At 51.8% G+C, this 140669-nt stretch overlaps 1 protein-coding gene across 1 annotated transcript; it reads left to right on the forward strand.

The window, feature by feature from the left end:
• Positions 1–30727: 30727 nt before the first annotated feature.
• Positions 30728–108580, forward strand: EPHB1 (EPH receptor B1). Its single transcript, XM_039696900.1, has 17 exons — positions 30728–30889; positions 55664–55728; positions 59550–60231; positions 79079–79234; positions 82302–82637; positions 83863–84044; positions 85695–85857; positions 88075–88183; positions 88381–88445; positions 92219–92341; positions 93409–93656; positions 93956–94171; positions 96272–96421; positions 96938–97131; positions 97566–97721; positions 98379–99708; positions 108415–108580. The coding sequence occupies exons 1-16, from the start codon at positions 30832–30834 to the stop codon at positions 98485–98487; spliced, it is 3012 nt and encodes a 1003-aa protein (XP_039552834.1). The 5' UTR covers positions 30728–30831; the 3' UTR covers positions 98488–99708; positions 108415–108580.
• The last annotated feature ends 32089 nt before the right edge of the window (positions 108581–140669 follow it).

The raw sequence follows: 140669 nt of genomic DNA on the forward strand, positions 1-140669 counted from the left end.
CTGGCACAAATCCTTAAAAGGCTTTCTCTTTGGATCCTGTCCCCCGGCAGAACCCAAAGGATGCTTAGGAGCGTAAATAATAACAATGGGAAGGCAGCGGTGGGGAGAAGGGGCTGGAAAGGAGACACGAACTTTTGAAGTGGGAAGGATGGGTTTCTGCAGGACTGCCTGTTGTGCAAAGGGACAGCAGAGAAGGGAATTGCAGGCTTCAGTCCCCACTGACCCAAAGGATCCCAAAACCCCCACCTCTCTGCCCCATCAGCCCGCGAGCCCGGCTGTCTGATCACGGCTGATCAAAACGGAAAGCCCTGCAAATCCCTGGCTTTCTAGTAACTGTCCCGGCCCACCAAACGGGGGACATGAAGGGTTACAGTGCGGGCTAGCCGGGCTCAGCTGGTCCCTGCAGCTCGCAGAAGGGGCTGGCAGGGACACAGGTTCTAATTTTACCGCTGGCCCCTGTCCCGGCCGTGCTGGCAGCCCCCGCCTTGCCCGGGGTCCCGGGGGAGCGGCAGCACCTGTGGGCTCAAGGGCTCTCCGGCAGCAGGGAAAGGTTGTGGGAGGCACCCGCGGGCAGAGAGGGGCTTCGGGAGCTTGGCATGGGCAGGAGGCCTTCTTCAGGCAGGAGTGTGAGAGCAGTGGGCTCTTCTGCCTGCAGGTGGGGAAATTTGTTGTCCTGGATCCACGGGTAGGAACTGGTACTACTACCTGGTGTTAGGTTACCGTGTTTGGAGACACGGGTTTTCCCGTGGATCTCTATATAAAACATGTCCCCTCCCAATCTCCTGCCCCTTTTGTGTTCCTGAGCCCCTTCCAGAGCATGGACAGCTGATATGCCCCCGTGCTCACATGCAAATCCAGCCCCAAGCAGCTCCTCAGCATATCCAGAAATAACGTGTGGCCGCAGGGAACCTGCATCCATCCAGCTCTGCTGGTGCCCCGTGGTGCAGCCCTGAGCCCCCTGTGCTCCCCTGGGTGGTGCCACAGCTTTCTTGCCAAGACAGGGGCACCAGGGATGGGATGTGCCTGTAACCCCAGCAATGCAGCCAGGATGGATGGCATTGTTGTTGGGGCCCAGGATTTGCTCTTTACTTTGTGCGTTAGAGGAATTTTTGTTTCAGAGGTGCCCTGAGTTTCTGTTTCAGGGTTCAGCTCTGGCAGTGAGGTGCTGGCTGGAGGTGGTTAAAGCTGGTGAGAAGGAGGAGGATGAAGATGAGGAGGAAGGAGGGCCAGATGCATGCTGAGCTGTGCCGGACTCTGCCAAGCAGATTTCCAAGCCATCTGGGGCTTGCCCATCTCCATTTCAGGTCCCTGAGATTTATGGCTGGAGTGACTTTCTAATCACAGTTTCACCATCTGCCTGTTGGCCTTTAGCACCCTCTGTCACCTGTCACTGAGCCCCACAGCTCCTGCCTGCTCCGGAGCACCCTTTCCTCCCTGGCTGCTCACCTGGGGGGCAGCTCCTGTTCCTGCTGTCCCTTGTCCCTCACATCCCAGCTGGGACAGTCTGCTTTCCTGAGCTATTCATTAGCACAGCTGAATCCTGAGCCTGGTGTCACCAGGTCCTACACCAAAATCTGCTCCAACCCTCCTCACTCTGCTCCTGCCTCCCACCTGCAGGGATTTCCCTGCGTGTCCTGGCCTCGCTGCTCCTCCAGCTCTGCTCTTGTCCTCGCTCCTCTCCAGCTCAGCGATGTGATGGCTCACATCTGGGAATGCTGGCAGGAGCCAGTTCCAGTGGTGCAGCCCAGGCCATGCTGGGACCTGAGCTGACCTCGCTGTGGACGCTCTGGTGGCACCAGCTGAGGAGCTCAGATGTTCCTTCCCTGGCAGCTCTGAGCTGGAGCCTCCACAGCTGAGCCTTGGGGGCTGCTGGCACTGCCCCTCCTGCCAGGCTGTACAAATCTTTCTCTCTCTCAGTGATGAGGTGGCTGTTCCCAGCCCGGCTGCCCCTGCTTCCCTCCTTTACTCCTGTGTCCTGCCACAAGGTGTTTCCAGCACACTGAAAGCATCTCCAGGCAGCTCCTGCTTTCCTAGAAATTCCAGACTTCAGGGAGAAGGTGGTTGGGTTTGAAAGGCTCTTTTGCATTTTCCTTTCTCCTGTTTTATCCTCTCTTTTTCCTGGGGAGGGGAAAGGGAAGGTTTCTGATGGTGATCTGTGGCATGTGCCATGAGGAAGGCACAGGCTGTGCCTCAGGTGGGTGCTGCCCGTGCAGCAGTGAGCCCTGCTGCTCCATGAGTTTTCCATGGGAAACAGCAACCTCCTCATTGGCCTGAGATAAGAACATGACTAGAAACATCTGTCCATGGACCAGGATGTTTTTGAAGCTAAAAATATCTGTGTTTTGAGGAAGGAAAGGAGAAAGCCTTTTATGCCATGTTGATTTTCAAATAAAGGCAGCTCATTGGATTTGCTGCAGGATTTCAAATGCTCACCGAGGTCCCAGGGAGAAGAATTAATGGCCAGAAAGCAAAAGCTGCTATCAGAGTGCCATGATTACATGTATTTACCACATGGCTGGCATTTCTCTGGGGGGATCTGGGGGAAAGAGGGAGTGTATGAATGTAGAGCAAGAATTAGGTTATTTGAATCCCATTGGGTGGAAAGGGAAATTGCAGGCTGCGTTCCTGAGAAAGGGGTTTGACTCTTGTGCAGGTGGTTTGCCTTCACAAAGGTCTGTAAAGGCTCTAGCAGAAGGTGTGTTGGGAAGATATTCCACCTCTGCTTGTCAAAGGGAGGCTGCTGGGAATCTTGGTCCTGCCAGGGCCACGGGTGAGGTTGTCCAAATGTTTTTCCAAGATGCCTGCATTGGAAAAAGTGCCAGGGCTGCCCTTCTCCTTGGTGTAGTGACCTGCTCTGGCTGCACCCTGGGGCACATGTTACACCCTGGAGTTTCAGGGCCTTCTCCACTGTCTGGGGAGAAAGCCTGGGCCTGTAACTCCCCTGGGGGCAACACCAAAGTCATCTAAAGGTGAACTGCCCTTAATGTAATTTAGAACTAACATACCCTTATGACCCCTTTGATCCGTGGCTGATACCCATTATTTGAAACTCTTGCCTTTCATTTGGCATTCCTTGTGTCCAGCAAAGCGTCCCTGGTTTTGCCAGCTGTGCTGGCCATGAAGCAGTTCCAGTGTCACCTCAGAGCCTTCCTGCAGGAGCTGTTCCCTGTTGCTGCTCCTCCTCCTCCTCGCCCTGTAAGCTCTGCTGTGTCCCTTTTGAGATGGGAGACCAAGGCCAGCCATGCTCCTCGTGCAGATGTGCCAGTGGCTCCTGTCCTGTTCTCCATTCCCTCCCTGCCCAAGTCATCCCAGCCTTGGGCTGGCTTTGTTCACCACCTAGGAGCTGGCTGCTTTCACTGCACTTTCCACCCAGACTCCCAAGATCCCTCTCCTCCTCAGAATGTCTCATTCAGAGCTCATTATCATCTGTGTGTATTTGCAGATAGATTTGAAGTCTGGGGTTTGTTTTGTTTTTTCCCAGCCATTACTTTGCATTTGCAGACATTGAATCTCAGCTCCTGTTTCCTCTCCCACCTGCTGGGAGGAGGGCTGGGACACATCCATGGTGGATAACCCATTACAGCTGCACTCTGGTGAGTTCTGATCTGCTCTCCTGGCCTCCCTGTCCTTCCTCCCTCCCTGCCCTCATTCTCCTGCCGGCGTTTTCCAAGCCCAGGCTGCTCAGCTGCCTCATTCTGCAGTTCTGCTGTGTCAGCAGCTGTGCTTTATGATTTAAGACGGCAGCAGAACTTTCCACTGAGCTGTAAGCCCATGTATTCAGTTTCCTGGTATCCACACAAGCTAACTAATGGCAGGGCCAGCCCTGCCAGGGAGGTCAAGGACATGTTCAGATGTCAGGGAGACAATGAGGGCAGGTTCAGAATGAGTCGATGCCGAGCCCTGGGAGGCACAGCAGGAGTGATGCCTGGGAGGGGAATTCTGCCTCCTGCAGGGAAATACCTGTCCGCAGGTGGGCCAGCCTCTGGCAGGGGGTCCTGCATTCTGAGCGGGATTGCTGGCATAAAAGGCAAGCCTGGCTGCTCCCTGGCTCACAACAGGGCCCAACACTCCTTCCACGAGGAGCCTGGGGACACCGTGCCTGCAGGGAGCTGTGGGAGCAGCTGTGTGAGCAGCGGGGTGTGCTCGGGGTGTGTGGCAGCTCAGTGCTCCGAGAGAGCTGCAGATATTTCTGCTGGTTTTTTCTAATCTCCCTTTCTTCAGTGACAAAAGCCATTGCTGTGACCATTGCTGCTTTGTTCCTCCAAGAAGAAGCTCTGGAAGTAGCTGGGGATTCAGCAGGTGTTTTTCTACGGGAGAAACAGGGGGCTGCTGCCAGGGCTTCAGCCACCGAAGGCTGCCAGGCTCTCCAGAGCTGTCCTGCCTTGTCTGTCCCAGCATGGATCACTGACCTGAGCCTGCTGCTTGGCCCTTCTGGATGAGGAGAGTGGTCCTGGCTGGGCTGCACGCAGTCATTAGACATTAATCCTTGTGTAATCTTCAAAAAACTCATCCTTTGAAGCCTGTGTGACCCTGCAGAGGGTTTAGGGTTCTTTTGTTAAGGTGTCCTGATAACTTGCATCGTTCATTAGCTGTGCTCTTGGGGATGTGCTTTATTGTCAAACACTGCCCACAAAGTTGCCTCCTGACACCAAATGCATCAAGATGGGCAGATGAAAACATATAGGAGAAGATATGACAGGGGAGAGGAAAATACACTCTATTTCCATGTACCAGCATTAAAGGTGAAGGAAGTTTTCCCCCAGAGCAGATTGGCTTTCTGGACATATTCCTCCTCCAAAATTCTGGCTCTTGTACTGTGCAAGACTGGGGGAGATTGTATAGCTGTTCTTTCCAAGAATCCTTCAGAATATCCAGGCAGGGTTATTTTTTTCCCTGTAAAACTATTTCTGGTTTATTCAGGAGGGAGTCTTGCCCCTTCTAATTAAACAAGCAGCATGGCATATCCTGGGAGATGCAGAAAGTACTTTTTCTGCATTTTATCAACATCTCTCTGCTGCAGGGATGAGCAAAGCCCTTCTTGGTGACCCAGTGGACAAAGGAGTTATCTCGACTGCCCAGCCAGCCTGGTTTTCTCTAATACAATGGCAAAGGTAAATGGAAGGCAACTTTGGAAGAAATACCTGGAGCTCAGCGTGAGTCATGGTGTTTGAAGAGAAGTGGACACTGTGGGAATCATCCCTTCTGGAGTGACAGGGAGCCCGGGGGGCTGAGCCTCCAAACCTTCCTTCCTGAGACACGCTGTGAGTGGGGCTGTTGTTCCTTGGGAGCTTGGCCTGCAGCAGGACAGGCTCCCTGCTTGTGTTTACCAGGGCTCGAGCTGGAGGACCTGAGTGGTCATTTGGGGGCAAGGTCATGGAACAGCCCTCACTGGGGTTATTTCTCCTTAACCCAAGGTGCCAGGATGCTGTGGAGGGAGCTGGAGGCTCTCATGGTCATCTTGGACACCTGAGCTATTGGGTGAGCTGAGGACACAACACTGGCAACACAAACAAGTTCACCACTGCCTTGGAGAAGTGTAGAGGTAGCTGGCTCTTGTTTTTGAGAAGTTCTATCCATATTTGCTGCAGTGTCAGGAGTAGGAGTTGAACAGTTGGAATTTGCTGCAAGGCTTCTGTTTGAAGAAGTACTCCTGGTGTTTCTTTGGGCACCCCTCTGAGCTATGGCTACCAAAACACCATCTCAGGTGCTCTTGAGTGAAGAATCTGGTGCTTGTCACGATGGGGTGAGGTGTGACAATGCCAAAAGGGGACATATTTAATCCAGGGTGAGTCAGGCTGGGTTTTGCTGCCTTTGGGCATCGTTGGACCTGGAACCCTGCTGATTCTGTGTGTCCTCAGGCTGGAGTGACATGAAGGGGGTCTGCTGTGTCCCTCACAACATGTGAAGCTGGCTGGCAGGAAGAATGTGTCCCCAGGGGAGGCTGGACTATTTCTTCTGTACATGAACTCATTTATTTTGGCTAAGGCCCTGGAGGTATGGATGAAATCCTCATTTTCTGCATCTCTTGCCTTCCTTGAGGGCCACATCTTCTCTCAGGTGGCTGTTACTGCCATTCCCACCCAAAATCCCAGCACCACAGTGGTGTCCCATACTCCTGCTGCCCTGCCATGGGGATCCTGGGGTGATTGATATGGGCTGGAGTAGGAAACACCCACCAGACACAGGCTGCTTGCACTCCTCCAGGCTGTGAGAGAAGCCCAAAACACCAAATCATTTTGTATCAGCCAAACCTTCCAAAAATTCTTTTACCAGATACCAATACCTTCCAAAAAACTGCCAAAAATACCTTTCCCAGTAATTTTGCCACCAGCTGGGAAGAGCCATCTGGCTTGTTCCACAGATCAAAGCCCCTGGGTGTCTGATGTGCTGCTCCTCCAGGAGCCTGGGAGTGCACCAAGAGGAATCAGAGCCCCTCTCAGTTCCTTCTGCCCTTCCAAAAGACCAGGGAAGATGAACCTGGCAGCTTGCTCTTCCAGCATGGACATTGCACCCAGCTGGGATCAGCATCCCAGAGTTGCCATGGAGATGCCTGATGGGCATCTCTAACTTTTCAGGAACCTGGCAGGATGCCAGGGCATCCTGAACAACATTAATGATGCTGAAATACATTCCTGCTGCTCCAGGAGGCCCAAAAGCAGTCAGGGAAGACTTCTCCCCTTGGGAGGGAATGAGCTCACCTGTGGAGCTGGGCTGGCTGTCTTCTCCAGTCACTGCTCCCATCTCCATGTGAACTGCTGGGAACAGGAGAAAATATTACTGGACTCTTTTCTGGACCAGCTGCCCAGAAACCCCGTTATGCTTTTTGCTCTGCATGCACAGTCCCAGGAAGCTGAGTGCTGAAGGGCACAGCAGGTCTGTGCTGTGATGTGCAGGGCACTCTGTGTGGGGAAAGGGAAAGTTGTTTTCATAAAGGAATGGGAGAAAAAGAGGAGGAAAGCACAGTCAGCAGCACAGCACATTGGCCTGAGTACCAGAGCCACACCCAAAGGGTTAAAGCAGCCCAGGAAGCCTAAGGGGATCCCTCAGGATGCCTCCCGAGCATCTTCAGTAATGAGTTTTCACTCCTGTACTTTCATTATCATCATCCCATTGTCCCCCTCAGCTCTGCAGCACATTATTCCTGTCATTGAGGCAGCTGCAAGGACAGTGCTGTTCCCTCAGCATTCCTCTTGGAAACACAATGGGCTCAGCCTCAGAGCAGGAGTGTGCATTGGCTGTTACCCCAGGGGTGATGCTCTGCTTTGCCTCTCTCTCCCTGGCCCCTTCAGATCACCCACAGAAGTCCCAGGTTTGTCACAGTGCCCAGCAGAGCCTGGCATCTGGTTCTTTTCTGTCTTTCTAGAAATATTTTATAACTTCATGGAACAGGCTGCCCAGAGAGGCTGTGGCTGTCCCACCACTGGAAGTGTTCAAAGCCAGGTTGGACAGTGGTCTAGTGGAAGGTGTCCCTTCCCACAGCACCACAAACCATGCCCTGATTCTATGAACATTTTTAGTTCCCTGGAAGCTGGGGAACTGTGGTTGTGTAAGTGGGAATTTGGTATTGCATCCACTGTACAACACCACTTGGAGCTTATCCCTTCTTATTGGTAGAATTGGAGAAAGCTCTTTTTGTTTTTCCCAAGATCCCCCAAAAGTGGAAAAGCAGAAGAGGTAAGGCCATGTCCTCCATGAATCCTAGGGTGCTGTACTTAAGGTCACATTTTTGGTACCAATGTCACCTGATCTGTCACTCCAGTGCTGGTTTCACGACTGACTTACTGAGGTCGTTGGCTTTATTGGCATCCTCACTTGCACAGCCTGGGCAGAGCCTGCAAGGAAAACATGGCTGTCACTTCTCAGTGCTTGAGTGACCGAGCTGCAGAGCTGCAAGGGACTGGTTCTCCCTCAAAGCTGAGTTTTGCTTCTTCCACTGGTTAACTCAAGGGTGACAAGGGGACATCCATTGGTGACATGCACATGGCAGCTGCTTCTTCCTCCTCCCTGCCCATGTGTGTGGTGGTGCTGGCTCAGGGTTGTGTTTGGAGCTGCTGCCTTTGGGCTGAGGGCATGTCTTGCCTTCCTGATCTGTGTCACTTTCTGCTCTAGGCTTATTCAAGCTCAAAAGACCCAACCCCAAAGAGCCAAGGAAATGAGGAGCAGTCCTCCTTCAGTGAGGGAATACTGTGAAGAGGCAAAGAATCTTTACCACTCTAAAAGTTCTCCTTAAATAAGCAGCCATAAAAAAGGTAAGAGGAGATCTCCTGGACATTAGGTGTGGGGGTTGTGCTTGTTGTGTTTGGTGTTTGGCCACCCCAGCAGAGCCTGGAGTTGTGTGGATGCTGGTGCCAGCACAGCTCCTCTCTCACCATGGCTGCTCCTGCAAAGAGCCCTCCAGCCCTTCCCGAGGGTGATGGAATGCCAGTGCATTCACAGTGCTGGGGGCAAACCCAGGCTCCAGCTCTTTGCTCTTTCCATGGTGGTGCTGGGTCAGATGACAGCCCCACCCTGTGCCACCCGCAGAGCATTGTTGTTGTTATTTATATGTGTCGTGGCAGTGCCTGGGAACATCCCCCGGGGCAGGGAGCCTTTCTTGCTAACGCAGCAGCAGCACAGGTCAGGACATGCAGAGCCAAAGCAGTAAATGCTGAATGTCACTGCAGTGACACCCCTGTCCCCAGCCGTGCCAGCATGGAGGCAGCACCCAGCCAGCACCCTGCCTGCCTGCCTTCTGGTTCGTTTGGTGACCCTAAATGGCAGAATCACAGAATCCTTTAGGCTGGAAAAGACCTTCAGGGTCATCGAGTCCAATCTCTGCCTGATCCCCACCTTGTCAACCAGCCCAGAGCAGAGTGCTGCCTTCAGTCATTCCTCAAACACCTCCAGGGATGGTGACTCCACCACCATGGTGGAGTCACTCGGGACCATGTCGTGGAGCAATGTGAAGCTTTGGTGGCAGCATGGTTCCTCTGTCCCTGACTGCAGGGTCCTCTTGGCAAAGCAGGGCTGCACACACAGCTCGGTTTGGTGAAGGCAACAGCTCTCCAATTTAGCACAAATTGGTTCCCTGGGTTTTGCTGCTTGACCTCAGCTGTCCTAATTATCTGGCTCCCCTTACAGTGTTTTTCAACTGTACAGAGATGAGCCAAGGACACATGAATGTAACGTGATCCAAGAAGATTCCCCGAGTGCCAGGAAGTTGGAGCGCTGCTGCCTCTGCTCTTTATGGCCGTGCTCGCTGCTGGGGCTCCTGGAGCAGAGTTTGGAGCTGCTTGGCTCTCACGTGCTCAGGGCTGTGTTGGTGCTGCAGTAACTCCCTGGTGCACCCCGATGCACCCCAGAGCCCCTGGTGTGCCCTGCCATGGGGGCTCTTGTGCCATTGCCAAAGTGACCACTGCTCTTGGCCAGAACCCTCCCAGTTTGCTGGTGAGGGTACAAAGCCTCTAATGGGAAGGCAAGGGAAGCACCAAGTGATGCATGCAGCCAATACCTGCACATGGCTTCTCTCCCTGCAGCCCGGCTGCAGGATCTGACTCCAGACCCCTGTCCCCAGCCCGTGGGGTGGTGGCCAGGCACAGGACCTGCTTCCTGCCACTGGCACCCTTCCCTGCTCTCCCTGCAGCCCAGCACATGTATCCTGCTGTGCCCCTTCTGCTCCTTGTGCCCTTGTGCGAGGAGCAAACGGGGCAGCGGATCCTTCCTGGGAGCTCTGGGCAGCAGGACCAACCTGCAGTACAACAGCCACCACAGGTAGGTCATTACCGGGTGATTGTGGCTTTTGAGGATTTGCCTGAATTGCTGTGGTCCCTCTGCCATCCAGCTTTACTTAAGGGTGTTTTTGCTTGCCAAATTCTGCCTGCGGCCACCCAGTCTGCCGCTCCCGCTGGATCGGGAGCAGGATGCTACGCAGCAGATGGCGGTGCGGGAGGGGCACTGTGATTTCGGCGCTGACCCCTGCCACGCCAGCAACTGCTCCGGCTTTGCCCCCGGTGCCGCGGGAGGCCCAGGTGGCCTGGGTGAGCATCGTGTGAGGCGAGGAGCCGGGGGCTGGCGGCGGCCTCGGGCCAAGCTCTCTGGCCATCTGCTCCGTGCCGTGCCAGGCTGGCGGCTCCGGGAGCGTCCGTGCCACGGGGCGCGGGCAGCGCCGTAACCGGAGCCCGGGGCTCGCAGAGGAGCTGACTCTGGCTTTTCGGCTCGGCCTCGTGTATATTTATCTGTACGTGCAAACAGAGCCGGTGGCTGTTCCAGGCTGAGCCGATGTCTCCTGTCCCCGTGCCCGCGGCTCCATCTCCCCCGGGGCCGTGGGGAGCGGCGGGCAGGGCAGCGAGGAGGGGAGCGGGGGCTGCTGAACGTGGGCAGGGGTTTGGGGGCGTTCTGTGCCTCTGTGCAGCCCGGAGAGGCGCTGATGGGGGCTCTGCCTGCTCGTGGCAGGTGATGCCAAGGGCCAGGAGCCATGAGGTGCCTTGGGCTGGCGGTGCGGATGGGGGAGAGCAGGAGCAGAGCCTGTCCTCTCCCTCTTGGGAGCAGCAGCGAGTGCCTCGGTCAGAAAAGGGGCTTTTATCTAAAGTGCACACCTTAGCAACGCTGAGGAAAAGCAGGAGAGGGCTTTTTTCAGCACTATAGAGCAGCTGACAAACACCTGGCTCTACATTTTTCATTTGAGCCAAGCAAACGAATGCAGCCCAAGGCATGGCTTTCTCTGAGCTGGGGTTTGGTTTTTCAGGGGAGTGTGTTATCGAAGGCAGAAACGTGTTAAGAGGATTGAATGAGGACTGCTGGGGTATTGTGTGCCCATGGACATAGCACAGCATGGAGCTGTGCTTTAGGACCTCAGAATTGGGGAATTTTCTAATATTCTGTCTTTGAATTTCAGTCATTGCCTTTCCTTGTAACCTATAAAATGCATAAGGCCACTCCTAACTCCTTGTGAGCCAACCTGGACAAACCTCAGGACTCCCTTAATGCTGGTTTAGCTCAGAGTGAACCTCAAAGGGAGACTCATTTAATCTGAGCCTAAAAATGTGTCAAGAATTGCCTTTAAATGCAAGCATTATCAAAATGAGGCAACATGAAAAAGAACTGCTTGAAAATAAACCAGCACTTATGATAACTGAATTTAGGAGACCAGGAATGTAAATGTGGAAAGAAACGGGTGGTGGAGGCTCCCTGTAACGTTCCCTAAACCTAAAAAGGTCTTTTATTTCCATCCCAAAAGCACAGCAAGAGTCAAAGAAACCTGAATCTAGTTGACTTAAAGGTCATGAGACTTAGCGTTGGGATATTTGAGGTCTCGTGATTTTTTAAATGTTAATACTGCAATGCCTGCGGTGGGAGATTCCCTGCCACAGTCACCAGCTCTGACCCAGGGATCTGAGCTGCTCCTGCCCTGCTTTAGTGGGGGTTTGATGGTGGAGTTAAAAAGTCACCTGTAGGAAAGGTCTTTTATGCCATGTCCATGAGAAAATAGCAAACAGGATTTTTTTTTCTAATTCCTATAACTTTTCGTCTGTTTTCTGACCAGCCCCAAAAGTGTTTAGTTATTTAGGACTTTGGCAGCTGAAGTCACCATTGCACCAATTTTTTTTTGTCCTCAGGGATCTCAGCACACCTTGATGAGGTCACCTGAGCCCCTGCCCAAGTCTCAGAGAGTGAGGACTGAGGTCTGAGGGTGCAGAGCTGAGGTTAGAGGCACATTTCTCTGTAGCATACGACTTTCTGAGGCTGCCTCTCCTTTCCCTAGCCCTGAATTTTACCCACACATCATCTGGCAGCTGTTGGTTGAAATATTTCATGCTCGGTTTATATGTAACACTCAGCAAGTGCATAGGGCAGCTCTTAAAAGGTCAAGTTTATATAAATCTATAATGCATGTGTATAAACTAGATAATAAATTCGGAACCTCTGTAAAACATGGGTAGATTTTTTAGGGTAACCCATTTTAATGCTAAGTTAGGGGAGGTCTGGACCTCAGCACCCTCACGGGGAAGAATTCCTTCCCAATATCCAATCTAACCCTGCCCTCTGGCAGTGGGAAGCCATTCCCCCTTGTCCTGTCACTGCATCTCTTGTCCAAAGTGCCTCTCCAACTTTTCTGGAGCTCCTTTAGGCACTGGAAGGCACTCTAAGGTGTCTCTGGAGCTTTCTCTTCTCCAGGTAAACACCCCCAGCTCTCCCAGCCAGGCTCTAAAGCACAGGGGTTCCAGCTTCCACTGGACCCTCTCCATATCCTTTTCATGTTGTGGACACCAGAGCTGGACACAGCATTGGAGGTGAGGTCTCACCTGAGTGGAATAGAGTGGCAGAATCACCCTCCTCAGCCTTATCCTCAAGCCCTCTCCCATCTCTCCCTTTCCTGGGAATGGCTCCAGTATGGACCAGTCAGCCACCAACTCCCACCAGCACATTGTCCCCTCAGCAGCTCTTCCCCTGGGCTGGGATGGGGGCTTTCCCTCCTGGAGTTCCTCAGTGTACACAAGATAAGGAGGTGAAATACAATTATGGCATGAGCAGAAGGGCTGTGATTCACAGCGCCAGTGACATCCCTGGGCCAGTGACACCCTGGGGCTGGATGGTCCCTGACTGACTTCCTTCTGGGAAAAGACATCCTCAGTAACTCAATTCCTGAGAGACAAACAGCGATGATTCAGTGTTGCTGGGCATTACTTTAGTGAGGGGAATTCTTGTTCTGCACTAGAATGCAGCGGGGCAGGTGCTCAGCTGCTGGAGCCACCTGTGCCTCAGAGCAGGGAATCCCCTGGGGCAGCAGGGCTGTGGTATTTACCCCGTGGTTTACAAACCCACGGTGCCTCCATGCCAGGAGGCCTCTCTGGTGATTGCCCACACTATGCTCAGTGCCTGCCAGTCCTTTCCCAACACAAACTGCTCATTAATTCCCATGCTTTTAAGGAAATGAAGCCATACAGAAATATGCCACGGGTAACAAATTACGTGGTACTGATGGCACCGATTAATGCTGCAGGAAATAATGCTCTATTTCAGACACTGAATGGTTTTATTTTCTTCCTAAATTAATTTGCCACTGTACAATAAATCATAGAATGAATCACAGAAGCATTTGGATTGGAAGGGACCTTAAAGATCATCCAGTTCCAACCCCCCTTCTATGAGCAGGGACAAAACTTCTGTCCTGCCTGAAAGATGGTAAAATAACATGCAGACATTGTCTGAAGGGCTGGAAAGGAACTTCATTTTCCCCCTCCAGCTTTCACTATCTGAGAGCAAATAAGTGGGTAAGTCTGCAGTACCAGGGATGTCCCAATGCTTTCAGCCTCCAGCACACCTCCCATCCCAGTGCTCCCATCTCTCCTATGGATACTGCAATATCTCTAAAATCCAGTGACTGCCAAGACACCACCAGTCCCTGCTGGGTTTGTCCTTACCTTCTTGCCCAGGTGGTGAAGAAGCTGTGGAAGTTTCCCATGCTGGTGTGGATTCGAGCACGATCTTCTGGTACTCTGTCAAACTGGCTGCAGCTTCTCTCCGTGGAGTAGATAGGATGAATTATGGGAAAAGGAGGAAATGCAATGAAATATACAGGCCTGACAGGGCTGATCTTTGCACCCCCAGCCCAAGTGAGTGTCATTATCATTTATGGAAGCTCATAAAAAAGAAGGTCCCTCTACCTTGCCAAGTATGGTGGTTTTGATGGAATGTCCATATGTGAATGCACCAAGAAATGCCCAAATGTGCAGGTGCCATGGAGCACAGAGAGACAACAGGGAAATGAGCTGGGGCAGGAATGAAAGCAAAAGGGAAAGCAGGGTTGGAAAGCAGACTGCTGGGTAGTGGCACCTGGGCAGCAGGAGGTGTTTACTGGCATGGGCTGTGGCTTCTTGGAAAGAACCCTTGGGTTATCACCAAGGTGCTCTGTGGACTCCAGGAACAGTGATTAGATTAAACACCAAATTAGTCTCACTTAAATTAGGCCTCAGAGTTGGGAAGCAACGTTGGATTAGCAGGGCTGGCATGCAGGGTGTAGCACACCTGTGTCTGCAGGGATTAGCTCAAAAATAGCCAAGCTATCATTGTTGATATTTTTCTTTATGTATGATTTAGAACCTTTTTAAGGGTATGATTAATCAAAACCAGCATCCTGAGACATTCACCTCTCTCCCTGGGTTGCAGTGTGGCTCTGATCGGTGCCGGGTGCTGGGCAGTGTGTGAGGAGCTGAGGAGGTGCTGGCATCATCTTGTAAGACCATCAAAAGTGGTCTCAGGCCATCAGCCAGGGAAGCATCTCAGTGCTAGGGACAACGAGGCCAAGAACAGACACTACCAGCTAATCAGGAGGAAGGGAGAGCTGGCAGGGTACAACGACTCTTTAGCAGGAGCTGCTGCATCCACGGCTCCGGGTGGTGCAGGCAGTGCTGCAGGTGAGGACAGGGCACATTCCAGGACATTGGGCACATGTGCTGTGAGTCCAAAGGGAGAAGAACTCAACTGAGAGAATGTGAAATGAAGACCGTTACTGACCTAAACTGAGCTCTGAGAACAAAAGTAGGCACTTGTATGATGTGCTTTAAAACTGGTGTCATGCAGCAGCTCCGTAAGTCCTTAAGTAGCACTTTCCCCTCTTCCCCTCTTAGTGCTCTGTCCTGCCAAGACATAGAATTAGTTAAAAAGAGATTTTCTTTAAACCTCACAGACTCTTACATGGAGAGGATACCTGCCAGCCAGCCATGTTTTCAGTGTGCTCTTGGCAGCTCAGCTGTCTGGAAGGAGCCATGCAGTGATGTCGGGGTGCTCTACCTGGCTACCCAAACACCATGTGGTAATGGGAAATCACTTTGACAATGTGGAAAATCTGGGAATTATTGAGAAGTTAAATCAGTCTCCAGCTGGATTAATTCACTGCTGGTAGCTGGAAAAATTAATAAAGTGAAGATCTGTATCAATCTCGGTGACTTTCTGTAAAGCTGTAAAGTATGAACATTATCCATAGCAAACTGCTAGAAGAGCAGCCCAGGCTCAGAGCAGTGAGAGCTTTTGTGTGCTGGGTTGCTGCAGCCCTGGAGCCCACTGGGAAGGGACTGGGGGTGATGTCCTCACTTCCAGCCCCTCTGCCAAGGTTGACAGGATGTTCAGCTGGGTCCTCCATAGACAGCCAGGGTGTCCCTGCACTTGTGCCAGTAAAGTCGAATGGCATCATGGGTGTGCCTGTCATTCCTTATATCTTGTCCTGAGTCTGGAGGTGGACATTTAAACCCCCAACATCCCAAACACCAGCTTCAGGATGAGGCTTTCAGAAAATAAAGCCCGATGAGTTGAGCTCTGACTTCAGGACTGCAGTGAACACAATGGAAATCTATTAGACACCCTGCAAGGGAGTAATTTCCCAGAAAGACTTGAAGAGATGAAGTCTGAATTTGGGCTAGACGTATAAAAAATGCACAGGTTAAGATGGCTTTTTGTACGTGGCAAGAGATGAGTATCTGAAAGTTAAAGTGGCCTTGGCTAGTGTTGAGTGGGGTTATCTGTGCCAGCCATAAATCGAGCTGGGATGGTTTAATTGCTGCTTCGCAGTAAATAAAGCTCTAACTGAGAGGTCTGCTCTATAATATAGAGGGGATCTCCCGGGCTATGGAGGATGATAGATAGCCAGAGAAATCCATTCGGAGGCTCTTTGGGATCGATAAGCAGTTAAGGGAGCGGCGGGAGGTGACATTGCCTGTCTTTGTGCGCGGGTACCACGTGTAAAACACGCGAAGGGCAGGGCTCGGGCTCAGAGCCATTGGCTTTATGGTGTTCCAGGTGTGATTCTGGACACCTGATGTTTGAATGCAGAGAGATAAGAGCAGCCTGTACACCGGAGTGAAAGATTCCCAGTACCAGGGTGATGGGCTGAGCCACCAGGTTCATTAACACCGTGAGGGATCCATGGCTCAGAGGGCTCCCAGGCCAGCCCAGCTTGCAGGTGACCTGTCCTTGGGCTGCCTTATTCAGGCTGGAAAAAATCCACTGTCACAGTGGAGGGAGCTCAGAGCTGGTTTCAGCTGAAGGCTCTCAAAAGGTGCTTTGGTGGGGTAGCAGCTCCATCCAGCTCTGTTGGAAGAATCCCTTCCACTCGCTGCTGGTGGAATGGTGTGTGTTCCCAGAGTTTTTCTCTGCTGTTGCCCCCATTCCTGGTACAGTCAGAATGTGCCATTGACCATGAGAAATGTAAATAGCAATGACTAGTTCATCCCTAATAATTTACCTTGGAATGCTGTTGTGCAGAAGGGAGGTGAATTGGCACTTAGCTTCCAGCACCTGCCCTCCTGCCTTTTAAAATTAAAATATTGCAGCTGCCTTAACCAGTATTCATCACCTGCCCTCTGTTTAATTATTAATTCTCCTGTGCTGGGGGACTGCAACAGGAGCTGGCCTAAGCTGCTGCCCCTCCAGCCCAAATCTGACTGGGATTCAGAACAGACCAGGAAAACCCAAATCCTTTCTGCAGTGGCTCTGTTTAGTGACCCAGAGGTGTTTCAAGGCATCATTTCCCCTCGGATACATGCACCTTCCCCACTCCAGAAATGCAAAATGCTGGAATTTGCAGGTGATACCAAACTCCCACTGGCCCCAGGAAGAGTTAGAAACCCTTCCATCCTCTGAACTGTCCTTTTAGAAACAGGAACATTCTCCCTGATGGTTTTGGAGCAGATGCACCCAGTGCCATGGTTTGCCAGCAAATGCTTGGGAAGGGTTGGGGGCAGGTCATAGTGTGCAAAATGATATATTACATTTTCCCTCATGAGCACATGAGAAAATGGCCTGGCTCACAATAATTTTGGAAGGACATGAGGATGTGAGGCTCTTCAGAGCTGATTTGCTTGGCCTTACTTAATTTGCTGTCCTTGAGCCAATTTGCTTAAGTGGCACTGAGTGTACCCCCATGCAAAGTCCAGACTCGTAAAGATGGAGCTGGATGAGGTGTCCAGAGCACCAAGGCACTGTCATCTTCTGCCTTGATTTTTTCCAGCAGATAGCTGTGTGATCCAGTCACAGGAATGCTAATTATAACATTTTTTTTAGGGAAAGGTGGAGTAAACCCCTGCTAAAAGCTGGTAGATCCATGATGTTCGAGCTGGACAAGCCTAATGGGACAGTTTGAAATACGAGCCCAGACTTGGCCGGGTATTTTTGCTGAAAGGATATTATATGTGTTTGAGCAAGTAGCACCATAATTCTCCAAAAAATGTGAAAGTGTGAGGAAACCCACAAAGTCTAGGAGCAGAAATTCCCTCAGACTTCCCCCCTGCCTCTGACCTGGCTAAAATGAACCAATAGGTTCTAAAATTGTGGGTAGGGAGTGTGGCTGGATGTAAATGTGCCTTATTTTCTCAGGGAGGCTGGCTGCAAAAACTTCCTTGCAAAAAGAAGGTACCTGTTTTGCTCTTTACCATCGGGAATGTTTTCCCCCTTGTGGTATCTATTAAATGAAACTTTAACTGTTTGAAGTGATCCTGCCCTTACCTCGGTGGCCTTATTTAGATGTGCCTTGCATCCATCCTTGCTCCCTCCCTGTGCCAGCCCTGTCACACTGGCATGGAGTGTCAGGATGTTGCACATGTACAGGTGGTGCTTCCAAAGGCATCTGTGGGGACAGACACTTGGATCCAGGCTGTCAACATGGGCAGCACTGTCTGTCCCATGGGAGCATCAGGCTGCCTTCCCTGGAATAGAACCCTTTCACAGCATCATCCTCCAGCACTCTCCTGCCAAAATCCTTTCTTTGCCCTCATTCCTCCTCTGCTCTGGCCTCAGGATTATGGTTTTTCCCCCAGAAATAACAAATCCCTGAGCTTGGAAGCATTGCATGGACACATGTGAGCTGAGGGAGGGATGGCAGCTTTGTCCCTCCCTTTGGCCACACCATCAGATGTGCTGTGGGCACTGAAGAGCCTGGGCAGAGGCATTTCTGAGCCTTGCAACCATGCAGGAACCACTCTCCAAATTCAAGATGTTCTCTGTATTTATTTTTCTGTCTGGCTCCATTTGCTGACAGCAAACGACCCGTGGCTTTGGGCAGCCAGGGTCTGTGCTACATATTTTTGTTCATCCGTCCCTCCCTGCCAAGTGCTGAAGTCAGACAAGTGGCCCCGGCTGGTGCCAGCTCTGGTTGCTCACACTGGGATTAGCACGTAAACTGGTCTGCTCCCAATGGGGAGGCCAAGCAGGGCCTTCTCTCTTACCCTCCTGCTGCAGTGAAGGATGTCTGTGACTTTGCTTTTGACTTTCTGCAAGAGGTTGTTGTAAGAAAAGGTTTCCTCCTGGTTTTTACAGGTGTCTCTGCACCCTGGGTGGATGTGGGAGAGCGTGAATGCCTCGTGGTACTCCTTGTCTCAGCTTGGTCTTGTGCTCAACCTTTAAGCTGGACACCAAAAGGGATTAAGGGGAAATGTCAGACATGGGGATCTCCAGGAAACCAAGGAATAATCTCCAAGTGCTGGGAGACCAAAGAAAGCAAATCCTCCCTGAGATGGTGAACACAACTGGACTGCTCACTCCAAGTGAAGCTCTGATGGTTGGTTGCTCTTTGCTTGCAGCCTTTGCCCAGGACTCCACAAGTAAAATTCAAATCAGCTGAAAAAATACAGGAGAGGGGAACTGGGCAGATGATGAAGGAAGACAGTAAAACCAATACAGAGATTCTGGGCCACCTCATCAAATAGCAGGAGCTGGTGTAGGGGTATTGATTTCAGCAGAGCTGTGCCAGTTTATGCAAGTTAGGGCTTTGACCTAACTCACAGTAATAAAGATATCCAAATGCTGGAAAACTTCCAGGGAAACTGTCTCCTTGGAACACATTGGTTATTGATGTATGTACATATTGATACACACACATTAACACGGTGTGGGGCTCTAAAATCCCACACTTAAGGCAAGTTTCAGCTCAATTTCACCGTGCCAGGCGGTTACCTGCACAACCTGCCAGAGCGAGGTGTTGTCCTTGGCAGGACCAAACGCCATTCCTGTTCTCTGGTGCTCAGGGAAACTTGATCTTTGCTCTTCCCGTCACTCGGAGCGTGACTGGGAGGCGGCCGGGGGGGTTGAGATGTGGGATTTCTGCCAAGCCTCTTGGGAGCAGGCGTGAGGGGGCAGCCAGGGTGGGAGCGCGGCCGCGGGGGGAATGTGCACACTCAGTCCTTCCTTGGAAAAGCTGGGGCAGTGCTGCTGCCAGGGGGGCTCCTTTTGGGGTCCCTGGGCTGTAACCCTGCCCACCTGCTGCTCAGCAGTGCTGGATCTCCTTGCAGGGACAGTGCTGGGCAGGGCCTGCCTGTGGCTCATGGGGGAGGTACTGGTTGTGTTGGTCCTGCCTGGGGTGCCTGTGGGTGCTGTGCCTTTCATCCATGCCCCAGATGTCACCTCAGGGCATCCCAAGAGGTGCTCTCCTGCACTTAGGACCTGGGAGCCCCCTGCACATTCCAGGACTGTCCTCTGAAGCCTGCTCAGGTTTGGCTGCCAAAAATAAAAAGTCAGGTCTAAAGCTCTAGGTTTCCCATGCCTCCGACAGGTCCTTGTGAGTGCTGAGCAGGATGCTTGGAAGCCACTCGAGTGGGAATGGCTTGCTTCCATACGCTGTTACACCTGCTCTGAACAGGCTTCTTGTGACTTTTTACACAAAGCCCCCTCACCTTGGAGCAAAGTGTCTGCTTAGGTCTAATTTCTTTCAATGGGACTTCAGCATGTGCTCAAGTACTTTGCTGATTTGGTGCCCCAGTCATTAGCTTTACAGTTGATTACTCAAGTGGGTTTTAGGTGAGGAAATGGGAATGCTAACATCCAGTGGGAAGAGTTGAGCCAGCACTCAGGCTTAAATTGAAACCAGCCTCAAGGTTGGCCTGTCAGGAGTGTTGGTCAGCACGAGTTCCAGTGTTGTTCCCATGTTTCCCTGTGTTGTCCAGGTGTCCTCTGGCCCAAGGGAACACCTGGCCAGTGCCTGGTCGTGGCAGCATCCTCCCCCTGCTCCATTGAACAGTTTAATGGTGTTTGGCAGCTCTAAAATCACAGTTTGAGAGGCTTCCCCCACACCAGAGAGGAGAATGCCGTGGAGCTGATTGCGTGCACTGGAGGAGCTGATTAACTTCTGGTGTCGCAGATCATCAGAAATGCAAACAACCTGCACTGTAAATATACATTTAGGGCCAATCAGCAGTGTGTGCATGCTCTCAGGCCCTCACCAATTACCCAAATTGGTACGTTCTGCTCATAGCACTGGCGGGTTTGGATGTAATATATCATAGAAAAATCAGCAGCTCACAGCTAAGGTTGTCTGTTGTGCCGTGCCTCTCAACTTTTGGTTGTTTTTTTAGAAAAAAGGTAAATAGATTATTTAATACGTGCATTTATGAAGTTTGTAAAATTGCAGGTAGAGGTAGGGGTGGAGTGTGTCAGTCTCGAGGTGCTGCCTGGCCTCAAAATAGTGGCATTATCCCCATTCCCAGGCTCTGGCATGTGTTGTTCTGGCTCACTGGTGCTGAGGGGGAGCAAAGGATTTTTTCTTTCTTTGAGGGATGATTTGCAACCTACTGAAGGGGATTGGATTCTGGCAAAATGACAACATTCAGTGCAAATAGGGAAAAAGTGTATTTTTGTCCCAGCACCCCCAGTTCAGTCTGGCCTGTGTACTGCAGCCTCCAGCCACCAGCCACACGGCCTGGAGCAGCAAAACTGAAGCAAACCCTGTGTTTTATCCCTCTGAAGGGGTTTGGCCACACTCTGCAAGATTTTTCCCAATTGTTTTGAGAGAATTGAAGAGAATGAGCAATAGGTAATGCTGAATAGCCTCAAAAGGGGTCAGTATTCTGCTTCAAACATACATACACATGCAAACTTACATGGTTGTACTAACCTTCAAAAAAACCAAACTCACATGAAAAATCAGCTAATCTGAAATGAAGGCTTGATTTTGTTGTTGTCAAAGAGGCTGAAAAGTGTTGCTTTGCTCACTTTTATCTCTTCTCCCTCTCCCAGTTCTCGCTCTGGTGTGAACTGTCTCCACACCCTGCTGGTGGGAGCATCGCACCTGCAACTGGAGATAACCTTTGTGCCTCCAGCTGTGTCTGCCCATCCAGCCCGGGGGCTCTTCCCTGTTTCTTCCTGTAGCATTCAGGATCACTGCTGTCTGTGCTGGCATGACCCAAGCACGCCTGGGGGCGTGGAGACTCCCACAGATTAAACACAGTGTTTTGAACCCATGTTAAACACACTTCAGTGTAAGTCTCCATTTTCTGGGGATGTGCTTGTCTGATAGACAAAGACGTGCAGCTCATCCCACGGAGCTCTGTTGTAACTCTGTGGGTTTTTTAGGGAACTTGTGAGGCTCGGGGGGGCTTTGACGCTGTGTTTGCTCCCCCTGGGAGGGCTCCCACCTCCACACTGGCTGCAGAGCCCTTCCCAGCACAGTGCCTCGGCTCTGCGGGCAGCAAGAGGTGAACAAAACATCCCAGAGCAAGGAGGTGGGAGATGAAAAGAAACTTCAATGAAAGAAATGAAAGGGCAGGGAAGGGAAGGGGGTGTAGCATGATGTCACTAGGATATGCTTGGAGCTCCTGGAGGGAAAGTGGGAGCAGTACTGTGGGAAAGTTGCTGATTTGAAGGAGATGCTGATGGATGGGGACAGTGAAGGTGCTGGTGGCAGCCCTGGCTGCCTGGCCACAGGCACAGTGTGGAGCAGTTTGAGTTGGGAGCATGTCATGATCCATCAACCCAACCCAGTCAGAGGCTCACAGGATGGTTTGAATTGGGAAGGACCTTGAATATCATGTCAGACCTTGCCATGGGCAGGGACACCTTCCACTAGATCAGGTTGCTCCAAGCCCTGTCCAACCTGGCCTTGACACTTCCAGGGATAACACAGCCACAGCCTCCCCTCCTCCTGACTTTGAAGGATCTTCCTCAGCTCACAAAGCCCAGGAGCTCCTCCTGACGCAGCAGGAGGAGAGCTTTCACCTGGTGTCTGAGAGCTGTCACCTGATGAGGAAGAGCTGGACATGGGACAATAGAGAGAAGTGGTGCCCACTGCCTGTGGGTGTTCCTCAGCAGGGCTCTCCAGCTTCAGAGGAGCCCTGCTGAGAAGAAATGAGTTTCAGCTGCCATGTGGCTGTGGGATAAAGAGGAGCCCAGGTGTGCTGCAGGAGGTTCTGAGTAGCTGAAGTGATATTTATCATCCTCTCTAGCAAAGTAGGGGCCTTTTGTTCCTTCCACCAGGGTAGTGGCTGGAGTTGGCCATCTGCTCCACTGCCCTGAGCCTGAGTGATGTGGCTGAGCTGTCAGCAAGCTCTTGGGATGTCATAGCCTACCTTTGATGGGAGATGTCCTCTGCCAGGTGAGCATTTGTCCTCTTTGACCACCACAATTCCAGACTTGTTACCTGCCCTCTGCTTCCATCCATTCTGGGGAGTAATCTTGTATTGGTGCACAATGGACCCATCCACTTGTCTGTGCTTGTGCTGTGAGCCTGGAGCTTTGAGAACACACCTAGAAATGTCATCTAAATATAATGAGATTAATGATCCTCACTGAAAGTCAGACTTTAGCTTTCCTAGAGAGCAGCATGGAAACAGTAATGGCAACTTTTTTTCCAGTGGGCAGGAATACTTGTTTCTAGCTAACCAAGAGTGAGCTGTAACCCAGCCAGAAGACAGCTTGCCACAGCCTCATTTGTGGGGAAAATCTACATTTTTTGTCACTATTTAGCTTCTGGCAGACAGCAGAGCAGTGACTCTGAGGGATGCTGGCCCCCGATATCCTGGTGGAAGGCTGCTGACTTCCTCAAGGAAACAGGTCCCTGGGAGGAGGTGTCTACCTTGTCCTGACAGCCCTGCTGCCTTTCCCTGCCTGCCTAGGAGGATTTCTGCTGCTTTTTTTTTTTTTTTGGTTTTTAACCTTTTTGGACCAGGTGAAAGTAGGGACTTCCTTTCCTGCTGTGCACAAGGAGGTCTGGATGTGCTTCTTTCCATACCTCCAGTTCACTTGCCTTAGTTCTTGTTGGTGTCTCACATTGTCCAGAAACCTCTGTTATTTACCAGGAACATGGAGATTTATGCAGGACAATGCCAGATTCTGTGTAATAAATTCACCAAGAGTTTTTTTTTTACATTACCAGCAACTTGTAACCTCTGTAAAATCAGTAATGATTTAGCTGTAAAGGGTTTGCTGTGGCGTCCTTCAGACATGAAATGAGCAAATGACTTTGGAGGCTGGCAAAGTGAAATGGGGATTCATTCCTTTTCCCAGAACGGGGCTCACTTGTGGACAAATTGGCACGAGACCTGCAGATATTAAATGGGCAAAGCAGGCTTTGGAAATTAATCATTTCCTATTAATGAGGAAGGTTCTGCACTCCTGCATGCCTGCAGGGAAGGAGAGCAGTGCAGGGAGGATGTGTGCCAGCCCCTGCAAATGTTTAGGGTCACCTATGGTGTGTAGAGAGCATCTTGTGTCCAGGCCACTGGGTCTTTCCCCGAGTTCCACTGCTTTCCTGGGCCGGGTTTTATTTCTTTCCAGCGGCAGCTGCCGGTGCGGGGCCCCAGTGCTGCCGGCTGCTGACCTCCAGAGGTTGGTGGGGGAAAACCTCGGCCACCTGTGTGACCAGAGGGGACACGGGGTGCTGGTCCCCAGCCCGGGCAGCGGCAGAAGGAGGTGTCTGGCTCCCTCCCTGGTTGATGAGTAAGTGGGGAGAGGAGATGGCTGGTCTGGGTGAAGCTTGGAGCAGCTCTCCTCGCTCAGGTGCTCCCCAAATTTGTGCTAGCCAGGAGCCTGTCCCCAGTCTGAGGGATCCATGCAGATCCATGGCCAAATCTGGCTGCTGTTGCTCAGGCTTGGGGATCTCGGGGTGTGCTGAGACTGCAGGAGTGGGGCCAGACCATCCCAGTAACCTGTGCTCGGGTGTGGGGTCTGACACCCACCTCAATGCTGCTCTGGGAGATGGCCCTGCTGAGCTGCTTCTTCCTCCATCCATGCCCTGGAGACAGGGATGTGCAGCCTGGAAAGGGCTGGGATGAACTGTGGCACACACAGGAGAAATGCCTGCAGAGAGGCATATGTGTTCAGGCTTCATTAGGACAATTTCCTCTGTAATTGAAGAGCTGCCTTGCTGCTGGATTGCCCATTCCTGGTGAGGACTGTCACTATCCCCAGCTGGCTGCAGCCACCCCAAGTGCAAAGCTGGCAGAGAGATGGAGAGCACAGGATGCTGCTCAGGTGGGGATTGTCCTTGTGACCACAATCAAACAATCTGGTCACAGATAATGGTCTTACACAAACTGTTATAACACATGACAGCTAATTTTCAGAATTACCTCTGAATAAGTTTCAAGTTTTGGCTGAAAGAGCTCTCTCTTTTTTTTTTTTTTTTTAAATCAAAATCTGTATTTTCTTGTTGGTTTTCTGTAAACTGGTATTTCTAAATGGAAATAATTTGATGTCCTTATTGTCTTTATAAAAAATAGAAATACAGGTAACAATTAAAAGCTTTTTTTGCAGACCCTGATCAAAAAGTCTTTGCAGGCTTTGATCCAAAAAGGTCTGATTTTGGTAAAAAAAAAAAAAAGCTGTTGCTGTATTTCTTCTTCCCCCACCTGTATCGCCCCCTCTATTCTCCTCCTGCTTCCACTTAGACAAAAAGAAATAACATTTCCACAGGCTCAGTCAGCATCAAAGAGTCACTTACTTAAAGGGAGGAAGAATATTGTGATGTTTCACTGCCTGTTTTGGATTCTGTGAAGGAATTTCATCCCCTCCCAGTTGCCACATCTCTGGCATCCCTCCCAGATCCGAACTCTCTGGAGGACGGAGGCAGAATTATCTCTGAGCTTTGCAGCTGCCAGATGTTAACCGATGAAACAGCAGCCTCGCTGCTTCCCTCTTCACTCTGGGTAAACCTCTGCCTGCCTGCCCTGTTTGAAATGCAAAACTCCCTCAAATCCCCTCTTGAAGGGTTCTTGATGTCTCCTGCCAATCAAGCCTGGCGAGGACTCCCTTTATCCCTCTTCCAGCAGCCTGCTGTAAGAATTGCACTTGTGTGTGGCTGTGTGGAGCGCCTGGACATGCTGAGCTGTGCTGTGGAGGGCTGGGGCACTTATCCTGTCCCTGGAAGTTATCTGTCCTCCTTCCTGTAAGAAAACAGTCTTCCTGCCCTCCCTGGATGGAGATTCATGGAACAGAGCTAGGAATGTGTAGGTCACTGGCAGGCTTATCACAGAATAACTGAGGCTGGAAAACGCCTCCAGGATCATTGAGTCCAAGCTGTGATGGATCCCCACCTTGTCATCCAGCCCAGAGCTCTGAGTGCCATGGCCAGGAGTTCCTTGGACACCCCAGGGAGGGGGACTCCACCTCCTCCCTGCAGAGCCCTTTCAGTGAAGGTGCCTGACCACACAGTGAAGAAATTTCTCCTGATGTTCAGCCTGAGCCTTCCCTGGCACAGCTTGAGGCTGTTTCCTCTTGTCCTGTCCCTTCTTCCCTGGGAGCAGAGCCTGGCTCCACCTTCTGAGTTGTAGAGAGTGAGAAGGTCCCTGCTGAGCATTCTTTTCTGCAGGCTGAGCCTCCCCATCTCCCTCAGCTGCTCCTCACATGACTGTGAGCCCCTGCCTGAGCAGGAGGATGTGCCTGATGGGAGCCAGGACATGGCACCTCGTGGTCTTGGCAGCTGATCCCTCGCGAGTGACTGTGGGAAGGGCTGCCTGGGTATTGCCAACTGCCCTGTGGTACCTGTGATCCCTGTTCAGAGGGGCCAGGGGCACTGCTGGGGCAGTTCACGTGTGTCCCTGGGCTAGCAAAGCAGTGGCTTGGTAAAGACCTGGCTGGGAGGCAGGTTTCTCTTGCAGTCAGTGAAATGATCACGGCAGAACTCGTTGTGTGATGTTTGGGGTGTGCAGGGAGGCCAGGGGGGTGCAGCAGGTCCTTCTGTCCTTCACCTCCTGTGTCTGTGAGATGATCAATACAGCAGGGAGGCTGCAATGCTTGCTGAGACATTCACTGCCTTGTATGTGTGGCTAGCGGGTTTTGAGCCTTGAATATTCTTGGTTTTGTTCCTTTTACTTGGGAAAAACTGTTAGTGTCCTGGTGATGCCAGCAGTACCAGGCACTCGTGTGCTCTGTGCAAGGTGCAGGACACATGCTCTTGTCCTTGAGTGCAATCATCCATGTAATTACCCTGTGAGTGATAGGATTGGGGGAAAAATCATATTATCCTTATGATAGTGTTCATGGGACCATTGATCAAGGTGGCAATTGGAAATTCATCACGATAAAGCAGGAAAAAAGGCAAGTTTCCTGTGCATGAGGTGAGCACCTGGTCCAAGCCAGCTTTTTGCACTCTGATGTGTGATTTCAGTAGGAAAATATCTGAATGGGACCCTGAAGCAGCAGAAATGGAGTGGGCTGGACCATTCTCCATCTTCCCTCCTTCTTTGGATGGACTTGCACCTTAAAAATTTCCCATCCTTTGTGTGCTTCCAGATATGGGAACACGGCTCAGACTGCAACAAACCAAATGCTGAGATAAAGTGAAACTCTTGTGGCAGGTTCCCCTCCCTGCTATTTTTTTTTAAAGCTTCCAAAGATAAATTGCATTTCGCTTCAAGATAATGAAATTTCCTTGGAGAAGCGACATATTTTTCTGTAGCTTTTGCATTTGGAACATGAGGAGAGTTTTTATTTTAAATCTCCATTGAAAGTGTTTGTCTGTCTATATTTTGCTTTCTTCCTTGTGAATGTTCTGACTTCACAGAGCTAGCAGGGACCCGGAGATGGAGTGTTTCTGTCACTTATTATAGCTTGCCTTGGCATAAAATTTAATCTTTGGATTTTTTTTCCCCTCCTAAAGAAATGGAAGTTGAAGCTAGATTAGAAACAGATAAAAAGATGTCATCCATCCTCAGACAAAGGAGTTTTTGTTTTTATCTTTTGCATTTGCCTTTGTTAATCCTCTGCCTTCAAAGGGAACAAAGAGATCCTTCCACCTGGAGATCCTAGGAAGAAAGGGAAAACGAGGAGAAAGTGGCATGGCTGATCTGTGCTTGTGTTGTCCCACAGCTGCCAGGTCTGCTGGGACCTGCAACTGCCCTGAAAAACCTGGTTAAGAGGAAAAGCCAGGTGGTAGAAATTGCAGCATCTATGAATCAGAGTGAATTCTTTTGCTCCTAAAGGAACTTGTTGATCTTTATCTGTCTTTGCTGTCCATTTCTAGAGGAGCAGGCACCTTCCCTGCCTCCTTCCCCATCTCCGTGGCAGTGTGGAGGGGAGGGCGTGGCGTGCCCATCCTGTTACGTGGTGCTTGGTGTCACACTGAGCTGTGTGAACACTGCTCCCACCAGTGATTAATATGTTCTCAGGCACCAAGAGGCTCGAGGCACTTGGCACTTGACTGTCTCCTATTTTGGAACTTAATAAACAGAATATTCCACCACAGAACCTGCAATTTATCTTTCTGTACTGCGCGAGGAGTTACTCTGTGGCCCGGCTCAGGCTGCCTCTCTTGCCCAGGGAATTAATAGACTCTTCCATACCCCAGCTCCCTCTGTTCTCACTCTGGTTTCCAAATTAACCTTCATCTCACCTACTTTTTCTTCACGTCTCACTTCAATTTAGTCCTCAAATTGTTCACATGACAAAAGAGTTGTCCTTCCTACAGCTTCTTCTGCTCTGATAAGACACCTGAATTTTCTGTGAATGCCTGGAGAGGACAATAACTTCTCTCCCTCCCTCTCTCCCTTCAGTTTCCCAATGGTATTCAAGCCCAGAAGCCTCCCTGAGGTTATTTCCCCTAGGAGAACAGTAAGCAGTTTGGGTTGCACTGTGCCAAGAGGCTGAGCTGTGCCTTGAATACATTGAGCATTTAATGCTGCTAATTAATGTTATTACATTTATTTAGACTCACAGGAAGGGGTTCAGCTGCGCAGAAGGTGCTGCAGTGGCTGGATGCTGCTTGCCAACATTGCCCTTGTTACCTGTCTCTTGTTATGTGGTGCACAGCAGACAAGTCTGGAGTGCTGGAATATTGAAGGGATGTGCCTCTCTTATCAGGGAGAGGATTTACCAGCTCCTCAGGCTCTGACTCTTGGGAGGATGCTGTAGGTGCAGGTTTTTCCTCTACAATTAATGCACAGGCAAGCTGCTGGGAGCAGCCTGAGCTGCCTTGGCAGGATTAGGGATGCAGGAGCAGTGCTCCTGCGCTGTGTGAAAAGCTTCCTGCCCTCCCTGCAGGCCTGGCCTTGGCTTGGAAAATAACCCGGGAGTGTCATGGCTGCTTTAGCTCTGTGCTTGTCCTGGCTGGGGAGGCTGCTGTGTCCTCTGCCAGCTCTGCTGCTCTGTGAGGCTGATGCAGGGGAGGTTTGTTTGACCTTTATCTGCTCTGAGCTGCTCCTACACTAGCGTGTGGCTCACAGGGTTCTCCTGCCACCAAGGGCACCATCCCAGCGAGCTCCAGGTCTGAGCTGGGTGGTAGCTCTGGTACAGGGCAGGAGCCTTGGTCACCCCCCACCTGGGAGATTTCAGGCTCCCAGAGTGTGGGCTTGCTGCTTCCCAGCTCGAAGAATTCGGGGTGACCCCTCTAGAGCCTCCCTTGCAGCATGGTTGCTGCCACCAGATGCACAAGGATGGCCTGGTGGGATTCATGTTTGTGTCACAGCCAACGTGGTGGGGATGAACAGGGACTGGCACAGGCTGTCACCCCTCTGCTCTCGAAGGTGGTTACGAGGGTTTTTTGAGAAGGAGATCTGTGCCGCGCCATATGATAAGTCTTGATGCTTCCTTTTACTGGGATCCCAGATCTTCATCCTACAAAGGCTTTGGCATCTCCTGAAGCAGCATCTGAGAACAAAGGCAAAGCTGTTAATTAAGACAGAGCTAATTCTGGCAGCCGACTGCTGCCATCTCAGTGTGCTGGGGGCTGTGAGCACTGAGGGTCTGGCTGTGCACCCCGGGCACAGCAGCACCCAGAGCCCTCCCTCTGCAGGGCTGCTCACGCTCTGAGCAGCTCTGTGCCCCACGTCCTTCCCTCACAGGGGCCTGGTGGGCAGAACTGCAGGTTGCTGGTAGCCTAGAGGGTGGTTTTGCCTTCTGTGGGGTGTTTGCCTCCCACACATGGGAGGAAAATAGAGCAAAATGTGCCCAAAACCCCATCAGGTTTAATGCCCTTGATGTGCCCTCCAAGGGGACACTGGTGGGCATTGTCTCTGGGGCAGGCAGTGACAATCCCGCTGGGTGTGCAAGGAAGAGTGGCCCTGTGACAGGATGCTGCCACCTTCCCACTCCCACCCCCAGATGGTACACAGCTTTTTCGGGGACGTGTCCTCCAGGAGAAGCAAAGCCTTGCTGTTGGGAGACTCGGAGCAAGGCTGACAGAACAGAAAACATTTTGAACAAACACAGCTGGCTTTCACCCAGCGCAGCCAAGTCTTTGGCCAGCTGAAAAGAAATCAGAAGAATATTGATGTATTATTCTTTTTTTTTTACCCTACAGAAATTGTCAGGCTTTTTTTGGTCAAATGTTAGTTTCTGAATGCAAGGTTTTCAGTTGATAACTATTATCTGGGAGGAAACCCCCCCTCCCCAAAATGAGGCATTTCTCTGGATAACTCACAGGCTCAGCTCTTTGCCTCTTGTATTCTCAAACGATTAACATTTTTTTGCTTTGCACATCATGAATATTCTATACTTGAGCTGTTACTGAGTTGTGCTAGATCAGATAAATAACATGGTGTTGCTTTTATGGCAGACTGGATAAAGATGCAAATAATACTGACATTTACTTCACAGTTTTCTTTCTGTGATCCTCTGAGTGAGTAAACTGGATTGCTGAGATATTCATGGGAAGGAAATGAAGAAGGGTTGTCAAGATGAAAGCAAATTTCCTTAAAACTTAGCCAGAAGGTTCTTGGCAATTTTTTCTGTTATTTGCTCAGCTGAATAGGAGCTGCTTGCAAATATATTTTGCACAACCGCAAAAGGAAAACTCTTGTTCCCGTGGCACCTCTGACTGGTTTTTTGCACGCTCTTTCCCTGAAAAGCTGACGATTTTCCAGCGTTCGGTGTCTCTGCAGGGTTTCTGGTCCCACCGTGGCGGCGGCCGTGACCGGAATGAGCGCTTGCTGTCCGCTCTGCTTTCCCTGAGCCGCGTGTGCCGGGATCCCCGGCGAGCAGGGCAGGATCAGCTGTGCTCCCGGGTGGGCAGCGGAGCAGCGGGGGCTGCCGAGCCCTGCCGAGGGTGCGTGCGGCGAGCGGGGCCGGGCGAGCATCCTTCTGTGTGGTTCCTTTCCAGGCTGTGGCTGTAGATGGCTCCTGGCTGGGCTTGTGGGCAGCAGGGCACGGCCGTGGGCCGGCAGTGACGGCGCTGCTGCTGAGGGCTGCTGAGCACCCCGGTGTCCCCCGAGCCAGGCCGCTGCTCCCTGGTGCCCATGTGGTGCGGTGCCCGGAGCGATGCCCAGCGGAGGAGAAGGCAGGAGGCGGAGGGGGCCCCGCCTTGTGCCCGACCCCTGCGGCCGCGGCGTCTGAGCCTGAGGGGAGCGGCCACCCTGGCACAGGGGCCCCGTCTCTGTGGGGCTGACGGCTCCCTCCAGATTCCTTTCGGGGATGAGAGAGGGGAGCGGGATTGCTGCCATCCCGCCGGCTCGTCCCCGCCGCTGTGGCCGCCGGTGCCCGGCGGGTCCCGGCTCTGCGGGGCCGGGTCCGCCCCGTCGCGGGTCCCGCTGCGGGCGGGCACGGCGTGAGGGGCCGGCCCCGGCCCGCCTTGCCCCGGAGCCACCCGGCCCGCGGACGCACCCCCCATGCCCGCTCACGGCCGCCCGCCGGTAGCGGCTGACGCCTGCGGGGCCCGAGGAGGCGATGGCTGCGGATCTGGTGGTGCTGCTCTGCCTGGCCGCCGCCGCGGCCGCCGTGGAAGGTGAGCGGCGACCGGGACTACCGGGAGCGGGTGGGATGCTGAGCCGAGGGTGTCTGCGCCGCCCGCGGCGTCTGCGGCTGGGAGCAGCCAGGGAGCGACTCCCCCGCCGTGAGGCACCGGCTCCGGGCTGGATCCCGACCCCGTGGCCCCGGCCTCTTGTGCCAGCCCGGGTTACCCCGCCCGCGGGCGGTGCTGGCAGCCCGTGCCCTCGGCAGGGGAGCCGGGGATGGAGGGGGAAACCCGCCCGCATCCGCGTGGGGGGAGCTGCGGCCGGGCTCCCCTTCGCTGCGGAGCCCTGCCCGGTGCCGCGGTGGGGTCACCTCCGAGGTCCCTCCTGGTCCCCGGCGCCGCGGTGGGGCCATCTCCGGAGTCCCGTCTGGGTCTCCTCTGGTCCCCGGGGCCGCCTCGGGGGGCCGTGGCGGTGCGCGGAGCCGCCTGTGCCAGCCCTCCTCGTCGCAGCCCCGGCGGAGGAGGGATGCGCCAGGAGCCGCGGGCAGGCGGTCTCCGTTTCTGGGGACGGACTGAGCCGGGGACGCTTTGCCCGGCCCTGGAGCCACGGAGCAGGTGCGTGCTCGTCCTCTCAGCCCGGTCCGTGCCGGTGCGCTGGGGTCTTGTCCCCATGTCCCGCTTGGCCGTGGGGTTTGCTGGGCAGCAGCCCGGTGCCTGCAGCCGAGCCCCAGGCTCCGGGCGGCTGGCCTGCTGGGACAGCCTTGGTGCCGTGCCGCTGCTCCGTGCCCGGCGTGGCTCTGGGTGTATTGCTTCGATTATTTTCTGTCTCTATTTGCCACCTTTTTTGGTGGTACAGCAGCGGGTCGTGGCAGGGCTGCCCAGCGCCGGAGCGGTGCTGCGGGCACGGTGCACGGCTCGGCTGCGAGCAGCGAGAGGCGGGGTGCGGGACGTGATGCTCGGGGTGTGAAACCGCTGGGGCTGGGCCCTCCTCGGGGGCTTTTAATGTGAGCATGCTGCGGCCGAACTGGAAGCTGATGGCAGGAGACTCCGGCTCAGCTCGGGCAGCGAGGGTTCAGGAGCTGGAATGCCGCTCCGGTGCGGTTTGGCCACGGCTCCGCTCCGCTCGCAAGCGCGGCTGCTGGATCGCTGCAGGCCCGCTCCATGCAGCATCCCCTTCCCGCTGCCTTTTGGCTGGCACAGTGTTTGCTTTCCGTCCTGCTTGGGCTGCCTCAGGCCGTCTCTGCAGGGATACCTGGCGGTGGGAGTGCTGGTGCCGTGCCGAAGCGCCCGTGAAGGGGCAGGACCTGTTAGCAGCCCGGCTGCCAGCCCCAGCGCTTGAGGCACTGCTGGAATTGCGGCTGGGTGCGAGACCTCGGCTCCCTCCCGGTGCCGGGGCACTCCTGGGTGTCACCCAGGGTGTTCCCCAGCTCTCCCCGGGAGCACTGGCAGAGTCAGTGTCCCTGCCCAGGACCATACCTGTCGAGGAGCTGTGACATTTCTACTGTGCTGAGGAAGTTGCTTGGATAGTAAAGTAGTATCCTTGGAGGGATCTCAGATTTCAGGGAAAATTTTGGATGGGGAATTCTGAGGTAGAGCAATCGAATCTGATTTGGAGTTAAGGCGAAAGTCTAATGATGTGGTCGTATAAAGAAAATGCCTTTTAACGGAGTTTATTTAAATCTTACTGGATCTCTTGATAAAGAAGTTGAATTTGCTAGATTGAAACATGGTTTTCTCTAATGGATCTGGAGCATCTCCTAGGACCTGCCCTGCCCTGGGCTCTGGCTTTCCCCCTGGAGCATCGGCGAGGCAGGGTTAGCCAGCAGCCCTCTGTGACAGCACGGCAAAGGCACGGCTGCTGCCCTGCTCTGCCCTGGGCTGCAGAGGCTGCTGAGCCAGGCACGGCTCTCTGCATCCCAAATCAGCCAACGAGACAAAAAGGCTTTTTCCCGTGATGGTGAGGGAGGCGTTTGGGGGTCTGGACCCGGCTGGAGGGGGAGGAGGATGCAGCTGGAGTCAGGGCACGGGCTGCCTCCAAACCACCCTCGTTATTCTCCATAAAACCTTGCTAACTCATTGCCTGTGGCACACGAAGCTGGATGTAATAGAGTCACTTACCTGACTTTTTTTATGGTTCCTTGATTTTTTACTAAATCCTGTGGCTTAGCTGACCCTTTTCTGCTGGACACCTGGACGCTTGTAGTAATTTATAAATTTTTTTTGTGGCTTGCAAAGAGGAAGAAGGATGTGAGAAGATGACAGCACCAAATACTCTGTCTCTCCCACACCCTGCAATCACTCAGGAGCCGCTCGCGTGCTCTCTCTCGTGTTAGCTGAACCAAATATAATCCATTTAGCATATAGAGAGGGTGGTAATGGACTGATGTTACATGTTTTAGCTGGGGTTGGGGCTGTTGGTAGGTCAGATGGGGCTGATGACCATTTTGGTGCAGCTCCTCCATGTACTCTGCTTCACCTGCCTGGCCTGCTCGCTTCTCCAGCATCTCCCTGCCTCGTGCCTGCTCTTTTAAAACACAGATTCTTCTCTCTGTGCTTGCAGCATCACGATAAGCAGAGCACAGGAGGGAGGTGGAAAGCTCTGCTTGGGGCTGATGAATCCAGCTTAGTTTTCTTCCCCTGCTTATCCACCGGCTTCAGAGCTGCTGCCTGGGAGAGGAACAGGGATGGGGTTTGACTGGAGAGCTCCGTGCCTGCCCTCTCTCCTCCCTGCTGGCTCAGGATGCACACATCTGTTGCAGGCATCCTTTGGGCTTCCTGTGCTTCTGCCAGGCGCCGGAGCGGAGCCTGTGCCGAGCTGGGAGCTTCCCTGAGCACCCTCTGGGCTCCCACCTCTGGCCCAGCTGCTCCACCCCGAGCTGAGCCCTTCTCAAGGAGAAGCTAGAAATAAGTTTTCAGGAGGGAATTTGCAAATGCAAGTGGTAGCCTTCATGGGAATTTGTAAGTGGTACTGTTCAGCTGTCCGTTTACTCTTGCTTTCTTTGCTCACTCTAACTGAGGGAAAAAAGAAAGCCCTAAGGGGAAAACCCTTATTCTTGGCATGATGAGTGAGCCCAGATCTTGTCAGCCTGAAGGGAAAGTGTTTTGTCAAGTCATGGAAAAGGGGCCTGACACTGCAGGTGCTTATGTTGCTTTTTTTTTTTTTTTTTTAACTGATTCTTGATATCTGTGCTCACGGAGAAGGTGGGGACTGTGTTTTCCTGTTCTTTTGGATATTGGAGTGCTGCATGTTCTCCCGTGTGTTAAGCGGCCCTGACTGCTGTGGCATGAGGGTTTGCTAGGTGTCCTCTCACCCATCTTGGGAGCAGCTCCTGACACAACAGGATGGCATAAAACCCTTCCTTGGCCTTAGCAATCAGAAGAAAACATGGATGTTGGATGATGAAAGAGGCTAAATGTGTCTGGATCTGGATCCAGCCTACGGTGCTGATTAATAGATGTTTCTAGCAGAGATGAGTTCTGTAAGCTAAAGAAATGCTCAGATTTGATGCAAAGGGGAAATGGTACCTTGGGCAGTGGGTAACTCGGTGCTAATCAGGTCAGCAAAGTCTCAGAGACCCTGGTCCTGGTGCCGTGGGAGTGCTGTGGGATGAGGCTGATGGAGGTGATGCTCAGAGCAAGGCTGAGGCTCCTGTGGTGTGTGCACTGCCCTGGCTGAGTCCAGCCAGCTCCAGGGGGGCTTTTTTACCTCTCCCAGCTTTTTTACCTCAGCACACATGGAAAGGGCTTCCTACAGCAACCCCAAAACTGTGTGGTGCTGCCCAAAGGGCACTGTGGTGCTTTTTCCCTCTAAACAGACAGCGTTGGTGTGAGGAGCCATTTAACAGCACAGCGAGGCTGGGTAAGTACTTGGGGTTGCAGGAGGGAATGCTTTCCCCAAATATTCCTTAAGATTTGAAAGCACATTTCAGTTTGACCTTGTTCTGCTGCAGACAGAGCTGTCGAGGGTTGATGCACGTATCAATACCTGGGCAAGGCAAATGTTAAGGTTGGATGTTGGCTGGGTGGCAATTTGGGAAGGAATCTCCTTCTGGAATGGTGGAAGGTTGGAGTGAATGTTGCTTACAGAGATCCCAGGTTTGTGTGGGAGCAGAAGGGTGTGGAAAAGGATGGAGTGATGCAGAGTAGTGTCAGGAAACAGCTAGGACCTTGGGTAGCCCCTGGACCCTGAGCTGGTTGTTGCATTGTTCAGCTTTTATTGGAGTGAATGTTGCTTACAGAAGTCCCGGGTTGGTGTGGGAGCAGAAGGGTGTGGAGAAGGATGGAGTGATGGCAGAGTAGTGTCAGGAAACAGCTAGGACCTTGGGTAGCCCCTGGACCCTGAGCTGGTTGTTGCATTGTTCAGCTTTTAGGGGTAAACCCACAGACAGTCCAAAAATGAGCAGCTTGAGAGGCTGCCTGGGAGTGTGCAGGGAAGGGAACAGACACAGAGTGCATGCAGACAGCAGGTAGAGGCAACACAGCCTTTTCCTTAGGGACAAATGGGAGCAAACTGTTGCCCAAATCAGCTCCACGGCTTTCCAGATAAGTGGCAAGTGTGGATGGGCTCCCTCCTTCCCTGTAAATGTTGCTCACAGCACAGCTGAATTTTTGGAGCGCTTTTATTTTGGTCACCATCCATTTTCCCACCAAGTCACATCATGAAAAATAGTGAGAAAAACAGGACACGTGTTTTGTAGGCATGAAAGGATCTGTGCTCTATTTATTTATTTCTCACAACTTTTGAATTATTGAAGTGCGTTCAGGGGAGATTAACTTTCCCTGCTCAATATTTATTATTGTTTCATTTCCCTGAAAGTTGGAGCTACAAGAGCTTTGATGAATGGGCTGGAAGATTCTGTAGTTTCTCTATGGCTAATCTAAATACGTCCGTATCCTTTGCTGAAAAGCTAATTTGTAATTTCCTATGGTAATGCTGCTTAGTGAATTATAATGATACACCAGGGCCTGCTTTTCATCCCAGCCCTCTGTCAGGGGAATAACGCTACCATTGGAAAACGGTGTGAAACCTGGAAACTGGCCATTAGTCCCCTAAATTTCTGGTCTAATAGCAGGAATCCAGAAAGCCTGTGCACCATCTGGTCTGTTTTTTCACCTCGGGGCTGGAGAGCATCCGTCTGCTCCCAGGTTGGGTCCAGGCACGGGAGGGGTGCCCTGTGCTGATGCCACGACCCGTGGGTTTGCGTCAGCGCAATCCCTGCTTCTGGAAACCTCTCCCACCACCCCAATTATAACCAAGTGTTATCAGTCTTTTGAATAATTGAAGAGGCTTTCTGTTGAATATTTAATTACAATAATATTTGGTTAGCAGGGGTTGTTGGGCTCAGTTTGTGCAATTGAGGATTGCTGCAAGAAAGGCTGTTAAAGGAAAATGTTGTTGTCTATGATCATTGATTTATCTTTTTTTTCTTTTTAAGCTAATCAGTTACTTAGTTGAAATTGGTTAATTAGCTCAGCTCCATTAAGAATCTTTGGCATTTAAACTTGATGTTTCTAAATAATTATAGTTTTGCCTGCTAAGCCCACAACCCAGGGTGACCTAATTACTATTAAAGCAAGACGTGCTTTGGTCTGGCTTTAATAAGTTCCTGCTGGGAGCCCCGCAGTGAAAAATCACAGAGGCAGCAGTTCAAAGGGGAAGGGGCTTGTGCTGAGCCCTGGACAAGGAAGATGAGTGTCCTTCAGCCTCACTTCTTCCAACTTAAACCAGGGATGGTCTTGGTTTGGGAGGAAGGGAGTCCCAGAGCATCCCATAGTTGACATCTCCATATTGTGCACTTATGTCACAATGGATGGTCATGGAAAGCAGTCGTTTGGAGGAGGTGAGGGTTAAGATTGGTTTTAGTTAATTGATGAGTGTTAATTTGCCTTTTTTCCTCTTCTCAGTCATTCCCCTTAATAAGCAGGATGAGTCCTTTCAAGGTTTTTCTGGATGGGGGGAGAAAAAAAATTGTATTAAGTTAATCTTGGTGATTTTTAACAGTATTAAGGTTATTTAGGTTATTACTGAGATCTAGTGGAGGTTGTTCCTGCCCATAGCAAGGGGTTAGAGCAAGATGATCTTTAATGTCTCTCCCAACACAAACCATTCTCAGATTCTAGGATTTTGTTTATTTATTTATTTAAAATTTTGAAGTATCCAGGCCAAGTAATTAGGCATCAGTAGAGCCTCAGGTATGTTCTCATTATTTAGTGAAGGAAATGTTTATTATCTGGGGAGGCATCCAGTCAGGGTTACTGGTGGCTGGAGCTGATGAAGCTTTAATTTGTTATGCATTGAGTAAAAGTGGGGGGTGGGAATAGGTAAGAGGCTGTGGAAATCCTCACTTCCAGGCTGTTTCCTGCCATCCTTAATGGGAGTTTCATCACAACTTCAAAGGATTGTTTTGTGATGCTCTCTCCTCAAAAGCCCTTCTCTCATCCCACCTGCCTCTCCAATGCACTGGTACCCAATGTGCCCGATCCCAGCAGCAACTGGGAACCAAGCTTTGGATAATTCAGACCCAACCAGCATTTTCCTTGGATTGCTCCAAGCACAGCTGGGTTTTGGTGTCTTTGCCTGACTATATATTATTTTTATGAGAGGATGGGCAGCGTAGCCCACTGGATGTTCCCTGCTCCTTGCTCTGCTGTCTCCCAGGAAGCTCTGAAGTCCTGCAAAGCCCAAGACCTGTTGCACGTGCACATCTTTCCCTCCCTTTCTCCATTTTCTTCCTGTTTGAAGGGCAGAGCAGGGTGATTCCTTTTTTTTGTGTGCCCTGGGCAAGTCACCTTCAGCTCAGGGTGGGGGCTGCTTCTCCTTGAGCCCCAAAACCTGGGCAAACAGGGCTGCTGTGCCTGCTTTGTGCAGCAGGTCGATGTCCCTGTGCTCTCTCTCTCTGCTGTGGGTGACCTGGCAGGTGACACCCAAAATGCAGCTGGCTGTGATGAACCGGGGGGTACCCGGAGCTGCTGCTGGTCACTTGTCTCCTGCTGCTAAAACCACACCACGGGTGGAGGGATGGAGCAGGGCAGGGCTGCGTTTGAAGTTTTATGGAAGTTTTTCATTTCTTTTTCAGCGATCAGAGGCCAGGGACGGGCCTTTGATTACTCGAGGCCTCCGCTCGCTTCAGCCACTTCCGTAGCCACGGGGCTGGAGCCGCCTCATTATCAACCTCACTAGGGCCCTGTTGATATGAGGATAATTGCATTTTGCTCAAAAGACATTAAATCACTGCGGAACAGGCAGAGGGATGTGAATTACATCTTCCCCAGGAAAACTGGGGATCAGCAGAAGAGTTGAAAGGGAAACACTGTCCTCGGGGAGCAGGAGGAGAATGGGGCTAGCTGTGGGGGGCTGCCCTGGGCATTCCCTGCCCTCTGAAACTGAGAAACTGAGAGGGAGACAGCCTCATGTACTGGAGGCCGTCTGGGGCTGACCTTGGTGTTTTCACCAAAGATCTGTAGCTTATTTCCAAATGCCCAAGGAACAGGATGGACGTGTAGGGAGAAAGCACCAGTGGGATGCTCTTGGAATGCTCCGTTTGATGCTGGCTTTGCTTTTAATTTGAATCAAATGTGTTTGGAAGTAACAAAATTGTCAAAATTGTACTGTCAGAAGTGCTTTTTGTAATGGTTTGACTAGTTCAGGACCTTTTCCTCCCATGGAGCTGGAGAGGCTGCTCCATAGGTGTGTTTGCCCTCATCACATGGCCACTCCATCCCTGCTCTTCTGCTGTGATTATTTTTAAAGCAGTTTTTATTTAGTCCTGGAAATTATGGGCATGACCTGGCTGCAAGTGAACCTGGAGCACAGAGCTCTTCCCCAGCCTGCAGAGTTTGGCTGAAGCTTTCCAGAAGCTCCACACAAATGGGTGAATCTCCTGGCCTTTGCTGCCTGTGCTCTGCTCCTTGAGTTGAAATTGCTGGTAGGGGTCTAATATGTTTGAGCCCATCAGATACTCAACAGAGGCACTGTGAAGTCACATACAATGAGGTTATTGTGACCAGAGATGGACTGTAAAGTGGTAATTTCTGGTGTAATGAAATAAAGGAAGATCAGTTCTGTACTGTGTTTCCTGGGGAGGGGTGTGTGGCTCCTTGAGCTGTGTGCATTGTGCCAGGTAACCTCCCTCTTGCTCAGTCAGGCAGAGAAAAGCAGCAGCTGTGCAGGAATTAAAGCCATCAATGCCTTTTTCTTTGCACCCAGCTCAGGTCGAGCCCTCCCGAGCTCTGTCCATGGGCTGGCAGTGCCCCCCTGACCCCTGGATGCTGCAGCCACCTTGGTGGAGGAGAGGAGGAGTCTGCTGGCTGATGGGAGCTGTAAGGGCACGAGCAAATTGTGTTCAGTATCCCTCCAAAACTCAGCCTTTATTCTCGTGCCGCGCGTGGATTATTGCTGCGTGCCCACGGCAGGGAGGCTGCTCAGAGCCTGCCTCCAGAGCCTGCTCAAAGCCATGGAAAGCTGCTCCCCAGCTTCAGTGGGCTGTGCCTGAGGCAGGAGAAAAGGGGCTGCTTTGAGAAGGACGCTCCCTCCAGCCCTGCTTTGTGTGCCAGCGCTGGGCTCCGCTTGCTGGGGCTGATCAGGGATGAGGAAATCCCTGCTTTCGCACACTCGGCTCCTTAGCTTGTGGGAAGATGGTCTGGCTACCTCCCACCAGTGGGAACCACTTGGCAGCATCCCTGAAAACAGTCCAGCTGCCTCCCACCAGTGGGAACTGCTCAGCAGCATCCCCAAAAGCGGTCTGGCTGCCTCCTACCAGTGGGATGCACTCACATCATCCCCAAGAGAATCTTTTGTTAATAAATCCCTCCAGATCCCTGGCGAGGGAGCTTGGGGAGGGATGGGTGGGGGCCCACCTTACCCTGTGCCCTGATAACTCCTGTGTTTTCCCACTCTGGACCCCTCCTTGCTGGCCTGTGTGGTCACACCCATCTCCTGAGTCACCAGCCCAGTAGATTTTTGGAGGTGGTTTGCAGCAAGGCACGTTTTTTATTTTGTTCTTTAAAGCTTTGCAGCATTTGGGGGAAACTGGGATGTCTTTGAACCATTTAAAGTATTCCTAATAGGTTACCTTGAAAGCTTTCTGCAGTCTTGAATGAATCAAAGTGCAAATGTTTATAATGCAACACCCACACAGGCTGGGAGAGGAATTTTATTAAGGCAGGAGAGTCAGAAAACAATAATAATAAAACATGTTTTATGAAGTTGGTGAGAAACTTATAAACTAGGTGGAGTTTTACAGCAGATGAATTTGATACAAGTTGTAAATTTGAATTCCCAGGCTGGTCCTCAGGTCCTGCTCTTTATTACCTGAAATAACATTCTCCACTTTTAATAGCTAGCTGCGGCAGAGCGAGCGCGGTTTTATCTTTCTAAATGATCCACCGTGCGTGTCTTATAATCAAACTTCTGCCCATCCTCAGGGTTCCAGCCCTTTCCTCGAGCAGCCAATTAGCAAATTGCTGCTTTTTCCTTTGCTGTTGCAGGGGGCTTTGGGAATCCTTCAATACATCTCTAAGTCTGGATTTACTGACATTTTTTTTTCCAGCAGAAACCGCTTTATTTTCTGATAAGAGAATGTTTTGTTAATACATCAGCAAAAAAGGACTGAAGGCTGCTCTTGATAAATCAGTGTTTTGCAGTATCAACCTGCTGTCTTTTCCTGCTCCTGGCACTGCTGGGAGGGATGGGGGCATTTGCCAGAGCATCGTTGTGAGGGGACTGATGGCCTTTTGAGGTATTTGGTGTCTGTTCCCATTTTTCTTTCCCATGTTGCCTTGAGAATCCCCCTTTTCCCAACAGTTTCCTTGTGGTGCAATGCAGGGACTGTCAAGGTGTCAGGGCATGAGGTGGCTCTGTCCATGTTCCAGGGTGGCATGTGTTGAGTTCCTGACTCCCCTCGGTTCCATCAACCCCTCCGTGCCACTTGGCTGTTAGCAGCTGTACCTGAGGAAAGGGTATAAAAATGCCTTCTCAGTCCCCTGTCCTGTCTGTGCACACACTGGCAGATTATTCCTCTTGAAAAATAAGTGATTACCTAAGTAAAGCATTCGAGCTAATGGCCAGATTATTCCCTTTAAAATGGGAAAGTAATTAGGGATGTTTTTTAAATAGGCTTCCCACCCTTGGATCTGCTGGGATTAGTTTATGTGGGTGTGTAAATATTTAGTTTCCAAGGACTGTTTTTTTTTTTTTCCCTTTCTTTTTTTTCTCCCCCTCCCCTTCCTTGAAGTAGCAGCAGCGATAAGCAACAGAAATGAGGCAGCAACTGTTCTTGGACGCTTTCCCCAGCATCCAAAATATAACTGGAATTAAAGATGACCCTAAAAAGAAAACATAATTGAGGTTCTGCTGGTGTGATGCAGCAGAAACTTCTGTGTATGTGTGGAATTGAAGAGATGTCATTGGGTGCTGGGATGTTTGGGATGATGGAGAACAAGTCCAACCCTGAGTAAGAGCTGTGGCTGAGCATGGTGGGCCTGATTGGATCTTCTTCCCATGGCTGCCTGCTAGCTGGAGGGAATTTTTGAGCTTGTTTCCCTGCGTGGAGGTCTGTCTTAAACATCCAAACAATTTAGACTTTGTGCACCAAGGCGCTTTGATGTTTGGCTTCAAAACTGCTTCTTGTTTTGAAACTTGTTGCAGTGCTTGCAATGTGTTGGTGAAGCTGGGAAGGCGAGCAAAAAGAAGCTGAAAGCAGAAGCAAAATATGCAATTAGATGCAAAAATGGTTTTAAGTGAGTGATGTGCTGGAGTTGCAGATTAAAGGAACGGCTGGAACCAGTCATTCACCAGCTCTCTTCAAGGTCTGCATCCCTGGAGACTCCTGCAGCTGAGGACCTTGCCAAGCCAGAGGAGGCCAGATTTTGCATTCCTCCCATCCATGCAATGGATAAATCCCAAGCCCTAGTGAGCCACCAGAAGAAAACCTGGCTCAGAAGAAAAGCCCCAAAGTTGGAGCTGTCATTGATATGCTGTGTGGCTTTGGTCCCGTCCTGCTGCTGGGAGGTGCTTGGGAGATACTTCTGGGCCATCATGCTTCAAATCTTCATGCACCCATCATTTTTCTTTCTGGCAGGGATTATTTATTGCAAGCATTAACCTGGAGCTGCTTTCAGGTGCCTCAGTCATTTTTTAAAGGCTGCATTTGTACTGTTCAGCTGTTTTTGGCAATTTGGGACTTTTTGTTTGCTTGCCTGCCTGCTGGAAAGTCTTCAGAGGTTGTTTAGGAGGCGAGGGGAGCCTGTGGATCCAGATTTTTTTTGTTGTTGTTATTATTATTATTATTATTATATATTATTATAATTAAAACATATTTTTAGCAGCTGAAATTCAAACCCGTCTGGGTATTTATACAGCAAGATGTTTTGGATGAGGAATAGGCCAAGAGAGTCACGTGGTTGGGGCCAATGTGAAACAAAAGAATCCATTTATTATCCAGGCAGGAAATTTGTTCCTCGGGATGTTGTAGCTGCAGACATAATGATTTCATTTCCTCTGGTTCACCCAGATTAATGGCTTGTGCTCTTTTGTTTGTGTGCCTGTGTTATTCCTGCAGCCTGGCTTCCCCTCCCGCTCCGTGCCGGCGTGTGCGAACATGTGTGCGAGTGCCCTGGGCCAGGAGGGGGCACGGGGGTCTCCAGGCTGCAGCAGGGTGCCTGGGATGGTGGGGTGGGATGCTGGGAGAGCTGAGCAAAGCTGGACCACCTGGGGAATCCTTTCTGGCAGTGATGGATGACATGTCTGGAGGTCTTCTCCTGCTGCATCTGAGGGGTTTTTCTCCTACTTATATTTCTGGGGATCTTCTTCTTCATCTGTGAGGTTTTTCTCCTGCTTACATTTCTGGGGTTCTTCTCCTGCCACGGTCACCAGAGCAGTGAGAGGTGTTTTCCTGTGAAGGTGTGATGAGATGAGTGAGATGAAGAGTTTTAGACAAGCGCAAATGTTGAACTTGAGAAAGGTGTGAGAGCAGCGTGTCTTCTCCATAGCCGCACTCCAGGATTTTTGTAGGTGTCGAGTACTTGGTGGGAAACCCAAACCTTTGCAGCCTCCCAAACATCAGGCAGGGAAACAGCCTCTTTCCCCAGGGAGCTGTGCTGATGCACAGGGAGGCGGGAGTTGGCCGCATGGCAATGGGTGAGCAGCTCCTTCCTGCCTGTGGGAGTTGGCCTTTCATTCCAGGCTGGTCCCAGCCCTCACAGGACCACTGGCCATCTGGGGCTGGTGGTTCTTACACTCTGTCCTTGATAAAAACCCAGCAGACCCATCTTTGTGGACGCTCCAAGATTAGCAGCAGCCTTAATCATTCCCTTTCTCTCCTTCTGATTGTTTGCCTTTCAAAAGTGATGTGACAGGCAAACGGTGCCTTTGTGTTACTGTTGGCTGGTGGGTCCTTGTGGGGTTTTGGCAAAGAACTTTTAATTTGCTGTGTGCAGCATGACCCAATCTTCTGTTCTGGATTGATCTGGAGCAACCTCGTGGAGTTGGAAGCACCCATTTTTGATGAGGCAGCTCATCACAGATGAGTGTAGTGCTGCCTAGAATCCACCTGGAGAAGGATTGGTGACTGTCTTGCTGCACTCACGCGTGGCTCTTTCTCCTTTCCTTCTTTAGATGTTTCTCCTCCAAAGTGAGGGAGGAGAGTTTCTTCCACTTTTTCTGGAGGAGGTTTTCTAGCAGGGGCATAATTCGCTGAAGGAAAGCCCTCTTGGCCATCAAGATGCATGTGCCACTCCTGCTACCATCTGTCTGGGGCTTTGGTCCACTGATTCCACCTTGGACACATGTTGCTCCTTCTTGGCTTTTGTTCTCCTGAGCTTTTGTGCCATGAAGGGCGTGAGCCCACTATTCAAGCACTGCAGATGAGGGGAATGGGAAGCTGGTACCCTGTCAAGCCCTGGGCACTTTCTTCCCACCTGCCTGCCCTCTGAAATGGCTCCTGTGTCGCCCAGGTGACAGAGTTTGCGAGGATGTGACAGCTCTGTTGCGCAGAAGATGATGAACAGTAATGAGACCCTGAGCACAATGTGCACTTAAAGTGATTTATTTCAGCAAGGAAACCACAATCAGGGAGGATGGGTCACCGTCATCAGGAGAAGAGGTGGGTATGGAGATGAGCTTCAGGGGAACTTTATCATCAACCAGCAATGCTTTAAAAATGAGCAGAGCTGGTGTTGCATGAAATGGAGCTGTTCTGGTTGTGCCGGGACCATCCCTCACCTGCAGCGGGTCGCAGGCACCTCCTGGGCTTTGGTCAGTGACTGTGCTGGCTGACTGGGGGACTTCTCCTTGGTTACCTCCTGCAATTGTGCTCAGGTTTTTTGGTGAGGTGTCACCCATGTGTAAAGTCAGCATTTGGGAAGGAGACTGTCCTGAGGAGGAGGGGAAAAAATAATCCCTGAACCCGCTTTGGCGCGGCTCCCGGCACGCAGATGGCCGTCCTCATGCTGGAGCCTTTTCCCAGCTTGCGCAGGCGCTGGGGCTGGAGGCAGGGGTGTGCCAGGAAGGCTGGCTGCCAAGTGGCATCTCCTGCCAGCATCCTCCTCTTCCTCCTCCCCTTCCTCACCCCCAGGGCCCGTGGGAGCTGTGGCTGTGCAGCAGCTCAGCTGGGCACTGCAGCTTGCAGGATAAGCTCAGCCTAAGAATGGCGCTGAACAAAATCCTGTGATTTAAGCTTGACTTAGAGTAGTGCTCGTGTTTCTTCCCTTCTCACAGAAGAGGCTCCTGGAATGAGGGGATCCCTGGTGCTGGCTCTGTGCTGGCACAGGCTGGGGAGCAGGCAGCTGTTTGCCCACTGCTTCCGGCACCATTTGGATGATGCACCATGAGCTTACAGCAAAGGGTCTTGAGCCCCTGTTGATGAAGAGCATCTTCCAAGGTGATCACAGTTGCTCATCATTGTTGGTGAATTTGGGCAAGGATTTAACCCAGCCCCACTGGCCTTGTGTGAATGGGTGTTTGGAAATCTCGGCAAACACTCACCAGACCAGCGGTGTGTGTACATACCTAAAGGTGGCTCAGACTGATAGGAAAGCTTTTTGGATAGGTTGCAGGATGGTTACAGATCCTGGCTGCTGCTTGTTTTGTCTAAATCTAAAAGTGGACAAGAAGAAAAAAAAAAAAAAAAAGGCAAGGCTGGGAGAGCCCAGGACGAGTTTCCAGCACATTTTGAGAATTCCAGGGCATTTGTATGTGGAGCCAGAGCAAAGAACCCAGCTGAGTCTGCTGATGGGGTGCTCTGCCCTTTCCAATGGACCGGGTGGCTTTGCCACGTCCCTTTTTGATGGTGGGGAGGACTGAGTGGGTGATGGGCTTCTCCACCAAGACAGGGATGCAGGCAGAGCCTTCCCCCATCCCACCCGTGTCCTGACAGAGGCTTCCCCGTGCTGCCGCAGCCGTGTGCTGCTGTGGTGGCACAGATTTATTGCTCTTTGCCTCGTTTGCACTCCGAGCTGACTCCATATGGTGCAGAAGCAGGAGAGACGATGCTCGGCACGGCCGGCGCGGCGCTTTTGCAGCTTGCTCCCTTTGAGGTTCAATATTTCCACCTCCTCCCCTTGACGGCTCTGCTCCCGCAGCTGCGGATCGCTCCTCACCTCCAGCGCAGCCGGAGCGATTCCACTCTCGCCCTGCTGCTTTCCCTCTTCTCCTCCGTGAGATCCCCTGTGCATGGGTGGACCAGAAATGCTAGTTTTTAGTTCTTACTTACTCGTGAAATTTTTGGCTGGCCCCCCAGAAGGCTTTAGTATGCGTCAGAAGCTGTGTCAAAAAATAGAGGATCAGTGTGGCTGCAGCTGGTCTGTGCTGGGGTGAAAAGTTTTGGTGACTGGGGGAGCACCAAGCCCTTGGCTGCGCTGGGAACAGTTGTGCTCGGGCTAAGCTTGAATCCCCTGGCAGTGCTTGCTCTGAGCAGTCTGTCATGTTTGTGGCTCACACAGAATCCCTGTGACATTTTAAAATAAGATCTAGTAAATAGGAGCTGGACGGTGCCAGGTGCAGCTCTGGGCGCAAGGGCTCTCTGACAGCAGGGCTGGCATTTCAGATTCAGGGCTCCTGGTTTTGTAGCAAATGTGAAGCTTTTCTGGAGAACATGGTCCAAGACAGTGACTCATCCTGAATCTCTAAAGATGTGCTAAAGGCGTGTAGGGAAACGCAGGATAAATGTTTTGATTTTTAGTTTTCCTCACAGGCGGTGCCACCCTGGAGTAAGGCAAAATAAATCCAGCGGGGAAGGAGAGCTGTGGGGAAAGACGGGGACAGGTCTGGCACATGAGTTTGCCAAAGCTCAGTGAACCCACTGTACTCCAGCATTGGAAGTTGGCTTTGGAGTCAAGCATGTGCCCCTGTAAGACATATGTGAGCCCGCTGCTTGGGAGATCCCCTGCAATCCCACGGGTCCCGTGGATCCAGGCATGAAGACTGTGTACCCTTGTAATTCATCCTAGCACGTGTAATTGCAGATGCTATTGATGTTTATGGCAGTTCTGTCTTCTCAGATGACTAATTCTGTATTTAGAGGCTCTCATTTCCAGGGGAATCCCAGCTGATAAGGAGCCCACTTCCACAGAACTCATTAGGCTTCAAATGGCCCTTGTCTGCAAAATCTCACATGCTGCTTGTATTTATTATTTATTATCTCTTTTTGGAGTTCCTTGCTCTCTGATAGTGTGGTGAAATTCCTTTTTCCCAAGAGGGGAGCTCCTGGCAGAATGTCCTTATTGCATGAGCTCACTTGCTTCCACTGAGCCTGGCTGGAGCACACCACATGCAGCCCATGTGGGTAACTGGATGCTGACCAGGATGTGAGCTATGGAAAAGTAGTGGAAAACAGGAAGTTGTTGGCCTTATTACCCAACAATGTTTGGATTATTCTCAAGACTCGGTGCTCCCCTAGGATGTATGATGGGTTGGGGCTCTGGTTCCTCCTTGTTCTCTCAGCTAGTGAAATGGGTGTCCAAGCCAGCTGGTCTCCACCCAGAGAGCCCAGTGATGTGAGGCCCCTGTGCCCAGCCTGTGCTGGAACCACCTGACTACATGGACAAGGGACAGAGTATCCTTAGACACCTGACCTTCAGCCTTCATCTGCTTTGCCCTGTGCTTCTGAGGGCTGACCTCATGGATACTGAAGAGCAGATGGGTGCTCTGCCCAACCTAAGTGATCTTTCCTTCAAACCAGACCTTCTCCACCACTTAGCTGGACCTCCTCTGATGTAGTCTCACAAAGATTCTGGGAGGTTAAGGTTTCTGGGAGAGTCTTTGCCCATCCCTGGTTGGCTGAGTTCCTCTTCCACATCTTGTGGAGGATGGAGTGAGTTGCATGCCAAGCCTGACATATGGTGATTTCTGGGGCGGGCTGCGGCGTTCGGAGAGGTTTGCTGGCAGCCCAGCCTCGAGAAAGCAGGGATGGGGATTTAGATGCATAGTGACATTGTTCTGGAAAGTGTTCTCCTGAAAGTCAACTGCATCATCTGCCTGCCCTGAATGGGCCCTTGGTGTGGCTGGGTCTGTCTTGGGGGGGCCAGGGTGTTCATTAAAGTGCTCTCTCAGCCCTTGCTGCTGCTTGACTTTGAGTTGCCAGACTGTAAATGATGATGGATGGACGGTGACCTGTGCATATGGATTTTGGGTATCCAGGGCCTGTGTGCAATTATAACAAGTATGATATCAGCAACCGATTCTGTCACGACAGGAGCAAATTAGTTCCTGATAGTTGAAAACTTGTTTCCAAATTTTCTACAATAGCTTTGCAATTTAGAAAACAAAAGGTATTGAAAGCCCTATCTTTTTTCTCTTATCTTTCCATTTGATTTGGTCCCCTTTGTTTGTTTTTTTCCTGTGATGTGTGCATTTTTGGGTAATTCTCTGTCATTTCCTTCCCTTTCCCTTATCTCTCCCTCTGCAGTTCTCTCTCTCTTCCTCTCTATCCCTCTCCCCCTCTCCCCCCGCTCAGTAATTTATTTGCAGGCAGGTTGTCTCTTTGATTTACTGTCTCTCTCCTCGGTAGGATTATGATAAATGGATTGTATGGCTTCATCTGAGCTTGTCCAACATCACGTACCCACGCTGGGTCAAGTCCCTTTGGAGCCTGGAAACCGAGGGGAGATGCTGGGGCTGGAGGTGGAGCGAGAGTTGCAAGCAGGACTTGGTTCATACAGTCCTGACTTTGCATCACCTCCTGAACTTTTTTAGGCTGGGGTTTTGGTTTGGGTTTTTCTCTTGCCGTGCATGTGTATGAATGCACGGGTGCTTGCAAAAATGGAAGCAGGTATTTGATTGGGTGCTTTCAGGCACATCAACCAGCATATTTCAATTTAGCGTATCCTGATGTGGGGAGTGTTTGCCACTTGCAATTAGAGCGTTTCATCCCGCGGCGCAGCAGGCAGCGCTTTATTGATAAAGTTGTTCTGTAGTTGCTGAGCAAACACCCCCAAATCTGAGCTTCATTAAGTTATCGCCGGCCCTGCTGCGATGCATCTTCGTTGCTCGCTGAAATCCATGGCATTGACGGGGGATCCCGGAGGAGGCCAGGACTGTGCTGTGCAGCCACAGCTTAATGCATCCCATCACAAATTGACACAGCGCACTCCTTCTCGCCTGATATATAGAAATTCCTTCCCTTTCCAGCTGGATGCGAGGGGTTTTTTGGCCACCACCACAGATCTCCTCACGCTGGCAATGGCTGGGATGTCTTTGCGGAGCAGGCTCAGCTGCTCCTCTCTCCTGAGAGGTTTGCCCAGACCCTTAAAATACAGGAAGGCAATATTTTGTGTTGACTTGTTGTTGTTTAGCGCATCCTCCCCGTGCGTGGCGGGGTTTGTTACTCGGTGGGTAATCCTTCATAACGAACCCGCGGGAGATTGATGGGGAGAGCTCGTTATGCACTTCCAGAGCCGTTCCACCGTCGTTCTGTAGCAGCAAAATGCACCATTAAAGGCAGAGAGCCCTGGGAATGATGGGACGTAATTAGTTGTTGCTGTAATATTTTTGATTGAAAGCGCAGAGATGCTGGAAGCGGCTTGGGGAAGTCAGTGCTCTCAGGAAGCTGTGAAGAGCAGCAGCTCTTGTTGGAGGGGGGAGGCTGATCCTGCTCGTACCTTTGCTGCCACTCCAGTGCTGTAATTAAACCATCTGGGAGGTGCTACAGCATTCCTGCTGTGCAGGAGCTGTGCTGGCTCTGGCATGGCAGCGCTCCCCTCGCAGTTCCAAGCAGGAACCAAATGGGGAATCCCCCAGCAGAAGGGACATTTTGGGTGGGATGTGCCTCCAGCAGCTCACTGCCTTCATCCCTGTGGCAGAGCTGTGTGGATTTTGTCCTCCTGCTTTTTCCCAGCTTAGTCTAAATTTCAGGATATATTAAAAACTTGTACAGGCAACCCTGGACTTGTGGTTAGAAGTGTGGTCATAGAGAGGAACCTGGAATTATTCAGGCAATTACTCCTGGTGTATACTTGAATGCTTTCATAGAATCACAGAATCCCAGAATGATTTGGGTTGAAAAGATCTTAAAGCTCCTATTGTTCCACCCCCTGTCATGGGCAGGGATACCTTCCCCTATCCAGGTTGCTCCAGCCTGGCCTTGGACACTTCCAGGGATCCAGGGGCAGCCACAGCTGCTCTGGGCAACATGTGCTGGGGCCTCATCTCCCTCACAGGGAAGAATTTCTTCCCAATATCCAACATAAATATACTCTGGTTCAGTGGGAAGCTATTCCTCCTTGTCCTGTAACTGCATGTCCTTCTCCACAGTTTCTCTTCAGCTCTCTTGGAGCCCCTTTATTTACTGAAGCACCAATATATGAGAATCTTCTCTTCTCCAGGCTGAACAATCCCAATTCTCTCAGCCTTAACTCATAGCAGAGCTGCTCCATCCCTCTAGGTATCTTCTTGGCTTCCTCTGGATCCCCTCCAGCAGCCCCATATCCTTCCAGAGCTGGACACAGTGCTGCAGGTGAGACCTCACCAGAGTGGAGTGGAGGATAAATTAACCTATAGGAACAGTGAGAATTAAATTCTGATTATTCTGCCAGCACCTGTGGGACTTTCCTTCCAGTGGCATGGAGAGGTGTGATGCACACCACGAGTGTATGGAGTGGTGATGATGGAAGCTGTGGTGCCACCTGCACGTGGACATGGCTTGAAGTCACGGCAGCCCTGGGAAGGCAGAGCTTGTGATAGCATGGCAGTTAATGTTATTTAGCACCAGGCTTGAGAATAAAGCGCCTTGGCGCTGTTTCCCTGTCATTCCCTTTCCCTGGTAATGTCACCAAACTTGGACAGAAGCTTCCCAAGCTGTGCGTTCGCCTTGGGCTGATTTTGCTGAAGCTCTCGGAAGGGTAGGAAGAGGTAGGAAGCAAGCTTGGCATTTATGAGCGTGAAATAGAGGGGAAAATATAGTGCTTTCCTTATGGAAAAGAAGTCTTGCTATTGTTCCCCTTCAGAAGACCACGCTGTGGGGCTGGGTGTGCCCAGGGATGTGCTCTGGGGCTGGATTTTGTGCTGACCCCACTGACACTTACGGAGGCACCTCGGGTGAGTCTCTGAGGATCCCACCTGTGGAGCATCCTCTGCCCCCCAGACCCGAGCCCTGTGTGCCCAGCCCTCCCATCTCCCTTCCCTCCAAAGGCTCAGCTATCAGCACCCACCTCCCTGCTCCCCACGTATCTTGGGGGGCTTGTTTCCAGCAGCTGGCATACTTTCCAAATCTCCCTCTCCCCATCTGTTGTTATCAAGCCTCCTCTCTCCTTATTTTGCTTAATTTCTATCTTTTTCCTCTTGGTTGTCTTAGACAAGCCTGTGTCTCTCTACATATGCCCAAGCATTTGCTTTCGAGTGCCTTAGGCTGGCTCCTGCCGTTATCTTCTTGCAGGAGGGAGGGAGCTGCTGTTCCTTGCTTCGGGAGAGGGACCCGAGGCAGTTATTGAGGAGTGATGCACTTGTAGAAGTGTCTTTGTGGCCTCCCTGAGCAGAAAATTTGTTGTTGTATCTCTTTCTTTCCAGATAGCAGCGTCAAAGCTTGATCAGGTTGGGCTAGTTTGGGTTGGCCCTGTCCCTTTGTGCGTCTGCCTGCAGCCAGACCCTGCCCCCTTCTAGGGAAAAGTGACACCTTCTCATGGCATGATCAGCAAGAACCTGAGGTCTGAAATACGGGTTTCAGGCTGGGCGTTTTGGGAAAGAAGTTCTGTTCATTTTGGACAGTTCAGGAAGGTTTTTCTGGAAGAGGCTTCAATCCTGCGGGAAGAGCGGTTGGCAAGACGGCATCAGCTGGTGCGAGATGAAGGCTATTCTCGCCCAAATAACTTATTTTTTCCTTGCTGTTGGAAGGATGCCAGCCCATCCTTCACTCCTCTGAGGCGCAGCTCATCCTGCCGCAGGCATCATCTCTGACCAGGTTTGCCCAGGAGGGTGTGGGGAGCCTGGGACAGCAGCGAGCCCTCCCTGCCTGGATCATGGAGTGCCATCCCAGATGGATGCGCTGCTCGGTACAGGGAAGCTGGTGCATTCTAATTGCTGGCATCTTTACTTGTTACGAGTGTAATTGTGAGTAGACGTTTGTTTTTGTATTGATAATTAGGGACTGGAACAGATGGCGAAGGCTTAGTTTAAAGTAATGTGTCCATTAAAGAAAATCTACTGTATACAGCTGAAGATTCTTCACTCCAAGAGAGCTCAGCTCTCGGTAGCAGAGCTCCTCTCTCCCTAATGAGGGCTTGGGCTGTCACAGCCAGGCCAGCGGAGCCTCCAATCCCGGAGACTTCTCCCAGAAAACTTACTGAGCTCTCTCCTGATGACAGAGCATCCCCAGGTGCCTGCTGTGCCCACGTGCAGGTGGGCAGGTGTGGAGGGAAGTGCTGGGGGAGCGAGCCTGGGGCAGGGGAGGGGCTGGCAGTGTCTTGGGCACGGAGCTTGGCATGGTGGGACTGCTGGATCCAGGTGACACGGTTCACCCAACGTGGCCAATGGTGCTGTGCTATGTCAGAGGTGCAGGGAAAGGATGTTCCTCTGGGGGTTTAATTAATACCCCGTGCCAATTAACGAGGACTGGTCCTCATGGAAGGGCGAGGCAGGTGGGATGGGAGGTGCAAGGTGTCCATGTGGCTTCTCTACTCATTAGGGCTGCTCAGGCACTGATCTGCACTAATCCCCTCATTAGCAGCATTCCCTGCCTGTCCCCCTTGCCCAGTCCCAAGTGATGGGTAGGTGGGGGGTGGATCCTGTGTCCCCCAGCCTACAGGGATATTTTGCACATGTGGGTGCTGGGATCTCTGTCTTGTTCCCCATTTCTCTACGAGGATTTGGGATCTGTGAACCCTCTCCTGTTGCAGGAGGGTGCTCAGCAGCCACAGCCCCGAGCAGCCTGGCCATAAGTGCCCCACCAAGGTCACAGTGTCACTTTTTCATCCCAGAAAATGAAGTAAAAGCCAAGGTTTCCTCCAAGAGGAAATAGGAGAGGTCAATAGGAAGTTGCTGAGCCACGTCCTTCTGATGCCAGTGCCTCTGCAGTCACAGGGCTGGGTGAACTCGGCAGGAATTTGAACTCGAAGGGGGATTTAACCATCTTACTGTATTTAACAAAACACTCCCAAATTAACCATTTTGCCAGTTCATGGATCTTGTCTGTGGCAGTGCCCTTGGTAGATAGGACAGCATCTGTGCAGGAGATGGTCTATAGGGGGTCAGGCTCTCAGCCCACTTTTTTCTTTGCTTTGTGAATTGCTTTGGAAACATGGACCCTTGGAAGTGCAAATGTTGTTCACAAAAATGGAATCCAGTATGCAGCAAGCCAATAATTACACACCTGAGAGAGACATTGATTATTTATTTCAGAGTTGCCCAAGCCTAGGTGCTTGGTGGTGTTCAAGCACTCCAACTGTCAAAACTTTTTACTATTTATACAATTTAGCAATCAAAAGAATTAGCATTTATTGGCTACAATATTCTCTTATTAATTAATATTCTATCTTCTATTGGTTAATGACTATCTTGTTTCTCATGCTAATTAGTCCATGTGATCAGTCTTTCTCTTCTTTTGGGTCAGTGGTCTGTGAGTCGTTGGTCATGACCTGCCCCTGATGGAATTGCCTTTTACCCAGCAGAGCTGATTGCAGCACAATTGCTGGGTTGGCTTTATCAGTTTCTTCCTTATTTTGAGGGTTCTGCCAAATGTCCTTGTGGCCTCTAAGTTCTGCATTCTGTGTGCCCACTCTCAGTGGCACTCACACACATCCTTCCCAAGTATTGTCAGCCCTCCCTGGGACTGAGATCATTGAAACCTGCAGAGCCCTAGACCTTAGCAAGGCAATTCTACCAAAAAGGATTTCTCTTCCCAGCACCTGGGCATCACTCAGAGCTTGTGAGCTGCTGTTCCACAGATTAAAACTCCTTTCCTGTTGATTCGGCTTGAAAGCTATAAACATCAAACATTAGTGAGCATCCTTTCTTAAGAAAATTTTTTATATTCCACATTTTGCACAAGCTCTGTATCTGTGGTGAAAACTTGTTGAATGTGACCTCCCTGGCCACAGAATCACCCAGGGTCTCCAGAAACATCCAAAGTGAAAACTTTTCTGTGGTTTATTTCCATTTGTTCGTTTATTGTTAATTAATTTCTCTATTTACTTAGTTATTTTGAGGTCTTCCTCAGCATTGCTGCTGTGCCTTCCTGCTTTCCTTCCCGAGTGTGGAGGAGCTCAGGAGGAGGGAAGGGGTGAGGCTTTGGGAGGGTCCTGGTGAGGATCATCTCGGGGCAGAGCTGCTCCTCGCGTGCTGCCGTCGCGCAGGGCGGCTGTGCTTCATCAAAAGTACATTCCTCTGTCAAAGCCGGGGAAGGAAACAGTTAAACACTCCCTGTGTGTGCCACAGGAAGGGAGATGATGGAGTGAAAAGCCTTTCTGAATAAACCTTTGGAAGAAGTGCTCTTCCTGTAAAGGAGCCTGTCCTTATTTATCGCAGAGGGTGGATGAGCCAGCCTGGGTCCCAGCCTGGCCCTGGTGCCTGTGTCTCCCTCTTCTGTGCTGCCTCAGTTTCCCCTGCGTGGCACAAGGACACCCTGTTTGCTTTGGGGAAGAACACCAAGTGTTTTAGGGGCTCTCAGATCATCCCTTGCCATGCAGCCCACTGGCAGGAGATGTTTGCATGGCCTGTGGTTTCCAGCTCCACATCCATTTATATGCCTGTACACATCTTCCTGCTCATTTGAAGGGCTGTTGCAAGGATTAATGGCTGTTTAATTAGGGGCTGGACTGTTTGGAAGGCAAGGAAGGCGTGGAGGTGGTGGGAAGGTGAAGGGTGGTGAGAGTAGAAACTTGCTGGAGGTCTGGAGCACAAGCCCCTGGCCCCATTTTGACAAGGGCCTGGAGTGACAGGACAAGGGGGAATGGCTTCCCACTGCCAGAGGACAGGGTTAGATGGGATGTTGGGAAGAAATCCTTCCCTGTGAGGGTGATGAGGCCCTGGCACAGCTTCCCAGAGCAGCTGTGGCTGCCCCTGGATCCCTGGAAGCGTCCAAGGCCAGGCTGGATGGGGCTTGGAGCAACCTGGGCTAGTGGAAGGTGTCCCTGCCCATGGCAAGGGGTGGAACTGGATGAGCTTTAAGGTTCTTTCCAAACCAAATCATTCCTGGATTCCATAATTCAAGGCTGGAGAGGAATTGCAGCTGGGCTACTTCATTTTTAGCTGCCTTCTGCCAAGTGGAAAATGACCAAAACTATGAAGTGACGTGTGATGGGTGAAGGTCACCACTCTTTTCCGTTTCCCCAGTGGAGCTGGAATGAAACATCTCCTCTCTGAGGGCACTGTGAGCAGGAGCAGCCTGGCACCGTGCAAAGCAGGGGGTCTGTGGGCTTTGAACACCCCTGGCAGTGCCACTGCAGCATCCTGGGACCTGTTTGGGGTGCAGAAGCTTTTCCAGCTCCCAGCTCCTTTTCACTCCATGCCTTGGACTGCCTTGCTCTCCCTGTCCTGGGGCCACGCTCAGCCCTGGGAAGGGTTTTGGGAGCGTTTATCACTCGAGTCAGGGTGGGGAGTTCCTGGTCACGCTTCTCCAGCTTCTCATCCTGGAGCGGCCGGCGAAGGGAGGGGTGGGAAGATTAATTGGAGCCTTGTTTCCCGCTTGTGATTGCTGCAGCAGCCGTGGAGAGATTAAAAGCAGCAGCCTGGCGGCAGCACAGATTCCTGGGCTGATTTTTATTTCCTGACCTTTATTTCTCTGGTTGCACCTCTTTTCCTGGCACTGCTGTGAGTACCTGGGACCACGCAGGAAAGGGGAGGGACTGGGGATGCTCAGCTCTGCCAGTTGCCAGCGGCACATCTCCTCCTGTTTGGTCGGGATGCAGGAATTGAAGCAATTAATCTGCATGTCTGCTTGCTGCAAACAAATAAATAAAACCTGGAGGGTTTTCCCCATCTGTTTCTTTATGGTGTTGCTCTCGTTATTATTCTTGTTGTGTTTTGGTGTTTTGGTTTTTTGTTTTATGTTTAAAAGTAGGGAATGATGTGACTCTGTGAAATACAGCATCTTTTGATTTTTAGGGGTTTTTTTTGTGTTGGTGATAGTATTTTCTTTTCCTGGGCAGGGAAGGGTCAGAGCTGGCAGTGTGAGCTGGGTTCAGGCTGTGACTCCTGGCAAAGAGTCCTGTCCTGCCCCATTTGCCCCAAAGCAAAACTGCCTTGAGTCCATTAGGGCAGCTGCTCTTGATTCCTGAGCTCTCCAAAGGTCAGGTGCATGCTGTGGGAAAGCAACTGAGTGTTTTCCCACATCTCTGTGCTCATAAAGTAATGGAAAATTTAGGGAATAACTGCTTCACTTTCCTTTTCTTCTGTTTCCTCAGAAACTTTGATGGATACGCGGACGGCAACGGCCGAGCTGGGCTGGACCGCCAACCCACCTTCAGGGGTAAGTTCCACTTGTCCTTTTGTGGTCTAGGGGAGTCCATGCTTTTAACCCCACTGTTGATAGGGGTAAAATGCTGGTGGGAAGCCAGAGGAGCCACAGTGGGAACAGCAGTGCCCCATAGGGCTGGTGTGGAGTGCCAGGGCATGGCTGAGCCAGGCTGAGCATCCTTCCCCGAGCCAGTCCTGGGGCTTGGTGAAGATGGAGCTTGTCTCCATCTCCATGATTTCTCTTTCCCTTCCTGTCCTCCTTCCTCGTGAAGGGTTCAGCCCCATCACTGCTCTCCATCCTCCTGCTCGTGCCTTCCCTCTCCCTGTGCCAAAAGGCTTATAATTAGGAAACATTAGCAGGCTCCAAACAGCTTTCATACCTGGAACATCATCCATAATTGCACTCGGCAGTGCTCTTCCTTGGCTATTAATGTCACTTTTATGAAGTAATGAGGAACCAAACACCCTGAGGCACTTAAAACATCTTTTTTATATAATATGAGCCTTTGAGGAATGGAAGCATAAAATAACCTGACTCACATTCTCCTGGCAGAAAAAGTGAGAGATGGAGCTGCGGGTGGGAGGGGATGTGAGCTGATGGATGGGCACCACGGTGGGACAGGCAGGCTGGGAGCAGCAGCAGGGCCCATCCCTGGGGACTCCAGGATGTGACACCAGAGGGGAGAGGATGCCAGGCTGCATCTTTGATTGGGTGTCACCGGCTTGGCCAAGTCTTGAAAAGAAATTATTTTGCACACCATCACCAAAGCTGGGCCACACTTGCAGCAGGCATGAAATCCACTCCAGACATGTCAGAGCCCCTTGAATTGGGGTATTTCGCTACTGCATTGCTTTGGAAAAATTCTGAGCCCAGATAAATTGTTGGAAAAATGCAGGAGGGGCACGTGCAGGTGATGGAGACAGGATATAAATAGCTGCCTGCAGCTGCTGTCACTGAAAGCCTGTGTGAGGCAGGCGGGGAGCTCGTGTTGTAAGGCAGGGTGGTCTCACCCTCTGCAGAGCAGCTCTGTAAAACCCCTCCCCAGCCCCATCCCTGCATCCCACTGTGCCTCCCTGCAGCCATCCAATTCTCGCTCCTCTGACAGTTCCTGGGGAGGCTTCTGCTTTACAGGAGTGTGTATTAAATCTTCCACAAAGTATTTAAAATGCCAAGTCTTTTATCTAAAATCATAGAATCACAGAGTCCTTTAGGTTGGAAAAACCCTCTCACACCATCAAGTCCAACCATTAACCCAGCACTGCCAAGGCCACCACTGACTGTTCCCAAGTGCCGCAGAAGCTGTATGGACAGCTTTTACATCCCTCTAGAAGTGGGGACTCCACCACTCCTCTGGGCAGCTGTGACAGAGCTGGACAACCCTTTACTGGGAAGGAACTTTCCCTAACATTCAATCTAAACCTCCCCTGGCACAGCTTGAGGCTGTTTCCCCTTGTCCTGTCCCTGTTCCCTGAGAGCAGAGCCCAACCCCCCCCAGCTGTCCCATCCTGTCAGGGAGTTGTGCAGAGCCAGAAGGTTCCCCTGAGCCTCCTTTTCTACAGGCTGAGCCCCTTTCCAGCTCCCTCAGCTGTTCCTGGTGCCCAAGCCCCTTCCCCAGCTCTGTTCCCTTCCCTGGACACTCTCCAGCCCCTCCATGTCCTTCTTGTCATGAGGGGTCCAGAACTGGCCACAGGATTGGAAGTGCCCCAGCAGTGCCCAGCACAGGGGGTGGTCACTGCCCTGGTCCTGCTGGTCACACTATTCCTGACAGGATGAGAGGCTCCTGGTGGCTGCTGGGTCTCAGCTCCTTCTCTGAAGCTGCTCTCATCTTTCTTGGGGCTGAAGGAACAGGGATTTGATGAGCCACCTCTCCTGACCCTGGGTTGCCATTGGCATTGACTCTGTGCAGGACTTGGGTCCCTTTGGGGTCCCTTTGGGTGGTGGCATCTCCCCATGGCATGCTGAGCTCCCAGAGGGGCTGTTCACCCCGGCTCACTGACCTGGCCCAGGCTCAGGGTGAGTGCTGTTGGTGTTCATGCTGGGGTCTGATGCCAGCCAGGCTGGAGGGGCTGTGCTCTCCCAGGACAGGCTGTGGCAGGATGTGGGCTCTGCTTCTGCTCTTCCTGATGGACGTGCTTTAAATCTCAGTGGAGACACAGAACAACATTGACTTAATCCCCAGCTCCCTGTGGGTTATTTAGTAGTATCTCATCAAAATGATGCATTTGCTGCTGTTAGAGCATTAGTGGCAGCAGCTTCCAGCCACAGGGACCTGCTGCTCCCAGTGCCTGGTACCTGGAGTGCTCAACAAAAGGCATGAACAAAGACAGTGCCAGGATCTGGCCCTGGAATCTGCTGAGGGTTTTCAAAGGGCATTTCATGTTATTCCTAAATGCAGAAAACCTTGAAGTGCAGCGGAGTTTGTTGGCAGGTTTAGGCTCTGAGGTTTTTGAGGATGGAGAGGAGGATTCCTGCAGTGAGGACAGTGGAGCCTTGGTGCTGGTGCTAATGCTGGAGGAGAGCTCGTTGTCTGGCCTTAATTGGAGGCAGGGCTGTAATGTAAAGCCCAGGTGGGAACAGCAAACAATGGCAACCCCCTTGGTCAGGGAGGATTGTACAGCTCCTGCTCTGAAAAGGTGTCTGGTAATGAAGGGGCAGTGAATCCCCATGCCTTGTGCACGGGGGAGAGAGGGGGTTTTGCAGGGCTTTCCTGGCATGGGATGAGAAGGAAGAACACTGGGCTGGATGAGGGAGGCTTTGTTGCTGGTTTGGTAACCATGGCTTAACAACAATGTGCAACCTTGAGTTGTGATCTTGGCTTAAGTGTAGCAAAGCTGAGTAGGTGGGCCTGGGAGGGAATGTTCTGCTGCACTTGTTGGCAGCGTGAGGAGGACCCTGCTTTGAAAGCAAAACAAAAACCGGTGTTTTGTTACATCAAGGCTGTGGTTCACAGGAGGGAAGCTTGGGGATGGGTTGAGAAATGTGATTGTTCAGTGGAAAAGGGAAGAAGGGAAAAATCTGTGGTGCTTCACCTTGTCAGGACTCAGCGTGACAGGGCAGGGTGGCATCACCTGTGGTGCCCTGTGTAAACACAGGCGTGAACGCTGCTGCAGCTTTGCTCCTGGAAATTATCCCTGATACTGAGGGAGCTGCTTAAAGATTGCCATATGAATAATGCTGTTATGAGGAGACTGTAAACATGGATTAGTTAAAATGAATGGATTATGAGGCTGTAAATCTGTCTGTAGGACTCTAATGCCATCATAGACTATTCACAGTTTGCTGCTGTCCCTTAATTGAAATTGTAGCCTGGATTATATTAATGCCCTTCTATAAATCGAATTGCGAATCTATATTCCCTCTCTCCACAGCAGTAATGTTTTATTTAGTTGGTTTTCTTTGCTGGGGGAAATGATCCCGTTGTGCCAGGAGCTCGGGGTCAGGCTCACTCTCCAGCCCACGTGCTGGCTCAGCCTTTAATGAAGCTGTAGCCTCATGTGCTGCCTTCCCTCCTGCCTCCAGATGCCTGGGCTGTCTTTCTTCCCATTTTTACATCCTCTCAGGGCAGATAAGGCAGTTGCCCATGTGAAAAAGATGTTTTAACATCAATTGGGAGCAATGGGCAGAGGTGTGGAGGGGTAAGAGGGTGGGGGTTTCTTCTGGTCCTGGCCTGGTTGGTTGTTCTGCATGTGCATCACATTGTGTGCCCATAACCACATTCCTCATCCCCTTTGGAGCTTTGGGATTGTCCTCCCAGCCCTGCCCTGTGCAGGGTGAGCGGCCATCACCGGTCCCTCTTCCTCCCTCTCACCACTTCTCCCTGCTCCTTTCTGCAGTGGGAAGAAGTCAGTGGCTACGACGAGAACCTCAACACCATCCGTACGTACCAGGTGTGCAACGTCTTCGAGCCCAACCAGAACAACTGGCTCCTCACCACCTTCATCAACCGGCGCGGGGCTCACCGCATCTACACCGAGATGCGCTTCACTGTGCGCGACTGCAGCAGCCTCCCCAACGTGCCCGGCTCCTGCAAGGAGACCTTCAACCTCTACTACTACGAGACAGACTCTGTCATTGCCACCAAGAAGTCCGCCTTCTGGACGGAGGCACCCTACCTCAAAGTGGACACCATTGCTGCTGACGAGAGCTTCTCCCAGGTGGACTTTGGGGGCCGGCTGATGAAGGTGAACACGGAAGTGAGAAGTTTCGGGCCCCTGACCCGCAATGGCTTTTACCTGGCTTTCCAGGACTACGGGGCTTGCATGTCTCTGCTGTCTGTCAGGGTCTTCTTCAAGAAGTGCCCCAGCGTGGTGCAGAACTTCGCCATCTTCCCGGAGACGATGACGGGTGCGGAGAGCACCTCTCTGGTGACGGCGCGCGGCACCTGCATCCCCAACGCCGAGGAGGTGGACGTGCCCATCAAGCTGTACTGCAACGGCGACGGCGAGTGGATGGTGCCCATCGGCCGCTGCACCTGCAAGGCTGGCTACGAGCCCGAGAACAACGTGGCTTGCAGAGGTAAGGGTGGCTTTGGGCAACAAGCCCTTTGCGTTTTAGGGCAAAACGTTTGTCCCCAAACAAACCGTTTTGTGCGCTAGGCAGGACTTCCCTTGATGTGGTTTTGCTCCAGGGAGCAGGCAGGAGCTTGGGAGCAGTGGTCAGCTTGTGGTTTCCCGGTGTGCTCTGGTCAGTGGCAGAGCGCTGGTGAGCAGTGTGGCAGTGCTGGTGCCACTGCCACCCTGCTGGAAGTCACCTCTGTGTTGTGGTGCCTTCAAAGTGCTGCACTCGCCGGACACAGCCTCTGTCGTCTGCCTCGTTATTTCCCTGGCAGAGCCAGGCAGCTGCCATCAGACCTGGCTGCCGTGGGGCTGTTGTGATTCTTGGTGTTAATTCGAATTGTTGTGCTGGTTTTTGGGTTCCCCAGCCACATTTGCTGCTGTCTGCTGGAGTCCTGCAGTGTGAGGTTATAAATATGGAAACAGTGCTCACTGCTTTTCGTTTCCTTTTGCCCTTGTGGTGAATACTTCCCAAATACCATTGGAGTCTTGGGGTTTTTTTTCTATTGGCTGCCCTTTCCTTTTCCTCTCCCTAATTAAGGTATTGGTTTTGGATGCTGCTTGGAAGGAGGGGAGAGGGCTTTTTGCTCACCCTGTTTTCTCAGTTCCAAATAGCTTCTAGAAGGTCAAGGAAGGGTTGGGTTCAAAGGAAGGGTTCCTGACAGGGAAGGGTTGGGAAGAAGAAGGTCAAAGTGCTTAAGGGCTGGTTTGGCAGGTTGTGATGGGAAGAGATCCAACTTGGATCTCTTTTGATGCAGGTAGGAGAATGTGTGTGCCACCAGGCTTGGCTGTGATGCTCCTTGGGGAGTCCTTCAAGGTGTTTTCTTCTCCACCTGTAATTCTGCATATGTGGAAATAGCAAAGCTGGGATTCAGGCTGTGGAGAAGCTTCTGTGATGGTTTGGTCTAAACCTGGGAACTTGTGTAGGTTTTCACCACGCAAAGCCTCATTCCTACCTGGCCAATGTGGGGGTGGTGACACCTTCCTGTGCCAGGGCTCTGACAACCAGGAAACCCCCAGAATCCTTTCTCAAACAGCATGGCTGGAGGATTCCTGTGAGTTTTGTGGCTGAGCTTTAGGGTGGTTTTGCTCCCACCAGGAGATTCCTGTGAGGAGCTGAAGCTCTCAGTCAGGGGGAGGGCTCTCTGCAAACAGAGCGTTTCTGGCGAGACGTTCCTCTGCTATTGAACCAACACACAGAAAGCACACATGGTTGTATGGCAAAATGACATTTCTCATCATGGGAAAACAAATACTAATTTTAGCTAAACACTGGAATTGGGAAGTAATGTCACTTTGCCAGAGATGGAGGAAAACAGTGACAATGTAAAACTCTGGGTTTTAGTGGTGTTGACCTCTCTGCCAGCTGGAGGAAGGTGGGGTCTGGAGTGCTCCTGACCCCTGGGAGGGCTGTGATGCACCTTCTTCATGCTTGGAGAAGGGCAGAGGGTTGACAACACCAGGAGGAGAGGCATGGGAGCAAACCTCCTGAGAGTGGGTGTTAGACCCATCTCCATGGCTTTTTTTATTTCCTTTCCTTGTGCAAACCCCGCCAGGGTTTTGTAGTATTCATGCCATCAAAGCTACACCAAGCAGACCCCAGGAAACTGGGGATTTGTTGGGTTTTCTGTGCCTTGGTGCCTGTCTCCAGCTGTGCTCCCACTCCTCAGCACTGATCCCCAAGGAGAAACTGCTGAGCTCCTGGTGAGCATTTTGCCTTTTCATGGGGAGTGTGCTTTGTATTCAGACTCCTTGAGGGAAAGATTAAGGGATCCTGGCAGCTCCAAGGAGTAGGAATATCTTTTTAGATTGACTGGCAGCATGTAGGATCCTGAAAGGCACCAGAGTATGCTGTGGGTGCAGGACAAGCAGGTGTTAAATGGCACCAAGCACGTCTGTGATGACAGGAATGTGCTGTTTGATGATTCCATGGGTGCTGGTATGATGCTATCTCTGGAGGAGAGCTCCAAGTATCTTCCAGTTCCTTTGTCAGGAGGACAGAGAAGAGGCTGGGGTTGAATGCAGACCTGTGTGTCTGAAAGCCCTGCTTAATGCTGCTGAGGAATCCAAATCCTATATATCCCCCATCCTCTGGAAGTACACTAAAACCCCTCCTAAAACTTGATCCAGGGTTTATATCTTGAATTTTGGAAAATTAACTGCTTTTGAATAAAAGCCTGACCTTTACTTGGACTCTGGCTCCGTGGTAGTTCATTGGCCATTAAACTCCTCCTTGTATCCCCACGGGCCTTGGAGCTGGCAAGGGAAGACCTGAGCCCACTGCTGCCCTTCATGAAGGTTGGTGGGCAGGAGGTGTTACACGGCAAAGTCTAGAAATAAAAATTCCTTGGTTTTCTGTTTGACTTTGTTTTCTTGGAAGGGGTTGTATTCCTCTGCCTGGTGTGCCTGGCAGGGAAGCTGCTGGGATTGTACCCTGGCTCCTGGGAAGCACATACTCCTGACATCTGCTCCAAGCCTTCATCAGCCTGAGATGAGACACTTAACAAGCCTGTGGGAATTGTCACCAAGGAGAAAAAAAAAACAAAAAAGGAAAATCCCTCGCTATTTGAAGGCTGAAGAAATAGGCTTAATTCCTAAGCGTGGTGGGGAAAAAGATAGGGTTGGATTGTTTAGCTCCCCCAGCTCTGCCTCATCCTGGCTCCCCTGGGAAGGAGGCTGTGCCTACCATGGGGCCACTAGACCAGAGTGGGTTTGTGCTGACAGTGGAGCTTGGGCCACTCAGGGATTCATTAATCCCGGCTTTTAGTGGCTCTTACGGCTCAAGGGAGGCACAGGCACCACAGGTCATCTTTGTTGGGGGTACTCTGAGCCCTGAGGAGATTATCCTCCTGTTTTGGGTGAGAGGGATGTGGTGCTGGTACCACCCCTGTGCCAGGGTGGGCGTGGGAGAGAGGGGAATTGTCTCTGTGGATCAGCCCCGTTATTTGTTCCCATCGCAGGCTGCTTTGGCACAGACTCCCTGGCACAGCTCCCAGCTGTATGCCAAAACCCAGTGGCCTGCCCAGCCCATCCTGTTGGACACCCTGTGCCCCTGGGGGCCGTGGGTCAGTGTGAGATGCAGGCTCTGCCCGAATCCCAAATGAATAATTCATTTGGTGCGCGAGGGAGCCCACGCTCTCCTCGGGCTGATATTAAATCCATTTGTCTTGCTCTGCTCCGTCCCTCAGCCCTGCTTTATGGCTTCCTTGTGTGGTCAAGGGGCAATGCATCATGGTGCTGGGGAGGAGGTGGGAGGGAAGGTGGCAGCAGGGATCACTGGGAGGCGGGGGAAACCTTGGATGAGCAGGCTGGGTGGATTTCGCTTTTTCTCCTCAAGGAAGATTGTTAAACCCTTTCTCTCCTGGTGTTTGAAACCTGATGATGGCAAAGGAACCCCTCACTAGAATGTTGGCTGTTGTGTCTCTTGGCTTTCATCCCTTTTGAGTTGGAGGACTGGGCACTGTGTTTCTGTCTGCTGGAATCACGCTGGCTTTCTCTCTGACCTCCCCAGTGCCGGGCACTAACTCGGGTGCATGGAGAAGGAAAAAGTCTGGGACTGAACTACCTTTGTGCTGAATTTCTGTGTTGTATTTATAAACTCAGGAAGAAGGGGTGAGAGAGCAGTCCTGCTGCTTCCCAGCCTTGTCTCACTTTCAGTTTTCCCCTCCTGGCAAATTCCTGTGCTGGCGGGTTCAATCTGCCGCTGCTGGCCTGTCTGCTACAGCAGCTGGAAATCGGACCTGGCAGGGGGAAAAAATCAAAATAAACCCCACAAAACAAGAGCAAAGCTGCCTGCAATGCAAAGGCTGCTCACCAAGCAGCCGTGCTTCCAGCCATCCCTGGCTTTCCACACAGCAGCTGCTCCCCTGTCCCGTCTCCAGCCAGGTCCCCATCCTTCCTCACCTGCTGACCGCTGTGCTGGGCTCTGCCCTGCCTTTGCCAAAGCTCTCTGTGGGTTTATCCTGATCTCCTGCATCCCTCTGATTGCTCTGCCTCCTTGCCGTGTTTGTCCTTCCCTTCTGCCTTTTGTGTGGAGGAATGGATCCGGGAAAGGAGCAGCGGGAGGGGCAGGTCCGACCTTGAGTGTTGAGGAGTGAGCAGCTCCATGCTGGCTCCCCTGTTATCCTCCCCTCCTGCCGAGCAGCCCTGGGGATAATTATTGATTCCCTCTCCTTATCCATCACAGGAGACTGGAAACAATGTGATTTATAAAGTGATTTTTTAAAAATAATTGCAAGCATTTTGCAATTAGTAGTAGGACAATTTGCTATCAGTTAAAACAAGGGAATTGTCACATTTTCACAATGAAATTGTTGCTTGTATTGAGAACTGGGAATTTTTGGGCTCTGGCTGTGCCCTTGCCTGCCTTTTCCCTGCTCCATGGTCCAGCCTGATGCCCCTGCACCATTTTGGGGTGCCCAGGAGAGGTTTTCTTTGGGTGATGAAGGTGATGTAGGTTTTGTCCCATGGGTAAATGGCAGCAAGGGAGGTCATGGGGACACAGGACCCTGCTCCCCGTGCCTTTAGCTGTATTTATCTCATCCCAGTGTGCTGCAGCTTCATGCCCAGCTGTCTGGATGCCTGGGGCAGGGTGAGCACACCAGGCATTGGCAGGGACTGCAAAAAAGCCTTTTTTTGGCTTTTAAGAATGGCTTAATGTTTTATTTCTTCTCCAATCTGCTGGTCCATACACTTGCCCGTGGCTGGAAATCATCTTCTTTCCAGCCTCTGTACTGACTTCTCTCCTCCCCATCTCTCCAGCATCTCATTCCAGGCCTACAAGTTATCTTTTTTTTTTTAGGTTTAACCTCTAAAGCAGGAGGGGAAAAACAAAGAGGTAAAATTAAAGTGGTTGCCCTGCCCTTCTCTCCTTCCACCTGCGCTTGGATTTGGTTTAGCACGGCATGGGATGGGGCCAGCAGCATCCCAGAGTGGGCCAGGTAGAACAAGGGCTGGGGACAAAAAATAAATATTTGGGCTTAAAAACCATCAGCACTTCCTGAAGCTCTTTACTGGGGACCAGGCTTAGGCCAACCAGTTTGTTCCCAAACCTTTCCAAACCTGCGGACAAACAGCTGATGCACATTGGGGGTCTCTGCCTGGCAGCTGGGTAGACAGGAGTGATGCTCAGGATGATTTAAGTGTTTTTCCAGGGAAAACGTTTCCCTGAGGGTTAGAATTGGGATTTCAAGCTTTCCTCCTGCCCAGTATCCCACGGCTGGGCAATGTCAGCACGCTGGGGCTGTGGATCTGCTCCTGCCTGTGCGCTGCTGTGCCTCTGCTCCCTGGGGCTTGGGCACCTGTGACCCAACCCCACTAACCATCCCAAAAGCTGCTTTTAGACACAAATCTGGGCAGATGAGGCACTTTCCACCCTGAACGGCATCAAAAATGTCCAGGGGATGTTTTATTTCAGGCTTAGCTGAGCCACAGACCTCTGACTGCCATTTTCTCCTTTTTTTTTCTTTTCTTTTTTTTTTCCCTTTTGTTTTTGTTTTTTGGCACAATATCAAGTTTCCTGCCCCTCTCCCATCCTGCATCAGCCCAAGCCTCTCTCCCTGCTCGGGCTGTGCTGGGAAGTGGCAGCTCTGCCAGCTCCTGCCGAATCCTGCCGGCAGCAGGGAGGGAGAGGGAGGGGGAGGGAGGGATGGAGAGAGGGAGAGGGATGCTCCCCTTTGTTGGAGGGGCTTTGCCTTTGCCTGGAAGCGATCTCCCGGCTTCCACCACTGGGTGGAACAGGCAGCCCAGTTTTACCACGGCCACACTGTGGAGGAGAAACAGTGGAATCACAAAGAAAAAAAAAAAGAAAAAAAAAAAAAGGAGAGAGAAAAAGAAAAAAAAAAGTGTGATTTTTCCTAAATTATGCCTTAGTGAAGGCATCCATTAACCTCCGTAATAATTTTGCAAGGAAAGTGTCCAGAAAACCTTGTTAACTTTTTTTTCTAATGAGTGTGATGGGTTTTAATGAAACTCTTAATTAGACATTATTAGCCCAAATGTGCCTCTGGTGAATTCAGGCCTTTCTCCTTCCCCCAGCACAGGGATGGGGAGGGTCCACGAGGCTTGGCTGCTGTGGGGGAAGAGGCTTGGGCACCACAGCCACCACTCCCTGTCCTTGTCCCCACATCATCCCTGTGATCCAGGCCCGTCTGAAGGAGAAAAAAGGGAGAAACACAGAAAATACCCCAGGCAAGGTGTGAGTGGGGACCAAGTGAGCCTTGCAGGGTTGGGATTCCCCAGCTGGACTGTTGCAGCAGTGACCTCAGAGGAATTAGAGATTAGCTTCCATCTGTGGATTTTTTTTCCCCGCTTATCAATTTTTTTCCTCCTTAAATTGCTTCATGGGCCATATACGTATTTTTCTTCCCTACCATGAGAACTTCTGAGTGTTAATAACATTGATTCCAGCCTCAAAACAGGAAGAAAAATCCTCCTTTGATTTTCCCACTCACCTAAGGGTCTTTCCTTGTGACTGTTTTCAAATGGAGGCATAAAACTGCTTCCAAACCCTTGTTCTGTTAATGATCCATTTAGGAAACTTCCTGTAGTAGCTGAAGAGCCCGGGGAAAATAATTTTTTGGGGGAATTTTGGGGTGCAGAGCTCCGTGTGTGCGTGTCCCTGCGGCAGTGGGCTGTGAAACCCACCCATCTTTCCCAGCCTTCTGCACTCAGCCAGACCTGGCTCTCACCCTGCTGCCTTTGCTGTCCAGCAGGAGCAGGGATTGTTCTCCTGGACAATGGGAGAGCCGCAAGGAAGCGCCAGATCCGGCCCATGTCCGGCACCCGCATTGTTTCACCCTTGTTTGCAAATAGCCAGCACCTGGCAAACCCAGTGACTCAGCCAGGGCCTTTTCAAGCCTTTCTATAACTTTTTCCTTTTTGCTTTTTTGTTGGGTTGTTGGTTTTTTTGTTGTGGTTTCTTTTTGCAGTCACGAGATAACTCCTTTGGGAATGGCTCTTCTTGCTGTGGTTTGCTTGCCAAGGGGTGGGAATCTCACCCATGTTTGGGGTTGTGCTGCACCCTACAGCCCATGGAGCCAGTGTTTCTCCCAGCAGGATAACAGCAATAATTTAAAACATTAAAAAAATAGTTTTTTACCCTGGCTGGGGAAGGGACTGGAGCACCAGGAGTGGCTGAGGGAGCTGGGAAAGGGGCTCAGCCTGGAGAAAAGGAGGCTCGGGGGAACCTTCTGGCTCTGCACAACTCCTGACAGGAGGGGACATCTCAGGGGGTTGGGCTCTGCTGCCAGGGAACAGGGTCAGGACAAGGGGAAATAGCCTCAAGAGGTTTAGATTGGGAATTAGGGAAAATTTCTTCAGCAAAAGAGCTGCCAAGCCCTGAAACAGGCTGCCCGGGGAAGTGATGGAATAACTATCCCTGGAAGTGTTAGAAAGCTTTGTGGATGTGGCACTTGGGGACATGGTTTAGTGGTGGCCTTGGCCATGCTGGGTTAATGTTTGGAGTCAATGACCTTGAAGGGCTTTTCTAACCTAATGGTTCTGTGATTCTATAATAATAATAATAATAATAATAATAATAATAATAATGGATTTTCCCCCTCAAGCCATGAGATAACTCATCACCACTCCCCTGTGCAAGGCATCTTTTGGAAGCTGAGTTGGGCTGCAGTTGGGTTTTGTGGGTCTCCTGCAACCCCTGTTTGGGGAAACAGCCCTTCACTGATGATGTTTTAATAAGCGGGAGACCCAGAGTGGTGAAAAACCCGTGGACCGGGTGGAACGAGTTGCCCTGGCTGTCTGAGGAGGTTGGTGTGGGTTGGATGTGCCAGCTGGGACAGTGCTGAGGAAGGATGGAGCCCGCTGGGATGAGGGAAAAGCAATCAGTGCAGACAGCGAGGGTTTAATTTGCTCCCCTCTGGAGCCCCGCCGCGCGCTCGGGTGGTGACAAACGGAGCGGTGCCGCGGGTGTCGGCTCCGAGCGTGGCACAAGCGGCCATTTGTCACGCCTGGTGCCTCAGGTGGCAGAGGGTGCGTGGAGAGAGGAGCGGGGTGATTAAATCAGAGTGTTCTCAAACAGCCTTGGAGGAGCCATGGGAAAACCCATCCGTCTTCAGCCAGCTCTCACGGCCAAGGAACCGCCGTGCCTGCGCTGTGGGAGCATCAGACCAGAGCTGTGGGCACCCCAAATTAAGTTCTGCACCCATCCCAGGGGGGAATTGCTGTTCTCCCACCCTAGGCTCCAGCAGCAGCCATGAAAATTTCAGTAATGGCATGGATGGATGTCGCCCTATTCTTCTAAGTTCTTCCAAGCCTTCTGTTGTTTACATTCTTGTAACAAACTTTCTCACGCCGTTTTATGTAAATAATTACAGTTTTACATTCTTTACTGAAGGAGGAGAAATTTGATGGACTATTAGTTTGTCCAGTGTCATTGGCATTTTCATCCTTCAATCCACTGTCACTTTTGAAAGTCTGTAAATGTTGGAGTCAGAAATTAAACTTCCCTTCTTTTTACCTCGGAGGTTCTAGGGTCCACGTAGTTTTATTTTGTGTCCTATAGCGACAGAGGGAGCTTCATTGCTTTGTTAATGTGTTCAGCCCAGGACTCATCTGCTTGTGTCACGTTTATTTTATGCAGTGGATATGAGGCAGGTGAGCTGTGAGCTGGGGTAGGAGCTGGTCCCCTTGGTGCTCTCAGTGTGGCTGCATCCTGTCTGAACATGGCTGGGCTCCCAGCAGCACCACCCCTATGAGCAGAGAGCAATTCCTGGGATAGTGCTGTCCTTGTCTCATCCCTTCCCTCCCTGGGGCCTCTCTGGGGTGATGCTCTGGTGGGTGCAGGCAGAGCTCTGCTGCAGGCACACAGTTTGTGGTGATTGGGGTGGGGCTGAGCCTCATCCCCAGTGGGCACAGCTGTGAGCAGCACTGACAGCAATGAGCCATGGAGTGCCCAGGGGCACTGAGCAACCTCCAAAGGGAGCAGAGGGCACACAGGGGCAGGGCATCAACAGGAGGGGATAAAAGGTTGGGCTAGACAACAAGAAGGGCCAATGCTTGAAGCCTTCTGGAGTGGTAAGCTGTTATTGTGTATAGGTTGAAGCCTTCTGAAATGATATAATGATACTCTGTGTATCGTGGCCATTGCCTTGCTGTTCTGGGCGGGGGTTGTGGAGCACAAAACTGTGTGCCCAGCTGGAGGTGGAGAGCTCCAACCTCAGGTCTGGTCTTTGGACTTTGCTGTGCAAAATTTGTCTGTAAAAGCAGGGACATCCTGGAAAATTATATACAGGGGGAATTATGAATTGAATTTCTATCCTGGCTCAAGCAGCTTTGCTGGGTTTGCAGCCCAGAGAGGAAATTGCCCTTGAGGAGAGACACGATATTGACTTACACTTCTATTTTTTATTTTGTACTTTATTATAGTACATATTGCATGCAGGTTCAACAGATCTGCCCTGGCAGGGAACATAGCTTTGGTAGGGGTTGGTGCTCACTGGCATGTGTCCTGTCCATGGTGCAGAGGGACCTGGTCACCCTCTTCACAAGCAGGGATTACTTTGATGTTTATGGGTTTTGCACTGATACAAAACAGGGAATTTGAAATGGTTATGGGCATGGCAGAAAGGTTCTCTGGGTGTTTCCAGGCATTGTCATTCTCTGGCTAAACCCAAAACTCCTGGTTCTGCCATGGACATCTGTTTCAGCACACCAGGCAGGCAAGGGTGGCAGTGCTGTTGGGGGGTGATAGGAGAGACCTGGGATTATCACAGATCTCCTGCTTTACACTGGATCTGCTCCTGAGCTCTTAATCGTGTGTTATTATTGAAGACAACTTATTCTTAGAGAGCCCAAGGTGCAAATTATATTTCACAGCTAAGAAAAGCTTCCAGAGCTGCCTATGTACAGTAAATCCCTGCAATCTCAGGTGGCTTTGACTTATGTGTAGCAGATGTTGAGGATGGAGGAGACCACTCCTTTGTGCCAGCTTGTTGCTATCACCAGCATAGAAATTTAGGTGGAGATTTAGACAGGGGGAAGCTGTCTGGAGTCAGAGGTGGGGTCAGTGAGTGTTGTTCCACCCTGCAGCTCTGGGCATCTGTCCTGTCCCGTGTTGGCACCAAAATGGGCAGTGCCAGAGTGTTCACACTGCTTGCAGGAGGTCCTTTCCTGTCCAGGAGCTCTAGAGCAGGTTGCCTGCCCTCCCCACTGTGGCATAGGGGTGACCCAGTGTGGGAGTCATGGAATGGTTTGGCTGGAAGGGCTTTTCAAAGGTGCCACCCTTGCTGGTGCTGTGTGTCCTCTCTCCTGTCTGCAGCTGGGTAGGAGGGCGCCTTTCCTCCAAGGAATAGTAATTATGGCTTGCTCTGCTATAAATATTCATTGGGAAGCTCTCTTAATTGTTTTTCTAATTAATTCCTTGCATGGCACTCTTGGGGTGGATGAGGAATGTGCCTTGGCTGGGATGTCCTCCCATGGCAATTCTATTCCTGGGCATAGTCCTTGAGCAGCCAGCCAAACCACAGCCCCCCAGAGCTCATCTCCACCAGGGTGGCAATGTCCTGCTCCATGCTGGGACATCTCCCCACCCCAGTGTGACCCAAGGCACAGTTTCCTGCAGTGCTGTGGCAGGGACACAGGGAAGCTGCGTGTCCCCATGTCCCCTGCCTGGCCCTGTGGCTGAAACTCTCCCCAGCCCCATCCTGGGGTGACTCTTCTTTGCGGTGTCAGCACTAATGAGGAACCACTTCAGACGTAATTAATGAGCACTTGATGTTCTCTAGATTGAGGGGACACTGCGTGGCATGAGCTGGAGAAGGAGGAAGAGGTGCTTAATTAGTTTCTGTTAGGGATGGGAGATGTTTGCTTCCCAGCCAGGAGGGGACTGCGCTTTGGGGAGCCCAGTGCGATGCCGTCCCACTTTCCCAGTCAGAAGAGGGGCTGGAATTATGGAGCGGCATTGGTTGTTCCCAAAATCCCTAGCTGCAAAGGAAAGATGCATCTTTTTCAGGGGGCTTCTAACCACAGCCCCTGTACCTGGGGGAAGAGCTTCTCCTGGAGATCCTTCAGGAATTTTTGTGCCCTTGCACTTCCCTGTGGATGAGGTGGCTCAAGAGCTCATGCAGGCATTGAGGGGTGAACACAATATCCTGGGCTAGGTGGCACATGGAAGCATTGGCTCTTCCAGTCTGTGTCTGGGAGCTCTGGAGTTTAACATTGCTGTGGTTCACGAGGGGGGAAAAAATATTTCTCCATGGAGCCTGATGCCTGGACTGGGGGTAGAGCATCTCTAGGGGCTGTGATTTTGGAACATAAGTCCTGGCCTGGATCTCAGTCCCCCATATTTTTACTCCAAACTTGTTGTGAGGTTCATTGTGGGTGACTGATGGTGGGGGGACACTGGCCTTGGACACTTCCAGGGATGGGGCAGCCACAGCAGCCTGTGCCAGAGCCTCACCACCAAAGAATTTCTTTCCAATATCCAGTCTAACCTTGTCCTCTGTCCATGTAAAGCCTTTCCCCCTTGCCCTGTCACTCCAGGCTCTTGGAGCCCCTTTAGGCACTGGAAGCTCCTGCTTGCAGGGATGCCAGAGGGAAGAGCCTGTGCCAGGCTGCAGCTGCTAAATCTCTTTTTAAAGAAGAATATGAGGAGGTTAAATAGCATCAAATCCTTGATGACAACTTCATCCCCCTTTCATTTGTGGACTCAGAATAATGAGCTGGGGCAGTAAGGATGATGAGGAGCTGCCTGTGCCTGGTACTGCCATGGCCATGTGTCTGCTGCTCGCTCTGCTGTGAACCTCCCTGTGTATGTGTGTGAGCTGTCTGGAGTTTGATTAATTTATTCAGTTTAATCACTCAAAGTGGCTGGTTTGTGGTGAGGAAGTGGAGCTGTGGTCAGGGAGCTGTGGCATGGGACTGGGCAGTGAGCCTGGAGTCAAGTGGAAACTAAGACAAAACAAAACCTGAGTGGGAGAACAGTGATTTGGAAAAGTGACCATGACAAATGTTGGGTTTCTTCCCCCCTCTGGCTGTTCTGGAGAGTGAAGTGAGTTCCCTGCTCCGTGGCAAGCTGGCAGCCCCACGGCGCCGTCTGCCCAGGGCGTGCCTGCTCCTCTCTTCCCATCCATCTGGGACAGATTTTCTCTTCAGACCTTCAAAATCCTCCCATCCGTGAAAAACAGAGAGAGAGTGGAGCCCAGAGTGGTGATTAAATGGGTGAGCATGGACCTGTTGGGATGCTGCAGGCACGTGGGAGCCTGAACCAGCTGCATCCATGCCCTGCTCGAGGCTTAAACTCCTTGTTTAGGGCCATGATGTCACCTAAACAGTTGGAATTGAAGCTCCCTTGCATCCAGAGACCCTTAATTTTTCCAAGTAAGCCTTTCTGGAGGAAAACTGCTTCTGGGTGAGCATGGACTGCATTTTACTTCCAGTGAAGCACGTGCGGCTTACTCTGGTGAGCATTTCAGTCTGTGAGCACCTCGCTCCATCAACCAGGTATTTGCTCCTCTGGGGCAAGGGGTGGGTTTTTGGGAGAGGTGAGCAGGCATGCATCCACTCCTGTTGCCTCCAATATGCCTTGCACAGCTCCCTACCCTGCAAGCACCTTTGAAATCCTGCCCTGCTCCAATTTGTTTCTCATCCATGAGAAGAAAAGTAGAGAAAAAAAAGCCTGAGAAAGGTAAAACCACATTGAATTTTACTTCCCTCCATGAATAAACCATGGCAGGCCAGCTCTGACTTTAATTTACATGTGTCCCAGGGCGGATCTAAGCCTATTCCTCCCGAGGCAGAGGGCTGGTTTAATTAAGCAGCTGCATCACGCGGAGCAGGGAGAGATGGAGCCCGTGCCTGCAGGATGCCAGCCCCGATGCTGGGAAGCTCATGTTTATCTCATGAGTTTATCTCATGAGTTTCTGCCTAGACAGTGCTGAAAGAAGGGAACACAATGGGGCAGGTGCTGTTTGTAATTCGGGTGGCCCCGAGGCAGGAGCATCTCTGGGTGATACAAAATTTGTGTGTTTGGCTACAAAATGGTGAAGTTTGCACCAAAAAGAGGGTTTAGGACAAGGATCTGGGGACAAGGCTCTGCTGGGCTGTCCTGTCCTCATGTGCTGTGGTTTCTGGCATGGTTTGGGGTGCTGTGCTGAGCTCCCTCCTTTGGGAGCAAGAGGATACTTCAGGGCTTGGACTTGCCTGTTCCTCCACCTGGGTCACGCTCTGCTCCCTACGCCAGGGCCTGGATGCTGGGATTTGGTGCCTGATGGGATGTTTAAGGCCTGAGTCTCCTTGGCGTGGTCAGGAAGGCAGCATGCAGGTACCCTTCCAGCTCTCCTGGCTTGGCTTTGCTGCCAGTATGGAAGGCTCTCAGGATTAATTAGTGGATGCCTGGTGGAGGGTGGCATGGCAGAGCCCCCCTGGCACTGCTGGCTGCCTGCTGGGCTGAGCTGTTCCTGGAGAAACACTTGGCTTAATATAATAAAGGCAACCAGATCATTATGAAGTAGGTATGGGGGCAAAATCCTCCCAAAACAAGCTGGCAGCCCCCTCCCCAACAGAGAGGCAGGAGGGAAGGGATGACAGGAGAGCACCGTGCAGGGATGCAATTAAACCCCTGGCAGCATGTGCCTGCTCCCTGCCTGGATGAGTGCAGGGAGGATAACGAGGGAGATGAAAGCAGGCTGGGAAAGCAGCGCCCTTGTCACCCTTTGAAGGTGGGAGATGACAGCCCCTGCCTGTGGGTGACAACCTGCCCAATCCTGCTGCTTTTCCCCCCAACCTGCTGCCTGTGTCATCATCATATCAAAGCACTGAAGCCCAAGTGCAGGGGCTGGGTGGCAGCTCAGGGTCCCCAGGGAACACAGTGCCAGCAGTGCCCCTGGCACTGCCCCAGGGGCAAGCAGGAGCCCTGGGAAGCTGTGCCAAGTGCCTGCCCCTGTAGTCACAGCATCCTCTCGATGACACTTGCTGTGGCACACAACTTTATGTGGGTGTTTGTTTGCCTGGGTGGTGTCTCTCAGCTGACAGTGTCTGGGAGGGTGTCCTAGCTGGCACCTTGGCCACTCAGGGTGACAGCAGCATGGCAAGGAGAGTGTTTTAAAGCACCCCTCTCTGGGGCTAACCAGTTTGAAGGCTGAAAAACTGATTTTTTTTTTCTTATTTTAATTTTTAATGTATTTAAAGACAGATTCGGTGTTGATGGTGTCTACAAAATGCACAAGGGGTTTCTAGCAAACATCTCCTCCCCCTTTTTGGGAGTTTCTTCAAAAAATTATGAGCCTTGTGCACAAGGTGTTGGATTGAGGCACCAGTATTTTTTCTTAAAGATAAATTATTGTTTGCAGAAAGTGGGGCCTTGAATCTCTTTCTGGCAGGCTGCAAATGCAGTGAGCCACAGTTTCTCCTTTTTTCCTGAGCTGTGCTGTCCTCAAACCCTGCTGCCCATCTCCCAGGGGTGCTGGTAGGTGCTTCCACATATGTTTTTGGAGCAAGGCTGGATCATCCAGGCTCTTTAGTGCCTTTGCACCTGACAGTGCTCTCCACACCTCCAGCTTGCTTGAGGGCATCATCTTGTGCAGCATGGCTGCTTCTAACACAGCTTCTCATCACCTGCTGTGCCAGAGTGCCACAGGTGTGCTCAAAGACACTGGGATTGCCCTGGACCCAAAAGGAAACCCAAATCAAGCATGAATTTGGGGATACCTGGAAAATGGGGTTAGCTCTGCCATAGCAGGGTCAGAGGGGTGTGGGATGGATGAGGCACTGCTGACTTGGTTTGCTGGGTGCTGGTGAGGTTTGGGCAGGTCAGGGCTCTCTGAATCGCTGCTGAATCTGTAATTCCTTGGAGAAGCTCCTGTTTTAAAATCTGAGAAGGAAAAATGCCACTCTGCATCCCCAGGGAGCTTTAGAGCAAGTTAATGTAGGGGCAATGTCTCCTTTCTTTCTTCCTTTCTTCTTTTTTTTTTTTTTTCTCTTTTGACTTAAGCTTCCCTGAGAGAGTAATTAAAAAGTGCAAGTTCCAGGTGCTAACTGAGAGGATTTAGTTTGAGAGTGAAATGCTTGGATACCCCCATGCTTGAATATCCCCACACTTGCACCCTTTCCACAGAGGCTGTGATGGTGGCTTGCCTCGGGCAGGAGCAGGGATGGATGAGCTGAGAGATCCTGCTTATCTCTGGCTCTTTCTAGGACTCCTGGCACCTGGAATACAATGATGCAGGATACAGGAGAGTGTTAAGCAGTGAAAAACTCTCATAGTGCTGCTGTGTGCCACGAGTGCTTCCATAATCCATCCTGCTGCTGGGCACTGCCCAGGCTCTCCAGGGAATGGGCACAGCCCCAAGGCTGCCAGAGCTCCAGGAGCATTTGGACAATGCTCTCAGGGATGCACAGGGTGGGATTGTTCTGGTGCCTGTGCAGAGCCAGGAGCTGGATTGATGATCCTTGGGGATCCCTTCCAACTCAGCATATTTGTGGTTCTGTGATTGTGTGGTTTTGACATTCTCAGATTCCGAGGTTCTGTGATTCCCAGATTCTGGGATTCTGTTATTCTCAGATTGAGGTTCTGTGATTCCCAGGTTCTGTCATTCCCAGATTCTGGGATTCTGTTATTCTCAGATTCTGAGGTTCTGTGATTCTGGGAGCTGCAGAGCGAGGTGGCAGTGGGGACACAGCTTTGTGGAGCCTTCACTGAGTGTTTGCCTTGTGAGAGAGATGTGACCCTCCTCTGAGCTTTTGAGAGGGGGATAGGAGAGGTTCAGCTCTGGCTGGGAGTCCCAGTTGTATCCAGCCCTGTGGCCACGTCCTTACAGTCACCCCTTGGATGTGACAGTGACTTGCAGCTATTTTTCCCCAAACTTCCACTGATGACATCTCGCTGCAAGAAGCCTGAGCTTCACCAGCCCCTCAATGATGTTCTCTCCCACCCCCAGACATGTCAGCCCTGGAAGAGGAGTCCTGCTGGCAAACTGACACCTGGGATGTGCCACATTCCTGGTGTGCAGGCAGGATGATGGATCCGTGGGCAGCTTTGGATTGTGGGGGGGTTAAGTGCTGAGCATCCTCCCTGCCGAGCAGCACGGAGGAGCTCTGTGCCTCAGCATTTACAAACACACCCCTGGTGCCTAAATGTGAGGAAATGGATAGTTAAGCACATCATTAATCTTATCCAGCCCCCATAATCAACAATCAATTAATTCTCCTCTGGGCTGAAGAGATGCAGGCTGTGCCATAGCCTGGGCAGTGGCAGAAAAAGCCCCTTCCCACAGGGAAAGCTGAGGCAGAGCCTCATCCTGCACTTTTCTGACACACTAGCATGGATGCAGACCTTGCCAGCTCTGGGAAGCTCTTGGAGCAGCCCTTAAATTAGGGCAAATGTTGCCCTGGCCATTAGTGGGGTGATTTATTGCTCCCTCCTGGGCTCAAGTCCTCCATCTGAGCCTTGCACTTGGACTGTAAGTTTGCCATGTGAGGGATTATGGATCCCACCATGGCATTGCAGGGCCCTGGGGGTCTGTGCTGTGTTTTCAGTATGAGGTTCATGGTTCAGCTCCCCCAGAGAGAGGGGACACACGGGCAGCAGCCAGAGGGGAGCGCTGCACCCACAGCATATTTGGGAGGGAGGAGAAGGCATCCACCTCCCTGAAACTGTGGGAGGCTTTGGGCAAGCACAGTGTAATTACAGGAGAGAAAAGCTAATTGGTAATAATAGCAATTAAGAGCCACGTGCCTGCAGATTACAGGAATTTGTGGATAAGCAAAGTGATAACGGAAACCTGTGGACACTGGGGTGCAGGGTGCCATGTTCAGGTGTTTTGACAAAGCATCACTCGGATCAATTGTAATTAAACATTAACAAACCTCTTCAGCCAACCCACCAACATGCCCTCAAGCTTTGAACTGAGGCTTGTTCATATCACTGCAATCCTCTCATCATCCTCCTTCCCTCCTCCATCCTCTTCCATTAAAACACAGGTGGCTGTTCCCTGGTTCTACTGCTCCCCTTCCTGCTCCTCCAAAGAATCTGGCACGTTTCAGGTGTGTTCTGACACATCCTGCAGCTCCAGAGCCCACAGATCCCCCTTTGCATGTGTCATGGATGCTCCCCCTTCCTGTGGGAGGACGAGGCTGCTGGGACATGTTGAGGAGCTGGAGATACACTCAAAACCTTGGTGTCCATGTGTGGTTTTGTCTCCTGCCCTGTGTGTCTGTGTACTCTGTGCCTCCTTGGGCTGTTTTGGGAATAGGGCTGTGTGTGTATTGGGGAAGGGTCTGCATCCCTCTGCCTTCTGCTGTGGAGCATCCTGAAGGTCCCCTCAAACCTTCTGGACTGCGTGGTGACCCTGTGTGTCTCCCTGCCCACCACCTGAGGTGCTGGATTATGGCCCTGAGTGCTTCCTTAAGATGCCACGTGCTTGGGATGGCTGTGGAGGGATGTGGAGGAGTCAGCAGTCCTCCCCTGATGGAGAAGAGGAAGGGCAGTGGGAGATGGTGGCTGGCTCCTCTGGAATGCCACGTCCCCACCCAGCTGTCAGGGCCACTGGAAAGAGACAATTCATTGCAGCCAGTTGTGTGCCTCAGGCTGGGGGTGGGGGGGGGAATCTTCTGAATAATAAAATTGTAAAATATTGTTTTGATTTATTCTTTTCTATCATCTATTAATATCTGGGAAGGCTGTGTGAGCAGGAGGCCTTCATGAGTTTTGAATGACAGGTTAAAGGGCTCCAATAAAGATTAGATGGTCCACTATCTCCCAAGGAAATTGCATCAAAGTGGTTACTCCTGCTTGCTCCTATTAATTTCCTCTTCATGGCTGCTAGGAGATGCCTCATATCCTGATGCAGCAGACAGGGGCTAAGAGGCACTTTCCATTATCTCAATCATCGCCGTGTTTATGAGACACGTCGGGTGTTTCTCTGCAGAGCTGTGCCTTGGGGGGATGGCATCACAGGGACAGGACACCACCCTGGTGTGAGGTCAGGAGCAGTCTCTCCTGGCCTGGATGGAAGTCTGATCCTGTGGGTACATGTGCCAAAATACAGATATTCCCTTCTGCAGCCTTTGGTTCTGTCAGATTTTGTTGGATGTCAGGGATGGATGAGCATCATTCATCAGTGCCCATTGCTGACGATGGGTGGGGTGGGGCGGAGATGAGGGACCCCATCCCTGTCACTCCATCCTCGCCCTCTCTCCACAGAGCAGCGAGATGGTTGATTAATGAAACCTCCCCTGTGGCTGATTAAACCCTCTTTGTAACTGGAACATATTCTCTATTATGAATTAGATGCCATTTCCTGCTTGAATGAACTCGGAGGCTGGGAAGCTCCAGCCCCAGGCTGGAGGGATGAACAGGATGGACCCATAACACACTGTCATGGGTGTCACACCGACTTTTAAATTAAATATTTAAATTTTGTGTGGAAAAAGCATTGTGAGACCTGAGCCAGGCTGTTGGGGGTGACTGATGGAAAGGGACTGATCAGCAGTGCTGTCCTGCTCCTGCTTGCCCATGTCCCCCCATGGGTGCTGCTGGGGCTGGGGGTCCCACAGCCCCTGCCATCCTCCTGACTGAGTACAAGCAGTAAAGAGCAAAGCAGCTACTGCAGCCTCCTTGCTAAAGATTGTTGCCATGTGGTTGCAGTGTTTGTCTAGTGGCTTCAGGAATAATCCATAGCCAACATGGCAAATTCTGGCCATCCTAGATTCATGGGAACGTGCTACCCCATTTACACCCGCGCAGCTTTTCTGCGTCTCCTCTCCTTCCTTTCCACCCCATTCCACGGACAGCACCTGCTGTCCCCTGCGTCCTGGAAGAGCTCAGGACGCAGCTGCTGTGCTCTCTCTTGCAGCCTGCCCCGCCGGGACGTTCAAGGCCAGCCAGGGCGCGGGGCTGTGCGTGCCGTGCCCCCCGAACAGCCGCTCCAGCGCTGAGGCGTCGCCGCTCTGCGCCTGCCGCAACGGCTACTACCGCGCCGACTTCGACCCGCCCGCCGCCGCCTGCACCAGTGAGTACCGGGCTGGGGCTGGGGCTGCAGGGAGGACAAGGGCTCGATCCGTATAAATGGATTATAAATGGGTACTCTGGTTTAATAATTAATTAATAATTAATTTATTAGATAATCGAAAGTATAAATCTGGAAAAAGGCACAAGCGATTCCATTCTGAGCCAGGCGATCGGGGTTGCGGAGAATGAGGATTTGGCGTTATAGTACCAAAGTCCCCGTGGGTCTCTAAAGATCATTTCCAAGGGGTCTGTTTTATGCAGTTTTTCAGGCTTTGGAAGGGGCTCTTCTTTAGCATATTATTGCATTTTTCCCGGAACTGGTGGATAATTGTTGGAATCTTGTCAGGTGAAAACTTTCTGGGATAAACTTCTGATGATGCCTGTCAAAATGACTCCTGCTAGAGTCACGTCAGACAAAAAATCCTTTGGAATATACATCTCTGGAGACAGTGCCTTCGTGGTGCTTGAATCTTTATCACTTACTGTTTGTTGCTGCCACTGGTTTTAGTACACAAAATGCTGTGGTTTTTAATTTCATTTAGCATGAATTATTTTATAATATATATTACACATGTAGAGTTTGTTTTATTTTCTCCCCCTGTCCCATTGTGGATGGGAGGAAGAGCAGGCTGGGTGGGCAAGGCTCCACATCCCATCTGAATGGCAGCCTCTGGAATGTATACATCACCTAGGCAGCAGCAGTGATGGCAGGGAGATAGTCCCCAGGATAAATTAGGATTTAAAGTTATCTGCTCTGGCTGTCTTGTTCATAGTCTTGCAGATGGAGTATTTTTTAATAGGGGAAGGCTGCATTAAGCATTGGTATTCAGCGATGCGTCGCTGCTCGGCTGCCTGCCCGAGCTGCCTGGCACGGCAGCAGTGTCCTCAAGCCTGTCTTTTGGTGGGAAAAGAGCCCAGGAGAGAGGAAAGAGCTGATGTGCTCTTCAGCCTGCTGGAAACTCAGGCCTCAGATACACTCCAGGCCCTTGAACCAGCCTGTCATGGAGCTTTAGCACATGGGTGCTCCAAAACCTCCATGCTGGGAAGTGCCCAAAGAGGACACCAAGGAAACAAGGAAAGGATTTGTGTGTTTTGCTGGATCACTTGAGCTCTCACACAGGTATTCAGCAGGTTGCACAACTACAGATAGCCTACAGATCTTTATTATGCCTCATTACATAACTGATTTATAACAGTGCTGTGCTATAGGAATACAGGGGAAAAAAAGTCTCTTTGCTGATTTTTATTTCTTCTCATCAGTGCTTGATTTTGTAGTGCTCCAATCTGAGGTGCCATCTGTTCACCCACAAAGTTTCTCTGTGTCAGAGGAGTACATAACATTGTGGAGCTGCTGGCTGTGCCCTGGACTGGAACCCTTCCAAGGGTGATCCCTGCAGCTCCTGGGCCCCTGCAGAGGAGGGAAGGGGCTGCAATTAAAGTGGGAGGAATTTGAGGAGGCAGCAGTTTGCTGCTGGGAAAAGGAAGAAATACGGGTTTTTTTCCTTCTTTCTTGAAGAGATATGAACTGCTTAAGGTATGGAGGAAGGATTTGGATTAAGGCTTGTGAGACAGGTTGCAGATTTTGGGGGTAACTCACTCATATTGATCCCTTTGAGCCTTTGTGAGTCCTGCAGTCTTGTTCCCCTGGGGAATCAAGGTCCTTCTCTCTGCTGCTGCCCCTGCTGTGGCCCCCACAACCCTCCTGTGCCATCTCCACCATGGGGCAGCCTGGCAATGCTGTGGTGCCTCAGGTACAGGAAAGCCCTTTCCAACAAGGGTGCTGCACTGGTGGCTGCTCCATGACAGATGCTTTTACTCCTAAAGAGGAAAAGGGTTAAAGGGATTGGAATATTATTATCTTAATTTTTTTTAAGGCTGTCATTTCTCTGAGCATTTGAACAAAATCTTTCATCCGCGTTATCCATGGCAGCAGCTTAGAGAGGCTCCCAGAGTGTCTCAATGCAGAATGGCCTCTCCATCCCACCAGCCATGTCACTGTGGTGCTGATGAATCTGTCCCTGTCCAGCCCATCCCAGGCCACTTAACAGGGCTGATTTATCCACAGCCCTGACGATGTTCCCTGGAACACGCACATGAGGAGGGCTCCCATGGGATGGGCTTCCCCAAGACAGAGTGTGCTTCTCTCTCTTAACCCTTCCTTGCAGGTCAAGTCCTCCATCATTTTTATTGCTCCCTGTATCATGGCAAAGTGCTTTTTCTTTCTTGGAAAAGCAGCCCCCAGCCCAGCCAGCAGCAGGAATTCCTTGCTTCCCTTATTTAATATAACCAAGCAGCTGAATTTTGTGGTTTTGGCTGCAGAGCTATCCTGGCTGACCCCAAATCCTCTCCTGGGTCTGTGTAGTCGTGTGTTTGTACCTCAGTGCTGCTCTCCTGGGTTCCTCCTGAAGGGACTGCAGCCCTGATCCAGCAGTGCTTGCAATCGGAGCCACGTTTAATTCCCATCCTCTGAAGCATTTGCAATGGCTCCTGGCAGCTTTGATCAATGCAATTTTCATCTCTTGTCCAACATGGGAGCTGCTTGCAAACTATGGAATGGTGCCGTCTTTCCTCCATGCTGGGAAATTCCCGGGTTTCCAACTTGAGATATTGAACCCTTAATAACCACTTTCCATTTTTGACTCTTTCTTCTCCTGCTGCTTCTCTGGTTCTCCATGGTGCTGGCTAAGTGATTTTTCTCTTGCTGGGATAATCTGCTCGAGGTACTTCTCCATGTGAGCACTGCAGTTATCTCAGCATCTCCTGGTGGGATTAAAATGGGTCCAACTTCATGGATGGATCTGTGTGCATTCCACATGGAGTTTTTTTGGACGCTTAAGTGGGTTTGTGGCATGGGAGTTGTCATCTCCATCTGGGAAACTTGTTTGCAGTGCAGGTGGTTGGTGCTGCCAGTGTGGGTAGTTTGACCCTGAGTTAAGCAAAGCTGTGGACACAAAATCCCTCCTGAGGGAGGAGGTGATGGATGGCGCAGAGCCCTGGGGTGTCCTTCCTGTGCTGGAGCCTCCGTGGGACTGGCAAGGACCCGTCTCAGTGCCTCTCCTTTCCCACAGGCGTCCCATCGGGCCCCCGCAACGTCATCTCCATCGTCAACGAGACGTCCATCATCCTGGAGTGGCACCCGCCGCGGGAGACGGGCGGCCGGGACGACGTCACCTACAACATCGTGTGCAAGAAGTGCCGCTCGGACCGGCGCGCCTGCTCCCGCTGCGACGACAACGTGGACTTCGTGCCGCGCCAGCTGGGCCTCACCGACACCCGCGTCTTCATCAGCAACCTCTGGGCTCACACCCCCTACACCTTCGAGATCCAGGCGGTGAACGGCGTGTCCAGCAAGAGCCCCTTCCCACAGCAGCACGTCTCTGTCAACATCACCACCAACCAGGCCGGTGAGTCCCGGTGTGCCGGGGAGTTCGGCTGTCCCGCTGCCTGCTGCAAGCTCTGCGTCCAAAAGGAAGAGCTCCCGGGGTGTGAGGGTGTGTGATGGATGTGGTGCTCCCAGCCCTGAGTGGGGAGAAAGGGCAGAGGAGGAATGGGGGTAGGGAAGGGTTGCCTGTGCTCTGGGCAGGGTGAGAGTTGGCTTGTGGGAGGGTTGTCTGATACCTGCTTCTGTCCCCCTCTAGATTGTTTGGGGATGAAATGGTATCACCAGTTGGGATATCACCAATTGTCCCAGCTGGGAGCAGGAAGATGGGGTGAATCCAGCCTTGAAACACTGTCTGGATGTGTTACAGCACAGAGGGAGCAGCATCCCGGGGCTGAGTCCAGGCTCTGTCTCCTCTGGCACATCCCTCTCCCATCATTTTCCTCTTGTCTCCCTTTCCAGGCTCCCCTGCTCCCTTTCCTGTCCCCAGTCAGGCATCAGGAGCTGAATGAGCAGCTCTGGGTCAAACAGGGATGCTGGGGGAGAGGGTGTGCAGATGGCAAGGGGGCAACTGGACCTGGGCTGCACTGAGGATCAGAAGGGATGGAAACCCATGTGATCTGGGTTTAAAAAGGGAATGGGAATTCCTGCTTTGTGCCAGAGCATCCCCTGAGAGCCCCTAAGAGCAGCCCCAGCAGCTTCTCTGGAGCCAAAGCTGAGCTGGGGTGTCCCTGCCCTGGTTCCCTGTCACTGTCCTCAGGGTGGGCAGATTTTTGCTCCCACATCCCATTTCTGAGAGCACAGGGGGTAGCAATTGTGGCACAGCTCCCTGGGTGCTGAGTGCTGGCTCACCAGAGAGGCTGTTACATCAAGTGATGTCACACACAGCTGGACCCTGTCACCAAACCTTTGTTTGCCCCACTGGGGAGAGCTTTGCTGTGTCTCTCCCACCATGGGAGATATCCTTGCAGCAAGCAGTCCCAGGGAGAAGGAACACCAAGGATTTCCAAGCCCCTAATTAAAAGGAGTGGTTGGTTTAAATAGCAGAATTCCCTCAGTGGCTTGCTGCTCTGCTTCCATATAAAGCTGCTGAGATGCCAGTCTTCCCACTGCTAATGACTAAGCTGGTCCCATGGGGAAGCCAACCACAGGCATGGGAGATTTGGGATGCTGTGGGGATTTCCCCCCTCTCAAGGCCATTTTTCCTCCCCTCTCCATTAATTTTCCCTCTCTCCCCTCTTCCTTGGCAGCCCCCTCCACCGTGCCCATCATGCACCAGGTGAGTGCCACCATGAGGAGCATCACGCTGTCCTGGCCCCAGCCTGAGCAGCCCAATGGGATCATCCTGGACTACGAGATCCGCTACTACGAGAAGCTGAGCCGCATCTGCACGCCCGACGTGGGCAGCACCGTGGGCTCCAGGCCGGCCCCGGTGAGCCCAGGGGGAGCCCTGCCCTGGGGGCTGGGGTGCTGGGGCACAGGGGCAGGGGCAACAGCAGTGAGCTCTGAGACAGGCTCTGCTGGGAAAGGGCAGGTAGGACAGGCACCGGGTCACCCGAGCTGCCTCCAGAAGGTGGGAGTGAGTTGTGACTGCATGTGCTAAATCACAGAATCAAAATCACAGAGCAGCTTGAGTTGGAAAGGACCTTAAAGCTCAGCTAGTTCCACCCCCTACCATAGGACACCTCTCACTAGATCCCTGTCCAACCTGAGCCATTCCCTCCCCGTGGCAGCATTTGTCCAGCACCTCAGTGCCCGTGGCAGCCTTGGCTCTGGTATTTGCTAGGATGAGCAGGGACCTGAATCATGGGGATGACATCAGGAGGAAAGGAGGGGGTTGGAGAGCACCAGGGAAGGTTATGGAGGTTGTCCCTGCCCCAGGTCACTGCCTGCCACTGGTCTTGTCCCTGGCAGCTGTCCTGTCCTGCAGGGGACACGCTTCCAACCTCTGCGATGAACCGTGCCCGGCCCAAGCTGTTCCATCTCTCCTGCGTCTCGGCAGCTCTAATGAATTCCTCTAAGTATGAATAATTAGATGATCTCACCAGCGGCCTCTTACCAGCAAAGCACTGGGGAACATGGTAAAAAATGACAGTGGAGAGCATGAGGTTTCCAGGAAGGTCTAGGCCAAGGACCTGTGCCAGCAGAGCAGGACTGCAGGGGCTGGGGATCTCAGCAGAGTTGCCCTTGAACCTGCATGAGCAGGGTCTCATAGGGCTCATTATGGTGTTTAGTGGAATCACAGAATGGATTGGGTTGGAAGAGACCTTAAAGATCCTTCAATTCCAACCCCCATGCTGTGGGCAGGGACAGGAGGTTTCCATAACTGTGGGATGTTTCTGAAACGCACAAGGACGTCAATCATTTGAAGAGGAGGAATCTGTTGTTCATGAATTATTTTTGCTCTGGATGATCTTATTGTTTCCCTCTGCTACTCTGTGCTCCCTGCTCTGGAGGGACCAGGGGGCTGCCTGGGAGGCACATGCTGCAGGGGCCTTCCCAGTTCCTTGTGGGTTCTGTTTCATAAAATCATAGAACATCCTGGGATGAAGGGACCTTGAAGCTCATCTTGTTCCACCCCCTGCCAAGGGCAGGGACACCTTCCACTAGACCAGATTGCTCCAAGCCCCATCCAGCCTGGCTTTGGATGCTTCCAGGGGTGGGGGAGCCACAGTTTCTCTGGGCACCCTGTGCCAGGGCCTTCCCACCCTTACAGGGGAGAATCTCTTCTGAATATCCAACCTAAGTGTACTCTGTCAGTGAGAAGCCATTCCTTCTTGCCCTGTCACTCCAGGTCCTTATAAATAGTCCATTCCTGTCTTTCTTGTAGCTCCCTTCAGGTACTGGCAGGCCACAATTAGGCCACCCCAAAGCCTTCTCTGGGCTGAACAATCCCAATTCTCCCAGCCTTTCCTGTGAGATCCTCTTGGTCCGGGACACTTCTGAAGCAGAACCAGAGCCCCTCCCTTATCCCCCTGCATCCAAACCGTATCCCCACCCTCCACAGGACAGCTGGGCTGCATTCCCACTGTCCTCCCGCTGTCCCTGTCCCACTGACGGTGCTCTCTCGGGGTGCCCACAGGACCACAACGAGTACAACTCGTCCATGGCGCGCAGCCAGACCAACACGGCGCGGCTGGAGGGGCTGCGGCCCGGCATGGTCTACGTGGTGCAGGTGCGTGCCCGCACCGTGGCCGGCTACGGCAAGTACAGCGGCAAGATGTGCTTCCAGACCCTCACCGACGGTGAGTGCCAGTGCCACGGCCGTGCTCCAGCCTCGAGCTCTGGTGGGGTTCAGGGAGCTTGTCTGCACAAAGCTCTGTCCCAGTGGCATGGTGGTGTCTCCAGCCTTGTGCTCTGATGGGGTTCAAGGAGCTTGTGTGCACAAAGCTGTGTCCCAGCAGCATGGCAGTGTCTCCACCCTCGTGCTCTGTTGGGATTCAAGGAGCTTGTGTGCATAAAGCCCTGTCCCAGCGGTGTGGTGGTGTCTCCAGCCTTGTGGTCTGGTGGGATTCAAGGAGCTTGTGTGCACAAAGCTGTGTCCCAGCAGCCCTGTGGCAGGAGCCGGGTGATTTACAGCGCTGTCTCGTTAACCGCTGGCGGAAGGAGCGATCTGCTCTCAACCTCCTGGCTCCAGGTTTTCCCCCGCTATTTATTTCTGTCTCTGCTGCCTTGAGCTGTGGGGACAGGAGCCCCTGTGACCAGCTGTGAGTCTGGCACGGTGTGATGGGGTGGGAGGAGGGTTGTAGACCCCTGGAGGAAGGACTCTGGGATTCTTGGAGTCCATCTGAGCCATCAGAGCAAAGCTGGGATGGTCAGACCCATCTGGAAGCTGATGTCTCATGCCAAAGGGGTGTGTTGAGCCAGCTCACGACCTTCATGGCTTCTTTTGGCCCCAGCCCTTCCCTGCTCCCACAAACACTGGCTTCCTTTGGAAACTGCTAACTCATGGGAGTGTTTTCCTAATCCCAGCTTCAGGACTTATCCAGAGGTTGGTGAGTGAAGCAGGTCCTGTGTCATGGTTTGGAATGGGAGGAAATTTAGGGAAGTGAAATTAATGAATTTAGGGAAATTTTAAAATTGAGGAAGTCATAAACTGGTAAACCAAAACCACTACATCGTGGGGCAGCTGAGAGCCTGTTCCCTGTTGCTGCTGGCGTGGTTCCTTCTCTGCTTGTGTGATATCCATGGCTCCCAGCCTCACTGCCTGTCTTTCCTAAAGCTTTTCTTCTTTCCTAAAGCTTTTCTTCTTCTTCCCTAAAACGGGTCACCCCAAGCATGCATTCATGTCGAGTGCCAGCTGGGGTGAGAAGAGGAAAACCATGCTGGGTGACCAAAGGGAAGGAAATGGTAATAAACCCCCTTCCAATGCCTCAAATATTCAGGATTAGAGAAGCGAGAAGAAAAATCCTGCCTCAAATAAGCAATTAATTGAAATTTAATAAGAATGGATTGTGTAGCTTATTAAATAATAATTGATTGTTAGATGAGAATTTCTCAGGATTTAAGCAGCATGCAAGAGATAAATCTAGTTGCCAGTAATTAACTGCAGAGTAGAAAATACAGATAAAAGGGCACTAAATGCTTTCCTTTGGATGAGTTTTATTTTAACCCTTGCGTGTGGCTGCTGGCACAGCCTGGCAGACCTCGATGGGGCAGTTGGAGAGAGGGATATTTCTGGAATGCTACAGATGCTAAGCTAATACAGTGGCTAAGCAGACAAAGGAGGTTCCAAGGGATGCTTGGTGGGGAAGGGGTGCTGTGGGTGCCATGGCTCTTCAAAAGGACTTGTCTCATGCTGAGATATTAAAACCTACAAGCAGACCTGCAGCGAGGGTTCCCAGGTTCTCCTGAGCCTCACTCCCAAAGTTCACCATTATATGAACTTTGATATCAATTGTGTGAACTCTCTGATGTCTGATCTGGGTGAAGTCTTGGCACAGCATTCTGTGGCTGGCTTGGTTATTAATGGTGTTCTCCTACAACTTGTAGGAATTTTGTACGTGTGAGACCCCATGTTAGAATTGGTCTAAGTGGCCAACAGGTTTAAATTGTAGAGTCTCAAAAGGGTTTAGGTTGGAAGGGACCCTAAAGCTCATCTCATTCCAACTCCTTGCCATGTGCAGAGACACCTTCTGATAGATTAGGTTGCTCAAGAAATGAATTTCTTGAGGAAAGGGAAATGCCAAAGCCACCTTGTGAACCTCATCTCTTTGGGAAACTGGGCCCATGCACATTGGTCTGATGTTATTTCCAGGATCTTCTCTCCCCTGTCTTTAAGGTGTGTGGGCCAAGCCTGACAATCCTACCCAGTGCAACATGGCACTGGCTCATCCCCTGCCCGGGTCTCCTTGTCCCACCACCTTGGGAGCACCACCCTTGGGATCAGGGGTCCCTTCCCAAAGGCTGCTCTCACCCCGTGAGGTGCCAGGGAGGACTGACCCATCCCTCTTCTCTCGCAGACGATTACAAGTCCGAGCTGAGGGAGCAGCTGCCTTTGATCGCGGGCTCCGCAGCGGCCGGCGTGGTCTTCATCGTCTCCCTGGTGGCCATTTCCATCGTCTGCAGCAGGTGGGTCCCTGTGGGATCACTGTCCCTGGAAGGTGGAGGTGGTGAGGTGCAGATGAGGGGTGGAATGGGGGACCCATGTGGCCAGGGCGAGCAGCACGATGCCACTGCTCATGGAGTGTTGGTGGCAGGGGAGGGTTTGGGACCTCCAGCAGCTGCTGATGGCTGAAGGCTGGCTGTTGTGTCCCCTGTTCTCCCAGGAAGCGTGCCTACAGCAAGGAGGCGGTGTACAGTGACAAACTGCAGCACTACAGCACCGGCAGAGGTGAGCAGGGAAAGTGGGAAAAGCAGACGGGAGATGCTCCCAAACCTGCACCCAGCATTGCCCCACTCCTGCCCTTCCTAGGGGGACTGGGAGGTGTGGGAGCCCCCATGGCAGGTGGACAGGACAGAGGGTGGAGTGGAGATGTCCACATGTGTCTGTCAGGGTGTGGGGAGGGCAGTGGTGCAGCACTGTGGGTGGAAAAGAAGAGTACCAGGAGGGATTTGGGGGTATGTCAGGGGCAGGGGGGATGCAGGGGACAAGGGATGGGGAGAGGATGCTGTGAAGACTCCCCAAGGAGGAAAGAAGGGAGAAAGGTGGTGTTCAAAGGGAAGGTGAGCTCCTGACCTCCTGCCATGGGCTCTGCTGGGTCTGGACTGATGCTGAGCTGTTAGAGGGATTCTGGATTTTGGGAGCATGGCTGGGGTTGCTGGCACTGCTGCTGTCCTGTCTATGTGGCTGATGCTTGTTCTGTACCTTGCTCTGGGAAGGATGTGCAGCCAGTGACTGGGAATGTTTAACTGGCTTTGGGCTGCTGATTCCCTTAGAAAACAATTAGGAGAGCCTGAGCTTTTCCTAGGAGACCTCTGTGGCTGGTGGAACTGTGCACCAGAATTAATTCCTGATATATTTATGTGCAATGTCTGCTTTGGTGCCCTTCCAGCACTGCAAATGAAAATAAAGCAGCAAAGCAGCAGCTTTGGGGGGCAGGATTTTCCTGGTGTCCACCAGTTCCATGCCCCATCCCTGAGGGATGTAAATCCCATTTACACTCTCCTAGAGTTGCTTTCCAGGTGCAATTTGCTTGTGGGAAGAACCATCTTGGTCCTGGGTGCCTCCCTGGGGTAAAGGGGTGTGGGATGCAGGGATGGAGGAAGGATGGGTGGGGAAGGCAGGGAGCAGAGGGGAGGAATGGGGATGGAGCATTTGGCCTGGCTGAGAAGAACAGGAGGGCTGGAGAGAGCTGGAGAGGGAGTGGAGATAAGCAGGAGAGCCCAGCCAAGAAAGCAAAGCACACTGGATCTCTTTAGACCCTCTTGGCATCACACTGAACCCTCCCAACGTGGTGGCAGCACTTTAGGGGGTCCTGAACCTCCTGGCAAACAATGAACTGTTTTCCAAACATCAGTGGGTGATGACAGGCCTGTGCTTTTCCTCCCTCTTTTCTCCACATTGCTGCACTGTGGGGGGCAGGGCAAGGTTAATTTGATGCCTGATGGATAAACTCACATCAGGCTGCAAACAGACTGATTTTTCACATTTTCTCCCTGTGTTGAAGCATTCCCTGCTATATATGCATCCCTAGCTGGCTCCAAGCACCCCAAAATTCAGGATGCTTAACCTAGGTGGGGAAGGAATTGCAGCATGTGCCTGTCCTGTGTTTCTAAACCTGGGGGCTGTGATGACTGGTGTCAGAAATCCAGGGTGCCAGCAATACCCTCTCAAGGTTAGTGAGCCTCTGGGCAGTGCAGAGGCTGGAGCAAAACAGGTGGGAAATTTGTGGTGAGCAACTAATGGAGTAATGAGAGCATCCTCTGGAACAAATCACCATGTGTTCAGTGGCACAGCAATTACAGCCTCCCAGCACAGCTCTGCCATCCTCCAGCAGCCCCCTGGGACCACCTGCTGCTGGCAGAGTGCTCCAAGTGGATTTTGGGGTGAGATGGGGTCTCTTGGGGTGTAATTTTTTTGTGGTTTATCCCTTCTGTTGCTTCACTGGGAGCTTTGAGATTGGGGAAATAGGAGAAAATAACTCTATTCAAGCCCCAGCAATTCAGCAGGAAGGGTTTTTGTCTGTCCCCATGATATTTATTGCCCAGGAAGTGTGATGCCAGAAGGAATTGGCCACTGGAGTCAGGGTCGTGGTGCAGAGTGCTTCAACTTCTGAAGAGTGATAAAAAAATTGCCCATGTCTGCAGTAGTGAAAAATGGCTTAATCCAATTTTCAGGATTCTTGGGATGATTTTAAGAGCACAAAGCCCTTTGCAGGTGGGCTCACCATGGGTGCCTTTGGTGGTGCATTCCAGTACCTGGAATTTCACCCAGCTTTTGCTGGTGTGGGAATGATAAACTGGGGGCTGATGTTGGAGTGGATTTAGGTGCCGAATCCCTCATTTGGGATAAGGGGGGATCTCATCCTGGTGATTACTGAGCTCTATGGACACGTCAGAGGGTGTTTGACAACCAGCCTGTGTTGACAGGGAACAGGAAACTTGGGCATTGTTTTCTCCTCTATTCTTTCAATATTTTGATCAGTGAGCTAGTCTCCGTTACGATCCTGTAAATCCCTTTGTAATCCTGGCTGGAGCATCAGCTGCTCTTGTAAAAGAATTTATGGGGCAGTTAAAGTGTATGAGACAGAGCCATAAAGGGATTTATGAAGTGGGAGATGCACAGATGGCTTCATTGCAGCCTCCCCTTCCTCTGAGGTGCAGAAGTTCTACCCCAAAGGCCCCTTTTGGGGGTGAGGATGCTCCTGCCTGGTTCTTCCTGAGTCCTTGATGCCCCACAGCTCTTCCCTGGTGGCTTTTTGGCACCAGCAGTGCCCACTGTGAGGCTTTCATGCGTCTTCCTGAATTATTTCACAGCTGGGAGCTGATTTAGATTCCCGGTGCAGAGGTGTTGCTGTGGTCCCTGCATCCATCTGTATGCCATCTCTGGAGGGACTCTGGGAAGCACTAGTGTGATGGGATCATGGCCTTAGAAAGGTCCTGAACAGTGTAACTGAGGGCTGTTAATCCCTATAAGGGATTAACAGCCTATAAGGGTGAAGTACCTTGGGGAGGGGACCGGGCAGTGATGTTCCTCCTGGTCTCTCCTAGAGATGACCTTGAGGGGCTGCTATGCCATGCACAGTCCCCTTTTTGGGTGAGAAATAGCGCAGAAAGCTGACCTCCTCAGGGGGACACCACAGCCCGTTGCAGGTCCCTTTTGAGTGGCACTACAGCACTGGTGTCCAGCTGAGCCCTGTGTCCTCACTGTGCCTCACCACCGTGCCCTTGGCAGCTCTGTAAGCCCCTGCCATCCAAACATGACACCTGCAAACCCATTTGGGAAATCTGGGGACCTGTTTTTGTTTTTTCCCCCTTGGAAAAGGGCAAGAGCCCACTTTCTGCATGTCCCTGCAGCGTGGCCAGATCCTGTGACCACACGCTGCCCCCCGCGAGGGACCGCGCGCGTGTCCCGGCGTCCGGCCAAGCCGTATTTCACGGATCCACACCGGTTGTTGGTTATAATTGCTGCACTCTGTCAATTTAGTTGCCGCCACAAAGCCATCAGAGGCCTTTTTGGGTAAATAAATATTTCTTCACTAACGCGTGGAGCCTCGTAAAGCCTTCACTGTAAAGCCAGCACGCTGTAGTTCAGGTCTGTAACTGCTCCCACTGCCGTGGAGGAGATGGAGGAAGGATAATGGTAGAGGAATGGAGGGGAGATATTGGGTGAATTGGTGGCCTGAAGGGCATGATAATAGGTGAGAACAGTGATAGCAGCCACTTAGTGGAGTGTGTGAGTAGAGAAGGGTTCCAGTTCTTGGCCATAGTACAACTGCTCTTGGTTTTCCAGGCTGCCCAGAGATGTGGGGATCCTCTGTACCTGGCATTGTTCAAGGCTGGGTTGGATAGGGCTGGGAGCAAAGTGGTTTAGTGGAAGGTGTCCCTGCTCATGAGGGATGGTATGGAGTAAACTTTGAGCTCCTTCCAACTCAAACAATTCTATGAACTCTGTTTCTGTAACTCTCTCCCTTTGGCTGTGGTTCCTGTCTTCCCTGTGGCAAGGGTCTCCAGGGATGAAGATCTACATCGACCCCTTCACCTACGAGGATCCCAACGAAGCCGTCCGAGAGTTCGCCAAGGAGATCGACGTGTCCTTTGTGAAGATTGAAGAAGTCATTGGGGCAGGTGGGTCTCTCTGTGTCCTGCTGCCCATCCTTCCCTGCCCTCTCTGCTGCTCCTCTGTGGCTGCACACCCACCTGGAGCAACTTTGTGGGGGAGCACATGCAGAAAGCCTCAATGAAACCTTGAAACATCAGGCTTTCCTGGGTTTGTGTGGACATGAGGTTGTTTCATGCTTTCAAAGTTCCCCTGAGGAGGGAAAGGCTCCAGGAATGCATTCACTGGCTGACCATGGGGCCTCTTGGGATTTTCCATGTGGCTTTTCCATGAGATAACAAGAAAAGCTCGACCTCACTCTAGTCTGTGCCGTACTCCCCTACATATGTATATATACACACACATGCGTGTGTGTGTGTCATCTGTGCTGTTTTATTGCCATTTTTAAATAACTGTGTCATACTCCTTGAGGAGAAAGTGAGAAGATAGGGAGGGGAAGCTGTGAGGAAGCAATGAGTCAGTTTGTTTGGGATCAAGTTCAGCAATGTATCACCTGCCCTTTGCTGCTCATCAAGGCAAAGTGGCTGCAAACATGGCTTTAATATAATCCCTCCACAGGCAAATTTTGCTCTGGTGAGCCCTCCTGCATTCTCTGTATTTTAAATCAGAGAGCAGCAATGTAAACAGCCCAATTATTTCCCACCCCATGGTATGTGATGTTCAGAAAGGCAGCTGAGATTAACAACACCGACACCTGATATTTGAGGTAGTCCTTAAATGTGGATGCACTTTGCCTGCAAATCCTTGTGGGGGTTTGCACAGGTGGCTGCAGCCTCTGCCTGTGTTGATGTTGGGTTCTGTCACCTTGAGGAAGTTTGCAAACCTAAACATGTCCCCAGTAGCAGACATTGGCCCTTTTAAAGAGGACAGGTGGGCAGGTTTGTAGAGGAGAGCATTGTTGAAGTGTGAATTGGCTGCCATTTCTCAGCTGGGCAAAGACTCCTTGCTCTTTGCAATGTTTAGTGTGGAGGAGGAAGAGGAGGAGGTGGTAGCTCTGGTGTTGACTGATCAAAGGTTGAGCTCAGTGATCTTGGAGGTCTTTTCCAACCTGAATGCTTCCACCTTGTGCTCGCAGGGGAGTTTGGAGAGGTGTACAAGGGGCGCCTGAAGCTGCCAGGCAAGCGGGAGATCTACGTGGCCATCAAGACGCTGAAGGCTGGCTACTCGGAGAAGCAGCGGCGCGATTTCCTGAGCGAGGCCAGCATCATGGGGCAGTTTGACCACCCCAACATCATCCGCCTCGAGGGGGTGGTCACCAAGAGCCGCCCCGTCATGATCATCACAGAGTTCATGGAGAACGGCGCCTTGGACTCCTTCCTGCGGGTAATTCAGGCCACTGTGGATCTCCCTGGCACCTGGCAGTGATGCCCCACGTGGGCTGTGGGATTTAGAAGATGTTGGTGTCCCATTTGTGAATCCTGTTTGCTCAGTTTGGGAGTTGACTGGAGTGTGCCATACATCTCCAAAATGTGTCTTTTGGGGTGCTTACCTCTGCTGTAATCAGACAGGGCAGCTGGAGTCCTCTGGGGAGGTGCAGCATCCTCCTGAGGTCAGAGTGAGTGGCCCTGGTTCCACTGTGGGGTCTGCATGCTCACCCCAGTGCCTGCTCTTTGTGCTTGCAGCAAAACGATGGGCAGTTCACAGTGATCCAGCTGGTGGGAATGCTCAGAGGGATTGCTGCTGGGATGAAGTACCTGGCAGAGATGAATTATGTGCATCGAGATCTGGCTGCCAGGAACATCCTGGTCAACAGCAACCTGGTGTGCAAAGTGTCTGACTTTGGCCTCTCGCGCTACCTGCAGGACGATACCTCTGACCCCACCTACACCAGCTCCTTGGTAGGTACCTCCCACAGGATGTTCTCCTGCCTGGTGTTCCCTGTGTCCTGCACCTGCTGAACCTGGGAGAAGGGTGCTGGGTGTACAGTCTGCCATGGGTGGGAGTACCTCATGAGTGTTCCCACCACAAAAGCTCATGATCCAGAGGTCCTGGCTGTAGTTTCCACAAATTATTCTTTCCCATCCTTTAACTTTCTCCTTTTTTGAAGTTTTCCACCTCCCTCCTCCCTAAGCACGGTTCTGCCTTCTGCAGCTTACAGATAAGCCTCTTCCCTCTCCTCTGTGGAGGAAAGGTGCACAGAGGAGTCCCTGGAGAGACAGGAAGGGGAGGCAGGGAGATCATAGCAACTCCTGGCAGCACAGTGATGGTGTTTTAACTCCTCTTCCCCCAGCGCTCCAGGTCTGGTCTGCTTTTTCCTGCTGGAAACTTGTTCCAAGCATAAATTAAAGAGCCAAGCCTAACAGGGGCTCTGCCATTCCTCAGCCATCCTTCTCCTCCTTAATTAACTCCTTTGTGGGTAATGGCAGCTCTCTTCTCCCCCTGCTCCTGGCTACCCCAGGGGACCTCCAGCTCCCCACCATGGCCATTGTCCTGCTTGTGAGCCCCTGAGAGGTGTTAAGGATGATCAGAAGGGAGAGGGATGAGGCTCGCTGGCCTCATCTAATGGATTAATAGAGGAGTGTGCTGTGGGTGCCGGCACGAGGCTGCACCAGCTCCTGCCAAAGCAGTTCCTTGGGCTGCTGAGCTGTGCCCAAGTGCCAGGGCTGGCTCCAGCTGCCAAAATGGGAAAGCCAGGCACATGCCTTTAAGGCTGACTCAGTGTTTTGGCCCAGTTGCAGCCCCTCACTGTCCCTCCCCTGCTCAATGGGATGTTCCTGTTCCCCCCAGACCTGCCCCTCTCCCTGCCCAAATCCTTCCTGCAGGCAGCAGCCTTTGAGCAGACACCCAGCTTTTATTTTTCCTTCAAAGACCCCAGCAGTAGCTGCTGAGATGAGGCATGAATTAGTCTTTTCCCCACCTTCAGAGATAAAAAGAGATTATCTCATCTGTGTTTTTATTTAATTTAGGCCATAATAGATCTCCCCGGCAGCTGGGAAGTGATGCTGTGCCTGCGATTGCATCACTCTGCCTCCCACAGCAGGCTTTTCGCTCTGGGGAAAAGGCAGGAAAAACAACCTAGCAGTTAATTTCTCCATTTGTAGTTATTCAAATCAAATTTTTTGCCATTCATCCTTCAAGAGCGGCTGACGCGTCCTCGACAAGGCTATGGAAAATGATTGTGCTAAACGATTCACAGTGCAGTCCTGCCCCCAGAAAATTCCTCTGTGTGTCTGTGGTTTTCCTCATCCCTTGGCTTTTTTTGTGGTTATTTTATGGAGCTTTCCCAGGGAGCAATCCCTCTGTGTGTGCTGCCCCTCCTCACATCCCTGTGCCCTTGGCATGGCCTTTGGCCCTGGGTCCTGCCCTGGCTTGGTGGGTGGCTTGAGATGCTGAGCCTGATTTTGAGCCTTTGGGAGAAATGAGGAGCTCTCTGCCAAAGGCACTTTCCTACACCAGTGCTTTCCATTGGGTTTTAAAGGTGTTTTGCTTTTGCCTTCCACTCCAAAAGTAGGGCTGGAAGGACCTTCTGGCAGCTGTGGGAGCCCAGATAAATCTGTGGAAGGTGCTTTTAGTTCAACCTTGTTTCCATTGAAGGCCAAGGGATGGAGATACCTGTGGCTCCTCACCTGTGACAAGCACTAGCCCAGTTGTGCTTAGCTTTGTCACCTGGTGACTCCCTGGGAAGGGACCTGGGGACAGGCCACTGATGTGCTGGGTCCTGCAGGGAGGCTGGAGTGGGATGGGGTCAGTCAGTGGGGTAAATCCTTGGATAAACCCATTTGTTTGTTCAGCTAAACCATTTCAGGCAGGTACAAGATACATTCCTGCAGTTGTTTTTGGCTCCTGCCCTCCTTGTCCCATCAGGTTCCCCCTGTGCACTCCTTGGGGGGGTCCCCAGGGACCCATGGCTTGGGGTGTGTGGGGTGGCCCTGGCTTGAGGGCATCCAGCCTCCTCTGCCTAGGGAGATGTTTCTCAGCTGAAGTCCCTTTTTCTTTAGGGGGGGAAGATCCCTGTCAGGTGGACAGCACCGGAGGCCATCGCCTACCGCAAGTTCACCTCGGCCAGCGACGTCTGGAGCTACGGCATCGTCATGTGGGAGGTGATGTCGTTCGGGGAGAGGCCCTACTGGGACATGTCCAACCAAGATGTAAGCACTGGGGTCATCCACACTGCTCTGGGGGCCAGGGGGTGCTCATTCCCAAAAGAAATCCCTGCTTGAAGGGCTCTCTGCCCCTTCCTGGAGCCTCGGGAGCACTCAGTTTGGAGATAAAACAGGCTGGTGAGTGAGAGGATGCAAGGAGGAAAATTGGAAAGAAAAGCCAGTGGGCTGGTAATTGGACTTCAGCAAGCTGCAGGGCCTTTGAAAATGTTCAGAGGGTTTACGAGCAGGGAAGGAGCTTTGGAAGTGTGACTGCTGTACTCGGGCGAGATCCGCCGAGATAATGAGTGGCAGCTCTCCGCTGGGAGGAACTGCAGCCGCGGAGCATCAGAGCGGAGATTAACCTCGGAGAGCACCCGGCTCCTCCCGCTCCTCGGCTGCTGATCAGCCAGGCCGTCCCTTCCCGGCTGCCTGCAGCCCCTCTGCCTGCACAAGCAGCTCAGGGAGCCCCCCGACTCCTTCATCCACCTTCCCCCTGGCTCATCCATCCTCATCCATCCTCAGGTCATCAACGCCATCGAGCAGGACTACCGGCTGCCCCCGCCCATGGACTGCCCGGCCGCCCTGCACCAGCTGATGCTGGACTGCTGGCAGAAGGACCGCAACACCCGCCCGCGCTTCACCGAGATCGTCAACACCCTGGACAAAATGATCCGCAACCCGGCAAGCCTCAAAACTGTGGCGACCATCACCGCTGTGTGAGTGCAGGGCGCGGGGATGCTCCCTGCCACCGTCCCACGCCAGGGGAAAGGCTCCCCGCGCGGCTCGAGAGTTCATAAATCCTTAGAAGGGGGCAGGGGGGTTCTGTCTTCACTCTGCCTGACAGTCAGACAAAGGACACGCAGTTTTCAGCCAAGCAACAGCAATAATTCTTGGCTATTGATTCTTTATGGTCTGCGACCATTTGGGTGTGGTGGCTGCTCTGCTGACCCTGTGGCTCCTGCAGCTGGAATACAGCGTGTGAGCTTGCAAAGCACTGCTTGGCATGGCAGTGTTCCCATGGGGGTGTGCTGGGGGGAGCACAGGGATACCGGGGGTGGATTGGGGGTTGTGTCCCTGTGCTGGCTGGGCTCAGGCAGGGCAGCCCCTTGGTGCCAGCCAGGCTTGTCCCCAGCGGTGTGTCCTGTTTCAGGCCTTCTCAGCCCCTCCTCGACCGCTCCATCCCCGACTTCACTGCCTTTACCTCAGTAGATGACTGGCTGAGCGCTGTGAAGATGAGCCAGTACCGGGACAGCTTCCTGACTGCTGGCTTCACCTCTCTGCAGCTGGTGGCCCAGATGACATCCGAGTGAGTTGGACATGCCAGGGCTGACCAAAAGCAGGGTGCTGCCCAGCTGGGGAGGTTGGGAGGTCAGTTCAGGCCAAGGACAGGTGTGAGCATCCCTTAAACTGGACACCCAGAGTCTGGAGGTGGCCACATTGACTATTTGGGGGTCAATGTGTGGGTGTCTCTCTGCTCTCAGACCCATTGATGCTCATGGGGCCATGCTTGGGCTCTGTGGATGTTCCAGCTGAGCTTACCTCCAGAATTCACAGAATGACTAGGTTAGAAGAGACCTTAAAGATCATTGAATCCAACCCATGCCCTAACTCCTCAACTAAACCGTGGCACTGAGAGCCATCTTTAAGACATCCAGTCTTTTCTTAAACACATCCAGGGATAGCAACTCCACCACCTTCCTGGGCAGACCATTCCAGCATTTTGTCACCCTTTCTGTAAAAAACTTCTTCCTAATATCCAATCTGTATTTCCCTTGACACAGCTTGAGATTGTGTCCTCTGGTTCTGTGAGTGCTGCCTGGTGTAAAAGACCAACCCCCTCTGAATAAAACCACCCTTCAGGAAGGTGTAGAGAGTGATAAGGTCCCTTAGCAACAGGTCCCTTAGCAAAACAGGTTCACCACCCTCACTGACCTTCCTCTTCCTCTGTCTGTCTGTCTTCCAGAGACCTCCTGAGAATAGGGGTGACTTTGGCTGGGCACCAGAAGAAGATCCTGAACAGCGTGCAGTCCATGCGAGTACAGATGAGCCAGTCTCCGACCTCGATGGCATGACGTCCCTTGTTCCGTGGGGAGGGGCCGGGGAGGACGTGCAGAGGTGGGAGGGGAGGAACTGAGGTAGGGCAGCGCTGGGAGAGGAGCTGCTGCTGCCTGGGGACTGCGACTGCAGCCCAAGGATGTTCCTGGGACTCACCTCTGAGTGGTGACTTCCGTTCCTCACCAACAGAAGCACACTTACCAATGTCGTGGGGGACAGCGTATAAATACGTATAAATATGTACAAATCATATATTTAAAAAGCAAAGCAAAACAAAAGAAATCATAAAAAAACAATGAAGACAAACCAATGTGCGTTGGGGAAGCAAACCCAAACCCTAGAGACCAGACTCCAATCCCACCACCAGTGAGCAGTGGTCAAAACTGAGAAGGAGGAAGGGGCTGTTGGGGAGGGGAGAGGCACAAAATGGAGCATCCTGTCCAGAGGAACCACCTTCCTTTTTCTTCTTTTGCCCATCCTCCCTGCCCCGGCCCTCCCAGCTCACCCTGCTCCCCTCTCTGCTCACGGACTGGGTGGAAGTGTCCTCAGATGTCTCTGCAGCTCCCTGCCATCCCACCCGGGTGCCGCTTCGGCAACTACCAAAGGACTTCACTGACCACTGCATGGGGGATCCGACTCAATCCAGTTAATGTCTTCATATTGAAGAAGAGATGTACCTTCAATAGAAAACCTTGGGTTTTGGTTTTTTTTTTCTCTTTTGCTTGCATTTTTTTTGCAAAAAGGAAAAAAAGGATTAAAAAAAAAACCACAAACAAACTCTCCATCCTGGAAAATGGAAAGAGATGTTCCCGTGTGTGTGTGCGCGCTCGTGCGCCTGTGTATGTTGTCAACCTTCCGTGGACTCGCTGCTCGTCCGTGACCGAAGACCAGCGGCCGGCCGGTCCCTGCCCAGGGGCCAGGGCTTGTACCCACAGCCCCCAGGGGCAGGAGGCAGCCTGGAAGCACCTGGTGATGAAGGAAGCATCCTGCACGTGGGGAGGAGGATGCCAAGGGCCGGCCGGCGCGGTGGGGATGGGACGGGACTGGAGGAGCCACCGCGTGGCTGTGACTGGGTTGGTGGCTGCTGGAGGAGGAGAGATGCTCTGGGAAATGGACTGCTCAGGCCTCCAGGGCCTCGGTGATGTCTGGAAGATGGCTATGGAGGACTTTTTTCCCCCATCTTGTGGACCTAAGGATTTTGATATTGATTTATGGACTTAGGTTTCATGGCTTCAGAGGTAGGTGTGAGTATTGTGTGCGTCTCTGTCCATCTATCCATCCCACTCTGTATTTTTCTGCTCTTCTTTATAGCCCCTCCCAGTGGATGTTTCCCCATATTTAATTTAATCTTTATTATTCTTTTCTTTTGGTTCCTCCATTGGTCTCCTAGGCAAATTGATCCGGTTAAAATTGCCCAACACGTGTCAGTGTTTACCCAGAATATTGTAAGGCTGGGCCATCTGACTTCCCCTGCGGATCGCGCCAGGAGTTTATAAAACGAATGAACTCTTAATAAGGCTTTTACTTAGAGGGCTGTGTGCGAGTTGCAATGATCCATCACCGCGCTCTCGCTGGCGCTGTGCCGCATGGCACAGGCTGGCTGTGCCTCAGGGGCTGCAGGCCCCAGCTGGGATTTGGTGGTGTGGTGGCTCATACGTACACGGAGATCCCCTGTCCTCCTCACCCTCTGTCCCTCTCACTCTTCCATCCCCACCATGGCAATACTCCACATCTGCTTGTGCCATGGGGATGTCCTCCATCCATCCATGTCCTGGGCGTGTTCCTGAGCCACAGGGATGCCCCATGTCCAGCTGTGTTATAGGGGCTGCTTTACTTCTCAGCCCGTGTCTGTCTGTGCCAAGGTGATGTCCTGTGTCCATCAGTGCTGTGAGGATGGCTCACGCCCACCTGGGCTGTGGTTTTTCCCCACGTCTCTTTGCCGTGGGGCTGCCCATATCCAACTACACCATGGGATTGCTCCATGTCCATCTGCCCCATCATATTCCCTTCTGTGCCTGGAGATTTGCTTGCTGCAACTGAACACAAGGAGAGAAGCCTGTGCTCTGCTTGCTGCCAGCACCTGTCCACATCTCCTGAGTGGGAACACTGTCCCTCCTGTGTTGGGGCTGTTGGGGCCCTCTGTGGCTGGGTGGACTTCCATGTATCCTTGAGGAGCATATGCTCAGTTCATGGTTGTTCATGAGGAGCATGTTCATGCTCATGGTTCATCCCACCAGCAGGTGAAGGACCCTTTGGGGTGCTCTCTGCACCTCCAGATTTTCTTCTTCCATTGCCCAAGGCAGGTGACCCGTGCTCTGCTGAAGAACAGGAACTAACAAGATGCAGGAATGAGCTTGTTTCAATTCACTGAACTCCCCCCAGAGAAAGAGGCAGAGAAAACCCCCCCTTGTTTACAACAGCAGGGACTGCTCCTCTTCCTGTCTGATAGACGATTGCTAATACCTCTCGGGATGCTGGCGGCCCAAATCTGTATTCTGGGATGTTGTCACACGGAACACAACATGCAGATGGAGCGGGCGCCGCGCATGCTAATGCGCCGCCCCGCCACATTGGTATTCGCTGGCACTGAAGGGCCCTTTGTGGGTTTTTTTATGATTTCTCTTTTATTAGAAGGAAGCTAAAGGCGTTTAAAGGAACGAGTGACAGCCACACAGGCTAAATATCAATACTGCACCTTTATGGCTCCCCTGCTGCTGTTGCCAGCCCTGCGAGCACCTGCGAGGCAGCTGCTGCCGCCTGCTCGGTGCTGTCCCTGCCCCAGCACACCGTGGTAACCCTGGTTTAGTGTAAACCCTTTCATGCAGAACCACAGTGTCATGGGGTGAGAATGGATCTCTGAGACCATTGAGTCCAACCTGTGACTGATCCCTGTCAACCAGTCCTGAGAACTGAATGCCACGTCCACCGTTCCATCAACACCTCAAAGGATGGGCCTTCCACCACCTCCCAGTCCAATGTTTAGTCATTCCTTCAGTGAAGAAATTCTTCAAACATTCCAATGTTTAATCATTCCTTCAGTGAAGAAGTTCATCTTGGTGTCCAACTTGAACCTTCGCTGGCACAGCTTGAGGAGATTTCATTGTGAATATGAAATGTGAATCATTCAGTCCTGCCCATCCCACCCAGCAGGCCAAGTACCCCTGAGGGATCAAACAGGCTGGCTGGGTGCTCAGGTGCTATCAGAGATGCCAAGACCCTCTTGATTCAGTTTCCCAGGGATGATGCTCCTTGGCTCTGGGCCACCAGCAGTGCTCCTGGGCATTGCCAGGGCTGGTGGCCTTTCCATTCTGTTGCCCTTTCCCAGCTGTCCAACACCTGATGTCTCCCGAGCTGTGTCAGAGCAGATGATTCCCATATGCCACCACTCCTAACCAGCTGTCCCCACATCCTGGCCTTGTGCTGGGACCTGTATGTGTCCCCTCCAGGGTCATGCAAGAGCCCAGCAGCAGACTGGTGCTGCTCCAGCCTGCAGCAAAGAGTGCAGCTGGGCTCAAACAAATCCCTACAGCAAAGAGCCATCATGGGCCAAGGGAGTTGCTGTCTACGTGATACTTGAGGGAGGGCCACCTGTTCCCTCGCCTTTCAATAAAAGTTGTTTCATCGCAACCAGAACATTTGATGAAAGGCCATCAGTCTGTTAGTGGAAAACAAAGGGGAAAGTCCAAAATAGTAATGTTTGATTTTTGCTTTTTATTGGAAAACTGCATAAAAATTTCAGGTGATTTCTGACAGATCGTTCTGTTACTTTAGAGGCCTTTCTTCCACATAAAAGCAGTTTTCCAAACTGTGAAGCCTTTCCCTCTGGAAGTAACAGTGCTATCCCTGCCTGGCCATGGCAACATCGTTGTGTTTGACCTGCTCCTCCTTTTCCTTTGTCAGATGCCAAGGAAGAGACTCTCCCCTTGACCAGGGTGGCACCTCTTTGATCCTGCTCTGTTGCTCCTATTCTGGCAAGAGCCTCTTCCTTGGTCTAAAGATGAACACTCCAGTTTCACATCTTCTGATCCACTCTGGTTGGTGTTGGACTTCCTTTCTTTGATTACAGAGGAGAAGGGCTGGCTCAGAAGCTGTTTTCTCCCTGCAGAGTTATGGTTTAAAGGGAAGAAAAAGGAGTTTTGGATCAAAGAGGACCAGCTGCACAGGCCTTTTCCCTGGACTGGGCTCCATCACACAGGGTCCTGATGGGTTCCTGTGGCACATGGAAGTGCTGGGAGGGGCCCATTGCTGGTGGACCCCACGGGTTGGATCCTGACCCCTTCCACTGCTCGTGAGTGAAGCTCAGCACAGTGCCTTGCTCCTTTGGCTGCATCCCACATGAATATCCATGCATGGATGTGGCTGCGTGCCCGGGTGAGCCCACCTCACCCTCACCCCTGGTCCTGGCCTTTCACTTTGTGCTGTGCAGTCATCAGCTCCTTCTCTCCATTTCTATGGCAACTGTAAAAACCTCAACCCTTTTGTGTCTTTTTAGGGTTTTTTGTGTGTGTGTGTCTGGGTTGGCTTTGTCCTTTTTGCATAGAGTGTTAAATCAAAAAAGGGATTTCTGGCTACCAAACCCCTGCTCTGAGCTTGGCCCAAGGTCTCATGTGAGAAACAGTGGGCAAGATCCTCCTCATAAGTGGACTGGGTGTTGCCAAGTGGCTCCACATTTCCAGCCCTGCTGTTTCTTCCCTCATCCCCCAAAAATCCCCATTTGTAATTCAGCTGTGTTGTTCTCCCCTGGGGCGCAGGTCCTGGTGGGTTCCTGTGGCACGTGGAAGTGCTGGGAGGGGCCCATTGCTGGTGGACCCCACGGGTTGGATCCTGACCCCTTCCACTGCTCGTGAGTGAAGCTCAGCACAGTGCCTTGCTCCTTTGGCTGCATCCCACATGAATATCCATGCATGGATGTGGCTGCATGCCCGGGTGAGCCCACCTCACCCTCACCCCTGGTCCTGGCCTTTCACTTTGTGCTGTGCAGTCATCAGCTCCTTCTCTCCATTTCTATGGCAACTGTAAAAACCTCAACCCTTTTGTGTCTTTTTAGGGGGTTTTTTTGTGTGTGTGTGTCTGGGTTGGCTTTGTCCTTTTTGCATAGAGTGTTAAATCAAAAAAGGGATTTCTGGCTACCAAACCCCTGCTCTGAGCTTGGCCCAAGGTCTCATGTGAGAAACAGTGGGCAAGATCCTCCTCATAAGTGGACTGGGTGTTGCCAAGTGGCTCCACATTTCCAGCCCTGCTGTTTCTTCCCTCATCCCCCAAAAATCCCCATTTGTAATTCAGCTGTGTTGTTCTCCCCTGGGGCTTTTCCATGCTTTTTCCACAGCCCCATTCCTGGGTGTGATGGAGGAGCAGCAGGCTTCTCAATGGCAGTAATTAAAAGGAGATGTGGTGCCTCTGCTAGGGAAGGTGAACCCAGGCCCTCTCATCTCTGAGGCTTGAATGTGGAGGAAGAGCGTGCATTAATGGCATAATTACGTGCCTCTTTCCAGAAAAAAAAAGGAATGTATTTTATGCCATTTAATGACCTTCAAATTAACAGTTCTTTGAAAGCACTTATGTATATTTAATTTTAAATATTTCTGCAAGTCAGAGCAGGGCTTGCGATGAAAACAGCAGGCAGCCGGTTTTTAAATAAGAGTGATCTCAAACCATTATTTCTGAGCCTGTCAGCTTTTGGTGCCTCTAATACTCCTTTGCCAAGGAGAAAACAGGGCCATCCTTCCCCCTTGCCTGAGTCCCATGGGATCTCTGCTGCTTTCTGCTTTTCCAGGTGTTTGATTCAGAGAGAGGGAAGGGCTGGGTTGGGGTTGGGTTGCAGAATCTCACCAATAAGTTTGCCTGCATCCCAAGGACATCTCTGTGGGAGCATCCCAGCTGGCCCATGTTCTGGGATAAATCATTGGGCATCACCTATGAAAGGGTTTTTGCACTGCTGTCAGCCCCTGCTATTGTTCTGAGATGGGGACAGACACGTTTCCCTTTGTTAAGGTCTGAATTAAGGCTTTTGCCTCTGATCCATAAAAACTGCCGATATATCTGAGACACTCTGTGTTCACTTGGAAATCATTACTCTTAAACATTGAATCTGAGTTAAAAAAAAAAAAAAGGATCAATCAGCTTCTGAGACGAGGAATGGATTTACAGACCCAGAAATGTTCTGTAGCTCCAAGGCCACCCGTCCTCCTTGAACTGCTGGTGGAAAGGGTGGGGCCCAGGGAGTCACATCCAGCTCCAACACCCATCCAGGTGCTGCTCATCCCCCTGCCCCAATGTCCCCGCTGCCTGAGGAGCTCCAGGGGGATGTAGTGTTCAGTTTGTTGTCTGCTGTGATTCCTCTTCTGTGAAGGATCCTGCCAGGGTGGATAGTGATCCAATACTTGGATTTTTCCCAGTGAGTCTCCTCAGAATTTTAGAAGTGCCAGAAACTTCTTGAGTGATGAGGGGGAGAAGCCAAATCCACACTGACAGGACTCCTGTGGCAAGTTGCTTCATGCCATCAGTGATTTCTTTGCTGCTCCTGTTTTGGCTTATATTTTTCCAATTTTGGGATGTTGGAGGGGTCCTTTGGGATCATCTTGGATCATCAACCCTCCTGCCATGGGGGAGTGGCTCTGCCTCTCCCAGGTGAGCTCAATGTCCTCCAAAGCCTGTCTGGGAGGTGTGAGCTGCTGTTGGGTTGTGCTCTCCCATTTTTGATGTCCTCAGGGTTTGGCTCTGTGTCTCAGGGGAGATCTGCTAATCTCTACCACTGGGCCCTGATGGGCTGTGTTGCCTTCCCAGAGTTTGACATGGAAAGGGGAGCTGCTCCAGTCAGGAGAGGACCTCCTCTGCCTGGCAGGAAGAGATGTGAGGTGGGAACCGTGAGCATCCGTGGCCATCAGTGCGGTGTCGGTTCCTGTCAGAGCAGCAGATCCGTGCTGGGGAGGGAAGTGCCCCTGTCTTGGTGACCATGGTGCCCTTCACCTGTGCCTTTTGGGGTTGTCAGAGCTGCTGGCACTTGGCTGGTGTCCCATGGCTGTCACTTTTGGCTGGCTGTCCTCCACCAGCACTGTGAGCACCCCTCCAGCCTGGGCACAGCTGCCCCCCTTCTCCCTGTCTGTGTCTGAGCATTGCTGCTGCTTCTGCTCTCCTTCCTCTGGCCATTGGGATTTAAACAGCCCCAAAGCCCCTGGTTGTCCCACCCTGCTGCCTTGCTGTGCTGTGGTGGCTGTTTTGGGGATATCTTTGTGTCCTTGTGGACCCCAGCTGCATTGCAGGTGACACAGCCGTGGACACTGCCCCGCCAGTGGCAGAGGCAGGATGGTGTTGAGGTCTCCTGGCCTGCCTCTGGAGGATTAATTCTGGAGGAGGTTAATCTGAACAAACCAGCCCTGTGAATTTTAAGTGGATTAGCTGAACTCTGCTCCTTCCCAAAACAGAGAGTGCCCTTTTGGGGTGCATGTGGAAGTGGATTAGGCAAAAATCTCCTTAAGGCTGCGTTAATTCTAGATAAGTGTAGGGGGATTAACGCCCGTCCACTTAAAAAAATTAATTGGAGTGAACTTTTCTCTGTGTCCCCAAGTAAACAAGACTCGGAGCTTTCCCCATCCAGCAGCTGGGCTGTGCCTTTCCCTTCTCTGCTCTTCCATCCCCTCATGCTGTGCAGGAGCTGCTGTCGTGATGGGGGAACCTGCTCCTCTCTGATTATCCTCAGGGGTCTCATTAGGCCATTGAACCCTTGTGTGAAGGTAGGGAGAGAGGGCAGGAAAATTATGGTCACCATCAGTGCAATTATCAATGGTAATTAGTGCCAAGCAGGACTGACAGTGGGAGGTGCAGCCCATGGCAAGTGTTGTCTGAGGAGCCAGGTGAGCCTCACGTCGCATCCTTGTGGGGCTTCCATGGGCAGGCAGCTGTGGAACGTGCACATATTGCTTGGTTTACTTATTTTTCCCCTCCGTGCTTTGGCTGAACTCTTCAGATTCCACGGCCTGAATATTTGGGAGCCAGCCAGAGGCTGCCGTGGTCAGGCACTCAGGCTGGGGTTAGTGCCTGGGTGGCAGTGCCATGTCATGTCCCTGATGGTGCCTGGATGGGGATGGGGCTCTGGGAGGCCCCAGGGAGAAGGGGGTGAGATGTGACTCCTTTTGCAGAGGGCCTGGAAATGGGGCTGGTGCCCGGGGGGGCTTGCAGGATACAGGGATGACTTTGGGCCACTCCCAGAATTGCCTCCATCCTTCCCCATTCCTACCTTTGTTCCGTGGTATCACACGGGCACAGCAGCTGCGTTTGCAGAGCCACCCATCCTTGGTTATTTGGGGTATTTGCAATTCCCCGGCAGTGTGGAAAGGGGTTTGCAGAGTTTGCAGAGCCACCCATCCTTGATTATTTGGGGTATTTGCAATTCTGTTCCCAGCAGTGTGGAAAGGGGTGACACAGTGCCTGCATCCCAGCCACGCTGCTCCACAGCTCCTTCCCTCCTGGAACGCCTTCTCACCGCACAAACGTGGCCTTTTCATTGCTGGCCGAGATCAAAGCCCTGCCCGCCTCCAGGGGAGGAGGAGGAGGAGCTGGGATGAAGGGTGAGGGGGTGGCTGCATACCTGGGGATGAACTGTGCTCCCCCCAGTCCTCCTCCAGCTGCTCATGCCCTGTCCCTCGGGTCTCTCGAGATCCATCCTTGGCCTGAATCATCCTTAGCTGTCCCTGGATCATTTTTGCCCGGTGAAGAAAAGGGCTGCAGCTGCTGGGGGAAATCACCGCCACCCCCGGACCCGCCCGGCCCAGCATCCCTCCATCAGCCGTGCTTCTCTTACAGCTTTTTTCCCAGGTGTTTTGCTGTTCTGATCCCACTAATGAGAGCTGTGAGACCAAACCTCCAAGCATGGCACCAAAAGTGGCCCCCTGCGCCCTAGAAATATCCAGCAATATCTTTTCCCCCACCTCAAGTTCCCCTTTTAAAAAGATAATCTCAATTTCTCTTCCCTTTGCTCTGCCCCCTTTTCCACTAAACACTACATTACTAAATAAAACTTTCATTACTACGTGGGTTTGCGAAAGAAAAAAATTATTTCCATTCAGGAGAATGATGAATTTTAATAGGAGTGAAATGTCAGGCACAGCTGGGGTGGGTTTCTGAAAGCATTGGTATGTTTGGAGAGGCGCAGAGATGCCCGGCAATAATTAGCCAGTGAGCCCCGTTTTTTGTGACCCAGCAAAGGGACCCAGCAGTCAATTGCTTTGTTATTTAATGTGCTGCCTTTATGTTTCCAAGGTGCAATTGTATATTAAAAGCATCTTTGCCTCTCCAAAGTGGCTAAATAATGGGATTTTGCTGCTGTGTGGTACTTGTTGGTTATAGGGTGTGGAGAAGGTGCTCCTGGGGCTGCTCCTCTGGTTCCCAGACCTTTAGGTTTCCCCCTGGCAGCAGAGAAAATGGGGAATTTTTTTGTTACATTGGAAAAAGCGATTTGATGGTGCCTGGTGGCTCCTGCTTTACCCCGGGGGGGGCTCATTTTGCAGTGGGAAGGGGTGGAAATGCATCTTGGCTGCAGGGGGACATGGATACCCTCCCACCCCCAAAATCGCGTCCCAGCCTCCCCTCCTTAAAGCAGCTCAGCTTCACAAAGAATTCCATCTCTTCCATTCCTTCCTTTTCCCCCTGAAGAGAAATGGAGAGCTTTCAGTGAAATCATCACTTTTCTGACAGCGTATTAATTAATCCCTGCTCTTTTTTTTTCTTTTTCCTTTTTTCTTTTTTTCCTTTTTTTTTTTCTTCTTTTCTCTTTCATTTTTTTTTCTTCTTTTTTCTTTCTTTCTTTTTTTTTTTTTTGAGAGGCTGGGTGTGCTGTAAGAAGCCTTTTGGTTTCTCTGGGCGTGGAGGGGGCTCAGTGGGGAATGCTGCGTGGCTCTCTGAGCTCTGGACGTGCCTGTTCTCACCCTCCTCTTCCTCTTGCCTTGCAGGGGCGTGGAGTGCAGCATTGCAGCGGGGCAGCAGCGCCGGAGAGGGGCCGCAGGGGCCGCCTCCCACCAAGGATGCTCCCGGAGGTCCCCGTCCCCCCGAGCCACGCCGTGTCCCGGGCCAGCCCTACCCTGTCCTGTACATAACCAGTGAGATGTCTGTAAAAGATTTCAACCCTTGGAATTTCTTTTTTTTTTTGCTCCCCTCTCCCCCCCTCCCCATTCTTCCCCAATTTGTTGATTGTGTTGAAATTGTCGGAGTTTGTAACAGTATCTTTCAGAGAATATTGTACTAAAGAGAAAATTGCACTCAATAAAAAGGATGAAATAAGTAAGCCTGGTCCCTCGCCTTCCCCTTCCCAAGGGCAGCCTTCCTGCTGCCGGCTTCTCCTCAGCTCGGAGCTGGGGGAGTGTTCCCATGAATATTCATTTGGGGAGCTGGCAGCGCTCCACCGCTCCTTGACTTACCTCGAATGTTGATGTCTATCAGATTTGGCTCCCCGGTTTGTAAATGAAGTGACTTTATTCTCGGCGATCCCTATCGGAGCTTGCTCGCAGCAAAGAAGCCGGGAGAAGGAGTTTTCCTGGCACGGCTGTTTGTGCCGAGCGCCTTTCAAAGCCCTGCTGTGCGACGGCTCGGGGATCAAAGAGCCCTCCCTGCTGCCTCCGAGCTTCCCACCCTGCTGGAGCCTGTCCATGCACCTCGACTTGAGCCTGCTTTCCTTAAGGATTGCTGTAAATGATGGCTGGGAAATGGATTCTTCCTCGTGCATTGGCTGTGCTTGGGTGTTTTACCCTGCTGGGATCAATCACACACCCCATCCTGCTCTGTCACACACACTCTTGGGGTGGTCCTGTGCAGGCTCAGGAGTTGGACTCCATGATCTTTGTGGGTCCCTTCCACCTCAGGATATTCTCTGATCCAGGTGATGCTGAGAGCAGCTGGTCCTGGGAACATCCTCCAGCCGATAACAGGGGCCAAAGGTTCTGTAAATTAAAAATATGCAGCCACCAATGAGTTATTTGGGGTTCAGAAAGGGGAGCTGCTACTGGGAGAGCTCTGGAGGTGGGGTTAATTGTTCCCATGGGTGGGTTTTTGGGGTGAGCCGTGGGGAGGGAGGCAAGCAGTGCTTCAGCTGTGGGTGGGGCTGGCAGAGCCCCGCGGCCCCTGGCATCCTGTAATTGTCCCACCAGTGCTGGTGTTGAGATGAGGTGTTTTCCTGTCTCCTGTCAGGAGATTTCCAAGTCCTTTCTGCTTCTCCAGAGCCATTATAGCTGGGATGTCTTTATTACAGGGATTTTTGAGTGAGTTCTGTGTGCTGATGGGGTTTGCTCCAGGTTCCTGCGGGCAGGACTCCACTGCCCAGACTTACATACCACAGTGAGGTTTGCCTCACACTTTACCCAGGGATAGCAATGTTGTTTTGGGTGTTTTGCATGTTTTTTTTTTGCCAAGCCCATCCCCACAAATGAAAGCAGAGAGTCTCTGCCATCTTTGGCTATGCAAGATGCAAATAGGCAGCAGCTGATGGAGGGCAGAGTGAAGTTGTTTGTGTCCTTAATTGAGTAGACACTTGATTTAATGGGCTTCTGGTGTGGTTTAAATGAGTGGTCATGTTTGTTGAATCCTCTGGGATTTGGGGTGCTGGGAGGGTGTATTCTTTACACAGGTAGGTCTTAGGTTTTCCCCTTAAGTAGCCAATAGACATTTACAGCCAGTGCTTGATGCTCCTGAAGTAGTTGCCCTGGGGGAGCCCTGCTGTCAGCGTGGTGGTTAATGGGGCTCTGAAGGACCCTGGGGAGCCAAAAGCCCCTTGGCAGAGCCTGGATATGGCCAGCCAGTCCCTGACAGGCCCTGGTACGGGTTCATACAGCTGCAGGCTCTGGAAGCTGTGTTTGATTTCCCCCACGGGGTATCCATCAACCATCTCCGCCTGAATCCCAGCTGGAACGAGATGTCATTCGTGAGGCCACACAGCATCCAGAGAAACTTTCCCTGAGCTTTCAATACAGACACAGGTGACTGTCACAGCCAGAACAGAGCCTAACCCTCAGAATGAAAAATCTTTCCTTCATGGCTCTCAGGTTTGAAAAATGGAAGTAGCGTGTTGGCTCCGATTACCCCGCAGCAGCTCCCAGAAATCCCAACGCGCCCGGCACAGCAGAGTGATGCCAGCCTAACTCCAGCCCTGCGGCTGGAATAAATCCTTATTTACCCCACTGCAAGGAGAAAGCTGAGCCAGGAGTGTGCTCAGCTCCGTGGGGTGCAATGAGGGGCTTTCCTGAGCAGTCTGATGAGAGTCTCTTGCTCTCATTGCAGATGCACAGCTCTGGCCCAAGGACAGCCCTTCCCATGGGAAAAGAGTGGCTGGGAATGTATTGGCTGTGCAGAGATGTGGCAGGGAAGGAGGGAGAGGTCAGACACACATCCCCTGGCCTCTCCCACCTCCCCTCCCTCCCACACTTGGCAGTGAAAGACAAATAAAAGATGAGCCCAAGAGGACCATAGGCTAAATTGTAATTGGAGCAATATGGGCCGATGATAAAGTTCTGTGCCAACCCACATTAACTGGCAGCATCTGCTGGAATTATTGGAGATGCCTCATGGCCTATTAAAAGTGCTGGGATTTTCCTGGAGGACAAGCCAGGGAGGCTCAGCAGGGCTGGAGAGCCAGGAGGGCTCGGATGGAGCCGGTCTGAGGCTGCTGCAGTGTTGAAATCTCCTCCAGACCCTCTGCAGAAGTTCTGGGGGATGCTCTCAAGAATGTCACCTCCTGTTGCCAGCCCAGGGGCTCGTTCCTGTTTATTTGTCACCCCACATTCCCCTCCTAAGTGACACCATATCCTGCCTCTGCCCCAGGGTGATGGGGACAGGGCAGGATTTACTCCAGGCAGTTCTTTTAGCTGCATTTCAGGTGCTACCCTGATTGAACCTGCACAGCAGCCCCCTTCACTGCCCCACAGCCACCAGCAGCACCAGGGAGGGGCCTCTGCCCCTCTGCTCTGCTCAGGTGAGACCCCACCTGCAGTGCTGCATCCAGCTCTGGGGCCTCCAGCACAAGAAGGATGTGGAGCTGTTGGAATGGGTCCAGAGGAGGCCATGGAGATGCTCCAAGGGCTGGAGCCAGGCTGGGGGAGCTGGGGGTGCTCACCTGGAGAAGGGAAGGTTTCAGGAACACCTTAGAGGCCCTGCCAGTGCCTGAAGGGGCTCCAGGAGAGCTGGAGAGGGACTGGGGACAAGGGATGAGGAACAGGACACAGGGAATGGCTTCCCACTGTCAGAGGGCAGGGTTAGATGGGATATGGGGAAGGAATCCTTCCCTGTGAGGGTGCTGAGGCCCTGGCACAGAGTGCCCAGAGCAGCTGTGGCTGCCCCTGGATCCCTGGGAGTGTCCAAGGCCAGGCTGGACAGGGCTTAGAGCAACCTGGGACAGTGGGAGCTTGGACTGGATGAGTTCAAGGTCCCTTCCAAACCAAACCATCCTAGGATTCCAGGCAGCTCCCAGATACACCCAGCTGACTGAGCTCCTCTGCCCCTGCCCTCAGCAAGGGGGAGGATCCAGGATGCTTCCCTGCAGGACCAGCCCCTCAGAAACACCTCTCACACCCCCCTGGCCCTGCAGGAGCGGGAATGCTTTGCTGTAAGGTGTCCTCGGGTGCTGGCATCAGCCTGGGTGGGAAAATGTCTCTGGAGTCACCCCAGCTTTGGGGACTGTCTCTGCTGCCTGTGGGCCCAGCTGGAGTTGCTGCTGCCCCTCTGAAGGAACATGGGAAGAGAAAAGCTCCCCAAAACCCCAAGATATCCAGGCAGGCTCAGCAGTCCTGCCTGGATATCCCCTTGTTCAAATCCCAGGCAGGGCTGGGAGGAGCATTCCCCACCCCTGCTGAGGGGACAGTTCCCTGCCTGTCCCTGTGCCACACCCGGGGCTGCTCTCCAGCCTTCCCTTCCCTGTGCCACGGCAGCCCATGCATTATTTACCACCCTCTTCCTGTACATGGAATTATTCATTTCCCTCGTGGGCCCTTTCCCTGGCTCTCTAATCAGAGTTCCTTAGCTCCTTATAAACACTAATGAATTTATTTCTCCGTGGCCTTATGAGGGAGATGGGGCATTTTATCTTTATACACAGTGAGCTCAAGTGTGGATTTGGGGACTTCAAAGCAGGCTGGCACCCTGGGAGGCCTGCAGAGCTGGGGTTCCACAGCCAGGGCTGTTTGGCACCCAGCAGTGGCCACAGCTGGCTCTGGGTGTCCCAGTGCTGGCCCCATGCTGCTGGTCCCTGCTCAGCCTTCATCCCAGCAGCTCCATCCTCCCAGGGAGCCCACCCTCCCTCCTCTGCTCAGTGTCTCTTTGGTCACTGAAAGACCAAAGAAAACACTGACAACACTGGGTGGGTCCATCCAATGCCATGGGTGGCAGTGGGTGACCCTCCAGGGACTGTGGTGTGTGTCAGGGGAAGCCAACCAGGCCCCCAGACTGGGGTCCAGCTGCAGGGGTGGCTCCTGATGTGGCTCCTGGTTTGATCAGTGGCTGCACACACAGGCAGTGCCTTGAAACAGGAGTAACCAGGGGCAGCACAAAATCACCTCAGCATCCTCATCCACCACTGGGGGCTTTCCCCCAGGACAACTCAGGGGGTGTTCAGGCTGGATATCAGGAAAAGGTTCTTCCCCAGAGGGTGCTGGGCACTGCCCAGGCTCCCCAGGGAATGGGCACAGCCCCGAGGCTGCCAGAGCTCCAGGAGAGTTTGAACAATGCTTTCAGGGATGCACAGGGTGGGATTGCTGGGATGTCTGTGCAGGGCCAGGAGCTGGATTTTGATCCTTATGGGTCCTTTCCAACCCAGCCTATTGCATGATAGTATGATTATAAGTCAGGGAGAAACTGGTGGACATCCTGGCGCTCAGGTGTATCTGCAGCTGCAACAGCATCCCTGGAATTACCTGTGGGCCCACTGGGAGCTGCCCAGGGTGCAGGAGCATCCTGTCCTTGCCTCATCCCTTTCCCATTTCCTGCTGCAGACATTCCTTGACAAGCTCTGCTCCCCTCCAGTTGCTCCAGGGGCCCCAGGCTTTTCCTTGCCTCTTTCTTGGTCCTCTCTGCCCTGCAGCTTTCCTGGGACCTCCAGGCTCCCCTCCTGCCCCCTGCCCACGTTCCTTCACTCTCCAGGTGGCCTCACTGTGCTGAGTCAGCAACCTTCCTTCCTTCCTTCCTTCCTCCCTTCCTCCCTTCCTCCCTTCCTCCCTTCCTCCCTTCCTCCCTTCCTCCCTTCCTCCCTTCCTCCCTTCCTCCCTTCCTCCCTTCCTCCCTTCCTCCCTTCCTCCCTTCCTCCCTTCCTCCCTTCCTCCCTTCCTCCCTTCCTCCCTTCCTCCCTTCCTCCCTTCCTCCCTTCCTCCCTTCCTCCCTTCCTCCCTCCCTTCCTGTGCTAATTACAGCTGGAGGGACAGGTCTGCTGGCAGAGGTGGCCAGTGCTGCATCCCGGGGCACAGGAGCCTCCCGAGGAGCAGAACCAGCCCTGCCATCCCGCCAGGAGCAGGGACACACCTCTGCTGCTGCACGCAGGTGTGGCTGCTGCACACGGGGACAGCTGCAGCTCCCCTGCAGCAGCACCAATGCAGGGAGGGGACAAATAGGGTTGGGAGATCCTGGCAGGAGAGCTGGAGAGGGGCTTTGGACAAGAGCAGGGGTGGTAGGACAAGAGGGAATGGTTTAGGTGGGATATTGGGAAGGGATTCTTGGCTGTGTGAGGGTGGGGCTGCCCTGGCGCAGGGTGCCCAGAGAAGCTGGGGCTGCCCCATTCCAGGTCAGCTTGGACAGGGCTTGGAGCAACTTGGGACGGTGGAAGGTGTCCCTGCCTGTGGTGTGGGAATGGGTGAGCTTTAAGCTCACTTCCAGCCCAAACCATCCTGGAATTCTGATTCTGTGCTGAGCCTTCAGTGTGCCAAACCAATCCAGATGTATCCAGAGATTTGTCCCTGTGGGTCCCCACAGCCTGATGGATGGGAAGCCTTGCACTGCTCAGGCCAGAAGCCCGAGCACCCTCCCTCCAGCCTCCTGGCTCCCCACAAAACTCAAACAAACATCCTTCTCCTTTCCAGGAGCTGCTCCCTGGTGAGCTCAGTGTGGCTCCATGGCAGAGTGTGCACAGCTGCTCTGCCAGCAGATCTCCTGGGATGCTTTGCAGCTCCACACTCCTCCCTCTCCCAGCAAGGCTGCCTGTGAGATGCTGCTCCTGTTTGAGCAGACGCTGGCACCGATAGCCCTGACAAGCAGCAATTATTGCGCTGACAAAATAAAAGTTTTGAGTTGTTTTGCAAATATTTTTGAAGCCCTGATACAGCAGCAGAAGTAGGCGTAATTACACATAAAAGTGTATCTCCTTTAATTATCTACTCAGGTGAACCATAATTTGAGGGGAAATGCTTTAAATCTGTTCATTTCTAATAATATAAAATGAGGTGGGAGAGTGTTATTTTAATGTAATTAAGAGCAGACATGGCTGGATGGATGGCTGAGAGAGCAGGATCTGTGCTGTGCTCTGGGGACCTTGGGCTCTGTCCCCTCCCCTGCCACCACACCAGCCCTGTCTCTGTGCTGGGCAGTCCATTAACACCAGAGTGGAATTAAGTGTTCACACGTGGTGACAACGCTGTCTTGTGTCAGTACTGAGCAGTCTTGTCATCAGCCTTCCTGAGCTCAGCTTTGCCAGGCCCTGCCCTGTAAAACCTGGCACTACTGGGGGACAGCCTGAGCCTGATCTGCTCTTGCAGGCCACTCTCCAGCCATGCCAGGAGAACCTCTGGAAACCACTGTGGGATAAGAGCTGTCCTGGGGAAGGAAATCATGGAATGGTTTGGGCTGGAAGGGCTCAGAGCTCATCCAGTCCCACCCTGCCACGGGCAGGGGCACCTTCCACTATCCCAGCTTGCTCCAAGCCCTGTCCAGACAATCTGGGCACCTCCCAGGATTTGGGCACCTCTTGCTGAGGACCCAGCTGCCCACACCAGTGGTGGCACCTCCAGGCTGAGCCCTGCATTAAAACTGGTTCCAAGCCTCCAGCTCATGTTGTAACTCTGATTTCCCCTCTTCCCTCCCTAACTGCTGTCAGGAGAGGCACCTTAAAGTAAGTTATTTCCAGCTTTCCAAGAGAAGACTGAGTGCTGAACTTTATTTCTCCTCTAGTGGCTCCTCGGAGCCCCAGATGAGATCAAAGCCTGGCTCCTGTGGGGTTGTGCTCCTCACATGTGGCACATGTGGATCATCCCTCTGCTGGGAGGAAAGCTCAGGCACCAGGGCATGGGTGACTTTTCCTGGAGTCTGCAGGCAGCCCATCCCAGGTGTTTGTGTCAGGCACACAGATCCCTGCCTTGGCGTCTCCCAGGGTTGTTCCCAGGCAGTGGAAAGCAAACCAGGCTGTTTTTCACTGGCTTTCCCGGGGATCCAGAGCCCGCCCCGCCTGCCTGTGCCGCTCCTGTTATCGTGAATGTCAAGCACTTTGCAAACAGAGGCATTAAATGTCAGATCCTGTCCCTTACAAGCCCTGCTTGTAATTTGAATGCTCAGACATGCTCCGTGCTCACCTCAATCCCCTTCCCTTCCCCTGATAAGTGGCATGCCTGCTGCCACTGCCTTGGGAGGTGAGGCCACCAAGCAGTGCTCTTTACACCCCTCTGGACCCTCCTCCCAACGTCTTCATCCTCCCTACCTCATGTTTAAAAACCCTTAGGATCAGATTTCCACCTGGCCCTCTCCTTTGGGGATGGTTATGGGCATTTTGGGGGATTTGGGATCCCATGAGTCTCTAGCTCCCTGTGCTGAACCCTTTAAAAAACAGAGCCAATCTTCCCTTGCAGCTGTGCCCAGATGCTCCTCTCCTCAAAAGCTCCTGGTTCCTGACCTGCCCCAGGATTTCTCACCTGGATTTGCCATTGCTCTCCTCTTGGATGAGATGAGGCATCCTGCATTCCCCTGGTGAAGCTCAACAAGGCCAAGTGCAAGGTCCTGCACCAGGACTGGGGCACTCCCAGGCACAGACAGGCTGGGTGGGGACAGGACGGAGAGCAGCCCTGAGGAAAAGGGCTGGAGGGTGTTGCTGGATATGAGGGAAAGGCTTTAAACTGCCACGGGAAGATTTAGATGGGACATTAGGAAGACCTTCTCCCCTGTGAGGGTGCTGAGGCCCTGGCACAGGGTGCCCAGAGAAGCTGTGGCTGCCCCTGGACCCCTGGAAGTGTCCAAGGCCAGGCTGGACAGGGCTTGGAGCACTGGGATAGTGGAAGGTGTCCCTCCCATGGCAGGGGTGGAACTGGATGAGCTTTAAGGTCCCTTTTGACCCAAACCATTTTGTAATCTCTCACATCTCATGCCACAAACTGTCTTAGGTCGTCTCTCCCTGTTTTTCTGTCACTTCTCTGTATTTGCTGTTATTTTGGATAGCAGGGTGGCCCAGCAGCCATGGCTGTGAGTCCTTAGGGTGGTACCCAGTCTTTCCTTCCCTACATGACTGCCTTCCCCCTGGCACCAAGCTGGTCCCTTTCCCACCCGTGGCAGTGGGAGCAGCCACGGTGGCTGGCAGCTCTCTGGCTGATTGTCCTTGATGGAAAAGCTTTCCCCAGGAACAAAGGACATGCTAGCTCCAAGCCAGGAGTGCTCAGCTCTCTTCCCTTCAGAGCCTTTGAGATGGAGTTTCTCATTTGCACTGTGGCATTGACACAGTAAAATAATGCAGAAATTGCACAGAATAAATTAAAGCAAACACTGCATGTGCCGCTGCCCAGAAATCTGGGACTTGCTGCATGGCTAACAAGGTGCATTTTAATAATTACAAATGAACCTGTGGCCAAGAGAGCCTTCACTGAGCACACCTGGAATGAATGCTGATGCTGCTGCTCCCCGCAGAATGCTGATAATCACATTTGCCAGTGCATTAGAGCTGATTTAGGGGTAAGCAATAGCTTCCATCTGAATTTGTTTTACAACCTATTGACTGTAGCAGGTACCTTTTTTTTCCATTGAAATAATTGTAAATATTTTTACCAGGCCTTCACACTGCATTTGTTCTTGGTGTTTGTTTGTTTTGTGTTTTGGTGGCTTAAAAGAAAGAAATTATTATTTATTTATTGTGAATTGACAACAATTGTGTTCACCTTCCATCTAATCCAAGGAGCTCACGGTTGTTTCCTCCCCTCTCCATCCTTTGTTGGAATAATTGTTCTTCCCACAGTGCTACTGCATGGTTTGTAAGCTTATTTCAGGCTCAGCTGTGGGGATTAGTGATAACACTGCCTATTGTAGGAAGGTTCATATTATTTAAAATTGGAACTAGAACAAAGGCAATTCAATCCCAGTTCCTTGCTGCCATTTAATGACTGAAACTGCATTTACTGACGCTGTCCAGGAAGTGCCAGGTAGGAGCTGAGCCTCTGCCTGTCTGCAGGCTGGGAAGGGAGGTGAATCTGGCTGGGCAGCCTGAGTTCAGTCCCAGCGCCTGGCCAGGAGCAGGGAATGGCTCATCCTTGGGTGCCCCTTCCCTGAGGGCTGGTGTTAGTGCCTCCTGAAGCTCTGCCCTTGGCCTGGAGATCTCCAAGTTGCTGCTTCGCAGGGATGGGATGTGGAGTTGGGGTGGAAATGCTCAGGTCTTAATTTTTTCCCAGTACAGCAGAGTCTTGGGGACATTCCAGCAGGTCCACACTGGCAGCAGGGACTGGGGCAGGGGCTGCTCCAGCTCTGGTGGTCAGGAGCTCACACACACAGCACTGGGCTGTGGCTGGGCTTGGGTCAAAGCAAAGAGCTCAAGCTGGCAGTTCCTTCCCTCTGCATGGCCAGCAGTGTAAGACCAGATCTCCAGCAGACAGCCCAGATCATCCATCCATCCATCCATCCATCCATCCATCCATCCATCCATCCATCATCCATCCATCCATCCATCCATCCACATCTCTGTGTGTATCTGATTTAGGCCAGGTTAATGCCTGCAGTGTTGTCTCAGCTGGAGTTTGTGTCTCCATTTTGGCACACAGAGTTGGTGTCCTCGAGCACCATGCATCTTTTGAGGAGATTCTCCTGGGCTGGTGAGAGCAGAGGAGCCTGTGGTAGGGTGGAGAAAGCTGAGAGTGCAAGAGGGTCCCAGTGCTGGCACCACTGGACTTCTCCCTTGGGATTCTGCAGGCCTCTGTCACTGGCAATTCATGCCTTGGCTCTTTGGAATTCACTTGGGGATTCCAGGGATGAAGGAAAGGCATTGCTGTTTCTCATTCCATGGAGCTTTTGCATCCTTTGAGGTTCATAGAATTCATAGAACATTCTGAGCTGGAAGAGACCCACAGGGATAATCCAGTCCAACCTGGCCCTGCACAGACACCCCAACAATCCCACCCTGGGCATCCTTGACAGCATTGTCCAAATCCAAGCTCTTGCAGCCTTGGAGCCGTGCCCATTCCCTGGGGAGCCTGGGCACTGCCCAGCACCCTCTGGGGTAAGAACCTTTCCCTGATATCCAAGCTAAACCTTCCTCCTCCTCCCCCAGTGATAGGACCCAAGGGAATGGCTGGAAGGATTTACTGTAATATTTCTGTCAGCAGCATTGAACTCCCTGCTCAACTCTACCCCATCCCTGACCCCAACCCCTGCACTGGGTACACCCTGAAGGGAATGCTGACTTTCCTTCAGGCTGGGAGTGCTGGTGTCACCTGCCCTGGCCACTGCTGGTCCTTGAGCTTCCCATCCATGCCCCTCCCCTGCTTCCCCAGAGGAGGGGAGCGCGTGGGGCGTGCGAGAGCGCGGGGGGCGGTGAGAAACCCCAGACACACAAAAGCTGGAGGAACCACCAGCAGCTGTAACCCTGGCAACTGTGTCTCAGCATTTGAATGTAATTATACCTCGAACGTGATAAACACTCCCAAGGACTCCTTATGTGGAGATCATACTAAACAAGTCTTTGAAATTACCCTCATCAAATATTGATAGAGGGAGAGTTTAAAAAAAATAAAAAAAGGGAAAAGGGAAAGAGAGAGAAAAGGCAAATTCTTGCTCTTGCCCACGGGTTAATGAGGATCTGTTGGTTTATCACCATGGTGCAAACCCCGCAGAGAGCCTCAGAGCACTGCAAAGTTAAAAGTGGGGGCGGGAGGAGAAGAGAAATAAAACCATCAGGTGAGGCAGCTCTATTGATTGGCACTTTGTTTTATGTTTGGCACACAGGCAAGCCATCCCAATAAACACCATTTATCTTGCCCAGCCCTGGCAGGCAGGGTTTAATTGCTCAGGAGCTGGAGTGGGCGGTGGAGAAGGGGCGTTTCTGAGGTCCATCAGCATGGAGGGATGTGTTGGCCAGCAGAGCACTGAGCATGGGCATCTCCTCCCGCCTGCAGGCTTGGACACAGCAGGCAGAGTGTGTTCCATCAGGAGAGCAGCTGGAAGTCCCAGGTGGTTTCCAGCAGCTGTGGATCAGGTGTGTAGGAACACCCCTGGAAGTGCTGGCCCAGTGTGGGATGCTCCTTGCTGGTGCTCGTGTCCTACCGGCACTGTCCTTGGAAAAAATCCACCAGGGACTTCCCTGGCTCTGGGGCTCTGCAAAGGGAGGGAGCTGGGCTGCAATTGTCCCCTCTCCTCGAGCTAGGGAGGGGCAAGAGATGCACTAAAAAGAGGGCATGAGTGGAGCTGGGACAGACTGCTGTGCTCAGCAGATGCCCTGTGCATTGCTTGGAGGAGGTTTGGTGAGCAGAGCAGCTTCTTGTCTCTTGAGTGATCTCCCAGCAATGTGTGGGGCTGGGGAGAACAGAAGAAGCACCAGTGCTGCCCAGAAAAAGGGAGCAGCTCAAACTTCTTGGAGCAGAGGTTCTGGAGGTGTGGAGGAGGAAGAGGAGGGATAAACAGCTCTTCCTCTGGGCTCTGCAGGCAATGAATGTCAAGGGGAAGGAAGCTGCAGGGGGCCAATTTTGTGAATTGCTGGTTGTGAGGTACTTGGTGACTTTTTGAGTTGGCTTTTAACGGGGATAAGAGGCAAACAGGGGGTCCTGGGTGCAGTTTGGTTGTTGTGAGTGTTGGTTGATTTGCCATAACTAAATCTCACCTGGAGTCAGGGAGACTTGGAAGCAAAGGTGTGCTTTTCCCTGTGTGCTGGGGGTAGGGATGGTAGTGCTACTGATGTGCTTTCACCTGACTGAAGGTTTTATCACTTGGGAGAGGTTTGAGGAGCAAACCTGACCTCCAGAAATAGAGGCAGCTGTTGACATCCCCATGGGATCCCTGTGGGAACAGTGGCCGGGGGCACTGGGAGTGCAGCCAGAGGACAAACAGCATTTTAATAGGAATGAGGGAGCCATGATGGGATCTCCAGCTTGGTGGAGAGCCATACCTCCCTGTTGGAAAACCTCCCTTCCCCACTGAGTGTCTCTGTTCCTGGTGGACCTGCACCTAAAACAAACATAGCACTCTCTGAAGGGACCTGGAAACATCTCCTGAGCAAGAAAACTCCAACTTTCATCTCCAGCCACCCAGATCTGCAAAGTCAGCCTGATGCCAAGAGATGTGCCAGGATAGGTGCCAGCCTGTGGCCGAGCAGGACTGGCACGTTGTTGAGATCCACCCGATGTGTCCCCAGCCCTGTGCCAGGGCCAGCTTGCTCCTTGTGCTGGGAACAGCGGGCATGGCTGGGGCACACGGACACCAGAGCTCTCTCAAGCACTGCCAGCTGTTTTATGGGCTGCTTGGAAACAGTTGGAAAGCCCTGTAATGCCAGTGCTCAGTACTAGTTACTGCTGGTGCAGCTGGGAGAGGAAATAAGGGGAGATTGCAGCTCTGAAAGATGTTTTGGGCATCTCTGGATTGTGGAGCCCAAGGCAGCTGTGGCTCAGGAGTGGGAAGCAGAAGGTCTGCTGGACTCCTCCATGCTGGGGGATGATTGTGAACAGCGTGGAGCATGTTGGAGGGAAAGAAGAGCTAGGATTCTAGGTTGTGATCTGAAATGTATTTCACAAATGATTCAAAGAAAGCTGCACTAACCCCATGGCTGCTCTGCCTCCTGCTGAGCTGCTGGCTGAAGCTGTTTCCCACCCAAGGATGGATTGGGGTGGATCCTATCCAGTACGTGCTGGTGATCACTTGCTGTTAGCTGGAACAGGGAACAGGGGTCTGGACAACATGTTGGATCTGAAGCCTTTGAGGGAGGATCCAGATGGTGTCTGCATCCCTTGTTTATCAGGCTAAAAATAAAGAACTAAAGAAAAAAATCTCAGTCTTCCTTTCCCACTGTAAGTTCCCTGTTCTGGAGTCTTTGGAAGGGATGAAGGTGGTTTTGTTCCTGCACAGCCCCCGGGAGATGCTCCTTCCATCAGCAGAAGTGCCACGGGCGGTGCAGATGCTTGGAGGGGGAGCTGCTGTGTGAGGGAGCTGAGAGAGGTGCGAGAGGAGGGCACATGTGGTCAGGGTGTGTGCAGGGAGGAAATATCAGCCGAGGGCAGAAAAGATGCTTTGACCTTTTGGAAGAGCTGTCTGTGTGAGGTGGCAGGGGTGCAGTGAGCCATTTAACAGAGCAGCTGAATCCCTGGGCTGAGCCACACAAGGACTGCCCCAGCAGAGGGGCTGCTGCTCCCAAGAAGGCTCCCAGGGTTCATGCTCAGATGGTTCCTTTAAAGGTTAATTCTCACCGGCAGCATCTGGAAGAAAACTGCGAGTACTCAGAGGGAACTCAACCCACTCCAATGGGTCTTCGCGTTTGTGGTTCTTTTTGTCTTTGGTTTTTAAATGTTAAAATTTGCTCTCCTTCATTTCTCGAGTTAAAAATAGAGAGAAAGCCAGCGGAGAGGAAGCCGGCCCTCCCAGCTCGGCTCCCGGGGCAGAGGCACAAAGGATGCGCCGTGCCGATGCCCGAGCCGGCAGCGCGGTGGGCTGCGCTCCCCCTGCTCCGGGGTGGCAGAATAAAGAGCTCCTGCAGTCACCTTTCTTTCCAAGAGCTGCATTGTTAAACCCCTCCGCGGGGAAATCCAGGCAGTGTAATTGCTCTGCTCTGACTCTGCCCGCTGAGCCGCCTGAATTAAGTGGGTGTTTTGGCATCCCGAGCCGAGCCTTGTGGGAAGTGACCTTCGCCTTCCGCCGCTGCTCCCTGCAACCTGCCGCTAATTAGGATGGAGAGAGCCCTCCTTTGTTTCCAAACAGTGGTTTGCCTCTGTCCCGGCGCTCTGCCGGGAGCTGCCCGGTGTGACTCGGCGCATAATGAGCGCACGGCCGCGCTGCAGCGCCCGGGAGCCGGGAGAGCCCGGCCCCGAGCCCGCTCACGGCACAGCCCCTCGTTAAACAGCGTCCCGAATAGCATCTCAAACCACGCTTCGTTAAAAGAAAGAAATAAATAAAGCGAACCCCAGATTTCCACGGCGCCGTTCATCCAGTATTTGCAAACTTGGGAGCGGCATCAACGCCCGCGGTGCCACACAAGGGTCATCGCTGGAGCTGTGCCGGGTTTGGGCAGGTGTCAGGGGTCTTTGGGTTGGAAGGACCTGAGAGATGATCCAGTTCCAACCCCCGAGCCGTGGGCAGGGACACTTCCCACTAGGGATGGGCTTTGCCGGCTCTTGGGACAATTCTCCCAGGTTTGAAATTGTCTGAGAACTGTAATGGTGTGAGAACTGCCTCGGCTCCAGGCACTGCTAAAAGGGGAAAGAGGAATTTCTGCCTTTTGGAAAGACACTTATTTGCAACCCAAAAAAACAAGCACAAAGATGATCAAGTTTTCAATGGTAAAACTCAGCAACTCCCCTGGAGGAGAAACCGTAATACGGGACACTTTGAGGGTTTAAGGCAAATTTACTCAGAAAGAGGATTAGCTAAAATATGTTGAAGGTCTGTGTGAACACCCCCACTGAAATGTAATCCGGTTTATCGGCATTTGTGTTGGAAATAAGCTTGGTAAACCAAATTAATGTCACTTCAGTTCTGAGTGAGAACAGTCTGCCGGGATTTCCTAACTTTAAAGCAATGCACTTTAAATTCACACCTTTAACTTTACCCAGTGCTCCCCTTGAGCAGTTTGCCACATCTGCTGACAAGGGGACAAGGAACCAAACAGATTTATGGGCATATGTGAAAAACCTAGAAATACTCAGACCTCAATTCTCACAAGATGTCTTGGATCAAGGGGATCCAACCCAAAAAGCATTGGGTTGGGCGAGCAGTGGTTGGAGATGTGTGTGCAGACAGCTCGGCTCCTGCACTCAGGAGGCCACTGATGCTGCCAAAAAGCCATCTTCAAGCAGGGCCTGCTGCTGCTGCAGATCCCACAGATGCTGTGGCAGGCTCCTGGCAGGAACAGCTCACCCTCAGACACCTGTGGGACCTGCTGGGCAGAGGGAACTGAGGGGCAGAGCAGGGCAGGTGTTGCCCTGGGATTGGCCAGGGGCTGAGACCATCCTTTGCTGTCCCTCTGGGACAGCTGTGTGGCAGGAACAGGAGGAATGTCCCTACACCAGAAGCAATGGGAAGAGCCAAGCAGTGAGCAGGTGCTCAGAAAGACAGAGTGATCCACCCTGCAGGGCCTTGGGGTGGAAAAACCACATCAGCTCAGCCTCACACTGTCCTGCCCAGGCTCAGGGATGGGGTCCTGCAGGCCTGGAGGCTGCTGTGGGGCAGAGCAGCTGCTCTGCAGGGAGCAGGATCTGCACAGAACAGGATCCAGATCCCATCTGGCTCTGTCTGGGAGCTGGCTGTGCAGGAGCAGATCTCAGCCACCCCTTGGGCAGCCCCAGCTGAGTCCCCTCCTGGCTGTTCCAGGTTCACCCAGTCTCACCAGGGAGCCAGGGCAATGCCTTGTCCTCTGTGGGTGCTCCCTGAGGATTGCCTGGCACGAGCTTTCTAGGAATTTCCACCCAGCACGGGAAGTGCTTGGCAGGGCAGGGCTCACACTGCCCACCTGCCACGTCCTTCTCTCCTCACCAGCCCTCCCTGTGTCCTTAGTGCTGCTCAGAGATGTTGGAGCTTGGATGGCAGCGCTGAGTTGGCAACTTTTAATATTGCTGAAACATAATCAGCTTTTGCTTCTACAGCAATTAGCATGTTATTACCCATAATGTTTTGCATGGCAATTTTGTTGTAAACATTTGTACTAATTCACCATAACCTAATTATTTTTATGACACATAATTATGAAATATTTTTGGAGGAGGAATGGCTTAATTTTCTATTTATACCATTATTTCCTGGAAGTGTCAGTTATTTTTACATCAGGAAACAGCATCTCCCCCCTTCCCCAATTAGCCCTTTCTATTTACTGCCTCAGCTTGCCTGTAGAGCGCAGTTGCTGGGACCACATTCTGCTGGAGCTGTGTGATGGATTCTAGGAGAGCCTAATTGAGCTGTAATTTGTGGGAGCGTGATACGTAAGTGCAGGAAGGTAACAAGTGGTTTTCTCTGCTGTTTGGTGGGTGGATGTGATGATTCCCAGTTAGAGCATCTGCCAGAACGACCCTTTCCAAAGTGTTTAAGGAAAGAGTGATGTGAAGGTGAAGCTGTTGCCTTAGGGCCATGTTTTTCAGGAATGCTAGCAGAGGCAGGACCTCTTGAGGGAGGTGCTCTTGAGTTTTATAGAACCATGGAATAGGATGAGATGGAGGGGACCCACAAGGATCAAAGTCCAGCTCCTGGCCCTGCCCAGGACACCCCAACAATCCCACCCTGTGCATCCCTGAGAGCCTTGTCCAAACGCTGCTGGAGCTCTGACAGCCTTGGGGCTGTGCCCATTACCTCTTGGGGGAGGTGCTCTTGAGTTTCATAGAACCATGGAATAGGCTGAGCTGGAGGATCAAAATTCAACTCCTGGCCTTGCCCAGGACACCCCACAATCCCACCCTGTGCATGCCTGAGAGCATTGTCCAAACGCTCCTGGAGCTCTGGCAGCTTTGGGGCCGTGCCCATTCCCTGGGGAGCCTCTCCCACCCTCTGGGGGAAGAACCTTTTCCTGATATCCAGCCCAACCCTTCCCTGGCACAGCTTTGGACATCAGTAACCTACTGCTCAGCTCTTGGCATCCACAGACCAGAGCAACTGAGACACTGCCCATGCTCTGTCTTCTGCTCTCTGTGATTGTGCCAGTGTGGATAGATAGAAGGTAGGAGACTAGAGATAGTGGTGAAAGTAATCAACCCCTAAAGAGTTAGGGCTGTGCTAATTATCAAGCATTAAGAACAAGCCTGCCCTTAATAGGCCACAGCTGGATCCAATTAAGAGGGGCATTATAAAAGAGCAGGTTGGCTGGTCGAAAGGAGAGATGGAGTTTGTTGGCTGTGCTGAGAAGAAGGAGTCAGTGCTGTGAGGAGCTGCCTGTGAGCTATCACTGAGAAGGTACAAAACCTTTACGGCAAAGTGGCAACATGCCAGTGTGGAGAGCAAGGGCATGGGGGTACCAGACGTGGTGGGGATGCCTGGAAGGCCAGGAGAAACATCTGGGCCATGCTTCAGGCTCCAGGGAAACATCCTGAGCTAGAGAGGGAAATGCCACACGGATGCCTGGAGCGCAGCTGTGATGAGCCCAGCCTTCAGGGAATGCTGCAGGATGATGGGAGAGGGGGAGCTGCATCCCTGCAGCCAGCATTTAGTGGCAAGAGGCCTTCCTTAATCACATTCACGGAGGCAGCGTGTAGAAAATCCCGAATTCAGGCTTCTCCTAACAAGTATGAAAGTTGGCAGGCTGAAAGGCTTGTATATCTTGTCTGATCTCCAGTCTGGAGAGGTCTCAAAATGGAGCCATGTGTAGTGCATTGACATCTTAAAAGAATTTCTTTAAAAAAAAAAAAGGCATTTCTAGATGACTGTATGTCATATAAATGAGATTTATTTCAATGCCTGTCATGATAGTTGAGGCAGTAACAAATCCAGTAATTGCTGGCGCTCTGGTCGTGTATGCTCTGAATGTTTAACTCACAGATGCGTTTTTGCAGCAAGTCTCAGGTTATTGAGTCAATCCCTTTCCCATTTTTCCTGTCTCCTGGCTGGTGAAGGTGGAGCTGCATGGTGTGTTAGGCACGTTGGGCAAGGGGAGTGTTGCAGGCAGGCTGCTGTCTCAGAACCTGCCTATAATTACCTGTTAATTGTGTGTAACTGATGGGGACTGTGGAAATTGGGTTAAGAAAAACTCACTGGAATTTCAAAATCCTTCTCAGTGCTGGGTATTAGTGCACAGTCACACTTCAGGCAAACCTACAAGTAATCAGAGGTGCAGAGCTGAAATGATACAGTGGATTTTGGGACTGCAAGACCTTGGAACTGAAGGGGGTGGTTATGTGAGGAATTTTAGTAGCTCTTTGCCCTCCCTAAGTAGCAACAGACCCCCTCAAAAGTGACTTGTCCAAGAGCCCTTCTTAAACGAGGTGTCTTTGTTCTTTGGTTATTCACTGCCTGTGAGAAAAGAGAAGGTGACTTGCCAAGTCCTTTCATCTCCAAACCCCAGTGTTATCCTTGATCTTTCCACAGAAGTAATGAACTGAGATAGTGTAAAGACTGTCTCATGAAATGTCTTGAAAATGAAGTGAACTCTGCTCTGGGTTATGATCCAGCTGATATTGCCAGATCCTTAGCAGAACTTGAATATTTTGTGCCCAGCTGTCACTGTGACTTTTTATTATTTTTTTCCCAGGGATTATGCATCAACAAGGGTATTCTGGGCATCAACAAGGTTATTCTGGGCATCAACAACAGTTAAAAATGTGTCATAACTTGATATGGTGTTTGATGTCTATCAGCTGAACTCCCTTAAAGGCACCACCTTTAAGCATGCTGGGCAGGGATTTTTGGGGTTGAGTCAAGGATATCTAGAAGGTCCCCAAGGGACTGGCAATCACACTGATAATGCAGGGAGGTCACTTTTGCATGAGATGACATTTTTGCAGGGGACCTGTAAGAGGGGAGCAGGACAAATGCAGCTGCAGTGGATGGAAATGGGTAATTTTAATTTTATTTTAATACTCTGGGGAATTGTGTCCTGAGTGGGAGCAAGCAGAAGACATTTCTGTATTCTCAAGGTATCTGGTAAAGGTCAGACTGGTCTAATCTAATGCTGTGGAGGTCCGGAAATTGGAAGTAGGGGCTCATTGCAGTGGAGAACTTTCCCAGCTCATGACTGGAAATAACACAGTCAAGAGTCTCGGATATACTCCAGGAAATATCTGTTGGGTCACGGCACTGCTTTGTTTTTCTCAAGAACAGGTGAAATAAAAGCAATAAAAGGAGGCAAAGACAAGGGACACCTCTTCTGTCTCAGGAATCTTATGAGAAATCCATCCCTTATCGCTGCCTGAGGTGTTATGAAGACGGAGTTAAATGTGTGTATGACCATATGAGCCAGATCATATTTGTGAGAGTAGACAGATTGGTATCATCTAATCATAAAAAAACACCCCAAAATATTCCAGCTGCCTCACTGGAGAGCACGTTCACCTCTGCCTCTGTGGCCTGCTAGGCTGCACGCTTTAAATATCTGTGAAATTAATCCTTTATTAACACACATTGGTGAGAGCCTTGGCAGGGGTGAGGTGGGCAGCCAGGAGATCTTCTGGAAGCATCTGCCTGGGAGTGCTCATCAAAAGAGATTTTAAAATGGCTTTTAGTGGTCGTGCAAGTGTCAGAGGGTTTGTCCATGGTGCATCCAGCTGCGTCAGCCCACCAGTGAGGGAAACCAGAGCTGACAGGTACCTGGTCACCCCAAAGCCCAATCTGTGTGATCTCACAGCAGCTCTGAGCTGCTCTGATTTTCCCTGGAATGGGATTTAGTGCTGGGATCTGGAGGGAGCATTGCAGGAACCGACAGATGGGCTTGGGAGGTGGCTGAGGCCTAAGTGTTCCAAATTTATGGTGGCCATAAAAACCTGTGGAAATGATGGATTCTGCTCATTGCTCATGCACCCAGTGACAGGTTTTCGAATAAAGCAGTAACTGATAGCCCCTGGGCTGGGAATTGAATTTCTCCTTTCATGATGTCATCATGATGTCATACTTTATTGCCTGTAATTCTAAACCCCATGGTTGTTGTCAGCATGCTGGGTTCACGCGTGTGACATCACATGGGGCTTCAGCTCTGGTCTCTGATGACAGCGCTCTTCGAACCGTGATTTAAAGTGCTTTCCTGTCCTGATGGAAAAGTTATGGCTTTCCTGGGGCATATCGGGTTCCAGGCCAAATCCTGTCGTGGCTGAGGAGGGAATGTCATTTGGAAAGGCCTTTGGAGGGCAGAGAGTGCAGGTCTCAGTGCTGTGTATTCAGAAAAATATGGGCTTTGTGGCCTGGAGGACACTGTCACAGCCAGAATGATTGCTTGGGACTGAAAGGGTGACTGACACATGTAATCCTTGTGTCCTTTGCCTCCTCTGTCCCAAAGGAATATTGAACAGCTTTCCTCTAAGGACAAATAGAAAGAAGAGGAAATATGGACTCATGCATGGCCAGGCTGGTTGATGGATCCTCATGTTCTCCTTCATCACACCTTGTGCTCAAAAGAGGAATTTGTGAACAACCCTCCCCAGGTGATAGGTGCTGGAGCCCTTAGTTCTGATGAGATGCATTTTCCTCCTGTCCCAGGAAAGTGTGTCTTGCCTCTTCCAGCCCCTGGCTCTGGGGCCCAGGGAAAGGTGCTCCCAAGGGCAGGAGGAGCGCAGGCAGCAAAGCCAGGCCTGGGTGTTGGCTGCTTGGGTTTAGTGAATGGTTCAGGTGTGGTTACCATGGTGACACACATGGGTTTTTGTATTCACACAGTGTGTGGTGATTGGGATGGGCTGAGCCCCATCCCCAGAGGGCACAGCTGTGAGCAGCACTGACAGCAATGAGCCATGGGGTGCCCAGGGGCACTGACCAACCTCCAAAGGGAGCAGAGGGCACTCAGGGGCAGGGCATCAACAGGAAGGGATAAAAGGCTGGGATAGAGAGCAAGAAGGGCCAATGCTTGGAGCCTTCTGGAGTGGTGAGGTGTTACTGAGCATGGGGGAATGCTTAAAGCTTTCTGAAGTTGTGTGGTGACACTCTGTGTATTGTGGCCTTCTCAACTGTGTCATGTGCTGGGACAGGTTTTAACCATGCTGGAGGGAGGGGGTGTGGCAGGGAGCTGTGACCCTGTGTCCCCAAGGCCTGTACTTCACAGGAGAGCTCACCAGACCTTGCTGTGGTCTGCCCACAGTGGAGAGCCCAGAGCATGTGTTTTACCAATATTCCTTCTATGCAATACCTATTTTCTCTTTTTGTTTTGGAGAGGACAGGCTCCTGGAGTGGGTCCCTTGTTTGAGCACACCCTCGTCCCCTCTAGCCCTTTGAATTTGTATCCATAACCCCACTGTGCTTGTTGTTTTGTAGTGGAAGGTTTATTTTCATGCTTCTGTTATGTCCCATCCTCCCTTCAGACTCCTCCCTGGCTGGCTGAACTGAGTCTGGATTCCCTGGAACAGAAGGGTAGGCGCAGGAGCAAAGTCTGTCTTTCTTTTACAAAGCTTGTGGCAGCAGATTGCAGCATTTGCTGTCAGCTCATTAATTATGAGGGCATTAACTTCTGAAACTAGAAAACACTGGAAACACCAAGGTTGCTGCTTGGATGTTATAAATAACATACTGAATAGTTTTGAACTGGTAGAGAGCTCAAAAGCTGCCAAGTTTTCCTGGGAATACCTGGAGCTCCTCTGTGATGGGGCTCAGTTACTGGAAGAGCCTGTGCTGAGTTGGCCAACACAGCTTGTCCAGCATGGAACTAGGAAGAGTCAGTATGGGATCCATGGTGTGGGGATGACAGGTTAAGCTTGGTGAAATTCCTGCTGCCAGCTTATAGGAGCAACCCTCCAGGAATAAAGTGATATTATTGTTGGATTGTGTTGGATCTGCTGCCCCAACAGCACCAGGAAAACTTAGGAAGTTGACATCAAAGATCTCACTGATATTTGGAGTCTCGGGTGAGCAGCAGCTATTGCAGAAGAAGAAAACCAAAGCAAAGACATAGCAGCAACAGCAGTGATACTGATTTTTTTTCTTTTAGTATTTAAATTTTTTTTATTAAAAGTGCACCCCTGTGGCGCAGCTGGCTACTTGCTCAGCACAACAGCACCAGAGAGGAAATTCCTTCCCAGCGCTCACAGGTGATCAACTTACACGTTGAAGCATGAAGTTTGATTACCCTTGTAACATTTTATTAGCTTGCATAGCTGCAAATGTTATTAATGCTCATAAAATTATCCAGTCCTTTAAAATGTCTGTTCCACTGGTGTGCGTCTCCATGACTTCCTGGGGTAGTGGATTGCAGGAGTGACTGTGCTGGGTCAAGTCATATTTTTCTTTTATTTCTCTTCAATCTACAGCCCTTTTGTTTCATCAGGTGCCCCCAGTTTGCTTTTAAATGATGAGGAAGGTTAATGTGAGGCAGCAAACTGGTTTGGATGGCAAACTTGGCTCTTTTATGGACTTTTTTTTTGTGTACTGATGTTTTCATGTATACAGTGCTTTAATAAGTAATATGTTTGTGTATATCTGTAGGTGCATGAATATACCCTAAAGTGTATGCAGCTATTTATGTACAGACACATAAACTTGTGTATTATACCAGTTTTAGGCTTTTTGGGTGTCTTGGGTGCCAGTGGTTTGCTGCAGGGATCCCACCCCACTCTCTGTGTCTCTGAGGGATGTTCTGGGAGGCAGAGTAATAACAGGGAAGAAAAATGTGGCTCTGAGCCGTGTGTCAGCAGACTTCAGACACAATGGGGCCCGTGTTTCCAGACAAGCCTTTTTAGCTAATTAGCTGAGTAAAAAATCTATTTCTCTTCTTAAATTCCCTGCCATCCATCCACCTAATAGAGTCAAGCAGCTCCATATTGTGGGGGTTATGCAATAAATCATCTATCCCAGAATTTATCTCATCGCTCCCAGCCTGGACTCTCCATCTCTCTGTCCACAGGAGCTGCCTGTTGCCCATTCTGGCTGCTCCCTTCTGGCAGTGACTGTAATGGAGAGTGCTGGAGTTCTGCTCTGGTTCTGCGTGTCCCTTGGCTGTCCTCCAGCAGCTCAGCCATGGCCATGTCCCTCATTGTCCATGGGTTATCCCACAACAAAACCTCACAGACAGCAGAGGCTCCTGTGACTGTGTGGTCAGGGTGACCTCCTCAGCCTGGGCTTTGCAGCCCATGTGGGGTCTGAGCTGTCTCCAGCATCACCTCTGGAGCCAGGGTGGATGAGGAATCTGACTCTGGGAAAATCAGGAAGGGCTGTCTTGGCTTCAGCATCACACAGGCAGGAGGATACACCCCCAAATTTTGGTTGTGTGGTCAATTGAGTAGGAACATCTCCTCTGGAAAGACATCTGAGTCTCATGGACCCATATGGCAGCAATTTTCACCTCAGGTCTGGATTTGGACATTGCAACTCCAGCCTGCGGCTGTTGGATTGCAGTGAGCAAGAGCAAAGAGCCACTAACATTGTTGTGGGTAGCAATGCCTGGACTGGAGTCAAGTTGCTTTTTAACCTTCTTCTTAGCAAACTGAATTGACTGAACTCTTTCAGGTTCTCACCTCAAGGCTGGTTTTTCACACCCAAAATTTATTATCGTAGCTATTGTCCGAACTTGCTGTTTCTGACAATACTTTTTCTTTCTGGAAGTGTGAATACAAGAGCTGGACACAATGTTCCTGCCAGCACCAGCTAGTGCTGTGAAACATGATTCCCTTTGTACTCCACTGGGCAGGGGCTGTGGGTGGCTCAGCTTGGTGCTGGGAGCTCGTGTTCAGCCAGGTGTCCACCCTGACCTTCCCTGGCTGAGCCCCCTCACGTCCCACTGCAGTGAGCTGGACGTGGCATGTGGGTGGGCTGCCAGCTCCTTAGGGATGGCAGACTTTGGGGTGGATAAAGGGTGAGCTGGTCGCTGCTTTGCTGGGCTCTGCTGTTGTTTGCAGCTCTTGAGATGTCTGAGGAATGTGGAGTTGGCTCCTCTGGCTGGAGGAGCAATGCTGCCGCATTTTGTTTCATCTGTTTACAACCTCATTTTGTATGAAATTGTTGAACACTCGTTAGTTTACCAAGAAAATGCATTTTCTACAGCCTGGTGACCTGTCCTTGGCTGGAGTTACTGCGTTGTTATCTTTTGCATTTCCTACAGGTGCTCTCAGCTGTTTTTCAATATATCACTGAAAACCCTTAAACGTGAGCTGAGAGTTGCCATGATCCTTCCCCTGGTTTGTGCATCTTTTTACTGTCTCACTTGTGTTAGTAAGAGAAATTAAATTGTTGGGCAATGATTTCTGCAATTGTTAAAAAACAGAACAAAACCCCAAGAAAATTCTGGAACAGAATGCTTTTGTTGGCGACAGTGAAGGCTTGTAAATATTTATTCTTCATGAGGGAAAAATATCAGGCTGTTGTGATAGAAAATACTCAGGCAATTCAAATTTAAAGTGACAGGGCCCATGTAGGAATGGGGAGCCTGCAGAAATGTCAGTAGGTCAGGCCCAGTTATTATGTTGGCATCAAGCTCCTGCACCATCCAAATCCAGGAGAGTGTTTTCCACCCTGTGTTGTTGTTTGGAGAACAGTCACAAGTGTGTTTGTATCTCTGTGCCCCTCTCAGAGGATTATCCTGCCAGAACCCAACCTGTGCTGCAGACAGCTGCCATCCCAAAACCTGCCTTGGGATCATATTTATGCTGGATATTCTGGAAGATTTTTTCACTGAAAGGGTTGTCAGGCATTATAACAGGCTGCCTGGAGCAGTGGTGGAATTCCTATTTCTGGAGGGATTTAACACATGTGTGTATGTAGCACCTGGGGACATGGGTCAGTGCTGGCCTTGGCAGTGCTGAGGTCACTCAATGGTCTGAAAGGGCTTTTCCAGCCTAAGCCATTCTGTGCTGTTTGGATGCAAGGAGAAGATCTTGGAAAACCTTCTGACAGGAAAACCTCTATAGCAACTGCATTCAGAGTGTTCTCTGAGTAAGGCATGGAGGAGATTGTCCTGAGAAGGGCAAAATAAGTGTGGATGTGGGACATGGGGACATGGGTCACTGGTGGGCCTGGAAGGTTGGGGTAACGATGATCTTAGAGGGCTTTTCCATCCTTAATGACTCAGTGATTCTGACTATCACCTTCTGCTAAGGTGTGATGTGAAGCCCCACACTCAGCTGTGCTCTCCCTCCTGCTCTTGGCTCCGCTTTGCCATGCGTTGAAATCGGGTGGAAGAGTGATCCCAAAATACCTTCCCCGGCCCCTGCCAAGGGTCCAAGAATTTACTGGGTTTTGCTGAATGACCAGGTGCTCTCTAGACCTCCCTTTAAGGGGTGGATTTCCCAAGTGGAACTGTCTGGACAGACCCCCTGGTAGCAGCATGAGGCTTCCAGAATGTGTTGACTACCTGAAAAGTCTGCTGGGGACTTGGCTTTCTAGGAGATTTTCTTCCTACAATGGAAGGAGGCTCCTATTGCACGCTTAAGTTTTGCAAAGCTAGGGCTGTAAGCTGGAAGGAAGTTTTGTGCACAGGAAGTTTTTTCCAAAGTAAATGAAATAAATAAATGAAACCGTGGGGAAGAAACTGAAGGCATGACAAGGCCTTTGTTCTGCTTTGTATTCTTGCCTAGGAACGCTCAGCTCAGCTGTGCATTAATCTCTGGTTTACTGTGCAGCCTTGGTGCTCACACACCAAATCCTCAAAGGGGGTGTGTGCACAGGTATTCATGGAGGTCACTGCACCCTGGAGCTGCGGGGCACCAGGCCCTTTTTGTGAGCAATAATTCATCGCTGCTGCGGCGCCTTGATTTCCCTGTCAGAGCGGGATGTGCCGCGCCTGGACAGCGGGAAGGAAAACTGGGAGCTGAACCCGGCAACAGCCCCTGCAACCAGAGCAGCTGGGATGAAACAGCTTCAGGGGGGAGCAGTGACAGCCACGAGGAGCTGGGGCTTCCTTAACTGTGACCTTGTGATCCCGAGCCAAAGGTGGGGCAGTGGCAGATCCCTTCAAACGTCAGAGCCTCTCCAGCAGCTGAGAATTGGGTGTGGGGCTGCTGGAGAGCTCTGCCGCAGCTTTGGGCCGGGGATGTGATGAGCATTAGCAAGCTGCCTTCTTTCCTCTCTGCCTTGCTTCAGAGCTGCAGTGCTTGGCAGGGATTAATGGATCTGGAAAGGGATGCCGTGGTTGCGGGCTCGGGTCAGGTAGCAGCAGGCCTGGAGGTGACAGGGTGGCTGTGCCAGCTGCTTGACAGTCCTGCCCAACCTCCTGCAATTAGAGTGTCACAGAGCACATCCCTGTGCCCTGAGCTGTGATGTTTCCAAATTTCAGGCCCTGCTATTTGGTCCTGTGGGCATGCTCCAACTCCTGGAAATGGATGCCTAATGCAGGTGATTTAGCTGGAGTTTCCATGCTAGTGGGTAGGAGTTCCACAACAGCCATTCCATCTCTGCTTTTCTGCTTTCTATCCTCACATCCCTGACTTCTGCAGGATTGGGAAGAGCAGGGAATTTTTATCCTCTCCCATGCAGTTAATTAGGAAGCATTCCAGTTTGTGCCGTTTGGTGGGGAGCATATCCAGGCTGTTCAGCAATGCTAGGAGAGAACAGACCCTGCAGGGAAAGCAGGAATTCCTGACACCACTCCCTGATTTGGGATGAGCTCAAATTCACCATACTCTAACCCTTCAGTCTCAAGATTGCAGGCCCTCCTGTCATCATTGGCACCAGGGAACAGAAAACCAGATTCATCTGAGAGTGGAGGTGTTCTATCCTTGTTTGGGTGTTGCTGGCTGTGTGTTCCTTCAAGGACTCGGAGCAGGATGGAGAATGCTGGGTTCAGGGGGAAACAAATTCCTCACCAGCTCCAAGTGGTCTCCACACAACAGGGCAGCAGCACTTGCTGGGAGCCGTGGGGAAACAGATCAGTTGGGTAGAGAGCAGACTTGTCCTTTGGGGTCAGGTGAGCTCTGTGGTGGGACTGGGCTGTGCCCTGGGGCTCTGGGAGAAGCTCCCACACTCAGGTGCCCCTGACCTGAGTGTGCTGTGAAGACAGCAGGTGTGGCACCACACATGGTCCAAGCATGCTCCTTAGAGAATCACAGAATCCTTTAGGCTGGAAAAGCCCTCTCAGCCACTGAGTCCAACCTTTAACCCAGCACTGCCAAGACCAGCACTGACCCATGTCCCCAGGTGCCACACCCAGGTCTCTGTGAAATCCCTCCAGGGGTGGGGTCTTCCCCCACTGCCTTGGCTGCCTGTGCCAGTGCTTAGTGCTTGACCACACTTCCTGTGAAGAAATTTTCCAGAGTATCCAACCTAAACCTCCATTAGCACAGCTTGAGGCCATTTCTTCTTATCCTATTTGTTGTTATTTGGGAAAAGAGACCGGCTCTCAGCTGGCTAGGACCTCCTTTTAGGTAGTTCTGGAGAGCAGTTATTCTGTGTTTTCTCACCAGCAGCTGCTGAGGCTTCACAAATGGGAAAGGGAGGTGGTCCCTGCACTTCAGGCCAGGCAGGAAAATCTGTTCATGCTTGATTGACACTGGGAAAGCATCACTGAACCCTTGTGGAGGGGTGGCAGCTCATTAGGATTCAGGCTCAGTTGCTCTTCATCCTCTGGAAAATGCAGCACCTGGCAGGATCACTCACCTTGACCCTTGGTGACAGAAAGTGACGGCCACCAGCTCTTGGTCACCAGTGGGGCATGTCACTGGGAATGACAAACTGGGGGGAAGGAGCACAGGCTGGGGAGAGGGGGATGGCACAGGGAGAAGAAACGTCTGACGGCTGAGCTCAGGGAGAACAGAAAGAGCAGCTGCTGTTGTGTGAATAATTACTGTTGTCCATCCTCTTCTGGACAGACAGACAAGAGACTCCTGCCCACCACAGCAGTGGGGATGTGGAGTGGTGTGGGGAGGAGCAGCCTGCAAACTGGGCCATTTGGGACAGAAATGCTGGGCTGGGACAGAGCAGTGGGTCACCTGGCCCAGGTCCCTGTCTCCAGCAGCAGTGGGTGTTCTGTAAAGAGAGCACACAGGAATGGTCTCTCTTACCATCTATTCCAGTTGTGCCCAGAATCCCCAGTCACTGGAAGGGGGTAGTAGAAAGTATCTCTGTCTTGTCCTTTTTTTTTTTTTTTAATCTCCAGTCCATGAATTTATATAATCCCATTTTGCTGCCTGCTGGCCCCATGCTTTGATGCTGATTTCCCATTCCCCACATCCCAGCTGAGTTTGGTGCTGTGCCATCACCTCTGTATGAGGGTTCAGGAGCCTCCCTCTCCCAGCCTTCCCTGATGAGGGAGATTGGGAAGGTTGGAAGTGTCACAAGGTGGTCTCTACCATTTCATCATCACTTGCATTTTCATGACAGATCATAAACTTCAGCTCAAACTGGGATGGCCATAACCTGGCACCTGCAGGGAGCAGCTCAGTGTGGTGCTGTGCCACCTCCCTGTGTGTGGGAATATCTCCTCTCTGTCCTGCTCTGTTCCCATCTCCTGGCAGGCTGAAACTCCTTGGCTGAGGCAAGGGCTGAGCTCCTGGAAATGAGAGTTTGTTCTTGCTGACATGACTTTTGATCTTTGCTCATGCTTGAATTAAGGGTGACCCCTGACTCTGGGTGTCCTGCCCCCACCCAGGACTCAGTGGCTCTTCCAAGCTGGAGCTCCAGGCAGAGGGATGAGGGATGGTGTCTGCTGTTAATCTGTGCTGATAGGTAAGATCTGAGTGGGTCACTCTCCTCTGGGTAGCCACTTCTTCACAGTCATTGACCTTTATTTGGTTTGCCTTATTTACTCAGGTGGTGAATTAGGTCACACTGAAGTGGCTCCTGTTAAACTGAGCAATGGCCACTTAAATCTGGAGTGACCATGTCCACACAGAGGTTAATGCAGTTTAATCCAATCACTTTAAACCTGCCCTTGCTGTTGTGAGGAGGGATTTCCATCACCATCCCTGCTCAGGTCTGTCCCTTGGTGAGGCACAGGAGGAGCAGGCTGCTCCCAGTGGGCAGTGCTTGGACAGGGGAGCTCAGCCCTGCTGTTCCTCTTTGCTCAGAACAGGAGTCCTGGTTCTTGGCAGGGTGAATCTCTGCTTGTATGTTGATTTAGAATTTCAGCTGAAGGAAAATGAGTAATGCTTGTTGCTGTCCTCAGACTCCCTTTAATCTCTGTTTGTTTTTACAGCTCTTGACATGCACAGGACAGAAGAACAAGGTTCCCAAGAGGAGCAGAGTTAACTAATGAAGTAAGAAACTTCCTGCTCATTGGCAGGTGCTGGAGGGTTGTGCTAACACTGTAACTTCATCAGTGTTGGGCTGAGTAATATGAAATTATCAAAACAGGAATGGCAGAACATGCTCCTCTGGGACCTGGAGATGGTCCAGCTGCAGCAGCTCTGGCCATGACAATTTGGTACAGCTGAAGCAGAGGTTTTTCTGGATTGTTCTCTTGCTTGGAATGGCTGGAGCTTCTGTCTAGGGCCACTCCCCTTCTGCACCATCAAGACCTTTCCCCTTTGGTGGGGAATGTATTAACTGCCAGGAAAAAGTTAACTCCATCCCAGGGAAAGCAGGACACCAGGGCTCCTTCTGTGCTTCAGGACAGAGGATTCCCCCCTATCCCTGCCATCTCTCAGAGCTTTGGATGTCTAAAGACTGTAAAGTGTTTACACACTCCAGCGTGCCTGGATGGAGAGCTGCTCTCCCTGTAGTTCCCACCTGAGACCCTTCCTAAACCTGCAGCCAAGGCTCAGTATCAAACTCTGGACAAACCACATGCTCTTGGTCTCTGAATGCCCCCCTGGTAGTAGGACTGCACCTCTCATCCTGAAATGGCATCCACCCCCCATTCCCACTCCACTGCCCATGCACTGCTCAAAACCCCGTGGCTCCTTTGTAATGCCAGGTAGGATCAGCAGTGGATTTGCCATGAGATCAGTCAGCCAGGATCAGCTGGATGCATTGGCCTCTGTCAGCAGCTGTCCCAGTGCTTAGCACCACTGGCAGGATCTAACATTAATCAGTGCTGGGTGTGGGGAGGATCAGCTGCCCTGCAGAGCCCAGCCTGGGAGGAGGCATTTACACTCTTATTTCATTCAGAATGTCCTGAGCAGGAAGGGACCCATAAGGATCATCCAGTCCAGCTCCTGGCCTTGCCCAGGACACCCCAACAATCCCACCCTGGGTCTGAGAGCCTTGTCCAAACTCTCCTGGAGCTCTGGCATCCTTGGGGCTGTGCCCATTCCCTGGGGAGCCTGGGCAGTGCCAGCACCCTCTGGGAGAAGAACCTTTTCCTGATATCCAGCCTAAATCCCCCTGACACAGCTCCATCTGTTCCCTGGGGTCCTGTCCCTGGTCAGCAGAGGGAAGGGAAGCTGCGAGGTTGATGCTGTCCCTTCCATCCAGCTTGGTCACCCTGAGCCCAGCTGGGACAGATGCTCTGGTCTGGCCCTGGGGAGGGCTCGGGCTGTCAGGAGCTGCTCTGGGTGCCTCTGACAACTTTTGTCTCGAAGTTGATCACTTTGAGTGTCTCCCCTCTGAGGAAAGGTGATTTTAACCCCTGTAGTCTGTGAGTGGAAGGGGAGGAAAACTGGAGTTGTTGTGTGGTGGCTGAGATCAGCAGGAAGTCACAGCTGCCCCCCAGAGCTGTAATACACAAACTTCCCTCAAACTGAGCACTTAATGTGCAAGGAAAGAGGTGACTGATAACAGAGATTACCCTAATGAATAAACAAATGTTTTAAAAGACCCGACTCCTCATGCAATGCGTTATTTTTAACTTAGTGGCAATTTGCACGTGAGTCAATTTGCATACATTAAATCCATCTCCCCTTCTGCACTGAGCTCCCCCTCCCCTTCAGTACAGCATCTCATTATGGGGCTGCTGGGACTGGAGAGCTGGTGGCTCTGGAGGGGATATTAATTTGTCCAATGTGTGCTGTGTAGGTTTTTATCACTTGCTGCACATTGGACCTGGTGCCTTTGAAGTCACCAGTGCCTCCGAGGGCCTTCTGCTTGAGGTGGTTGAAATGGAAAAAGAAAGGAAGGGGAGGGGGAACCACCAGGGGAAGAAAGGAGATTGTTCAGCTGGTGTTAACTTGACAGAAAATGAGCAATGCAGAAACCTCTCCCCTCTGCCAGGGAGCCTGGGTGTTGTGAGCGGGAGTTGTCTGGTTTGCTTCTTGTTGGAAGTGAAATTTGCCATCTTCCTGGGAGCCACAGAGGAGGAGGAATGGGCCAGTGAGAGCCCCAGGAGGAAGCTGTGGGGTGGAGGCACAGATGGTCCCACCACGTCTGTGTTGCTGTGGCTTTGGGGGGGACGTGGAGGTTTGTGTGTGGTAGGACCCCCCTGCCATGGTTTGATACGTGGGGATCCCCATGGGGATTGGGAAGCAGATCTCTGCCTCCAGGAAAGGTTCAGGATGGATGTTCAGCAAAAGTTCTTTACTGAAAGAGCAGTCAGGCACTGGAACAAGGTCCCCAGGGAGGTGGTGGAGCCACCATTCCTGGCAGTGTTTGAAAAATGTGATATGGCGCTTTGTGATGTGGCTTAGTGGGCAAAGAGGAATTCAGTCAAAGGATGGACTTGATGGTCTTGTCTTTTCCAACCTGAATGATTCCATGATTCCCTGCTGTGGGAGCTGCTGTCACCCCATGCCTCAGTTTCCCCATGAAACAGAGAGTATTAATGATGCCATCTGCTCTTAGAATTCAGGACACACTCAGAGAATGTGGTGATGGAGAACTGGTGGGGGAACTCTTCTCCATGACCTGGGTGTCTGTTTGAGGGGTGTTGTGATGAAAACACACAGGTGTCATGACATCCCTGTGTCTTTGATAGACAGAGAAGTCACTTTGCTGCCCTAAGATCAGCTCACAGGATTTTGAAATGCTGCTGATGCAGTGGAAAAAGCTTTTGCTGTTGTACAGCAGAGCCCAGGGGGGTTTTTCACAGTTCCAAGTACTGACCAGAAACCCTGGAAATGTTTTGAGGAAGGAATGAAAATGAAAATTTCTTTCAATTAGTTCAGCATTTTTCAGCCAGTTCTGGTTGCAATCAAGAACATTGTACTGAGCTCGAGTGTTTCTTTGAAAGAGCCTTAAAAAAATCATCCAGGGAAATGAATAAAGGAAGTGACCCAAATCTAATCTAGGCTGATAGGCTGCAGAAGACTTATCTTCAGCAAGTAACAAGGTCCCTTCTCCCTTCCCATGTAACAGGAGTCTTAGCCAAAGCTCCTGCAATGTGGCAGTTCAGGAATAAATGTCAGCAGCTCCCCGTGCAAGGAAAATTTGTATGTCAGCAGCAAGAGGCAATGTT

Source organism: Passer montanus, unplaced genomic scaffold (genome assembly GCF_014805655.1).
Source record: "Passer montanus isolate IOZ18808 unplaced genomic scaffold, ASM1480565v1 scaffold115, whole genome shotgun sequence".
In the NCBI taxonomy this organism is placed as follows: domain Eukaryota; kingdom Metazoa; phylum Chordata; class Aves; order Passeriformes; family Passeridae; genus Passer; species Passer montanus.

Excerpts from the sequence above, each read along its gene's own strand:
- EPHB1 (XM_039696900.1), top strand. The coding sequence starts at position 30,832 with ATGGCTGCGGATCTGGTGGTGCTGCTCTGCCTGGCCGCCGCCGCGGCC. Across the intron at positions 82,638-83,862 it reads CATCACCACCAACCAGGCCG|CCCCCTCCACCGTGCCCATC; the intron begins GTGAGTCCCGGT and ends CTTCCTTGGCAG. Across the intron at positions 85,858-88,074 it reads CTTCCAGACCCTCACCGACG|ACGATTACAAGTCCGAGCTG; the intron begins GTGAGTGCCAGT and ends CTTCTCTCGCAG.